This window comes from Glycine max, chromosome 15 (genome assembly GCF_000004515.6).
Source record: "Glycine max cultivar Williams 82 chromosome 15, Glycine_max_v4.0, whole genome shotgun sequence".
Taxonomy (NCBI): Eukaryota; Viridiplantae; Streptophyta; class Magnoliopsida; order Fabales; family Fabaceae; genus Glycine; species Glycine max.
The window spans coordinates 7621862-7763095 of record NC_038251.2 but is presented as its reverse complement, the minus strand read 5'-3'; the positions used below and the strand labels follow the sequence as shown (position 1 = coordinate 7763095).

The following is a 141234-nucleotide window of genomic DNA, read 5'->3' as shown; positions in this document are numbered from 1 at the left end:
AAAGTCTAATTTTAATCTACCCTTTTACAAAACAATTATTGCAGGCAAAACCTTTGCTAACTGCAAATAACATCAAAGAGCTTGTGGATCCAGTTTTGGCTGATGCTTATGATGAAGAGCAGATGAAGCTTGTAACCTTAACAGCTTCTCTCTGTGTAGACCAGTCCTCAATTCAGCGACCGGTTATGAGCCAGGCATGCCCCTTATGTATTCATTTCTCTACAAATGACCCTAACATGTATAGGAATAACAGCTGCAAAATTGATTAATCTTTGATCCTGTGTTTGATTTTGGCCAAGAAAATAAATAAATAAACAAAAGCTTTTAATGTTTATGTTTTTTTCCTGATTGGATGCAGGTGTTAGATATACTAAGAGGGGAAGAAGAGAGCTTAAGAATCATGAAAGAACGATCGAAGTCAAAACTTCAGAGGACATACTCTGAAGAACTCTTAGATGCAGAAGAGTACAACTCAACAAAGTTTTTGAGTGAGAGGGATCGACATATGGAGACTATTCTAGGCTGCAGTAGCTCTGTTACAGAAGATGAGGATAAAATCTAGCATATGGTCTATGATTCAGTTAATGGGTGTACATGGAACTACATAAGTTGAAATTATAAGGCAGTGATTTATTTGCAGAACATGAACTGATTCTGATTCCACTAGAGGATCCAGAGCTGGCCAGAACATGGGTTGAAGAGGTTAACAAAGACAGAAACTGAGGTGGAGGCAGAACCTCATGTGGATGTAGCATGTTTGCCAATAGTTTTATTTAGTCAAAATGGTGATGAAATGGGACATAATTTGTGATGCCAAATTAAAGCTTCAGGATGGGTTGCCTTTAGATGGGGATTACCGTTTTCCATTTTATCCACGCAGTGTCAATGATCATCATCAATTGCAAATACCATTTTCAGCAAGTTGTTTAATTTTCTATTGTAACCATAAGCAGATTTGTCCAAGAAAATTTCCTTAATTTGTTCATTTTGTGTTATGTGATTTTTATTTTATATCTCACCCGTAGTTTTATGTTTTTAGCTTTTAGTTTTCGAATACAAATTTGAAATTTAAAAAAAAATTGTCTTTTTTTTTTTATAGAAATCAAAATGGATCTGATTAAAATTAGCATGAATTGGTTTTGAATCACTTTAAAACACATTCAAGTTTTACTCTTTTTCTTTTTAAAAGTGGTTTTGGATTTTGATTTTTAATCTTGAAAACAATCTATTTAAGTTCCAAATTTCAAATATCTCTTGAAGGACTCACTTTATTATGATTATTATCACTATTATGATATTATTATTCCCAAATAATTGTTTGTGTCACTAATATTAATGACTTTTTTATTGTTATTATAGTCATCATTATTTTTGATGTCACTATAATTTTAGTTTTTACTTCTTTTGTCTTTTATTATCATTATTATTATTATATTATCACTATAGTTATTATCCGTTTATTATCACGATAATTACTGTTCTTATTATGTTGTGGTTTCTTATATTTATCCTTTGTTAATATGTATTGAGAAACATTTTTCTAACACTTAAAAGTGTGGAGCGTGACACTACAATTTTAGTATTAAAGTTAAAAAGTGTTGAAAAACTGAGCTATTAATAATTAGGAGTATTCATGATTTTTTTTTTTTAAGGAAATAGTATTCATGATCATGAATATAAAGAAGGGAAAGAAAGAAAATGAGAAAAAAGTATTATTTTGTATTTATGCTTGATGGTGATTTGATTTGAGAATGGCAATTTGGAAGAAAAAACAAGAAAGAAAAAAAGAATTGGAGTTATTTTAAAACAATCTCATTTTTCAAAGTCAATATATTTCGTTTAAGCATACGTCTCGTGTTTGGATGCATATTTTGCAGTAAAAAGAAAAACACCTCCTTAATGTAACTTTTGTTCAAATTTAAAAAAGCCATATCTACGATTTCCAAACAAGGTTGTGATTTACTCTTTTATTTAACATTTGTGTGAAATCGCGTTTAAACTATCATTCACTGTTATATTTGAATAAACCTTCAATTTCATTTTTGAAATATTACTCTTAAACAGTTTTTAAAGTAAAAAAAAAATATAAACAGTCTTTCAAATATTAAAAATATGTATTAATTTTTTTAAAAAATATCTTTAAATTTCTCCCATGGCAATAATAATTCTTAAAAAATGAAATTAATCATGACATAAAATCCTTAAAAATGTCAAACTGTCTCTAACAATTTGTTCATCCTTAAAATAAATCGTGTAAAGGCAAAGTACAAAGAAAGTTGGTTGGGAATTGAAAGGGAAAGGGTAACGAAAATGAGTAGTAGGGTTTGGTGTGTGGTGATGGCATCAGCGCTGGCGTTGATGTTGCAATGGCACGAAGCATTCAGCTCCTACGCTGGCTCCGCAAGTGCGATCATCGACCCTTCCAAGGTCAAACAAGTTTCGTGGAAACCGAGGTCTGTTTCTACTTTCTGCACTACGCATGTTTGCATACGAAACTCAATTTCGTACTTAGCGATTGATGATGATGATGATGATTTTGATGCGTTTGGTGCAGAGCTTTCGTTTACGAGGGTTTCCTGACGGAATTGGAATGCGATCACCTGATTTCCATCGCCAAATCGGAGCTGAAGAGATCCGCGGTGGCCGATAATTTGTCCGGCGAGAGCAAGCTGAGCGAAGTCAGAACGAGCTCCGGCATGTTCATTCCCAAGAACAAGGCTGGTTCCCCCTTCTCTTTATTTATTACCTTTTATATTGAATTTTTATGTGCTAGTGCTAGATCCAATGTCAATCTTATAACTCACTTGGTGTTTGTGGGGCTGTAACGTAACTACAAAGGAACAGTTCTTTAATGTCTTTAACTTGATTTTATTTTATTTTGTTTTATACTAAAAATGATAGAACGGAGAGACACTCCCAATACTACGGTGCAGGGCCCCAATAGCTTGTTGGGACTATTATTAGTAGAGACCCATCTAAAAGATTACCGCACATGTGTATATTGCAAACAGTTTTACCCGGCAGTAGATTACTCAACTTGTCTTTGAGCGTCAGGGGATCTCCCTAAGGAGTAAGGAGGTTAAAACAATTGTACTGAACATTCCAGTGTTGTCGGATAAGAAAAGAAAAAAAGTGCTAAACGCACAAGTCCAATAGAAAAGGAACGAGGGGAAGAAGTGACAAGAACATAAAATTGTGAATGAAAGAGTGTGACGAGACTTTCTCCATTCGAGATGTTAGAAGGTGCAAAATCAATAGGTGCCGGAGCTGCTATAATTGCTTCGATGGGAGTTGCTGTAGGTATTGGAAATGTATTCGGGATATCTTTTTCTATTATCCGTACCTAAGGTTCAGTGATGACTTATGATATTTACCCAAAGGTAGATTTGGAAAGCCAATTCCACCCGTGAGAGAGAGAACAATCTCTAGTGATTTGGAAAGTCAATTTCTCCCATGATATTATTTTTTGCTTTTACATGGTGAGTTAGGGAATGAGGACTAGAAGAATAGCATGGTGAGTAAGGGAGAATATTCTGATTGGGATTTGTGAGTTGTCCTGTCTGAGTTTTGACAGGTTTTGTAGACACTATGGGGGATTTTTTTAGGCTTTTTCTGTTGTTTGATCTACGGTGGGTTCAACTTTTAATTCATGTTATACAAAAAAGAAAACTGTGCTGGGTACTTTCTATGAAATGTTTTTTACTCTGTTCAGTTATTTTATAGGATCCAATTGTTGCTGGTGTAGAGGACAAGATTTCATCATGGACCCTTCTTCCAAAAGGTATGGCTTATATAAAATAATGATGGAAGTCTGCATGGTATTATTATAAAAGCTGTGGAACTTATATTATATCTCTGCCCTGCTGATAATTGATACTAAGCTTGTATGACTTTTACTTGCATGTGATTGGGTCAACTGCAATTATGATTGTCATTTGTTATTTTATTTCTAATTTTGTTGGTTTTTCTCTTTCCATAATGTCTGGATTATACACAATCATTTTATGTTTTGGCCTGAAACACTAAAATTACAAGTGAATGAGAAGGTAGTCTTATTATTCTTCTCTGTATCTTGGCACTTGTTGTTTTGTTATGGTAACTGTCGTCTTTGGCTTTAAAACAAAGTCTTTTAAACAAGGGCTATAAAAAACATAGGAGGAAACCAATCATGAATATGTTTACTTGTCAAATAGAATATAATCAGATTATTTCAGGACTGAACTGTGATGCTAGTGTTGGGCTCTGGGGCTATTATGATTTATAAAGTTTTTGAAGTTTTAGGACTCCATTCTCTCTCTTCCATCTGCGTGCCTACTGTGGCCTTCCAAAGTTTCCCTTCCTGTCTTATTCTGCATGTCAAGAAAGCCCTATTGTGACTGTGATGTGTAGAATTGTTTATTGCAATTCTCCATTCCTCCAAACTTCTAAAATTCCACAGTGAACTTTAAACTTGTCCCAATTAAATAATGGAAGCTATTACCATTTAATAATTTAAACAAGGAAACTGTTGTTGATTGCATTCAGTGTCATCTTAGGTGTTCAGTATGTTCTTACTTAAATACCAGTTTAGAAGGTTTTAAACCAGGACCCAGATTACTTTTTCCTAATAAAAGCTTTGTACTTTTATATTCTTAATAAAATAGCATACATTTAAAATAAACTTTTTTTTTACCGAATACTTAAATTCTTTAATTTGTTTAAATTTATCTTTTCCATAACTCTCAACATTGACTTTATAGATGTTAGGGTATATGGAAAGCATGAAGGGACTCTCACCCCTTTTTTTTTTTGTGGGTATGGTACCCAACAAGCATTCAATTGGCTTCTGGTTATATTTAATAGAGCCATAAACATTTGTTAGATAATCAATATTCAATAAATGCTTGACAGCTCCATAAGTACCATATCCATCAGGTACCATGGCAACTTCCAAGAGGGAAATGAATAATTTAAAGCACTCAAAGTTTACTGGAGAAAATCAGAAATAGAGGGGCCAAAGAATAGTTATTGTGAATCACAAGTATCTTGTGCAAATAATCTTCATAAAATCTTGTCCCAAAAAACTTATCTTCATAAATTCAATTATTTTGTCTAATCATTTAAATAATGAAATGCATTTTCAGCTTCTCTCCCCTCCCCTAACCCCTGAAAGGAAAAAAAAAAAAAAAAGGATGCAATAGTCAATTCATTACAGTATTTGATTTCAGAAAATGGAGAAGACATACAAGTATTAAGATATGAGCACGGGCAAAAATATGATCCTCATTATGATTACTTTGCTGATAAAGTTAATATAGCTCGGGGTGGACACCGAGTTGCCACAGTTCTCATGTATCTCACTGATGTAACCAAAGGTGGTGAAACAGTGTTCCCTAATGCAGAGGTTTGTCTAGTATTTGGCATACTTCCATAGAAATAAAAATATAATCCTGGTAAATCATTGTTGTTATAATTTGTCAAATTATTTTTCTTGGCATCTGCATAGTTATAAATGGCCTTGAGGTCTAGCTCAGATCCTTATTTAGTTCTACAATTTTCTTGTGTCAACTGAACTTATCACCAGGAACTATTCAATATTTAAGTTACCCAAAATGTCTTGTGAGATTATATTCACGTCGGAGTTTCTCTCATTTTTTCACTAGTTGCTCATAATTATTTTTAGTTTCTGACAATATTTTAAGATTAGAGACTGAGCAAAAACTTTTGGAGTTAAAAAGCTTATACTTGATTGGGACCTCTTTGGTGTATAATCAAATGGGTAATGATATATATTGACTTTACTTCTAGAAGATGCATGCTAAGAACACTCTAGTTTTTGAGAAACGAGAGGTTGAGGAGATGCAATAGCTGAAGAGTCTGAACATTCCTAGTTCTGCAAAGGAAATTGTTTCTACTTTTTACCTCTAGTGACTAACTTTGATAAGATAACTTATAATTCTGGTTTCAGGAATCTCCACGTCACAGAGGTTCTGAAACAAAGGAAGATCTCTCTGAGTGTGCCCAAAAAGGAATAGCAGGTGGGCAACTGGACAAATAGTTAGTTACTTCTATTGTTTTTCTTTTGCATTAATGTGTCACGCCACACTTTCTGCTTGTTAAATTTTGCTAAATTAAATGGTTAATTTTTTCTTCCTTCCTTGTATGGGCAATTCACAGTGAAACCGCGAAGAGGGGATGCACTTCTTTTCTTTAGTCTCTACCCAAATGCTATCCCAGACACAATGAGTCTACATGCAGGATGCCCTGTAATTGAAGGTGAGAAATGGTCAGCAACAAAATGGATTCATGTGGACTCATTTGATAAGATGGTGGCAGATGGGGGGGATTGCAATGATAAGCAAGAAAACTGTGATAGATGGGCTACCCTTGGAGAATGCACTAGTAATCCCAATTATATGGTTGGATCACCAGGCCTTCCTGGCTACTGCATGAAAAGTTGCAAGGCATGTTAGAAGTGTTACTGAATGCTTTCAAGATTCCACATGATACTTTTGACGTTGACTCAAATTTCAATTGGTTCTCAGATTTGTATTATGTATTTTTTTTGTGTGAATTGTATTGTATTCTGCCTCATTATAATGTTAGCTCTCAGATAGTGTTCCAGTACGCATGGTCACACTTCAAGAGGTACATTTCGTAGGATACTTTATATGTAAAACTACAAAAAAGGAAGTATACGTTGTTTTCTCCCATGTTATTGTTTACCCTCGTTCTCGTCTTGTGTCAATTGTTGATACATTCACTTGTTGCTTTTGTGGAATGAGAATATTTGCTGAAGTCATTCAAGAATTCAACAACATAGCTGGGGTTAGAAATTGAAAAAGAGGCAGAATATTTTCTTATTACCAAGTAGATGAATAAGAAGCTTAATTGCTGATTGCAAAACATACTTTACTGAATTTTATATTGGGGATTTTACTGACTGGATCGTGAGACATTATAAATTTATAGCAATTATTCGTGAACCTTATTTTAAGAGAAACATCTTGGCAACTATGGTGAAAAGAATAAGAAAGTATAATAATCATTGTAGGGCAGTGACAATTTTTTTCCCTGTATCTTAGAGGTATATGTGATTTCTATTTGGTGATAATTCTTTTACTGAGTCGGTCCGTTTTGGAAATAAAGTGATATCTTCAATCTTGTAAGTATTATCTGGCAAGTACATGATAAGTTAAATCCTAATTTAATTAATCATAATTTACTTTGAAAGAATAATTACAAAGAATGTATGAAATGTTTTCATGTTTTGAACACATTAATTTTTTTATTTATAAAATATTAAAAAGATTAATAACTAATATAGTAAGATATAATATACCAATATTCTTTTTTTATACATATATAACAATACTCTTTATAAAAAGTAGTAATTGATAAAATTTCCTTATGAATGAAATAAAATGTTGAAAAAAATATTGATGTGGTCCAATCTTCTTGATGGTGTCTCAAAATTTGTAAGTCGATTGCACCTCTTTGGTTGCGTACTCACTCTTGTGAATATTGATAAACCTAAAGCGAAAAAAAAAAAAATACTTGCTTCCGTGTCATTGGAAAATTGTAAAGGCACTTTGTTGTTTTGGTGATTAAATTACTTCTTTTAACTAATATTTTCTCACTAGGTTAATTTAGGTTTATTGATTATGTCTTTTGTGGTTAAAAAGGAATAAAGAAAAGTTATATTTAATGTCTTGTAACGGGTCCATAAACATTACAATTAACTAGGGAAACAACTATAGGAGGAAAATTCATGTGATGAATAAAGTTACGCACATTTAATAGAACAATCCATGGTAGCTATTTTTTTTTTTTTGGGGGGGGGGGGGGGGGTGATCCTTGATAACTTCTGCAGTGCGCATGGAGATTTTAACCAAGTTTGAAGGCTTTTTAGCTGTTAAAACATGCTATTATGGATACGATGACAAAACCGTTGTCCAAATTATAAGAGAAGAATACAAAAGAAAATGTTGAATTGGTGATAAAGACAATTGGTGGGAGCATAGCCTTCCAAATCTCAATGAGGCGTTTTGTCATGGAGTATATAATGGAAAACCAAAGGAAAGGATCACAAAGAATCCTGTCAAATCAGGGGAATTAGAAAGATGCCCATGTTTTGTGGTCCTAGTGTTCCCAAGAGATGCTGCTTAGCTCAATCTCCAAAAGATTCATGCTCCTCTAAGTGCATTGCACCTTGCAGGTGATGGCAACAGCCATAACTTACAATATTTTTTTAATCTCTCTCTTTTCTTTCTTTTTCTTTGTCAATGCAACGAATAGTATCAGAATGATTGCAAAAAAATAATTAAATTGTAATAACAGAGAGCAGTGCAAATTGTCATGGTTAGAAATATTGTGAGAAAGAAGATGAAATAAATGTTGTGTTGTGGCAACAGCTATTGTCTTGAAATTAAGTAAATTTGGATGGACCTCTAATACAATCTGATATTAGGTAGCAACATATTATATTGGAGGCCAAAACACGTTGGGGTCTCACAAAAATGCTCAGAAGAATACATAGTAGAAGAAAAATATAGAGAAAATAAAGTGGGAAATGTTGAAAAGTAGAGAAAGGTTATTGGTCATCAAATTTCACATTGTCATTCCTTATATAGTGTACATATAATCAGTCTGTTTACAAAGATTTAAGAACAACTTTTAATATTACAAAAACCACACGGATATGAATAATGGCTAACAAATCCATTTGATTAAAAAAAAAATGGTAACGTCAAATATGCCGACAGTAACAAAGCAATAAATATGTCAACACTAACAAAGAAATGATTAGCACTAATGCGCCGTATTCCAGTAAAAAAAAAAGCACTTATGCGCCATTCTTTTCACAGTTATTATATACGGATACTAAAATAAATTGATACATGTGGTTAATAATTTAAAATTAACTCTCATTCTTCTAATGAATGTGAATTCGCTTCTATGTGATCGCCTTTAAAATCTTGCTCAATAAATAACTTTTAAAATAAATATTCTAAATATTAATAATCTTAGGTTTTATATATTATCTCTCGTCTTTTTTATAGAAAGAAACACATATATTATTACCGAACATGTGAATTAATTCACATGTAATTATTTCAACTAAATTAATAAAATTAATTTTAAGCCTTAAATATACATTTTTCATTGAATTTAAGTTTTACACTTACTGTAATTATGTAAATTTACTTCAGCTGAACTGTGACTAATAAAGAATATCTTTAGTCTCTTAAAAAAAAAAGACTAAGATGTATAGTAAAAGTTTAGAACATTTAGAAATTTATTAAGTAATTTCATTAAGCATAAAAAAAATCAAAATCAAGACAGATTAATCCAGGTACCTATACTCTTATTTCTATTTAAAATAATTTCTTAATGTATTGGTTCCGTTCGGTTGCACAAAAATAAAGCGGAAAAAGAATGAAATAAATCGTAAACGAGATAAAATTCACATGTTTACACCTAAGTTTTCATTTGAATTCACATTGATTCTATTTTAAGGTGTGATATTATTATTGGTAGAACTAGAACAAGTGTTGAGAATGGAGGGATAGAGGAGGCGGGAATGAGTAATGTTCAACTAATAGCTATAAATAAGAGAGAGAAGTGGTAGTGGGGTCCGTAATAGTGCAAGAAAAATAATTTGCTTCTCTCTCTGTCTTTCTCACAAGGTATCCTCTTCATTTCTGCTACTCCTTGATTGAGCAATAATGTTATATATAAAAATATTACTATAAGGTAACATAACAACCACCACTGTCTTCTTATGTTGTTTTGTGTGACAGACAACAGAGGAACACTCCCAAACAAACCATGGACGTGGGTCAGATGCAGAGACAGTGGATCGACTACACCAAATCCCTCTTCCTCGAGGTAACCCCCCAACACACTCACAACTTGTCAATTATACTACATACCATGTTTGTGTGCTTTTGTTTTCTTTTCTTTTTAAGGTTTTGATTGGTAGATCTGTTGTTGGGTTGCTTTCTATTCCTGATTTGTTTTCTTATGATGGTGAGAGAAGGGCTTCCTGGATGGTCAGTTTCTGCAACTTCAGCAGCTTCAGGATGAGAACAACCCTGACTTTGTGGTCGAAGTTGTCTCTCTCTTCTTTGAAGATTCTGAAAGGCTTCTCAAAGATCTCACCTTTGCCCTGTCAGTACTATTACTATCATACCACTCTCGTTTTCCTTCCTTCCACAGTTCTTGCATTCATTATTCCATGGTTGTCATCAAGGTTTTAAATATCCATCGTTTGCATTGTGATTTCGTCGCGTTTGTTGATATCACACCACATCGCAGACAAATGCAGCCGATGCGGTCCCTGTTATGGTCGCGAACAATTAAAAAATGTTGATGTTAGGGTCCAAATTACGGTAGTGGATTGTTTTTTAAAACCTTGATTGTTGTAAATGGGCCATGCATTTAAAAAGGCAACTTCCAGAGGTTTAGAATTTTTTTCAATTATGCTTTATTTTATTGTTTTAATGGGTAGGATTCAGAAAATCCACGCTTGGTTATAAATGTGCTACTGACTGAGTGTGTGGATGCGTGAAAAATTGATTGCACTGAATCTGCTTCTCCTTGTTTTTCTCCTCTTCCCTTGTTGTCAGCTACTACCATGGTGTTTGTTAGACAGTTGTCTTATGTTAAGTGATGACTTTCGAAAAGTGCATGATCTTCCATGTTCATGGGTTTTTTCCTGTGCAGAGATCAGAATGGCGTTGACTTCAAAAAAGTTGATGCTCATGTGCACCAGTTAAAGGGTAGCAGTTCAAGGTATGAAATTTTATTAAAGCCAACAAAAAATGTAAAATCCCACAGAATCCGAATAAATTGGACTTTTTGTGCCATTAAGCTGTTTTGGGGTTTGTCCTTAAAATGCTTGTGTAACTATTGTTGGTTCCTAAACAAGTAGAATTTTATTCTTTAATGCGCATTATAAAGACTAATCAAACTTAATTAGGAGAAAGTAGTGTTAGAGTATGCTGTCTTTTCTTGGTTTGCTGAGACAAATTTTTTTTTTTTTTTTGTCTTGTCCGCAGCATAGGTGCACAAAGGGTGAAAAATGCCTGCATTGCTTTCCGCAACTTCTGTGAGGAGCAGAACACAGATGCGTGAGTTGTTAATCTTTAGACAAGTTGTTTAATGGTCTTGGCCTGAAGAATAAGTGAAAAAGTTTGAATGTCTAAGCAAATTGAGCAGAAAGTGCTAGTTTGGGTAATTTCATGGTCTGATCATGGAAAGTTTCTGATTACTACAGGTGCGTCAGATGTCTGCAACAAGTGAAACAAGAGTACTGCCTTGTCAAGAATAAGCTTGAAACAATGTTCAGGGTAATTAGATAAAAAAAAAACTTAAGTTGAATAACATTCTATTACATTTTGGATTTGAAATTTATATTTATTTTATGGATACTCGTTGCAGCTTGAGCAACAGATTGTGGCAGCTGGTGGGTCAATCCCTACGGAACTGAGTTTCAGTGGATGATGGGTGGGTTTGTAGAGATGCTTGTATTATGATCCTCTTCTTTGTTAAAGATTATCCTTTATCTTATTTAGTCCATGGTGAATGTATGGGTTTTTATGAAGATAGAAGTTTTCCATCCAATGTACCTTTTTCTTCACCAAAAAGCTCTTCATAATTTGTAATCTTTTGCATGCTTTACTGAAGGATGATAGTAGCACCATTAATTGAACTTTCCTCTTTTATCTCTCTTCCAAACAAGGAAGAAAATTAGTGGTGACAACACAATACAATCCTTTGAACACCAAATACTCTAAATGAACATCTGAATAATAAATGTACAACAATGATACATGTGAATACCATAGCATTATAAAACACTTATTTGACACTTACTATTTCTCTCCATCTTTCTCATTATGTTACATCATACTATAACCTATTACACTATCAATTCTTTCTTTTTCAAGGTATAAACTAGTATCATTGGATGTACATAAAAACTTTACACTTAACAAATATGTTTGGCCATGGGGAATGATATATGATTCTTCATTAGACTTCCCTGGAGTGATATGGGGTGGACTAGTGATGGTGATGCATCAAATGGCAGTGTACTATAAATTTTTGGCTTTATTTTGGCTGAAATAATATAGTGGGATAAGCTTCTTGGCATACCTTGGTTGAAAGAATAGGGGTGTTAAGTTAATGGAGTTGTAAATTCACTTTATTTTGGAATAAGAAACTAGTAAGGACGGCAAATAATTATTTTAAATTGATGTGGAAGATAAGAGAATCTTGAGAAGATATGTAGTGGCGTTGTCCCATAATGGAGTAAATCACAAAAGGAAATGAATGCTCAACATGGCCATTGCAGCAAACATGATCATCTTTGAAATTTGATGTTGATATTCTTAGGATGCCTATCCGCAAGATAAGACATGCCAACCCCACAGTGGTGTCAACTCACCAATGGCACGCTCACGCACAACGAAGAAAATTTATCGTTGTTTTCTCTTTTCTTTTTATTAGTAAGAATAAAAAATAAATATAAAAAAGTTTATAATAAATTGTATATTTTATTTAATTAATTAAGCAAGATTATTTTAATGTCGTCCTTTTTTCTTGATATGGTGAAACATGATAAATAAACTGCAACAAGCCCATAATTGCTATATTTTAACTAACATAATATGATTGGTAAATAATTTTCTTTAAACATGTGATCATAAATTGGATTATTAGTTTATGTGTATAAAAAAATATTTGTTGGGAGAGGTTAACTCCTAAAATGGATTTCAGTAAGTTTATGCTCCCTTTTCACGTTTGAGACATAAAATTTATCAGATTTATAATGTATTGTAGCACATTGTTTCATCCAAAGGTTAGTACAAGTTTCATGTTGAAATATACAAAATGGTAATTACAAGATGACAGGCAAAATCAGTATAGGTTAATCTGTTGTATTTTGCTCTTAAGTATTTATTGTATCCTAAGTTGCTTTTATTTGTTCTTTTCCTATTTTAACTTGAAAGTCTACATTAAAGCTTGAAGAATATCAACCACACAACAAAAAACTAGTGTACATAAAATAAGAAAAAGATGCGCTACTTTTAACAGGGAATATCATAAAGAATGTGGATGACTCCATTTCTTGATCTGATCTTCAAAGCTTCCTACTTTAGCCGATTGGTTCCAGTCACCAAGCCTGTTTGCATACATCTCATGATAAGCCTTGGCATTCACATGGCTAAAAATTCTGACTAATTTCCCATGTTCCTCATCCACCACCATTTATCCATCGATGGACACATGTCCTTGGGCCAAGACTTTAATGGTCTTTATCTCAAATTTTCCATTTAGAGATGAAGGGCCTTCAGCTAGGACAACGGCACCTAGAATTTCCCCTAAGAATGTGTCCTACAACATTATAAATACAAACCGTAAGTAACAAAAACAATGTAGAAACCAAATGATAGTAACCTACTATCATATGATGTATAAAAAGTAAACCCAATCTATAGAATAAATAGTGTATACATTGACGAGGTAAAGATTCTTGACATTCGTTCGGTTACAAGTTGACATGTATGATGAGTGTGTTAATATTTGTAATTTACAATAACTACATTAAAAGTCATAATTACTATAATTTGTGGTTGATAGTATAATTTTTTTTACCATGTATTACATAAAAATTAAATTCAACCAATAGAGTAAATATATATACAGTGTAAAAGTCATACTTATCATAATTTTTTTATTAGTTGATAGTGTAAAATATTTTATGATTTTTAAAAATATAAAATATTTTATATTCACAATGCATAAAAATTAAATTCAAAACCTATATGCTTTAGGTGATATTATTTAAAATGATTCAAGGTGCTCCAATTCCCTTTTGTTTCAGTCTCAAAAATTAAAGTTATAGCATTGAAGTCATACCATATGGTGATATCTGTGGTGGATTTGCTTCAGACGGTGTAGCCTTAATAGCACACGTAAGTCAGATCCAACCACCAATAGCATGCCAAGATGTTGCAGTTATTGATGTGCTGAGATTTATTTTTAATCAATAATTACTTTTACGTTTTTTTAAATTTTAATTCTTGAAATAGATATCAAATCAAGATATTTGGTGCAAAATCATAAGTATATTCTCTACTAGAAGTAATATTGTTCAAATTAAGTAAGATCACTTTAAGCTACAAAATCTTCACTTAGATTATTTAACGTAATTATATATTTAAAGCTCAAACTCAATACTATTATTTAGAATCAAGATATGAATAAATAAAATTAAAAGAAATATTAGTCTGTTTTAATAGATTTCATTTTATACTTAATATAAGTTGCTTAAAAGTTAAATCATATATTGATGTATCTGTTATTATATGGTGTTTAAAGTATTTTTTTTTCTTTTTTATTATATGTGAGAGACATGTGACTTATGTAGAAACTAATAAATAAATAATTAATAATTAATAATTAAATTATAATTTGGTTAAATAGAAAAAGTTTTTAGAGATAATGTTATTTAGTGGGAGTAGTGATTATAAAGGGATCAAACATGAAATTAGGTTTCCTTCCTAACAGAAAATATTATTCTCTATAATCTCTAACCATCATGAAGGTAGAGAGACAAAAAGAATAATTAAGAAAATAAAATCTTATTTTTCTTCTCTTTCAAGGAATCAAATACACCAAAAAGAAGTTTTACTATAGAAAGAAGTACGCACTATTTATCTATTATTTGCAAGAATCATATATTTCAAGATCCTATTGATTTCCTATAATTATTAATATAAGGAATTCTTAAGATTTACATTTATCACATAAAAGCTTTCATAATATATTATATCAAATTATTTATTTGTAAAATATGCATGTCAATACTTTATGTTCTATATTTTTCCCCAATCAAAGTGTAATGATATTATTTTAGAAAACGTGCAAAAAACATTTCTCTTAACTATTTAAAAAAATTTCCTTCATTGTTCATCTAGGAAATCTCACCCCTCTTGGAAACTTCATCATCAATGCAAACTTCAAAGCCCAAAGTTTTGAAGATATAATAGACCAGAGAGGAATTGGGCTCGTTTAATAGGGGACAACATTGTGCATTAACCAAGGCTTTATGTTCATCCATGATAGGATTACAAAACGTAAAGAACAAGGTATAAATCAATGTAACATTTTTTTTTGGGACCCTTTCTGTAAGTAGGAAAATAGAAGAAGTAAACAGAAAGAGACATGAATCCCATGTAACTAGCAAAATATAGTATGGATCCAGACACATATGTACAAAGAGCATGAACTATAGATAAAGCAAATTTCTCCTATGAATTCGACCTTCTCTTTTATTTGGAGAAGCAGGGGCTTCATCACTCCCAGGAAATTCCCACCTAACAACATCACCATCCCAAGCCGAAGTGATCATCATTGGATAATAGGGGTGCCAACTACAATCTCTTACAGGTGCCTCATGATGATCAAGTTTTGCAACTTGTGCACCACTCACCTACAAATAATGTTTAGACACTGATATCAGCTGACATAAATAAAAGGATTAAGCCAAGTCTTCTTCATACAAATGCAGTAACTGTTGATAAAAATATACAATTAATTCTTTTTACCAGGTCATATATGTAAACAGACGAATCACTAGACCCGGTGTAAATGTACTTTTGACCAGTGCTGCAATAAGAAATACACAAGAACAAGATGTCATATTCTCGTTCTTCAGAAAAATCATAAAAGAAGCATTATTGAAAGAGGAATGCTACCAAAATATGTTCCAGTCACTTAACTAACAGCTATTGAATTGGTTCACCACTATAATATATATAGCTATTTGATTTCAAAGTAAATACCAAATATCACAAGCAATTTCAACACCTAAATATGTTGGATAAGTTAGAATCTTATATCATGTAAAAGAACAATGATATACACCAGAGTAAGAATGTTCTAAAAGTAAAAGTTACCTATATGAAGGAGAGAAATAACAGCGCACTAAAGTACGCAACACTGAGTGACCTTTATATGTTGCTAACGATTGATCATGAGGATGCTTTAAATTTCTTGCATATTCAGGGTAGTCCATCCATCGATAGTCCCACTCATCATCTCCAAGGCCAAGACTGTTGGTTTAAGTAATAAACATCATTGTTAAATACACACCACAGACTAGAAGGGGAAAAAATAAAATGGAGTCACTTTTGTTTATAAGTTTATTTTTCTTGGACTTACGTATTGACCATAATAAAATACCATGCCCATGTCAATCAAAATTCATAAAAAGAAGTAGTGAGTCTATGCACAAAAACACACTCATGTGGAAGAGGAGTTAAGCTTTACAGTTATTAAAAACTAAGATGAATAACCATCCAATATATCTCTTGAAAGACAAAGTTCCACTTATGCAACATCAGTAAACTACAGTCAGTAGCATTGTAACAACAATTCTCAGTTCAGTTGTTCACAGTTGACAACCAGAATAACATTTATAAGGGTTTAGAAATAGAATCAATTAGACTCATTGTAACTTCCAAATTCGATGAATAATACTTCATGATTTTGCAGATTTTATTATTCAAATTACTGTAGTTTTTTTCCCAGGGGGAGAAGGGAACTATCACAGCCACATTTGGTTTGCCAACAAAGAGGCCTTATCATAACCAAGTTCTCATTTAAAGATCACATTGAATTTAAACAAGATAGGCCTGAGTATATTCTTTGTATTCTTTCTTCCTTCTACTTATTTCTCTTTGAAATGCCTACTCTAACATAAAAGCATTTCAAGTAGGTTTTAGAGGGAAACAATAGAATTCATTAGCATAACTATGAATGTAACAAAGTGAGAGATAAACAGATTTACTTTATGGCATTAGAAGACATCTTCCTTATATCCCATAATTTGGTAGTTTGATCTTTTCCATTAGAAATTAAATATCGACCATCCCCACGGCTATCAATGAATGTAATGCCTTCTAAATGTCCCATTAAGATACCAGCTGGTTGTCCTTTGGCGACAAAACAACGCCTATCCCACACCTGCACAAGGTCACAACAGCTATGAATTCCTTCAATGAGTAATTGCAAGCAGAAAAACCAAAGCAATGTATTGAGAAATAAAAGGATACAAAATTAAGAGTGTCAATGAGCAGCAACTTGAGAGCTAGTTTTAAATATTAAGCTCATTTAGTCATAAGCCAGGTCTAAGCTTAAAGAACATTGTCCTTGGGCTTGCACCCTGAGAGATATTCTGCAACTACATTCATAAATATGTATTTGTTATATATATGTCATATTTAATAAACTAATAAAGTACTGAGTATTTAATGCAGAACTCGTTCTTTAGTTTTCACATAAGAAAAAGATATCCATCGATTGCAAAGCTTGGTTCATTGAGTCACATGATTTCAGAAATACTCTTACTAATGCAAGCAAATCTAAACAACCCGGTCACTAGAGTATAAACATTGCTTGACTTTGATCAACAGTTGACACTAGTATTGTCCAACTTTGGACTCTTTATATTGTCAAACTTTCTCTTCTCTTCAGCAATGTAGCTAATTCATTAATCTAGAAGACACCAGATACCGTATTAAATGTTAGAAACCATGTTCACTTTTTTGACAATTAAATAATTTGAGTGATAATAAATATGCTAATAGCCACATTTTTTTTGGTGAAGTGCTAATAGCCACATTTCAACTAACTTCACAAGCAATATAGGCAAGCAATAGAAAGCCTAAGATTTTTTTCACAAAATCATCTAAACCAAAACTTCCAAGCATTTGATGAATATTCTTACAAGCACGAAGGCTTAAAAAAACTTCATACTGCACTTTGAGGAAAGATAATCTTGAAGAATTTGATTTCTTTAAAAGAAAAAAAAAATTCAAGGAACAAGCTTAATCTTGAAGAACATCTATATGTTGGTTTCATTTTAACACTTTGAGGAAAGTTAATTTATTTGATAAAAGAAGATTCTTCCCCATATTGAATTGTTCTGACAAGCCTTTTTTTTCCAAAAAAAAAATAAAAATCATTATATCAAATACTTACATGCCAGCCTTCAAGTTAGTTGAACTGGGTCCAGTCCAGAAGAAGAAATAGAGAAATGAAATTCCAGACTTCCAGGATCTCATGAGGTATATGATTTAAAATAATATTTCAGAGTAAATTTACTACACATTTATAAATAGTATTTCTTCATAACAAGCTACTCAGGCATATTAAGTAAAGGATGAAATGAATGGAAACTATATCCTTAGCATTACAAGAAACTCCTAAGCCAATTGCATTGCCATCAACTAAGATCAGATTGCATCAACTACCCTTTCAACAGAGCTCTAATGCCGTGATCAGTACTGTAAACTTAACTCGCCAATAATGGAATAAAGACATACATTAAACAAAAATATTGCTTCCAACATAGATATTTGTGGATATTAACAAATTCAATTTAACAAGATTATGAATATTACCTTGATAAAACTATCATCACTACCGGAAAATATTAGATGGCCAGATTCATCAGCAAAGCAGACAGTGTTAACATCAGACTGCAACATGAAAAAGGCACATCAGGGTCAGATATGATCCAACTTCCATGCTCGCAAATAATGGTCCTCCTTGATTCACTATATGCCACTTTAAATTGACGAACAAATTATTAACAATTATATACAAGTCATTCTTAAAATATGAAGGAACAGGAAGAGAAGATTCTCAGACTCAAAATTTGGCTGTCTTAAGGTCTATGCTTCCCCAAAACCCTTAATTGCTCCCATAATGAACCACAAGATTCGGTTTTGACAGATTCAGGTCAACGTATCTAAATTGAATTTCAGCTTTTATTCTGATTTTAAGCAGTCAGCCAACTTTCAACAAGTATCCCAATATATTTGAAACTTTTTTATTAATTATTCAAAAATACAAATTATAGCAAATAATATATAATACCTGGTGAGCAGGAATTCTAAGGCTCAGCTTATCTGCTCCAAGATCATATACACATATCGAGCAATCACTAGTTCCAGCCACAAGCTCTCGCCCATCCGTTGAAAATTTGACAGAGAAAATTCCAAATTCATCATCACCATTATCAGAAGAGAAATTTAATCCATAGTGAATTTCCTGCAATAATAGAAGGGTTCCTGAATGTAAATCAAACAGTTATTTAATGTGTGTATACACACACAGATGCATACATACACTATAAAAAATATTTAAGGTTAGAAGTTTAAAGCATTAGAACAAATATGCTACTTAATAATAAAAATAAATAAACAGGTTGGCTCATTGGCTGTGTCTTTAACAAAGCACTACAAATTTTCCCATTCTATATGTGAGTTTGGAGAGACCTCATCCTATGACCTAGAATTCAACAGTAGTAGGAGCATGCTTGTGACAATGTAAGAAGCATTTCATTATTTTACAGATTCAAATTGCTTAGAATAAGGAACCAAGTTTTGCATTGGCCACTAGTATATCTTACAAAAATAACTTGTACAATAATTGTAAATAATATAACTATCACACAACTAGGGAAAAAACTGTAAATGTAACATCTTCTCCTTTGCAATATTATAAAAAGCTATGAAACTATATTTCTCTGGCTATAATGAATGGGTGTGAGAAATTTTCAGTACATACTGTAACATTTGCTATTGATTCTGTTGTGCCAGATCCCACGGTAACAATATGGATAATTGGTGACATACTGGCATAAACCTGCAATAGTTAGTTTTCAAATTGAAAAATGTGAGTTGCAAGAAGTTAAAAGAAACAAAGTGACAAATAGCTCAGACTTATATAAGATTCACATTCTTAATTGGTTGTTTATAACAGCAAATTCTTAATCCTAGTAATGTCCATGAACGCCACCTCCATTGGCAATCAACTCAAACTTACAAGATAGAGTTGATCTGGCGAGAGAGATGTATCAGTAACTGTCCACCGTAACTTTCTAGCAGAAATGTCCTTTTTAACTTTCCAGCCCTGGTCAACATCATAGATCCTGATGTGGCTTCCCTGTTTTATAACAAAGCACAAACAACTAAAAGTGAAGATCTAGAGACCCTTTTGTACCTGTACCAAACTCTTCAATTTAATAAAATCGCCTTCAGCTTCATACATAATTTATGTACACAATAACTACGATGATAATGACAATAGTAATAACCTGGAATCCAGCAATTAAAAGAGAACCATCAGCAGAAAACTGTGAAACATAGGCACGACTTTTCATCCGATCCACAATCCAAGGACCTTTGGTAGGCAAATAGCGGCTTAACACATGACACCCATCTGCTGATGAAAATCTCCCTCTTCCAGAATAATTACCTTCTCTACCAACCAGCATTCTCACAGTAGATGCAGGTAACCTCATCTTACCAGGAACAACACGACCCAAAAGCTCATGAGGACTTGACCTAAGTTTTGTGAGCTGTGCAATTTCATGATCAAGATGATTATCCCTTTCTCCAACTATTCCACTTGAAGAAGATTCATTATTGGCACTACCATCACTACAAGTACTTTTATTTTTATTCAACCAACTCATAATTCTCTCTCTATATCCTGCAAAAAGCATCAAGTCCAATAAGAAATACTGAACCAGAAGACTTTTTAATCACAAATACACAAAAATCTTATAATTTTTAATTGTTTCAAACCCAAAATGACTAGCAATACTAACATTCAGTGCCAATAGAGAACCCCTTTCAGACTCAATTATGAAGAAGCAAGACAAATGAAATAAAGTAAAAACAGATGTGCTCAGAACCAAACGTTTTTCAAGTGTAGTCCTTTTTGGTTGATGCAACAAAAGGGTAGGTGTGAAAATTGAAGAGAACCACATAATTAAACAAAAAGAAAGGAACTTTAGTCCAATTATGAGAATTAAAAGGAAAATGAATATCCGCGTACCAAATGAAACTCAATTCAGCATCACTGCACTGCGAGTTATCAAACAGTTGAAGTAAAAACTGAAAAAAAAATAGTAAATGGATAAAGGGATTATTGAGGAATGGAGATTGAAGAAGGTGACCTCTGATTGGAACACGAAGGTGAGTCTTGATTGGCTTGCTTTGCTTGCTTTGCTTCGGTTTTTGGTGCTGTAGTGTGTGTGTGTTTGTGATGAAAATTGGAAAGAATAAAGAATGTTAAATATTGGAAAAATGGAAATGTCAAAGCCCCTTTCGTTTCCTTGGCTTTGCTTGGTTTCTTCTCAATTTGCATACGTACACACACATAGAAGGTGCAGCGTCAATCTTTAGTTGAGTTAAATATGGTATTGTTTAAGTAGTGTCTTAACGATAATTAAGTGGGGAAAAAATTGAATGTATAAATCACAAAAGAGTAAAAAAAATATGAGTTAAATATGGTATCATTAAAAAAAATTCTACTCATATTTTCTTAATTAATGCTCTTAATAAATAGTACTTGTTAGTATTTGCCTAAATACTATTAGAACCAAAAAGCTTAAAAAATCTGATTAAGACATTAATGAATATTTTTATTAAAATTAAAAATTATGTCAAAACTATATTAATAATACTTTGGTTTATAAGGAGTACTAGTAACTTTATTTTCAATATTTTTTCTAATACACTTTATAATTTAAAATTATTGAAATTTAAACATAATTAATATGACTTATTGAATAAGAAATTCAACTTACTAAATACGTTTTTAATTTTTATAAATATAGAAATTTTTTATAGTTTCTAAAAAAATTCTTTTCTTTGAATCCATACTTTTTCTTTTAAAAAAACAATAATGTGTCAGTGTATATAGTAATTTTTCTTCAGAAAAAGATCATATCTTTTTTGTTCGTCATTTATAAAAATAGAAAATATACATGAAATATTTTTATGATATAAAAGATTTAATCACTCATTAATTACAATTACAAAAAAATTTCAGAAACATGTGTTTTTAGTTTCTAATGATGGACTAGAATCACATTACTTTTAATAAATGTAGAGACTAAATATATATATATATATATATATATATATAATTATAGTGATTAAAAATAATATTTTGAAGGAACAAAAATATATTTGACCTTAAATATTTTCAAGATATTAAATATTTTTCAAAATTAATATTTTATAAGATACTAAAATGATTAGAATGAGATATTATATAAGATATGTTACTCAATTAGAAAATAGTAAAAATATCTAATAAACATTATTTATTGAAATATAAAATATTTAATATTTATCTTTATTCATATCAAACAATTAAAAAGTAATTAAATGATATATTTCAAAGTCAAAATAATATAAATATTTGATATTTTTATATCAGACTTTATTTCTAAGACGTGTAAGATATATGCACAAAAATCAACTTAAATTTTGATGTATCTGGTTGAGGTAATAATTATCATCCATTTAAAAAAACGACAATTAATAATGAACTGATGAGGTAAAGAATATGGATAGTTCTCAAATTTAATTTTTCATGTCAGTAATGCGACAAGGGAAAAAATACTCAAACTATCACATGCTACCTAAGTCTCTGTAGTCCTTTATGTAAAGAAAAAAAACAAAATATAACATTTTCTTTTTATCTTGATTATAAAAAGCATATAACTAAATTTGTCCAACTATTAACAAAACAAAAAATATTATTAATTAAAAAAGTTATCTCTTAAAAAATAATCATCACTTAAACTATTTAATGTTATAAGCAATTTTAAAATAAAATCAAAATTTATAGTATTATAGATTAAAATTAATTAATATAAATATTTTTATTAATTTTGATAAATTAAATATTTGTTTATTATATATAGAACGGAAGATAATAGTATATAGTTCTTTTTATAAAAATAAAAAATCCGTTAAATTTCATAGCCTTCCTCTTTATATTAGAACCTCAACACGTCTCTATCCACCTGTTCCAAATTCGAACTACATGGCATCACAAGAAGCATAGGTGAATTTTTCCAAGCAATTAATTAGTCACGCAATGAAGCTACAGTTGGATTACTTTTTGTAAAGTAAACAACAAATTATTAGAAAAAGAGAAATGATGCTTGTAAAATAAGTTATACAATAAAGAGAGAGAAAAGAAAAAAAGTAAAAGAAAAGACAAAATTTTGAAACATAATAAATAATATAATAGAGAGAAATAAAAATGTAAAATGATGATGTATAAATTATTATAAAATTATTGTATATATATTATAATTCTATTATTATTATTATTATAAAAAAAATGGATATGACACATTTTGTTATTTTATGTCTTGACGGTTCTAAATAAGTAAATGGATTAAAAGAATGATATAAAAATTAAAATATATTTTTTATCTTTATATATATTGAAATGTTCGGAATCAATTTTTATAAAAAAACTTGGTATGATTTTTTTTCATGTAAAATTAGAATGTGTTTAATTTTGATCTGGAGTTAGATTGGGTTATATTTGAACCTAATTTGTTAGATGACTATGCAAATAAGGGAGTCCATTAGTCGATTAACATCCGACAAGTGTGAATGCTCAAACCCTCTCTCTTGAATCCATGGGTGATTCAGCCTTACAAGCCAACAAGTACTGCGTGGATGACATCTATGTGCTCGACATCAGGCGATTTTTAACTCCGAGAAATTGTAACAACTAGTAGTCAACCATGAAACCAATGAAAAAGTGACACAATAGGAGAGTGAATCTCTTTTATCTTTATGAACTAATGCAAGCCTGAACCTCTTCCAAAGTTTTTCCTTTGGTTTCTGGGACTAATTTTGCTACAAACAGAATAGTTAAGAGGGAACTTCCAGCATACAAAAACTAAGTACCTGTCCAAAAAAATAAAACAATATAAATACATTTTACTGATTATAGTAAGATTGGAACAAGAATGCTGATTAACTGTGTTTCTATAATACTATTATGTGCTTACCAGGAGAACTCCAGCTCATGAGAAAGTTGAAAGTATATGAAACTATCCAAGCTCCAAGCCAATTCACCAAAACCACCAAGCTTCCAGCAATTCCCTTCACATGTATGGGAAAGATCTGAAATATGAAAAGTAGCATTTGATAGAATATTCATTTCTTTGATTTTCCTACCATCAAGGATAGGAAAAAAGAAAACCATTCATATATTTTTAACTTCGGGTCTTTACTTCAACTATGTTCTTTAAGGAGGTCTTATATAGGAGGGACAATAGTAGCTCCAGTTGGCAATCTTTTGCTCTTTTTTTTTTTCATTGGAAAACAAAAGCTTAAAATGTTACATCTCTTGATAAAGAACTTTTTTGAAACAAATATTGATGGCTGCCATTTCTTTAACTATATGCTACGGCCTACAAGAGCTTAACTCTAACATTATAACTTTTTGTGTCAAATGATACATACCTCTGACATTATCACCCAAGGAACTGGTCCCTCGCCAATTGAATATGCTGCTATGTAGATCTAATCACAAAAGGTTCAAAAGATGGGAGAATTTCAGGTTAAACTAGAATTCGAGAGAAGGGGGAGGAGGCATTTTTTTTAGCAAAAAAATAAGTCAGCTCAGGTCATCAAACATGTCAAACTGTTCGGAAATTTCTTGGAAGGTTTTCAATCAGTTAAGAGAGCTTGGAAAGCACCAGAATTTCAGCAGCTTCATCAGAAATATCAACATCTTTTCCCCGAAGTCTCCTTAAAGCTAGTTGAAATTATTTTTCACGGCCAACCTTAGCCTACAAACAATACATATATACATACATGTTAACTTTCATTGCAATATTCCTGTTATATTTATATATCTTCAAGAATAAAATAAAGGAGCATTTGGTCCTTAGATAATGATTCTAGCTTAATAATGCTTACCAGCCATCTGGGGGACTCAGGGATAAAGCACAAACCAACCAGCCAGCAATGCAAGACACTAGCCCTTCAAAGTTCAAACCAAGCCAACAGTTATACCTTTCTATCAATAATTTGTTACGCCTTAAGGTACAATTCAAAACTAATGTCATTGTGTACTTACCCGCTAGAGCAAGTTTTCTCCAATTTATGACACTTCCTAATAAGAATGATACTGACGCTTCAGTAACAATCAAAAGCTGTAAAACATTCAAAGTCAACCAAAATTCAACTCAATTATACTTCTTAACTTCTAAATTTTAGTGGAAGAACAAATTCAATAATTTTTTTTTATCGACAAATGTTAGTTGTTAGTATGTTAGTTTTTTTTTAGTGGGAGGATTTGAATCTATGACCTATCCCTCCCTCCCTTCACCATTTACCACCAAACCAACCTTATATCTCCACAAATACAATAATTTTTAATATTCCCTCACCTGATTTGTTGTTGCAAGTTCTTCTCGAAGATTTTTGGGTGCAATTTCTACTATATATACAGGAACCTGTCCCATTTTGCTGACTCTTGTTAGATATAGTGAAGAGGCAACATATAAATATATATAGAGAAAAAAGGTTATGCATTGACGGTGTAAAATAATTTTACACTAACATCCAATTACAGAACACCATGTATGGTAAGTTTGTTAATTTTTACAAAACTAACAATGATTTGTGGTTGAATGATAGTGTAAGATTGTTTCACTCTGTTAGTACATTACTAAAACTCATATATATAACTATTAAAGTTAAATGGCACGTGACTAAACTTTATGAATGAAAATAAATAAATGTGTCTTGATTATCAAAATTATTTACCACGTATGAGATAACTCCAATGCCGTACCCTGTGAAAAATCTTCCCAAGTCAAGGGAGTAAGAACCCTGCAGTAAAGTAAACAGAATAGCATGAGTGAACCTATATTTTGTATTCTGCAACAACTTTTTTTAGTATGAACACATATTGTGCAGAAGATGAATACCTTTGAGAAGAAGACAACTAACCATCCTGTAATGCAAAATCCCGCTGAAATCCTCATTGCCTGTTTCCCATGGAAAGTATACACGGTTCAAAATATATAGTTGTCTTGCGTGAACATATTATATAGACACAAGCAATTAATATCTGAAAATAATGCTAAAATAACTTCAACATTGACTACATTTATTAAGCATTTAAATTTCACATACCCCTTTGCGGCCAATGAAATCTGTAATCCGGCCGCTGCTTATAGCCCCAAGCATTGCACCAATGGTCACTAATGAACCAAACATGGAAAACTACCAATTGCAAAAATTAAAAAAAAAAAATCAGAAGAGAAATATTATATAAATGTGAATGAGAAGGGAAAACTAGAATACTATCCTCAGCAAGAGATAGATTAAGATCTGCTCTGATAGCTGCTTGAGTGGGTGCTGAATATCCCACCTGCCAAAATAATAACTTCAGCTAAACATATAAAACTTTTTTTCTTTTTATTTGGTGTGATTTTTGGTTTGTTTCCTAACCCAGAAAACAAACACATGTAGTGACCTGTATTTTCAGAATGCTTCTTTCTCAAGCCATGCACCAAGTTTTTCACTTTTTTCTTTTCTTATTTTCACTTTCCATAGTTTGGTCACTGAAAACATACAAGCTAGACAACATAGATTGTGTGGCAATTATAACGTTCATGTGCTTAAAGATACTTACACAATTTCCAAATGTGAAAGAACCACAAACAGCAACAAGTGTGCTAAGCAAAACCATTCCAATGGATCCATTTTCCACACTCTCATCTGATCCAACTTCTTTACAAGCAACCTCCTCTGGTTGAACGAAGGGCTCTTGCAAATATCCACTCTCCACATCCTTGTGCTGCTCAATTGCCATTTTCTTAAATAGCTAGAAAAATGGCCTCAAAAAGACAGTGACAACACAATAGCAACACAAGAATTAGAGAACATGCATGCAAAAGCATGCTGTGTTGGAGGGTATTTATATTGCATGTACCACAGCAACATTTTGGGCAAATATGTTTCCAATGTTGCCTTGATACTGTTCATTAGGGAATAGAAGGAATTAAGGGTATGGCATGGTAAAATGAACAAGCATGTCAAATTAGACATAATGTAAACTGCATGTGGGAATGAAGCTGTCTGAAGGGCAATTACAAATGGCCAATCTATGACAAATTATTAGAAACTTCATTACAGCACATGTATGATTCTGACCAATATTTATGTGAGCATATTCAAGATTTTTAATTTATAAAAAAATAATAATAGAACTCAATTATGTGATATATAGAGATTAATGAAAATCACAATAATCCCTATTATATCCAAAACGACCAATAATTTCTCCCAATGTAGACCCTTTCCTTAGAGTAATGGATTAGAAAGACCAAGTTGTTGGTTTCTTTGGTAAACAAATTGCAGGGGGCTGCGGTGGCCAGTGCATGATTGCCCTTTGCTTATTCATCTCAGCTTATGTGATTCCTACTCGGATGGAACAATACAAGCTATATATCAATATAATACGCCTGTCATATTAGGCTTCAGGCTTTAGAATCCATTCCATATTTTCATGGTTTCGGGTATACAATGATTGGGCACATACATGGAAATGTGTGAGGCTGGAAGTGTGTTCTCTTCAATCAAGTAGTAGTATTTCTTTTGGTCTCAAATATAAGCAAAAAATAAAATAAAATAACTTATGTTTGTCAAGAAAATTAGTTGGATTGCATCATTTAATTGCATCAAAGTAAACATTTTTTTTCAAGTTCCCTTCCTTAGAACCTGATTTAAGAAACAAAGAGAGAGAGAGAATCATTGGAAACAAAACATCAATTAAATAAAACAAGTCAGAGATCCTGAAGGTACTATCCTTCTATGCTTCCACTGTCTCACATTTCTTCTCTAATTCCCTTAAACAAAATATAATTTCCACTCTATTTACTACCTCTCCCTCTATTTTCGGATTATTAGCAGGATTAATAGGAATTAGTAACCTGGACATGATGATGAAAACTAGGAGGTAGGTTCTGCCTTTTCACAAACTGCGTTGAGAATGATGTCATGCCTAACATGGTACTAGTTGGAAAACTTTTCTCGTGGAAAAAATGGTCTAACACTTTCTGTGCTCTTTCTGACTCACAAGTTTAGCTTCTCATGTCAGAATCTCAGAGGAAGACGCCACACAGTTGAACCTAAAAGGATAAACTTTTTTTCTCTCCGATAAATAGTTTAAAATATATAATTTTTATATGCAAGTAGTCGTTGAATTCACGACTTCTATAGACATATATATATTCAAAAGGCGAAATCATGGTTAGAATCACGACTTCACTAAAACAAAACGAAAAAGAAAGAGAAATTCTTTGACTTCGATGCAATCAAGAGATGTTTATAAGCTTCTTTTGGATGATAAATATTTCGATTCTAATGGTATTAATTTTTTAAAACTTTTATGTTCCTCATCTGGAGCTAATTATAGTGTTTAAAATGAAGTGTTTTATTTAGAAAAAAAGTACGCATAAAACTTATTTTTTTACTGAGAAAAACTTGTTAAATATGACTTTCTTTTTGTATTAGTTGATTGTCTAGAAATACGCTAAATTTAAATTGAATATGTGTGTGTGTATATATAAAGAAAATTAATTTTTTTATGTATCTGTAATAATTATCATTCATTAAGAAAATAAAGCAAATTAATGATGAAGAGCTTGGATAGTTCTTAAATTTAAATGGTCATGTCAGTATTGCAACAAGAAGAAAAACACTCAAATAATCACATAATTGATAACCTTCTCTCTCTTTTTCCCTTTAATTCGTGAAATTTCATAGAACCTCAACACGTCTCTATCTACCTGTTCAAAGTTCGAACTACATGGATGGCATCAAGAAGCTTACGTGAATTTTTCCAATCAATTGATTAGTCACAAAGCTGAAGCTACACCTGGATTACTTTTTGTAAAGTAAACAACAAATCCATTACAAAACCGGAAGAGGCAGAGGCAGAGTGTTACAGAATGATTTTTTTCTTATCAAATAAGCTAATAATACATTGTTATTATTATTATACTACAACAAAAAAATGGATATGGCAGCATTATGTTATTTAATGCCTTGACGGTCCTAAATGGATCTAAAAGAATTTGAAAAATGATGGTAATGATTTGACAGGGTCCTGCGAGTGCGTTTTTTTCTCTTTTATCTCTGTGAACTAAGGCAAGCCTGGATCTCTTCCAAAGTTTTTCCTTTGGTTTCTGGGACTAATTTTGCTACAAATAGAATAGTTAAGAGGGAACATCCAGCATACAAAAACAATGTACCTGTCCAAAAATAAAACAATATAAGTACATTTCACTAATTGTAGTCATATGGGCACAAGAATGCTAATTAACTGTGTTTCTATAATAATATTGTGTGCTTACCAGGAGAACTCCAGCTCATGAGAAAGTTGAAAGTATATGAAACTACCCAAGCTCCTAGCCAAGCCACCAAAACCACCAAGCTTCCAGCAGTCCCCTTCAAATGTAAGGGAAATATCTGAAGTATGAAAAGTAATATTAGATACACCATACATTTCTTTGATTGGTCAGAAATGCTAGCAACACACTATTTTGGACACATTCTCTCTAATTAGTTAAAATTTATTAGAAATCACAAAATTGTAAGTCTCATATCTTATTAAGCAAACCTTTCCATAATTTTGTAGTTTTCAATAAATTTTACTTAAGTGTGTATAACAATATGTTACAAACACTCTTCTTCTTTGATTCCTACCATCAATGCTTCCTATTTCCTTTTTCCAGAAGCTCAAGGACAGGAAAAGAAAATAACCCTTCATTTTTTAATTGCTGGCCTTTACTTCAACTATTTTCTTTGAAGGGGCCTTGTATATGAGGAACAAGAGTAGCTCCATTTAGCAATCTCAGGCATTTTTATTGGAAAACAAAAGCTTAAAATGTTGCATCTCTTTTTTGAAACAAATATTGATAGCTTCAATTTCAATGTTGACTAGCTTTTCTTTATGCCTATAGCTATAATTTTTGGTGCCAAATGATACATACCTCAGACATTATCACCCATGGAACTGATCCGAGACCAATCGAAAATGCTGCTATGTAGATCTGATAACAATAAGATTCAAAAGATAGGAGAATTTCAGGTCAAACTAGAATTTGAGAAGGGGGTGGAGGGTTGTAACTTGTAAATGAATGTTGCACAAGAAAACTCACCAACACGCCAGCAACTGCTAATATAGGTACCCACTCAAGCAATAAGTTTTGGTCCTGATCCATCAAGTCATATGGGCGAATTTTAGAATAAAGACACACACATTCACACAATTTATGGAGAAAATATTCTACATTTTTTATACTAATTTAAGACTTGCCTTGAGAAAGAAAGCAATGCCAGCAATCAAGCAACCTAAGAATGTCCCAGCTGCAGAAACCTGCATGTATACAAGAATTTTTGTTGAGCATCAAAGTTCTTATTCCACATACTTTAAGTTGACCTTGATAGATAAGGGCTTGCAAATAGATTTACCATTACAAGAGGTCTTCTTCCAGACTTATCCATCAAAATGGCTCCCGATAAGGTAAATGGAATCTGTCATTCATTGTAACAGATGAAATTCAGACAGAATAATGTGGTCACATGATTAATTTATGAGAAATCAGTACAGAGATAAACTACTTGTATACAAGCATATGCTATGGTACCAGCTTTTCCTGAAGAAAGTCCTGCAAATTCAACATTTATAGAAGAATAAATATGACAGACAGAACAAAGAGGTCTTTTTTTATTTTCCAAAATCAGCATGCATGTATGATGTATCTCTTCTCACTTACCAGCTGCTACAAAAATCTCTGCTGTGTAGAATCCTATGCCATTAATTCCAACAGATTGTTGACATGCCATTAACCCGACCCCAATCTGAAATTGTGACAATAACATAATTTAGATCTTTTGATTAATTTTGTGCGTTGTCATTGAATTTCTGCTAGAGAAGTGTGTTGTTACTTACAACTACAGAGCGCACATATTTGCTTTGGAGCAAATCCAACAGCTTAGTCTTAGGAAGGCTTTCAAGAGTTTCAATATAATCCTATTTTATGGGGGGGGGGGGGGGGGGGGGAATAAGTCAGCTCAGGTCATCAAACATATCAAATTGTTTTCAAATTTCTTTGGAGGTTTTCAATTATTCAGTTAAGAGAGCTTGGAAAGTACCAGAATTTCAGCAGCTTCATCAGAAATATCAGCATGTTTACCCCGAAGTCTACTTAAAGCTAGTTGAAATTCTTTTTCGCGGCCAACCTTTGCCTAAAAAAAATACATATATACATGCATATTAAATTTCATTCGAATATTCCTTTTATACTTATATAGTCATATACCTTCAAGAAGAAATAAAAGGAGCATTTGGTCCTTAGATAATGATTCTAGCTCAATAATTAGTGCTTACCAGCCATCTGGGGGATTCGGGGATAAAGCACAAACCAACCAGCAAGCAAATGCAAGGCACTAGCCCTTCAAAATTCAAACCAAGCCAATTGTTATACCTTTCTACATATCCAAAATTTGTTACCGTTCAAAACTAATGTTATTATGTACTTACCCGCTAGTGCTAGTTCTCTCCAATTTATTACACTTCCTAGTAAGAATGAGACTGACCCTCCAGTAACAATCAAAAGCTGCAAAAAAATCAGTCAAAACCAAAATTCAACTCAATTATACTTAAACTTTTAATTAAAGAAAAAAATACGATAGTTCTTAATTAATATTCCCTCACCTGATTTGTTGTTGCTAGTCCTCCTCGAAGATTTTTGGGTGCTATTTCTGCTATATATACAGGAACCTGTTCCATTTTGCTGATTGCTGTTAGACATATATTATAGCAAAGAGGCAACATATAAATAAATTAAGATATATGTATATATAAGTTACACGGCATGTGCCTAAACTTCATGAATGAAAATAAATAAAAGACTTGATTATCAAAATTAGTTACCACGTAAGAGATAACTCCTATGCCGTACCCTGTGAAAAATCTTCCCATGTCAAGGGAGTAAGAACCCTGCAGTAGACAGAATAGCATAAGTGAACCTATTTTGTATTCTGTAACAACTTTTTTTGGTAAGAACACATATTGTGCAGAAGATGAACACCTTTGAGAAGAAGACGGCTAACCATCCAGTAATGCAGAATCCTGTTGAAATCCTCATAGCCTGTTTCCCATGAAAAGTAAGAGTTTAATTAATATATATGGCATGTATAAAAGCTTTTACTGTGTGATAAGAAATCATTAGTGGTATCTATTTTAAAATAATTATTGGAAAAGCTAACAAACTTATAATAGATAATTTGTAATGAGATAATAGTCTAAAGGGTAGAAGACCTTTGTACTGTCTGTATATGTATTATTTATTCAAAATGTAATAATTAACATGGAAAGACATAATACATGGTTCAGAATATTGAACAATTCTTGCGTGAACTTACTATATATACAGGTACAACCAATTAAAAGCTGAAGATAATGTTAAATAACTTGGATATAGATTTTATTTATTAGGCATGTAGACTTCACATACCCCTTTCCGGCCAATGAAATCTGTAATCCGCCCGCTTGTTATAGCTCCAAGCATTGCACCAATGGTCACTAATGAACCAAACATGGAAAACTACCAATCCAAAATTTAAAAAAAAAAAAAAATCAGAAGAGAGAGTATTATATATAAATGTGAATGAGGAGGGAAAACTAGAATAATACTTACCTCAGCAAGAGATAGATTAAGATCTGCTCTGATAGCCGCTTGAGTGGGTGCTGAATATCCCACCTACCAAAATTAATAGTAACTTCAGCTTAACATAGATAAGGTGAAAACCTTTTTTTCTGTATATTTGGCGTGATATTTGGTTTGGTTCCTAACCCAGAAAACAAACACATGTATTGAACTGTATTTTCAGAATGTTTCTTTCTTAAGCCATACACCGAATTTTTCACTTTCCATAGTTTTGTCATTGAAAACATATACAAGACAACGTAGACTCTGAGGCAGTTATAATGTTCATGTGCTTAATTAAGGGTACTTACACAAGTTCCAAATGTGAAAGAACCACAAACAGCAACAAGTGTGCTAAGAAAAACCATTCCAATGGATCCATTTTCCACACTCTTATCTGATCCAACTTCTTCACAAGCAGCAGCCTCCTCTGGTTGAATGAAGGGCTGTTGCAAATATCCACTCTCCACATCCTTGTGCTGCTCAATTGCCATTTTCTTAAATAGCTAGAAAAATGGCCTCAAAGAGAAAGTGACAACACAATAGCAACACTAGAATAATTAGAGAGCAATATGTTATGTTGTGAAAGGAGGACATGCAAAACCATGCTATGTTGGAGGATACTTATATTGCATTCATTTTGAGCCAATGTTAATTTCCAATGTTGCCCTGATACTTTTCAATAGGAAATAAGAGGGAATTAAGGGTATGGCATATGGTAATATGAACAAGCATGTGTGTCAAATTAGACATGTGTAAATAGCATGTGGGAATGAAGCTGTTACTGATGTGGCTACTACAAAAGAGGCCAATGTAGACCCTCTAGTCTCCTTAGAGTAATGGATTAGAAGGACCAAGTTGTTGTTTTTTTGGTAAACAAGTTGCAAGGGGATGGTGTGGCCAGTGCATGATTGTCCTTTGTTTATTCATCTCACCTTACGTGGCTCCTACTCGTATGGGAGCTATATATCAATATAATATGCTTGTCATATTAGGCTGCAGACTTTAGAAATTAGAATCCATTCCATATTTCCATGGTTTTGGGTCTAATTACAATGATTGGCCAACATGCATGGAATTGCGTGAGGCTGGATCTGTGTTTTCTTCCTTCAACAATCGTATCGTATATGCAAGATTAAAATATATTTTTTATCTCTAATAAATATTTATATTTTATATTTATTTTTTGATAAAAAAATTTTATTGAATTTCTAATAAAATAATATTTTTATTTTTTATTTTTGACATTTTTTTATTCAATAATAAATTAATCAATTTTGTATTTATTCTTTGATAATTTTTTTATTTATTATTAGTTTTTTTCAAAGAAACTAATAATAAATAAAAAATTATTAATTTATCAGGTTTAAAAAAGTGCAAAGGACAAAAATAAATTTTGTTTTATCAAGAAGCAAAAACAAAAAAATAATTTATTAAAAAACAAACTCAAAATTTAAATATTTATTAAGAATTATAGACATATTTTAACTTATATTTAATTATCCAGTAAATAATTTGTAGACAATCCAACACAACAAACATTCTCTTGATATTCATTTCTTTTTTATTAGACTTTTCTTTTCTACATTGCATCACCTAACATATTTACATTTGTTTTTCTTCTATATTATTTTGCTATCAGATTGTTTACTAGCAGGGGGGGTGTCCATACACCAGTTTCCTTGATTAATTATATTCTATATATTTAATATTTTCCCACTATTAATTTCTTTTTATTTCACTTCGTTTTCTTATTATTTATTTTTTTTGTATTATTTTAAATCATTATAATATATCTCTCTCTTTATTTCTTCTTTCTACACCTCAAAGGATGTACAACAATGATTTTTCTTAATCTGTCTTATGCACTCCATTTATATGTCACCTCATGAAATTTTGTTATATAAAGTTCGACGAAAAATGTCTAACCAGTTTAAGTGGCTGTTAGATGTTAAATAATTCTGTACGAAAAAAATTATACGGACCACGGAGTACAACAAAATTATCGGCATATGTCACTGTCCGTCTTATGATTGTTTGATCTTGATTGAATCGAGTCTCCGGCTAAAAAAGTACAATATAATCTTGATTGAATCATTTACACAAACTAACTAAAATATTCTAAAGAAAAACTATTTATTCTCAATTTATCTATATGATTAATTTAGCTTCAAATTTTAAGAATGCCCATTGAATACACAACTCATGCATGGTAATTTATTTACTTTATCAAAATTTATCAAAATTTAACTTCACTTCAGATAAGAAAATTTTAAAACTAAACCATGTTCTACCTTGGAGGTGTGTCAACTATGAATTTTGATCAAAATTGACTCTTTAAGTTGATCTAAACAAGTCATAGATCAAAACAATATTAATAACAGAATGGGAAAACAAAAACAAATTAATATAGCCGACCTACATCAAGTTTATGGCTTTTCTAACCCTTTCTGTTGTTTGCTAGAGAGCAAAGGTTATATATATATAAAACATATATGACAGCAAAGGAACCTTATCAATATCTGGCCTATTGTTTTCATGCTTTGTTCAGTCAAGCCTCCGGTGCCAGCTGCTTGATTACGGTATCCCAAGAAGATTTGATTTCTCAATGTTAGGGCAAACAATAGCATCATTTTGAGAATACTTCTTTTTAAGAAGAATTTAAATTTTCATTAAAAAAAATAATTAATGCTAATGAAAATTTATTTTGAAATTTGGTACACTATTAAGAAGAGTTTTTTTAACCGTAAGAATAAAAGACAGTATTAATAAATTTAAAATAATCAATCGAATTAAACTCCCTGGATTACAAGAGTGGTTTGTCTTGATTCAAATAGTTTAATTTAATATTTTTTTCTTCAATTTTAAAAGTTTTAATTTATTTATAATTATTTAAATGAAATATTTATTATTAATCATGAAAATAAATATTATTTTCTTTATTTTTTTATTTATAATTTATACTTAAATTAAAAATATTCGTGCAATGCAAGAAAACTCTTGTTAGTTTTAGATGATATTTCCTTGCTTATATTTAAAATAGTAGTAGTACACAGTTAAGGTTACTTTTATTTATCAAGCTCAGTTTATATTATTATGCATTTCTGGATATAAGATAGAGTCTCGTATCAACTCTACCAAATTAAATTAATAGTATATATAATTAAGCTGTAGGTGAGTCATGAACTTTTGGCATAAATGAATAACATAAATAGGAGTATGTAGAGGATCATTGAATTTGCACGTCTAGCTAGCAGGGTCCTTATCTACTTTGGAGCCTCTTAATTTCCTTTTTCTCTCCCTCCCTTCCAATATAAGAAGAAAGACTCCATGCGTGCTATCCAATCATTTCGCCGCTAATCCTAAATTCCTAATAGGTTAAGAATTTTTTAACGGTTAATTAATTAAGGTTAGTCTTCAACAAGGCCGATCATGAGATTTTATGAGGCCTGGACGAAATATTAAATTAAGTTATTTTATATTTAAGCATTTAAAAATAAACATATAATTTCATAAAAAAATATCTGATTTTACTAAATAAATGATATGATTTTAATAAATTTGAAAGAGATATATCATAATTTTTTATTTAATTTACTCTTATGTTATCATTTATTATTCAGTTTAAAGCAGGAAGCAAGTGTCTCTTAATTCTCATTTGCACAAAAGGTAAGAAACATTTGATTTAAAAGAAACCATATTTTATTCTTAAAACTTATTCACACTTCTCTCAAATTTTATCAATTTTGGGTAAGGTTGTATGTAATTTGTCTGATTTTTTAAATTTCAATTTATTTATATATTTATAAAATGTTAATTATATTTATAATTTAATTTTTTTATATTTAGTCTCACAAAGAAAATTTTATGATTCTATTATTATCTTCTAATATCATTTTATATTAAAGCTTACATATATTTTATTCTTTATTAGTATACTAATTTTAATTTTATTTCTTTTATAATTTTATTTTTTGTGTTTTATCTTGTTAAAAAATATTTTAAATCTATTATCATAGATCAGTCACATGTTATATTTTAATTTGAATAAAAAAAGACATAAAATAAAACAAAAACTTCAATTTATTTATAAAAATAATATATATAGAATAATAAAAAAATTATTACAAGACTTAATTTTGTTTAAAAAAAAATTGAACTTCTTTTAGTCATGCGTTCAGTGTTGTTGCACCTAAGGACGACGGTTAGGACGGACCCGGTTTTGAATAATTCTTTTAAAAAAAAGACTGTTATGATATATATATTCTATCAATGAAAAGCTGATGTAAACGGAAGAAAACAACTATTAAAAGTGTCCTTTAAATTAATCTTTACGTGATGTGTTTCAAAGCTTCACAAAATAGGTGGAAGTTTTGTCCAGGATATTTGCATAGTCTTCTTCCTAACATGCACGTTTTTCAGCCTAGCTAGGCCTAGGACTGGTCAACGGTAATGGATCTAGTTGTCCCTCAACAATTAATATTATTGTATTATTGAACGCGTAATATACAATGTCTGATTTGCTATTGCTTCCAATAACTAAGTCTTTGTATACGTAGGCATGCTGCCAAATCATTGAAACATTATAATAACTAATCAGTGAAAAATAAGAAAATTAAACTAGGATGTTACATGGAGACAGCTGAAAGTAACATCTCTCTCTCTATGGGAGTGGAACATGTTACCAATAACATATCAACTTGTAATTAATATATTAATTATTATAATTACGGGGATATAAGATTCTCTAGTGATTAAAAAAGATAAAGGAAAAAGAGATTATAAGTTTAAATCTTTTAACTAATATTTTTAATAAAATTAATAAATTAATATTTGTCAATAAAAAATTATTAAAATTAACATGAACTAGTAATACGATATAGAAAGTAATAAGTTGATAACTTATATGTTAGTATTATCAAGTTGTAATTAGTATTAATTATTATAATTAGTATTCCAAGTTGGTACTAATTAATTATATAGAAAGTGACATCTCCCTACTCTGATTTGTTACCAATAATTAATACGATATATGGAGACAGCTGAAAGTAACATATCGTCTTAATTATTATATTTAAATTTTTGTTAAACAAATATTGCATTAACAAAAAAATCTTAATACATAACATTTTTAATTAATAATGACATTTTCTGTAATAGAGTAGACTTTATCTCTCAAGAATAATAAGGAATATGCGCATTGAAATTAAGATGAACACTATGGAGACAAGATCGAGAAAGTGATAAGAAGGTCATGATCGAAGTGATTAAAAGTCTTGCTTTCATGAGAACAGCTTACTTGAAGCACATATAATTTTCTATTTTTGACCTATAAATAGCATAAAATGTCATTAATTATTTTTTAAAATAATATTTAACAACGAACTAATTAATGTCTTGTCAAACTAGATTAATATAGTTATTTAGCCACCTTCCACTGATGGAGTTTATTCTGCGAAAACTGCCTACAAGTGGCTCTCTTCTACTCTTTCCACCAATGATAAATGTCCCAGAAAATATCAATTTTTTTCCCACTAACATGTTTTGTGTTTTTAGGCATCTGTCTTTGGATGCCAATTGTTGCAGGTGCGGCTTATTTCCATTATAATCTCTACCATGGTTTGAAGATCGCAAGGCACAATTTGTGAATCTGATTCACAATTCACTTTGAGTGGGAGGTTTTTTTTTGGTTAAATATTAATTGTTAGTTTTTAGTTGGTGGAAAAAATTCAATCGGCGATCTTTCCTTCTTAACCACCCCATCAATCTTATATCTTCCAACCTTGAGTGGGAGGTGAAGTTTGTTCATGCGAGAGAATGTGTGGACTGGCTTGCTAAGTAGGGAACTCTTCTCATGAGGATTTGAAGATTTTTTAATCTTGACCTTCTCCTTTGTATCAAGTTTATCTTGCTATGTAATGGGTGTAACCACCCAGAGAATCTAGTCTCTTTCTTTTGTCTGTTTTTTCTTTCCCACTAATCAAAAGAATATTCACATAGGCACATGCACCCAATAATACACACGATAAGTGCTAAATTAGATCTTCAAAATATTGAGAACATCAATCTGGTTAGTGGAAGTTAGGAAATGAGAACTATGAATTATCAGTGGTGAGAAAAGCATAAATACGTGAAAATAAAATATATATAAAAAAAAATACTAATTGCCTTCCTTCTTCTTCTATCGTCGTTTTACCTTTTGAAAAACTTAAATCAAGAATCATTTATAATTTAATCTAATTTGATTTAAATCATAAATATTAGTAATAGTACCAATAGCAGCATATCATAAAAGAACTTAGTTCTGGTATTTGAGATGTATAATCGATTGATTATTTTATTTAATTCTTTGTATAGTTGTAACTTGTGAGATTTTTGCCATGTTATATAAATATCTTGACAGTATTCAATGGGAAAATCCATTTTTATAGTTAGAGTGAATAATTTAAAACAGATCATAATTCATAATGGTGAAAGCGGAGTTGAATGTTGATGTACAAAAGTACAAACATCACAATGTGGCCTTGCCTCACACAATCGTCCACTCCAACATTACAAGCGGTGCCTGGGGCTTAATTTTTCACTTCATGTATTGTGCCTCTTATTCCACTCCCCTCTCGTCTGATATTCTTACCTTCTTCTCTCTTATATGTACACTTCATTTCTTATTTTTTTTCATTTTATTTGGGCTATAATAGACAATGGACTAAATGCCTACACACATCTTTCTAATTTAACAACAGTTTTACTTTCATATTATAAAAAATATTCCATAGTACTATATATTATTATATCGAATTTAACCTGATTTATCAAACTCGGCCACTTAAGAGTTAAAAATGAATTGAATTTAAAACTAAAAAGTAAACTTATTTTTTAATTGATTAATTCAGAAAATGAGCCACACTTATTCTTGAAGTCTAGTCAGGATTATAATATAATGATAACAAGAATTACACGTTTCTAGAGAGAACTCTGGCATAAAAACCCAATTGTAATAATATAATGATAACAGGAATTACAAACTTTAACTATAATGATCAGACTCGTTGCAGTCACATCACAGCACCTGTAACTGCAAGTCCCTCTGGACATCCGATAAAATTGGTAATGCACAAATTAGCAACCTTGGATTAAGCTTCCAATGTAATAAACTATCTAATTATCCCCATAACACCATTTTATTTAGTGTTACAACAAATATGTACCAACTAGAAGACAAATGCAAAAAATACTAATAGTTAAACAAGCACCTTCTAACCGATACTGCTAACTCACTAACCCTACCAGGATGAAGGACGGCAACACATACCCCAAGACAAACAGCAACCGAAACAATCACAAAAATAGCTGGTCGAGAGGTCAAGAATCCCCTGCCCAAACATCGACGCCCATATCTTTCAGGCAACTCTTCCACGCTCATTATAATATCCCTCTTCAAAAGTGGTATTCTTTCCGTTTTGTCATTAGAAGTTGGACTTTTCAGTACTCCCCACTTCTCATCTGTTCTCGACAGGATACCCTGAAAAACAAATATCCATGTAGAAAAAGCATGTTAAATGCTATAGCAGTGTCACTAGATCTTACAAACTATCTGAAGTTATAAAACGAGAATACTACGTAGGGGATATCCAAACTGCAGGATAAATTAAAACACAAAAAGGAATTGCTGGGAGCTTGGATGTTAACATCAGAAGAACTAAACCAATGAAACTAAATTCTAATATTTATAAATAAAAACATACTCCAAGTTCAGCTAGAAGATAAGAAATTCAGGATAAATAGATAATAATAGGGTGTAATGCAATAAATTAAACATAATCACCAAGACAACTCTTCTTATTGTGACTATCTTAGTGTGCGTCCACCCCAACGTCTATATAAAGGATTACGGATGGGAAATATCGAAACTGTCCTTTCCAGCAGTATTGCTACTGTCTTTTTTGCAGCTTTTGTCGTTGCTAGAACTATGTGGTATGGTTCAGTTACAACCCCCATTGAATTATTTGGTCCACATAAGTATAGGTATAACCTTTCACTTAATACTATAAACCTAAAGTTCAAGCATATGAGGATGCATTAATCGAGGATACATGACAGAAGGAATTAATCCTTTCATTTACAAATTTCACCTTCAGCAGGCGTGGGTTTTTTCCACTTTTTTACCGGTTTCGGTAAAAAAAATAGAATCAAATCGCACCATCTCTATAATAAGTGAATGCCCTTTTTTCTCCCGAAGATATCGCAATTATTTGTAATAAGATATTGGCTACAATTGAAAAGGTTTTATCAATAAAATTTTCATTTATCTGAGATCTAGGTATAGGTAAAAATCCATTCTATAATTTAATGAATTATTGTGTGAGAAATAAATCCCACAAAATAACCATAACAAAAGAAATGGTAACTATTGATTGCTTCTATTATTTCAATGGGTAACCCTAACTCCTACTTCTTTCCCTTACTTTTTTTTATAGGTATACTCTTTCCCTTTTTATTCAATCTTACCCCTGCTTCCCAATTTGAATGTGTTAACAACTTCCTTCTGTCTAACAATCATTGCGACCTCTCTAATAATATCTTAAATACAAGTGTATTAGTGAAATCTGCACATAAACACTTCAATTGCTAAGTTCCAAGTTATCACATTTCACTCAATTTTAAACTGACAAGAGCTCTAACAAATTGATTGTCGTTGCCACCAGTTTAGAGAACAAGAGTTAGACAGCTTATATCAACACCGGATGCATCAACTTTATTTTCCATTAAGTGGCAAGAAAATGCCAATAAAGTAAAATAAAGTTATAAAGCATGTAACTCTAAAACTTCAAAATTTCAAAATGTGTTCATATTTCATCATCATCAGGGAGAAAACTAGGAAAGAAAATTAATAGTCCTAACCTGGCTGTTAATTGCAACTGATAGCATGTTATCTTGGGAGCAGCCCTGAGCAAGTTTAAAGCCTTCCATTTCAGAGTGCACAATTATACTTCTACTTTGCTGATGTTTCTGACATATGACATTACTAGCATTATGTATGTGATTCAGGAGTTGCGTTATGTCAACATCACTTGTCCTATTAATTACAACATTGTTGGATTCCACGCTCTCTGTCAAGATTATCAAATTTGGTAATATTTTTCCCAAAATAATTGTTGAATCATTGCATATCAGAAAATCCAACAAATGGCAATATCTTTGAATTTGTGAAGCTGTCATCACTCTGTCAAAATTTTCTGAAGTGGTGTCCTTAAGCAACCATGCTATATCTACAAGGAAGTCTGATGATGATGTGTGACTAAGTGCAAAAGTTTCACATGAGCTGCAGATAGAACCACCAGATGCAGACTGGAATTGTTTAGAAAGGAGAGAAACATCTAATTTTTGCTGCAGTGTCTTCATTTCAGTACAAATTTCTTTGTCCCCAATGAGTACAGGAATGAAGTTTGATAAACCAGATTCATTCTCCACCTGCAAAAAGCAAAAGGAATGCAATAAGACACAAGGGGTAAGAAATATGAATTAGCATAAAAGCAACAATTTTTAATTTTTTTTTTTTTAAAAAAAAGATCTTTCATACTGATGTGAAGCATTTATAAATGAAACTTAATCAAACTTGTAAATGGACTGACAATCAATGTTGTATTAAACCAAAAGATACAGACAATTTATCTTAATTTGAAGCTATTATCATCAAGAGACATGCCTAATTAATAAATAAAGCATTAGTACAATTCAGTACTGGATTCCAAAGCTCAAAGTCAATAACTCTCCTAACCACTGCAGCCATTAGTTACAGAGCCTACTTACATAAATTACATGTACTTCGGACAAGAACCGGTCTAACAAAAAGAACCAACAGGGTAACAGTGCTGAATCAAATACCAGGGAATGACTTTCTAAGAATGATATGCTACCACAGTTTTGCATGCTCGTTTTGGAGATCTTCTGATGTCTTCAAATTTAGTTATCAGAAATATAAACAAGCACAAAATAAATAAATAAAGAAAGAAAGAAAAATATTACCAATCAAAAATGGCACACAAATTATATGATCTGGTTAAGCTCAAAGTACTCAAATGTGGTCATTAAAAATTATATTTTCATTAATTTGTTTGATGAGTCTCTAGCACAAGCATATGTGTGCGTACAACACGTTTAACAGGCCTGGAAGTAATTACGATCAACATCAGGTGTTCCCAAAGTATAAGCAAAGAAACACAGCAGTAAGCAAATAAAACATCCAGGTCAAAGCATAGTTAAAGGAAACAGAACTATAGGTCAATTATTACCTCAATAAATGCAGGCCCAAAGAGACTTTCCTCTGTATGAGGAACATATATCTTGTATAACTGATTGTCAAAAGCACACGAAATATTGTCTTCAGTCCAGCTATGTGGAGATGGCACACAATACTCACATTTCAGATACTTTCCAGAAAATGATACAAGAAGCCTGTCATGATTACCACCTCAATACAGTCAGAAACACATTGACAAGGGAACCAGAATCAAAACTAGCTGTACAAAGATGACATTTGAAAATTATATCAACTGAAATAAAAGAAAGTATAAAGCATGATCAATTTGATATTACATTAGATATGCTAACAGCAATGAGATTGGAGAAAGACAAAAAAAACTAATAAAGTTAGTGCCACATATGATGTACATTTACCATGCTCTTGGGCTAAACCACATAAGGAACTTAGATTCCAAAATAAAATAAATTTAGGGATGTAAATGAGCTTAGCTATTCCTGAACTATTCAAACTCAACTTATTAAATGCTCAATCAAGCTCATTTGTTTAATTAAATAAACAAAGTGAAGCTTGGAAATAGGCTCAATTATTTAAATGAGTCAAGTTCAAGCATTACAAGCTCAACATTAATGGCCCACGGATAGCTCATTTATTTAAATTGATAGTGAAGATTTTACTAGCCTTTGTTATTTATATATTCATTATGAAAATATGTAGAACTTTGTTGCAAGCTTTTTTTTTTATCATTAGTTCGCACATGCCAGGTTTTACAGCCCAGTAAACCCATTTCAGCCCAAAAAACAATAACACAAGCCATATTTCTTCTTTAGTTGACCAAATTCCCTCACCTAAACTCTCGTGCCCCCTATTCTTTTGTGAAATTAATCCTTGGCTCCATCTCTTTCACTCACACTTCATCTCAAACCCACTCCATCTCGTTCTCTCTCTTTCATCTCTCTCATTCTCTGTTTGCTGCAACTGCAAAGCTTGTGGTTTCTCTTGTTCTGTTTGTTGTTTGCTGCTGCTGCAACTCCCATCTCTCTCGTTTTGCTTGCTGCAACTGCAGTACTCTAGTGGGTTTTTTCAAAGTGGCTTCTCTGTTTGCTGCAACTACAAAGCTTGTGGGTTCTCTGTTCGTTCCTCTCATCTCTGTGATTCTCTTTTATTTTCTTATAAGAGTGTTTTATAACTTCGTTATTCTTTGCTCTGCTTCTGTTATCCTACTTGTCAGATTGCTGCACTTGGACTGTTTTGTACTTATGATTGGTTTATGTATGACTTAGTTGTTTTACTTATGATTTTGAATTTAAGTTTTGTTCTGATTGTGTCGTGTCCGGTGTCCGTGTCAGTGTCGGTGCTTCATAGCTTCTAACAACATAAAACAGTCTCTCTTTAACCATGATGAGATAATCGCAAGAAATGGTTACATTATGAATTATGAATATTTTTTTTTATCAGCATGAATTATGAATATAAAGCCAAATCAATCATAAAACAGTATATAGGAGAAAAACAACATTACATGTCTTCTTTGCCAACAACCAATTACATGTGAACCCAAAGTTCCTTTCGAAGTTTAAAGATTCTTGTTTATGGGACACAAAATACTTAGATTTCAGGTTCAATAAGATCTAAGGATGCTCCAAACCCTCTACCATAATATTACACATCTCCCGCTCTCTTTTTGCTTATGGATGCTTACCCCAACTTCAACATTGCTAAAAACAGATATAATGCACATATGCAGACAAACATGCTTATGTTATGTCTATTATAAAAATAAATGCAACAAAGAACTGGTTTAAATTATTAGAGGTGACAATTACCTACCGAAACTTAGGCTGCAGTAAGTTACTTCCACAAGCAACAAACTCCATAGGTTTGCCAGCCTCAAAGTATGTGGGATGAACATAGTGAAGCCTCGGTGCCAGCATGTTAACTTCAACTTTTGTCACAGAAGTTCCATCTGTAACCATAGAAATGTGCTTGTTGAAATGATAGAGTTCAGGTATAGAGGGAAAAAAACATGAAGATACAAAGACTGAATATATGAAAATTGATATTGACTTGATACGATACGATGTGTTACAATATGATACAAAACATAAAGCAATAACCTCTATTTACATTAATACTAGATCATAATCCTAACTAAATAAGGAAACAAATCATGAAATATTAATAAATAGGGAAACTAATCCAATAGAAACTTGTTATTGTTTAATTTGTTTTGGAAAAATTAGAACATAATGCACATCTCCAAGATGGAGGATAAATACCCTACAAAACCATTAATATTGTCACAAGGATCAAGGTATAAAATACTAAAAGTGAGTAAGCCAAAAAGAAGATATATAACGCATACATAATGAACACAAAACAGCAAAAAACCTTTCATAACACGGAAGATCATGTCATTCAGATGAACTAATGCGGTGCCTCTTCCAGACAGCATCTTTCCAGGAGCAACAAAATCGTGCACATACTCCAAAGAGTCTTTCAATAACTGGTTGGTCCATAAAAGAGAAAGAAAAAATGAAATCAGGAGAAAAAAAGTTAACAAATCAAAGTCCGTAAAAACTTGAAAAATGAGGGAAAGCAAATTTTCTTCTATTTTAGTTGAAGTATCAAGTTCTAGAATCATCAAATTAAAAGAGGGAATATGTATCAGATGGTATATAGTAAATACTAATTAGTAGATTAGAGCACAAATAAGCATCTCAATCAGCAAAATTTAGCAAAAACTGCCCAGAATAATGAGCAGAACAAAGAACCATACAGTTTATTAGTCCAATATTGTGGCAGGTAACTGGTAATAAGACCACTTAACCATGACACAAGAACCACATAATGTAAAGAACATCAAGTTGAACCCTTACAGTTATCCACATAATGTTAGGCATTGCAATAAAAACTGTCAGGATCGTACACCCAGGGCGGATATATCCTTCCAATTCTACAGGCATATTTGCCAACCATTGGAATATCTGCACAAATGCAATTGGCTGCCTGTTAATCAGTTACATACATGTACATAGCAGAAGATCTTGCCACTATTCAAATACTAAACTGCAATAACAATGCTTTAAAATACTTGGTGTCGTAGCCTTCTAGGAAATTCTGCAGGATTCCAATCATAAAGCTTAAAAGAAATCCGACCTGTTTGGCACTACAAATGAACTTTCAATCAGCAAACACTAACCACGATTTCCTAATACATTTAATAACAAACAAAAAGGGCAACCCACCACAGACGAATAGGCATTCTTATTGTTGCAATACGAAGGTGAATTAGAAGTGTTCCCACTATTCACCCGCATTTCACCAGAAACAGCCAAAGACACAACACTGTCACTATTAATATTCTGTGCTTCGGGAGCCAAGCTGGGAATGGAGACCGGTTCATCTTCATGATCTGGAGCCAAGCTGGGAATGGAGACCGGTTCATCTTCATGATCTGGAGACACTCCTACGTCATTGACATCGGTACTCAAATTTGAACAATCTGCACGATTCGTACACAGCCAGTGAGCATTCTTGCAACACAAAAAACCAACTTTATCTAAACTACCACATCCATATGAAGAAAATAATGGAAAAGGGAGAAAAAATGAGACTATCAGCATGGCATAGTAATATCAAATACTGAAAATAAACCTTTTCCAGCTTCCACATGATAATTGTGTTCCTCATTTTGAGCAACAGGTTGAAGTAGTTCACTATGAGCAGCACCTCCAGAATCCGCCGGAGGCTTTCTTCTCCTTCTGGTATTATGCCGCTCCAACTTCCTTCTGCAGCTCCGTTTACCTTCGTCGAAATCCGACAAAACGTGAAACCTGCGAAGAAATTCGCATAGTTAACCGTCAATTCAACAACACAATCGCAAGGTAGCATTCAATTGAAGCACATCTAGAACAATAGAAGTAACTCAGCAGCGAAGTAATAATTGAATCAAATGACGGAAAAGAGAAGAAGAGAGTGAAACAAAAATCGCACTTTCCACACTGTTGGCAGTATCTCTTGGCCTCGTCGTTGAGCATAACGGTGGCGGCATTAGCGCAGCGCAAGCAAACCCTGTGTCGGCGGTGATACCCCTTGAGCTCTGAGATATCGGCTTCGCAGCCAGGGACCTGGCAGCGTGCGGACGCAGATGCACGCGCGGTGCGGGCGCGTTTCTTGACGGGCAAACCCTCGTCCTCGAGTTTCGCGTCGAGTTCGGGGCAGGCGCAGGGGACCCGACCCGCGAGGAAGTTGGAGCATGTCATCCTCGGGTCGCGCTTTCGGACCCTGTCGTTTTGAGAAATCTCGGGAGCGGCGGCGTCGTCGTCGTCGTTTAAGGGAAGAGGGAGAGAGTTACTGCTAGTAAAAATACCATCTTGGTCGTCGAGGTTGAAGTCGAGGAGGTAAGAGAAGTCCCAAATTGAGGAAGGGTCTTGGGCGTCGTCCATGGTGGGAGGAGGAGGGAGAGATTGGGGTTCCATGGAAAATTGGAAAGTGGAAACCCTAATTGAATCGGAATTGTGCTGTGGTTGGTGTCGTTTGTTAGGGGTGGTTGGATGTTTGGCGGAGAATGGAAGAAACAGCGTTGTTTCGTTCTCTCTCTCTGACTCTCGGGGTCTTCAACAACAGCGGAGCGATGATGGGTCATCGTGGCGACATTTGCAAGTTTACTCTCAACTACGCGCTCTCTTTCTTCTCTCACGCGCGCTTTATTTATTTCTCTATTATTTTTAAACTTTTTTTAATTTCTTGCTGTTATATAAAAGTATTATCAATTATTATAAACCACTACAACATTTTATTTTAACTTCTAATAATAATTATATCTTTTAAAACAAGTTGTATCCATATACAGGTACCTTCTAAGTTAAAGCTGGGAGTGTCTTTTTTGCGGTCTTTATATAGATTTTGATAATGATTTCTCCTATTAGTAAAGAATATCATTATTCTCAAATAAAGGTAAAAGGGATAGAAACAAATAAAAAAATAATTAAATGAGAAAAAATAATATTCAATAACCATGCAAGTGATATTGGATTATTTCCTTGAGGAAGGTAGTTTGAGTAATGTGGATATAAAAAATAATATAATTAAAAAAAATCATTAAAGATAATCAATTAGATTTAAGCTTAATCTTTAAGAAAACTAATGAAATTAAAATAGCAAAATTCATACTTAAAATGAGTAAAAGGAAAATATGTCTCTTAAAAAAAGGAAAATATGCATTTATTCTTTATAAATAGAAACAATAAATGGAAAAAGTGCACTCCCTTTTTAGAGGGTTGTTTTTAAATGATATTCAAACTCTTTGTAATATTTTTAAAATATATTGATAACAAGAATACCAAATCCTCTTTTAACATTAAAAAAAAAATGAAGTAAAGAGAAAAATGTAAGAAGTATAGGAAAAAAAACACACTAATGACCCATAAATTTTGTGAAATCACATTATTTTTTCGGTTTTTTTAACATTTACAATGTCCTTACTTTCTTCCTTGTAAAACAATGAAATTTTATATAATTTTATGGAACCTCAAAAATAATTAATATAATTTACTAAAAAATATATTTTACAATTAATATGCGGTAAAAATGTTGATATGTTTGGAACGCACAGAATATGTTTAAATAATTAAGCCATCAATATGGTCAATGCAGTATCACTCTCTCTATTAAATAAACTTTAAATTAATGTAATTATGTGAATAATCATTAAGGTATTAGAAATCATATTACATGGTGCTTTAAATATTGAAATAAACCGTATATCTATATAGATAGATGTAATTTGTTAATAATTAGAACTTTCTTTTTCTTAAAAAACAAAAAATAAAGTAAATAAAAATATTTGATAAAATCATAATTTCAATTCGATTATATAGATACATAGGAAAAAAAGAATATATAATAATCTGTTCCAAGTTCTAAATTATACTAAGTTTTAGAGAAAAAAAATATTTTAAAATATATGTTGTTTTACAAAGAGTAAAAAAATTGTACATTAATAAAAAAATTACACGATCATCTAATAACAACTCATCAATGTATAATAATTTTGTTAATTTTTAAAATAATTATCTTAAAGTATTTAAATGATAATTTGTAATTGAATGTCTCAATGCATAAACATGAAACTCGGAAAATCTTGCATTAAATATTTTTTTCAAGATTACTCTTAATCAATACTTAGTAATAGGAATATATAAAATAATAAATGAGTCGTTAACTAAATACATAACTAATACATTAAAAAATTAGTTATATTTTGTAATACTTGTTCATAACCTTAAACATTATATAATCTACAACAGATAAGCGGAGGGAGTATATAAAAAATATCGAAATAAATTATATCAACCCAAGGATTAAATTGATGGTTATTCAATATTATAGGGACTAGTTATATAATTTTATTAGTTAAAAAAATTCATTACTTAAAAACTAAATCAATGCTTTATACAACGCATGTCTGTTTCTATTCTCTCTAAATTGCAGAAAAAAGTTTTGTAAGTGCATCCTATTAGAGTAAAATTTATTACTTTGCAAATAACACTTGACTCAATAGATAAATAGATAAGAAAGGTAAAATTTATTAAAAGCTAAATGAGGGTATAACTATCATCATTTGGATATACTTTAGGAAAGTAACTAAATTTTAAAAAAATAAACTATTTAATTTAATTTTAAAAAATATATTAGTTTCAATCATATAAGTTTTTAGAATTTTTAGTGTAATTTTTTGTCCACACCACATTTATTTTTCAGTAAATATAATCATATTCCACCCAAATAAGATCATTATGGACAATAAGGATATTTTTTCAAATATTTAATACAATTATTTATGTCATCTCCAATAAAAGATGTTAGATGAGTTTCTAAGAATAAAAAAATTATTTTTATTATTGGAGCAAGTTCATTTGACATTATGCGTTTTATTTTCATCCTTCCAAATGGACCTAAGTGTCGATTTTTAAAATATTTATTATTTTAAATTTTTAGGAGATTATTAATTATTATTTGTTATTATATTTTTTATCTTTATCTATTTTTAATTGTTCTATATATTTATCATAAAATTTAAAATAAATAAATAAGAAAATAATTAATAAAGTAATATAAAAGGTATGCTAAATAATTAAATAAAGTTATAATAAAACTGTAAAAACAATCATTATATCTTTTAAATTTTATATCATAACTTCAGACCAATATATAGAAAACTTCAATAACAATCTCATTTCCTTCCCATTGAAACAAAATTATAAATGAAAGAGATAGAATGATAAGGTGGACGATCGTCATCAAAGGAATCTTTTGATTACATCCATTAAAACAATGAAGGACCATAGTTGTTGGTTGTTAAGTAACTCATCTTTCAAATTGCAAATCAAGTCAGACTCGGACAAATTGATGCCAGAGCATTGTCCCAATATTTTTCATGTGTAAAAAATAAACCAGTAAAATGGAAGGAAGAAGCTATTAGAATTCCCTAATCCATGACTGATCAAAATTATAAAGCTTATTAGCCTATTTGTTCGTGTTAATAAAAAAAAATGTTTAACTTTTTTATACTTAACATAATTTTTTAATAATTTAATTTCTTTCATAAAAAAAGTTATATTTTTTTAGAAGTTATATATAAAATTTTAAGGATGTTATATTATATATAAAATTTATAAAACATTAACTAAGCACAACTTTAATATTCAAGATATTCAAATATGAATGTTTCGCACTTGATTCCTTGAAAATAGAATTTCTTAAAGAATTTATAATTTCACTTCTGTACACATAGAATATAACACGTACCCTGATATATTTTCTGTCTAGAAACTAGAAAACACTATGTGTTGATTTATGTTCCATAGAAATTTTATTTGTTATTCTTTTTATTTTTATTTAAATTAATAATCTACCTTGCAAAATTTATATTCAAATATGTACTTTTAACATTCAATACCCAAGCATGCAACCTAAGGCAAATTTTATATTTAAATTGATATTTTTTATTTAAATTATTAATCTATCATGCAATTTTATCCAAACATCTCTAATTAGAGATAGTAACGAGTAAGATCACGTTGATTTTGAATTTAAAAAATTAGGTTTAATTGTATTTTGAGTCATGTTTATAATCATTTATCAAAATTGATCTCTCCTCTCAATTTTTTTTCTAGCAAATTTGGAACCCAACTAAGTTTAATTGTATAATTCTAATTCATTTGTCAACTTAACATCTAATATTTAGTAGAAATACTGAGGTGATACTTTATATTCACACATCATACGTAACAATTGATATAAATTTAAATTTTATTAAAATGAATATGAGCATTATTCTGCACCACAACACCAGCTACCAACTTAAGACTCAACATAATCATGATTCATGTGACTCATGGGCCAGTACAGTTATTACCCATACATCTCCTAACTGTTGCAATATATTTTAATTATGAGTGTTTAGAATCGAATGAAATCAAACATAAAATCGAAAAATCAAAAATCATTGAAAAATTGATGGTCATAAATTTGGTTTGGTTTTTTATTTTCCAAACCATGTGGTTGAGTTTGGTTTGTGGTTTGATAAGCAAAAATTCAATCAAATCAAATTGATACACAAATATCCCTAGATAAATGATTATCATTTAAATATTATTCAACTTGAAAACCAATTACTCTTTTACTTTAAAATTCAATTGTTGAAACTTTTGTTATTCATTTATACCATTGATTATTGAACTAGTATTTATTCAAGTTTTGTCTAATTAATAACAATTTTTTTTAGCATTTTTTGATACTTACTAGCATAGTTTTCAAAGTGTAAAAATTGAATCGAACCAAATCATAAAAGATTAATTTGAATTTCATAAATAATTTAAATTCAATCAAACAAAACTTGATTTTCTTGTTTGGATTGGACTAATTTTAAGCTAAGATCACATCAAATCACATTCTGAAACACCCCTAATTTCAATCCTAAATCCTAACATGCTAGTACCATGTTTCCTATATTCTTTTATCACTTGTCCTCTTCATGATCCCGCATCAAATCTTAATTTTGTTGTTCAAGAGTGTTTAAACATCCGTTGAAATCAATCTATCAACACACATAATTTTCGGGTTGAGTGCATCGAAAGTTATGAAACTTTCAAACAAAAAATACACAAAAATAATATGTAATGGGGGCAAATTGATCACATTGAGTTTCATTTACAAACTACTGTTCAATAAGGGTCCATTTTGAAACATATTGTGCAAGGGGTCTGTTTTGGTAAGTATTTCATCAGCACGATCAACGAATCCATCCACATGGCAGCTTGGAGTACATTTCGCCATTGGGGTTGGCGAAACAATCAGCATTTCGCCATCGGGGTTGGTAAAACAGGTTTGGAGTGCATTCATGTGACCATCCTCTGCATGTTTCGTTGGTGGTGTTAGCGAAACAAATTTGGAAAGATTAAAAAATCGTTTGTAATTATAAGATAATTGGTGCTAATAAATGTATTTATTTTATAGCATAATTGATGCTAAAATCGTTTAATCAAATCTCTTAATTGATGCTAATAAATACATTTACTTTTTTTAACATCAATTAATATTTTATTTTATAATTGAAAATGATTTTTAATCAAATCTCTCCTAATAAATACGATTTCAGCATCAAAAGGATGACGAAATCCACTCTCTGCACCTATTTCGCTAATGAGATGGCGAAATCTACTCTACCAAGCCTGTTTCGCCAACCCCAATGGCCAAATGCTGATTGTTTTGCCAACCCCAATGGCCAAATGCTGACTATTTTGCCAACCCCAATGGCGAAATGCACTCCAAGTTGCCACGTGGACGAATTCGCTGATCGTACTGGTGCAATGTTTACCAAAAAAAACCTCCCGCACAATATGTTTCAAAATGAACCCTTATTGAGAAATAGTTTATAAATAAAACTCAATGTGATCAATTTGCCTGTAACGGGAGCCACTATTGACCTCGATCACCCGATGAAAAGTCTTTTTTGCCCTCCTATCCGCGCTCCCCTTCCCTTCATGGCACCCCTCCTTCCCAACCTTCTCTTTCCCTTCTTTGCACACAAAACCCCACCCTTCGCATTCTTTTCTAACCCCTCACAACCCTCCTCCCTCCCTTCCCTTCCCAACCCTTCATCCTCTACCTGGACTAAACCCTTCTTCCTCTCCTTCCCAACTCACATCTCAAGTAGTGATTTTTCCCTCGCTATTTCTTATTCAATGGAATTGTTATTCCCTTGTATACTATTTATGATGGAATCATAATTTCGTTTTTTTTTCTTCTAAAAAAAATATGTAACCAAATTGAGATTTCCATTGTGTATTTTGACACAACGAAATCTCCATTCTATTGCATTTTTTTGGGGTTTATATATCTATAACATAATTATGATTCCATTAATTTTTTCACCTCAATAAAATCATGATTTCATCGTTCCATTGTGTTGTGAAAAAAATAACAACAAAATTACAATTACATAATATTAAAGGGGGTGTAAAAAAATATAACAGCAAAATCGTGATTTCGTTATTATATATGGAGTGATAAAAAAATATAGAATAAAATTATGATAATTTTTTTATATATTATATAATTGAATTATGATTATGTTATAATAAAGAGGATACGAAAATAATTTTGCAACAAAATCATGACTCTATTATATATTTTATTCAAATTCTCTGATAAGGATTTTTTTTTTGAATAAAAAAAGGGGTCTATCCCTTAGTAAGAGTCAAAAGTAATTGAAATGGGGTTAACAACAACCCCCCGTATGTGTCACCCACAAAATCCTGGCTTCGAAACTGGCCGTTTGGAAAATTATATGGGTAGCATTTGCGCTTTTGCATTTGGGAAGGGGATTTTATTTGCACCTTTCTTTTTCTCTTTCCACCTATCGTCTATTTTTTTTTTTCCGACAACATACTTCATGAAAATTAATTTTTGCAATATATTTAAAAAATATATGTTATGAAAATTAATTTCCGCAATGTAATTATCTATTAATATATTTTGAAAATCAGTTTTTGTAATGTAATCATTTTTATACATTACAAAAACTAGTTTTCATAATGTAAAAGCTAACATTATTAAAATTAATTTTTGTAATATATATATATATATATATATATAATATTACAGAAACTAATTCCTATGAAGGTGGCAGTGGTTATTTGATATTTCGAGATTTTATTCAAGTAGGTCATCAGCCGCCTATAATATTTTAACGATCATCAATTATGAACACCCCTGAGAATGATAACTTCTTTGAAAATTTCTATATTATATAATTCCTATGAAGGTGGCTTTCTCTTGGCAAATGAAAATGAACATGCTTTCATTTTTTTTTTTTTATAGAAATGAACATACTTCTTAGAAAGCTAAAGAAGGTAAGAGTGATTTCTTATTTTTTTTAGTTTGATATATTTGGCTTTAAAGTAATCAGGTGATATTAAAATTAATTAAATGAGATGATAGATGGAAAGAGAAAAAGAAAGGTGCAAATAAAATCCCCTTTAATTAATTTTAATATCACCTGATTAGCACTGTTTGAAGATTACAAAAATTAATTTTAATAATGTTAGCCATGCGCATGGCATGATTAGCAGTTCTGGATCAACACTGTTTGAAGAGCTTGGACTTTACTATATAGGTCCCGTTGATGGTCATAACATGAATGATCTTGTTGCCATTCTCAATGAAGTTAAAAATACTGAAACAACTGGTCCCTGCGTGATCCATGTTGTCACTGAAAAAGGCCACGGATACCCTTATGCAGAAAGAGCAGCAGCCAAGTACCATGGTAAAAGAGTTAATAAGAATGGACCAAATACCACCAAGCTATTAAATTAAAGATATAAAATCTTAATCTGTCACTTTGGACACCTACAGTCCATCACCTATAGTTATTTCTATAGAAAATACACTTTTTTAATAGAAAGCATAATTAATCTTTGACTTGCTATATTCATGACAGGTATGTAACTTGATTTGATTTTGCAGTGGTATCTAAGTTTGATCCAGCAACTGGAGAACAATTCAAGGCCAAGGCCACCACCAAGTCATATTCAACATACTTTGCAGAGGCTTTGATTGCAGAAGCAGAAGCTGACAAAGACATTATTGGAATTCATGCTGCGATGGGAGGTGGAACTGGCATGAATCACTTCCTTCGTCGTTTCCCAACAAGATGCTTTGATGTGGGGATAGCAGAACAGCATGCTGTTACCTTTGCGGCAGGCTTGGCTTGTGAAGGTTTTAAGCCTTTTTGTGCAATTAACTCATCCTTCATGCAGAGAGCTTATGACCAGGTTTGCATAGGCTGATAAGCATAAGATAACTTCTTTCAAAACATCTTCATCTTTGTATAGTTTTTTTTGGTCCCTATTATCAGTTAGTGATAACAAGATGAATTACTATGAGCAATGGTCTGGACATGATTAGTCTATATTGTTACCTTTGTAATCTATGCTAAGTATGTGTTGTGCGTCCATTCGAAGGTGGTGCATGATGTGGATTTGCAAAAGCTGCCTGTAAGATTTGGAATAGACAGAGCTGGATTAGTTGGACCAGATGGTTGCACACACTGTGGTGCATTTGATGTCACTTTTATGGCATGCCTCCCTAACATGGTGGTGATGGCTCCTTCTGATGAAGCAGAGCTTTTTCATATGGTTGCCACTGCAGCTGCCATTGATGATCGACCCAGTTGTTTCCGATACCCGAGAGGGAATGGTGTTGGTGTTGAACTACCACCAGGGAATAAAGGCATTCCTCTTGAGGTAAGTTAGAATTATATTGGTACCTTTATGAAGATGATTACTTGATTAGGAATAATTATGCAAATCAACTTATAACATGTTTGGTTTGACGTTGAATTTTCTAGAATCACATTAAAATATGAGTAATGTAATTTTAGATCAATTTTTACATGTTTGATTCCACTTTTATGGATTGATTCTGGGTCCAAAATTGATTTTAAGTTGAAGCAGTTTTAGGAATTGATAAAAACAATTATACTAAATTTTACTTCTAACTTGCTTTCATAATAAAAACATTCAAACATAAATCACATTTCTCCAAAATCAAAATTCTAACCAAAATTAATTTTATATATATTCATCCAAACACACACATTTGTGTTGTGATATTTCGACAGATTGGGAAAGGTAGGATACTAATTGAAGGGGAAAGAGTGGCTTTGTTGGGCTATGGATCAACTGTTCAGAGCTGTGTGGCTGCTGCTACCCTCTTGGGAGATCTTGGCTTGCATGCAACAGTGGTGAATGCACGTTTCTGCAAGCCATTGGATCATTCCCTAATTCGAAGCCTTGCAAAATCGCACGAGGTTTTGATCACCGTGGAAGAAGGATCAATAGGAGGATTTGGGTCTCATGTTGCTCAGTTCATGGCCCTTGATGGCCTTCTTGATGGAAAATTGAAGGTATTGATCCATAATACTTGTTTTTCTTTAGTATTGTAATACTAATATATACACATTTGAAGTTTCTATGATCATTTAACTAGTTACTGAAGTGAAAACTGATGTGGCTTTGATTTACAACTGCAGTGGAGGCCAATGGTTCTTCCTGATTGTTACATTGACCATGGATCACCTGCTGACCAATTGAATGAAGCTAGACTTACACCATCTCACATAGCAGCAACAGTTTTCAATTTACTTGGACAGGCAAGAGAGGAACTAGAGGTCATGACAAAAGAGAAATGCAAAGAAGGGGTTCAATTTTCATCCCCTGAAATGTACAAAGTAGCGTGATTCACCTGGTGGAAGATGCAGATTGACACATAATAGTGCCTACTAGTTAGCTAGAATCTCAATTTTTTCCATGGGTATGCAAAAGCCTTTTGTGTTCTGTTATCTGCGCTGAAATTCATTAACTAATTGTGTTGTACAAAAAGTTTAGGTGGAAGGAAGGTTAGCCAATCTAGCACATTCGTGGGGGTAGAATTTATGCTCTTAGCGCAACCTTCTTCTCATTTGACAGTGTTTCTGTTTTATGATGTTTTAGGGGTGACAACCCCTGGTAGTATTATTGCTTTGTAACTATCCCTGGGCTTAGGCCCCTTTCATTTTCCCAAAAAAAAAATTGTTGACTTTACAATCATTTTCTTAAAATTTACGCAACACTAATTTCTGAGTTGACAATATAAATTTTGTTTATAAAGAGAGCTACAAAAAATAAATTTATAAAAAAAAAGGTATAAAAAAGAACAAAGGAAGGTTGGACTGTTTTACAATACATGATAAGTGTTTTCATCTAGGATACAACAACTTTCTAGAGAACGTGAATAATTAAATGTATTAAAAGAAATAATATGATCTACATAAAAAATAAAATAAATTATTATTATTATTATTGTTGTTCTGAGTTTGCATCAAACAAGTTTAACGCGACAATTTTTAGATTGTTCTAACCATCCAATTCCCTTCAGGGGATTAATATGAAGACCAATACTATAGTTAAAACTTGTATCACACAGTGCTCTTTAAAAAGTAGATAATTTAAGTCACGGACTCACACCTTTCAAGTTAGGAGTTTCAAAATTTTCAAAGATTATTGGACATAATTTCTGCTGGAAACACCTCATGGTTATGCTTATTGTCAAGATAGTGATTTACTTGCGTATTAGTCCAATATATAAACGACACCTCTTACGCATCCAAGTAAGTCCAATAGTTCAATATATTTTGTTAATTTACACACCGACTTAGGTGTTGCAGTACCGTTATACATATAGTTACTCCCTTCTTGTCGTTCATTGAATAAGCATCTTTATCTTCTCCACTTGAAGCAGACTTAGTGGGTTCTTTGGGTATAAGTTAAAATATTTTCCACAGTAAAAAATGCTATATATTTCTTTGGTTTATAGTTTATGACGTAACGAGGATGTCATAAGGGGTACAAACTGACCGTAGGACTCGTGTTTATTGCCCCATGATTTGACCATTGATTATGCTAAACACCCACAATTATTGAATTTTCCATAATCATCAAAGTTTTCATCATGCTAATGTCAACCTGGCACGCTAATTTTTAGTGTAGTATAATGTGCAAAGACCTACCAAATATAATTCAAGAGAAAGAAGCACAAGCAATATAATAGTGACACCACATACATATCCATTATCCACACATTACTTTGCACTCATCAATCAGTTTCTGATGTTGATACTAGCGTCGGCAGATCCTAGGATGTATATTGTGCAGTGAACAACACTATGGATAAACATTAGCATGTTCCTAATGATGAACATATTTTCAGTTCAAATCCCAAAATCTAGGCTTCTAGTATTTGGCCGACCAGCAACCGACACAATTGGTGTTGAAATAACACATGAATGAATGTTCAAGACCTAGAATGGAGTGGATTAATGAATTGAAATCCACCGTCAACATGGAATTGGAATGTCAATCAAAAGTCAAAAGCAACCACCTTTTTTATTTTAACTAGAAAATGACAGATGTACTAATTGCATCAAATCCTACCAACAACATGGTTTGAACAAAACAGTGGCATGTTCACACACTCGCTTCACAACTATTAATTATATCATCATAAGTACTAAGTAGTAGGTCAAATTAAACACATTAGCGACTAGGTTTTGTTGCTCATTTTTCTGGGAAGAATCGAAGAAATGAATGGTATCATGGATGTGTCATCGTGGTTGCTTATTGAGGACAGTGCAGATTCTGAAGGAGACTCTGGCTGCTTTAGTCTATGCCCTTGCAACATTGGCCACAAGGAGGATGATGCTGAATCTTGTACCTGTGACCCAGCTGGTATGTGTGGCATATTTGAGGATGGTGAAGGTCATGAAGGTGAGAAGGGGTGTGGTGAATTCTGTGCTGATGAAGATGAGCATTGTGGTTCAGAATGGAACAGCTCTACCATGTGGCTCTCAGATGCAGCCTTAGAAATAGAATGCTCTTCACCTTTGGTTGTTGAAGATGAAGAGGAAACAAGGATTGTTAAAGTTAATGTGAATGATGTGGAAGATAAAATATTTTGGGAGATATGCATGGCAGTAGGGTATCCTTGATGAGGCCAGATTTTAGAATACCAATAAATTATCCTGTAAGTTCATTTCACAGACCTTGTTCATATATATATAGACCAAAGGATACATGTTTACTTCTCCTGTCCCAGTTTGCAGATATGTACCTTCTGTCTCATTTTTAGGTACTGAAGAGCTATCGCAGTTTTTCAATTGAGAATATGTCATATTAAATTGGAAATTTCACATGATTTCTTGTACTATAGTGTTTATATAAGAATTGCATTTGGTACCCGCCTCTTATAAAAAAAAATTGCATTTGATTCTCCAAGGGACATGGTAATATCCTCACTCCCTCTACCATCTTTTGTAAACTCCAGGGTACGTACACTACATACGGTTGTGGTTGAGTATTAATTATTACACAATTAGTATTTTGATTCCTATAAGAAGGGGAGAGAAAAAAACACAATCTGTATAATACTATTTGATACTGGCAGGTAATTACAAGTCTTCAACAAAATAGAACCAACATTTGGATTTTGAATAATTAGATGACTTAGGAGAGGTAAGTCTTCCAGTTTGGGTTGGTTTAAATTCATTTTTCTTTTGATAACTATCTAGGATAAGAGCTGTTTAAGTTTATAATAATGATAAAGCACCAGGTTTGTCCACATCTTTATGGCATACTATTCCCATTTTAGCATTTCTCACGCGAGTTGTAATGTGACAATTCAAAATCTAGATGTCAAATATTTTTTATGGATAAATGTTTATTTAAAAATTTCAAACTCATCACTTTTTTTTTTCTCTTTCACCTTTCTTCAACTATTAGATCGGTACGTGATAATGATGATCATTAATTTTGAAAAATGATATTCAAATTTGAAAACATTATAACTTTGGTTCAATTTATAAACTTTAGATTCTTATATTGGAGAACTTTCTTGAAACACTTGAATTGGAAGTTTGAGAATAAAATTTAGGATTAATTACATATTTTATCACCAAATTTTTATTATTTTACAATTTTATCATCTAATTTGTTTTCGTGAATATTATCACTTAAATTTTTAACTTTTGTGCATAAAGTATAAAGCACAGTGATAAGTATTTATAAGAAAGAAAAGAAAAAAAAGAATTAAGACAAGACTAATCAACATTTGCATATAATTTAAAACTAACTAATATATTTTAATCTTTTTAAGAAATTTCTCATCTAACCTTTTCATAAATACTTGTAAATTTAACAAAGTTCAGCATTTTTATCTTATAAAAAAAATATCAACAGTGAAAATTTACGATTAAAAAATTCTCATAAGTTCAAAGTTAATCCAAATTGGGCCATAGTCGTTAGCAAGGCATAGGTGGCCACGGTTGTGCAGCTCCAACATAGCTAGTGATGGCCGGATTGATGTGTATGAGAGCTTCCTACATTATATGTTTTGGATGAAGAGGTTTGAAATTTCGGAGTTGTCCACATGTGACTGTTGCAAGCAATGGTTAATTTGCTTGGAATCCTGCTAGGTGCACCCAGCACTAATCACGAAAAAATAGAAATACCCTTTACGGATCAAGTTGATTCGTAAGTTAATTTTTAAGACTTACGGATCAACTTGATCCGTAAATCTTTTACGAATCAAGCTGATTCGTAAGTTGATTTTTAAGACTTACGGATCAAGTTAATCCATAAGTCTTTTACAAATCAAGTTGATCCGTAAGTTAATTTTTAAGACTTACGGATCAACTTGATCCGTAAGGGAAGAAATTAGCAGGGACGGTTTGACCATTTTCAAAGAATGCTGGGTGCACCTGCAATAATGCTGGGTGCACCTAGCAACACTCATTTGCTTGGGTCAGGTGTCAATGTCCAACTGATTGAAAAAGAAGTAAATGGGCCACACAGTCCATGACCAAAGTCCAAAATTCATCGGGTGCAAACTTTTTGTAATATAATAATTATTTTTATTGTATGTCATGCATTGTTGCTTGAATGGAGCATCATGTGAGGGTTGACACTGGCAAATGTACCAGAGGAGCCGTGTCGGGATTAGAATAAACGAAGAATTACACATCATGAAAACAATCTTGTGATTGATATCCAAATTATATTTTAAGTTACGGTTTGGTTGTGTTTAAATCAAAAAGAATTAAGACGTTTTCAAAATCTTGTATCAATTTTTTAATTTTTATTATATTACTTTAATCAAACCATCCCTAAGAACGTTTAGGTAACATATTGACCGATGTCAAAAGTGCTTGGAATTTGGAAGACGGGCTTTTTATATTTTTTTTTTGTCAATTTTAACTGCTCAATTTTTCTTATGAGATTACCTTGTTAACATAAAATATTTATTGATTTTTTAATGACTATTTTTATTAAAAAAATTAACTATCTAATTTTAATGGAGTTTCCTTTTGTATTGATTTTTTTTTATTAAGAAACCCAAATTTAAAATATTGATTAAGAAATCTAAATTCAATTCTATTCCAACAACGATTAGTTTATTACACTACATCCTACTTGGATGGCAAAGGTAAGAAAGTAAGGGAAACGAAAAGGAGAGGAAGGAATATAGATTTATAGAAAAAAAATCCCCTCATTTAGTATGCAAGAAAGCAAGGGAGGAAAAACAATATATAGGCAAAGCAAATATATAGTGCCACCAATTACATTAATCTCACATGCTCCTATTTTTATGGTATGTTTTGTATCTGTGCTAACTTTTTAATATTTGATGTGTACTTTCTTTTTTTATATACATTAGTCATTTCCATTTCTGAAAAAAAATGTGAGTTTATACATTAATTTATCAAATTATTTATGATAGTTACGTTTTTAAAAATATTGTTATAAATCATTAAACAAATGAATAAGCTCTTGAAGCACATTCACCATACCCTACTCGGTTCTGTTATAGTCATTAGTCAATGAAATTATCTTTTTTTCTCCCAAGAAAATGAAATCTTGGTGGGCTTGGAAGACTGCGGAACACAAATAACAAATTGGAAGCAACTCGGAAGCAACACACAAAGAAGAACATCAATCAATGTCACAGTAATAGTTAATTATCTCGGATTATTGTTACTATTATAGGTGTTAAGAAGTATTAATATTGTGACTTAATTCTCTATGTGGTTAAGAAAGTGACAAATAGGATTAAATAATGTTATGCCAACAATTGCCGTTACAATTTAATTTCAATATATTATGAACATAATAAGTCCATTTTAGTTTTCTTTAAAAGAAGTCCATGTTAGTTTTAGGATTTTTTTTATCAAGATGGATTAAAAATTAAAAATAATTATTATAATAGATTGATCAAGGAAATATTTATTAAAATGAGTGATTTTCATTCCTTAAAAATATATAAAGCGTTATCCTGATTGACTTATAATTTTTATTCGCTGACAAGAGACATCATTATTGGTCATTAGTTAATACTAGATATATGTTAAATGACTATATCTCATGATACATTTTGACTCAATTTAGCTTGACTTAGCCAATCCAAACTACCTATTTTATATTATAAAACATAAAATTGTTTATTTTATTAAAAAAGGTTTTTTCTAATAAATAAATTTAAATAAACTCACACTATGTATTCATTCTTATGTTTTTTTTAATCTTTGTTTCAATTTTTATGTAAGATTATAAAATATAATAAAAAATGAGAAATATATTATAATTACAAAATTTATAATGAAGTATAATTATGCAGTGAAAGGTTAAACAATAATTGAAACACAATTTTAATTTTAATTTTCTTTTATTTTAAAAATATATTTATTTAATAAAATAATCTAACTTGACCACAAAATTCTAAGTGAGTTGATCGAATAGAATCTAAGTTGTTATAAATTTCTTGATTCAATTTCTATAAATAAAAAATAATAATGATGATATTTTATATAAAATAATATTATAATTAAATAAATCTTGTTTATTATGGTACAAATATATAATATAAATATAACGATATTTATATAGGTGGTATGTTATATCAAGCCTCAACAATGCCAGCGAGTACTCGCAAAATAGAACAAAGTATGGCTTTTGCTTATCATCTTCCTTCCAGGACCGGACATTGAACCGGATTTATCAGACCGGACAACGAACCGGACATACGAAACTACTCTGCTTTCTGGTCTCTCGCAGTGAAGCTTCGTTTATTTTTTTCTTTTATTAAAATATCCCTATAGATCTTTTTATAAAATTAATTACTAAAGTACTCTTGACTCTTTATCAATAAAGGCACAGAAGCTTAATGATAAAAAAAAAGACACGGAAGCGTCTAAAATCTTGATTAGTGAGTATCTCTTCAAAAAGATTTTCTGATATTTATTATTGAGGAGCTAGTAGCATGATTTTAATTGGATTGATTATTTGTAGCAATCTTCTAAGTTGAACTTTTGTCAATCTCTCTAGTCTCTAGCATGCTATTTGATGCCTTATTTGTTATGATTTAAAGGTCTTCATGAACATTATGTTATGAATAATAAGAATATTCCTATATTTTTTGGTTTTTCTTGTCTTAGTGAGACGCAAGAACATCTTTATTTTTTTTTAAACTTTTAACAATCTGGAAATTAATTCGTCTTCCATCATTATCATAAAATTATTAATGGGTGGCATAATTCATTTTGTAATTCTTAAATCATAATTAATAATATTTTATGGTGAAAATTTATCATTAACACAAAATTTTATAGTAAATATATAAAAATCTTGACGATATATGCAACTAATAAATTAATCTTATTTTAAGATTATTTTATAGTAAATATACTTTCCATTGTATATTTTTATATTGCTTTAAAAAATACACAATATAAACATTTTATATAAAGTTTAATATTTATATATTTTTAAGCAAATTTTATTTTTTTATAATCATACTCTTGTATCATTCACATCTCAATTCAATATCCAGACTCAACTAATATTTTTCTTATATGTATTTTTTAAAAATAATTTTGTTTAAGACATAATCACATTAAATAAGAACATATTAAGAATTGATGAAATAATGTATATTTCTTTTTGTATTTAAAAGTGGAGAACAATTTATTTAACTAGATAATCGTATTTGATTCATTTTATATGTAAAATTCTTTTAAGTTAAAGATAAACATATATTACAAGTAAGATTGATTTTTAACTTAGTGTTTAATGGATTGTGAGTGTCTCTAACCTAGTGGATTAGGAACACTCATGGTCTATGACTTATAAATAAAAAAAATAGGAACATGTAAAAACATTTTTAATGGAGATTCTTGAACTCAATAATTCTTTTTTATCATATCTATCAGTATACGTGCTTTGAAGATCTCTAGCATGAAGGTTGCATTCCTTCTTAACAACTTTTTCCATTTCAAAAATAAATATTTTTAATGTTTTTCTTTCTAAATGATTAATAAAATATACTTTCTTTATCTTTAATTATAATATTTTTAAAAAAAATTGATTGTCTTTTTTATAAGATTTTTTTTTAATTTTTAGATGTATTAATTATTTTTTTTCTTACATACATTTACTTAATTATTTTCTATTTAAACATCAATGAAAAATAATTAAGTAGATAGAGAAATAAGAAAATAATAATTTTGGAATAATAATATAATTAATTAACAAATGTAATGTAATTAACTAAATTAATTACTTTTTTAAGAAATATAAATTAATTAAAATATTCTTATAATTAGAAACGAATAAAATATTTAAATAGGGTCTACGAAATTCACAAAAGTGACTTAAAAATTCAAAGTAAAATCTACTACTAAAACAAAAAAGGAAAAATCTTACGTAACATGTGTGAGACTAAAAAAAAAAAAAATCCAAAACACAAAATTGGTTATATTAATAAAAATGCTCTTAGAGACGTTCCGCTTGACCTAATATCTCCAGCTAGACTCAAACAATAATAATATAATAGCATTAAAATTTCAGACATACAATGTAAAATAATTTACACGACCCACGGTCTTCTGCAGTTGCTTGATTCTTTTTGGTTCAATCTTTGTTGGATTCTATTCCCTTCACTTTCTCTTTCTCTCTTTCCTTTTTATTTTTTCCTCTTATGCTTTTCTTTTTGGTTTTTTCCCCCTCACTTTGCGCTTGTCGATCTTTGTAACTAGCTATAATGCAAGCACCTCAAGCTGCATCAGCCACTGATGAAGCTCCTGAGATTTCCCATCAGGTGAGCTTTTCATCTTAAACATGCGAAGAAGCTCTTTGCTTTTTCACTTTATTTTTTTCCGCTTTGGCTTTATCCATTTGATTTTACAACTCTTCTTTTTAACCCTTTTTTTTTCATTGTGATTCCTCATATCAGCACTGGATTACTATCTCTCTGTTAGTTTCTCAGTCATGTCTTTTGATGGGCATGCCATGCAGTGACTAGTATTTGATTTTCTAGACACAAGTTTTATTTTGTGTTTGATTTTGATCCAATTGATGTTAAGGGTTTTATAATTTTAGCTTATTCTGTGTCTACTCAAGACTGTTCCTGAAAAGCCCATGTTTTTAATTGTTTTCCTTAATTGTGTCTCAGTTTCAATATTAAGAATGTTGTTGGGTCAGGATATGTATTTTCTCTTCCCTTCTAACTGTGGGCTGAGGTTGAATTGAACATGAATCCATGTTTAAATGGCTACTTTTTCTGATGAGAGCATAAAAAACTACTTCAAGTTGGTTTTATTGTTTCAATTATTAGAGGGTAAAGGAGAATATGAGGGAAAAGACCATGCATTCATTGTTTTATAGCGCGGAGACAATTTAGCCACGAACTGGTGGTGAGAAAATTTTGATTTTAGTTTGTAGGTATTGCAAATGTAAGGGTTTCTGTAGGTCCTTGAAGTTTATGCTTCAGCTTTGTGCTCTAACTGGTAATGTAGTTTGTAAAAAGGGTTTTGGATATGTCCTTTTTCTTCTTAACTTTATGTGACATCTTGCTGTGTTTTGTTTTACCAGTTGCTGTAGAGAAATTTATAGATTTTTTGCTAGTTTCATTGACTTAGTGCTTGATTCAATTCTTGATCTTTTGTATGAAACGAGGACCTCTAGTTCTAATAATTATCAGCTTATTGAGGATCATTAGTTATTCATCATGGAATTAGATTTGAGTGCAATCTTTTGATGTGCTTGCATTTTAATTATTGCACTCGGGATATGCAATCTTTTGACAATGAATGCATTTTAATTATTGCTCTCGGAATATGCAATCTTTTTTATGTGCTTGCATTTATCATGCCCTTTTAACTATTTATTGCTATATTATCTGCTGTTCTTTGACACATTATGCCAAACTGCTGGGAGCCTAGGACTAAATAAGTTGTTGTTAAACTGTCCCTATTACATGCAGGCTGTCCCCCAGCGAAACAAAGAAGTTTCAGACAGTGGACCCGGTGGTAGGCGCCCTGATATTTCACTTCAAGTTCCCCCTAGACCTATAGGGTTTGGTAGCACTAGTAGTGGAAGGGTTCTGGACCATTGTCAAAGTTTCGGTAAAGGGATTTCATCATCAAGAGGCTTCTTGCGGGCCTTGAGCTTGAAAAGAAAAGGAAATGTAGCAGATGGCGAAAGAAGTTCCCTCCTTAATTCAGACCCCAAGACAGCTGCAGACGGACCTAATATGGCCTCCATATCTGAAATTGCATGGAAAAGATGTACTTCTCTTCCTGTTACACCTGCATCAAATCTGTCTCCTTCAGTTTCTACACCCATTTCTGCAAGGACATATAATGAACAGACTAAGCCTCATGTGAGTTATCTTCTACTTTATTGAGTTGCCTTATTTATGGATTTTCTATATGAAATGTTATGCTAACTGTACCTGGGGCCATAGAAAAAGTTGAATCATGTTTAAATGTTATATTACACTCAGGATATTGTGTAGAACTTGCAATCAAAGAAACTGAATATATGCCTTTAACCAAAAAGGGAAATATGAAACTAATCAGACTTGAGATTTTTAACAATGTATTTTAGAAAGCATATAGTTCAAACTTATGTTTAGTGCCTTCTAAAGCATATTTCATGCGCATAGTCGCATCAAACTAAGGTTGCCTTAGGTATCAGAATCTTTTAAAGTAAAGAAAATTAATGACTTTTATTTGTACGCAGAAAGATGTTGACCGTTCTAAGGTTTCAAGGTCCCTTTCTGTACCTGGGCGAAATGTTGTTATTGTAAGATCTGTCTCTTTTTCTACCCGTAGCGAACAGGAGCAACAAGATTCAAATGATGGTATGCTACGACATAAACTAGTATTCCAGTTTCATAGTCCTACTTTTTTCTGTTTTTAATTTCATAAGCTTGAAGAAAATCTAATCCTTTCTCCAAGGTTGAAATTTGTTATTATCCCACCTAGTATGGTGTTTCCCCTCATCACCATGCTCGTTTGTTTCATGGAATTCAATTTAAAAGTCTCTTAAGTAGATTATTTGATGTAAAGGTTTTCATCTAATTGGTTTTTATCATAAACAAGTCATCAGGTCAATGGTTAGACACCTAATCATAATCATTCAATTGGGTAGAAATTATCTTGATCAGTGGGTAAAGTTTGAAAATGTTGTATATTGACAATAGACAAAATGCTGGACTAGTTTTGTTATTTTTTGAACTTTTGATGTGTAATTAACACTTGAGTTACTTTACTTTACATGTTAGCATATATCACATTTTAATCTTATAGGAGCTTTCTATACTTGGCCAATCAGATCAAATAACTCCTGTGCAAGTAGAAGTTACTGCCGATGAAGAAATCCCCGAAGAGGAAGCGGTGTGCAGGATATGTTTTGATGTATGTGATGAAAGGAATACCTTTAAAATGGAATGCAGTTGCAAAGGTGACCTGAGATTGGTGCATGAAGAATGTTTAATTAAATGGTTTAGCACAAAAGGAGATAAGGAATGTGATGTATGCAGGCAAGAGGTTCAGAATTTGCCTGTAACTTTGCTTCGTGTGACTAGCTCTGTTAGACAAAACAGACAGCTGCAAGGTCAGCATAACCTACATCCAGAGTCAATAAGGTGATTTGAAAACCAATTTCTCTAATTAAGTCATCCATTATTTTCCATTCTTTACTGTGGACACTTTAGGTGTCTTTAACCGACCTAATGGCATTGTGTCATTCATGTAGCCTACCTCACATGGTGGGATAAGACTTTTGTTGTTGTTGTATCATGGACATTTAAGGTATATCTGATTATAGGTGTCTTTCTAGCATATTACTTGTACAAAATTTTCAATATCTGTGCTGTTAGGAACCCAGTTCATCTTTTATTTGTCTTAAGCAATATTCTTAATTCATTATTAATACAACAATACTGCTGCTAATAAAGTTTGACTTTGGGAAACTTATTTGGAGTAAATTGATGAGTTATTATATTTTCAAGTATTTGATACTCCTATATTTTAGTATTTTTCAACTAAATTTCTTTAACTTATTTTTTATTAATTTTGTTTCTTTTTTTTTTTTTTTGCAGCGCTTGGCAAGACTTTGTGGTGCTTGTCCTGATCAGCACAATATGCTACTTTTTCTTCCTTGAACAGCTACTGGTATGCCTATTTCCTTTGACAAAAGACTTCTGGATAATAACATCCATCTTCAAAGAACTACTCTGTGTGTATTATTCTTACTTTCTGACATTTCTTTATCTTTTAACCCATTAGGTTCCTTTACAGCATAGAATTCACAGATATAGAATATAGCCAAGAACACAGCTTATTAGATGTTTCCCATATATATTTTACATGATGTACTCACAGTAGAATTGTATTTTACTATGAACAGAAAAATAAGCAGTAACTACCCATGCATAACTATGACTGTATAACACCCCTTCCCCAGTAGAAAGTAGGCTAACAGAGGAGGTATTATTAGAATGTTTATTGTTCCAAGGTGTTATTATTTTCTTTCTTTTAAAGACATTTCTATGTTCAAGCATAATTAATTTTATATATTGTTTGTTCCACGTTGTAGCTTCCTGAATTAAAGACTCAAGCAATTATTATAGCAGCACCATTTGCCTTTACCTTGGGCCTCCTAGCTTCTATTTTTGCAGTCATCCTGGGTATAACCTCTGTAACAGAACTTTATATTTTTGTTAAAAAATGATTTTTTCTTTGAATTTTAATTGAATGTTTACATATGTTATTTGCAGCAATTAAAGAGTATATATGGACATATGCTGCTCTTGAGTTTGCACTTGTGGCTTTAACTGTGCATCTATTTTATACTATGGTGAGTATGAATGTAGAGATTTCTTGTTCATTATTTCAGGATTGATGCTAGATGAATCAAAGGCATAATAATGACTATTACTTCAAGATTTTCATATTAATAACCGCCATGATTAATCTGTTACTTCTGCCTCCTTAGTTGCAAGTTACAACTTTGAATGTATCTGGTGCATTCATGCATTATCCTTTGTGTTTTTCTGGAATAGAAGTGTTAAGATGTCCTCTAGATATAATGGTCATTGGTCAAAGCTCTTCTTATAAGCCTCCGCAGATCGCCCCACTCCTCCCCTTGAATTAGCTTTTTGTAGTTAAGTCCATTTTATTTCTACTGTGGTATCAGATCTTATCCACTGTCAAGTTGTGATGTTGGATCACCCAAAAATGCCGTATCCTGCAAACTTTATGTCTAAAGGAATTGCAGAGCGTGTTAAGATGTCTGTCCGCATGCAATATTATTGTTCTGATTATTTCATGCAGTCTTCCTCTTTTGTCATGCAGTCTTCCTTGGTAATTAAGAAAACCATGCATCCCAGCTCCTTAGTTGATTACTTGTCTGACTCAAGTGTACCTTTGATATGCTAAAGCTTTGTGACTTTGTTGCAGTTGCATTTGACAGCCATATATGCCATACTACTTTCATCAGTTTTGGGTTTTGGAATTGCTATGGGCATCAACTACGCATATATTCAGTTTGTCACTTGGAGACTTCAGGTTTCTCATGATGATAACCCAGTATGAATCTCCTCACAAGGGAAACAACTTCATGAATTTTTTTTCTCTGTATCTACTGACATGATGATGACCTGCCACAATGTTTTTATGAACCTTGTGTTTGTCAATCAATACCACTACCATGTCGTATATTTTTGCCAAATAAATATCATGAAGTGCATATGCAAGAGAGAAAGAGAAGCAGAATCTTTTTACATTTTTCTATGAAATTCTAAATTTATTTCACTGAAGAATTTTCTGTCAAAAAAGTGAAGAAGCAACAAAAACTAAGCGAATTATTCAGTGAAAATGAATTTAAAATTATCCCCTGCTTCTAAACAAGGCACTCTCGTCTGGGCTCCATTTTTCATTGGTTGAAGTTACCAATGCTAAATGAGAGAAAATACTAATCTTCTTACAGTTAACATTATAATTTTGACAGCTTTTCTCATTTTTTTAAAATAAAGTACGAAAAAAAGGCATACAAGAGCAAGTGTCATTATTTATTATTATAAAAAGAAGACTAAAAAAATCATCAGATGTGATGGCTGGTGTTTTTGTTTGTATTTCGAGTATTATGTTTGTAATGTTATAAGCCTATTAAAAAATTGGTATTTTGTACAAACTAGATACTACCCTCGAAAACTCCCTTATACAGCAAGCAAGAATGGCATGAATGATTTTATAAAATGTTTTTATTTTATATTTTGCTTTGTGTTTAAATCTTCAACTCAACTTGATAAATACACATTTCCATAGGAACACGTCAAATTAGTCAATTGGCAGTAAAAGTACAATTGAGCAAGCCTCAAGGCATCAAATTACTAACTGGGAGCAAAGTATAAATGCGAGTAGATCTTTTATGTATTTTCCTCCTTAACTTTTTTTTCACATTAGAAAAAGTAAAACAACGTATCTTTGATAAAATAAAATGTTAAAAAAATGACAACAAAAAGACAAATTCAAAAAATATAGATAAATTGGAATCCAAGTCTACTCCATCGACAAGAAAGTTTGTTTAAGTATGCGGTGAAGGGGCAGTGGAGAGAGGCATTAGAGGCCTACAACAAAAACCTAGGAGCATTGGAGGCTAAGATCACAAGAGTGGAAGACACGGTGCTACATGTTGCTGTGTATGGAGTGTGTCGGATAACATCGACAGAGAGGTGTCTCTCAACATCTTGTGCTTGCAAAACTCAAAGGGAAACACTCCCCTTCACCTTGCGGCACAGCTTGGGAACGTGGAATTGTGCGACAACATGGCCAAAAGGAACCCCAAACTTGTTTCATGTCACAACATTGAAGGTGAGACCCCTCTCTTCTAGGCAGCTGTTCACGGCAAGAGAGAGGCGTTCTTTTGTCTCCATGAAAACCAACCAAGACGTGATCATGAGGATGGCTCGTTGTTGGTTAGGAAAAGCAACGGGGATACCATTCTTCATTCTACCATCTCTAGTGAATACTTTGGTTAGAGTCATCAAATTATTCTAAAATAGTACTATTTAGTTTTAGTTTGATTCTTTAAGTTTAAAATTTCATTTTTTATTTGTGTATTACACTAATTAGTTTTTTCTATCAGTTTTCTACATGAACACATACAATGCCAATTTTGGCTGACGTGACAAATAGACATATAATATGTCATCTCATGTTTTATCACGTGTCATTTGGTTAAAAAGTTAATAATATAAATTTGAGAAATTATTTAGATAATCTAGATTACTATGTGTCTATATATGCATTGTGGTCTGGATTAATCTCTACCATTGTTTCAAAATTATGATGTTTTAGTATTTTAAAAAAATTATATTTACTGATACTTATAGTTTTCAATGTGATATTAAAACTTTTGTTCTAATTTTGTCTCTGATAAACTACACAATGATTATTGAGTATTGTGTTTATCAATTATTCAACTATCTCCATTAATCACTCAATAGTTACCAGTAATGCATTTATGAAATGTAAGAATATTTTAGTAAAATTATTTCAGCAAAACAACTTATTTATTGTAAAATATTCTTAATGGAGATGTATATAACAAATTTGATAGGTTTGGCGCTTCAAATAATTGAGATGTACCCAAACCTTGTAAATTCTGTAAATCTGGACGGGTTATCACCTCTGTAGATTCTTGCTGGGAAGCCTAATTGTTTCAAAAGCAGCATGCGAATGGAGTTACTTCAGCGTATTATTTACAATTGTAAGAATTTCCAACAAATTGTTTTTCTGCATTTTTTGTAATTATATTCGCTTATTAAAGTCACATGACAAAATTATGCCTACATTAGAAGAGAGACGAAAGTTTAAACATATAACTTAATAAATGGTTAAAAATTAAAATAATCCTAACTATTTAGGTATGATTGAATATGAGTATATGACGAAGATTAAGTATTATCATCACTCACTAAATAAATTCCACACTCATTAAATGAGAACTATATAGATTTGTGTCATACAATTATATATAAATGATCAAAATTAAATGTTAGTTTGTGGTTACGTGATTTTATCATTCAAATATAATCTAATCTACTAATGGTCTAAATATATAATACATCAATACTTATTATTTCTCACATTAATTAACAGCTTGAGTGCTCACTGCTTGATACGGTTTATATAGTACTGATAATCGCGTGTTTTTGTCAGGTTCGATTGTTGATGAGATTGAGAAAACAGATGATTTACGTTGTAATGAAGCAGACACAGCTCATCACTACCCAATGAACTATGAAACACGCGCGACCTTCTTATCATTGTTGAAGAGTATATATCATGGCAAAGTAATTTGCGTGGATACTTGTGCGTCAATCTTGTTTCATTTACTCCTTGATTTTCATTTTCTACCTATCTACTCCTAGTACCTAGCACCAGTATATATCATGGCAAAGTAATTTTCGTGGATACTTTCATATATCATACACTCTGTGAACATTTTTTTTTTATTATATCATGCTATTACTTATTATACCTATCTTCTTCAACCAATCTTTTTTCCAGAAAAGCTTAATATTGCATCTATATATCTTTTACGCTGTGTTACAGCAATAGGAAAAGATGACAACGCTGCGAGCAATGACGAAGAGAATAATGTCTCCCGAAAATCTGATAATTTTTCGTCTTGCAAATCATGATGCTAGTCCTACCCTCTAAAATAAATCAAAGAGTATAAATTAAACATGTATATATCAAACCATTTCAAATATTGTAGAATCCACACATGATATATTCACCTATATATTTTGTGGCATACATGATATATATATTAACAATAGCTGCTGCCAGCTGGTAAAAGTACTTACTCACGGTCAACTTTAATTAGTTAATGTACTAATGTCTATTTTATTTATGTATAGAGGAAGAACAAGCAAAGAAATTGGAAAAGAAACGCTACCGTTCCCTCCCAATTGGGGAGCAACGATCCGATCGATTCCTAACCCATATGATGAAGATATTGCTAATCATTTGCGGTGTTGGTAAGAACATCACCATCTATTTGTCTTCTCATTCTTAGTGAAAATCAGTAAGAAAATGTCTGTGTAAGTGCAACATATCTTTTTTTCTATGGAAGACTATGGTGCATCATGTTTATAAGTGGATTATCACTTTCTTTTATGTTTTTGCATTTTCTTAAAAAAGCAATAAGAATATAAAATAATTTTATATTATCATTCAATTACAAATCATTAAGTATATCAAGTTTATTAATTTTTATAATAATTATAAGTTGTATAACGATAAATTATAATTGAATAATAATGTAAAATTATTTTATTTTATTAGTATTTGACCATTAAGCTCATTAAAAGATATTATATTTTTCCTTACAAAATATCATTGTTAAATGTAAAATTACTTGAGAAAGAAACTCTTGACAAAGTAGAAAAAGGTAAACATGTTTACTTTTTTCTTTTAACGGAGTGGCTTTGATCACTCATGCAGGAGCATCTTGGATGGGAAAATCCAACGAAAAAAGGTGAAAGACATTCTGGCTAAGCAAGTGATGAATGAACTAATTCAGCGAACGTCTTCTTCTCTGTACAACCATGCTCTGTACAACCATGATCATACGGGAACAGGAAGCATAAATAGTAGTAATAATGATCAAAGTAAGGAGAAAGGAGGGTTTCAGAAAATAAGAAGAACGGATTCACCTATTTTGATTGCAACAAAGATGGGAGTGACCGAAATGGTTGAGAAGATTCTTGAGATAGACCCGGTGGCAATCCTTGACGTGGACGCTGATAACAAGAATGTTGTTCTTTCGGCCATAGAGAATAGGCAACCTCATGTTTACAGCCTGTTGAATAAGAGGAGCATGATTAAGGAGACTGCATTTCGTCAAGTGGACAACCAAGGAACAGTGCATTGCACCTTGCTGCCACCTATAGGAGTTATAAACCTTGGCGTGTCCCTGGTGCTGCAATGCAATTGCAGTGGGAATACAAGTGGTATAAGGTCAACATTCTTCCTCTTTCTCTGTTTTCCAACAATTTCTAAAAAACTTCACAACAAATTAGCATTTATCTTGTGGATAATGTTTTTCATAAGTAGGACATCCTCTATGGTATTCTATCTATTTAAGATAAAATATATTTTAAGTGTTTCATTTTGATCAAAATTAATTTTAATCTCTATATTTTAAAAATAATAATTTTGATTTTTTCATAATTTTAAATTGTAGGTTGTGATCACAATTGTAACTACAAACACTTTTGACCACAGTTACCCTTAGTTATATTTTTTTATAATTTATCATAATATAAAAAATTACGGTAAAACTGCAACTATAATTTAAAATCATGATTCTTATCTATACTAATATAAAAAGGTCTCATATTGTTATTCTATGCATAAGTGTGAAATCTGGTTTGAACGATCAGTTGGATCAATGACCTAATTGAATTGGTTTTACTATTGGATCAATCATGCAATTGATCCGGTCAAATTATAGTTAAGTATTGGATTTTAGTTGGACCGGTCCGATCCAACCAATTTTACAAAAAAAAATGGACCCTCTCTATGACATCGATCATTTTGATGTCTCATTATTATTCATTGTTATTTTGAATTTTGGAGTATGGATGAATTTTTCTTACTCAAATAATGTTAGTTATATATTTATATATAATAAATACATATATAATTTTAAATTTTAAATTTATATTGGATTAAACCGGGCCAATTACTAATCCATGGTTATAATATTGACCCACTACCTCGATTGGATCAATAATTAGACAAGCATAATTATACTTTTATATGTTGTTGACCTACCATTTTTTTTCTTATTTTTATCTTTTTATTTACTCTCTTTCATTTGTGCTTCATTATGGGCCCACCACCTAGTATTTCTAAAATGTGATGAACTTTGTCTCTAATCAAGTCAAAATAAAATAGAAACAAAGATAAAATCTACCATATTTTAAATATATGAGAACCAAAATCATTGTTTTAAAATGTAGGGACTAAAACACATTTTTTGGCATATGACTATACAAAGCATATTAATCACAGGATCATTTAAATTTGGGTGATTAAGTGACTTTTTAAAAAACTCATGACTATGTTGTTTTAATATTAATCATCCATGATAAAATTTAATGGTTAATATTGATTCCTCTCTCACATTTTCACGGAGACATATTTACTGACAGAGTCGTCTTTTTATAATAGTTATGTAAGTACATTGTGCCTTTGTTCATGATGTTTGTGCTTTTTAGCTTGTTAAGAACTCCATGCCACCAAATTTCTATGAACGTTACAACAAGAACGGGCAAACAGCAAAGCAGGTATTCAATAGTACACACGAAAAGCTCGCAAAAGAAGGTGGTAAATGGCTGACCAAAACCTCAGAATCATGCTCGTTGGTAGCAGCACTTGTTGCAACCGTTGCATTCACAACCTCAACAGCTATACCAGGTGGTCCGGATCAAAACACAGGCTATCCATTGTTTCAAGGAAGACCTGCTTTCAACATCTTCGCTGTAGCATCACTAGCTTGTTGCACTTAGTTCCTCAGTCACAGCCCTCGTTTTATTTCTCTCGATACTCACATCTCGGTTCCAAGAAAAGGATTTTGCTATGGACTTGCCGAGAAAGCTTCTTCTGGAATTGACCACACTCTTCACATCTATAGCATCTGTCTTGGTGTCATTCTGTGCAGGGCATTTCTTCATCGTTGAAGACGAGCTGAAGTTGGCAGTTTATCCCATATATGCTGCTACGTGCTTGCCTGTGTCATTTTTTTGCATTTGTTCAACTTCCTCTTTACTTTGATCTCTCCTTGGCTATGATAAGGAAGGTTCCTCAGCGCAGCTATAAAGTGCTTTCTCACGAATCGCATCATCATTAGCTCGAGTTACTTTTTTTTATAATATCATGTTAATTAAACTTACACTTTTGCACTACTCATCTTGTTTAAGAACTTTTTTGTTGAACTCATCTCCTTGTTAATAAGCAATTATCATAAGCACCTTTGTTTATGAATTGTAAAATTTGTACATTTCATTTGACACCATTTACCTGTCTATTTATTTATAATATATTAACAATCACTTTTATGCCAGTCCCCAAGTTTTTATCGTACGGCGAAGTTATGGTACAGCTGTTCAAGGGTAGTCTGAGAGGTCTTTGTTTTTTGGGTATTAATTACTTGGGTGATAGGTGGAACTTTAGAGAACATTCTTGTAAAACCGAGTTGCCAATGATGAGTTTTGGGCTGATGTGGTCACAGGCCAGTAAATGGGGTGGCCTGATGGATGTGGACAATCCGAAAGAAATTTGAGTTCCATTATTCATACCAACATTTTTTCACAATATTTTTTTTTATATTTTTCAATCGCATTACCACCACGTTTCTTTCCTTTCGAAATTTCTCTCATGTTTTGTAGCATACTACCAGCAACATACTACTACGAAAACTTGACAACACTAAGTAGAAATGCAAGCTCTTTTGTTCAAAATAAAGGATAAATAGTCACTTTTATTTTTTAATGTGTAATTTATGGACAAATGTGTATATGAAAGATGAAAATACAAAATTTAATTCTTGAAACTATAAAAAGTGCAACAAATATATCTGGCCGTTAATTTTTGTCCGTCACCGTTAATAAAATAGCTTACGTGACACGAATGAATAAATTTGTCACTTAAATGATTGTCAACGTGGATTGTCAACACAGGAGCATATTTGTCAAATACTTTTTTGACTTTTTGTCTTCCCACACTACTGACAAATGCGTCCATGAAAGATGAAAATGCAAAATTTAATTTCCAAAAGTATAAAAAGTGCGACAAATATATTAAAAAAAAATATATCATTATTAACGTCAGAATATATTTGTCATACTTTTTATATGTTCGAAAACTAAATTTTGCATGCATTTATCTTTTAATGAAGTATTTGTCAACGGAATGGGACGAAAAGTCAAAAAATATTATAACAAATATACTCCACAATGTACGTTAACAATCATTTTATTAACAAATTTGTCCCTCTGCGTAGGCTATTTTATTAACGGGAGGCACAATAGTTAATAGCCAAATATATTTGTCACTTTTTACATTTTTAGGGACTAAATTTTGTATTTTCATCTTTCAAGAACATAATTGTCTATAAATTACACATGCGGGACAAAAATAACTATTTAACCAAAAATAAATAAATGCATTAGGACACTAAAAGATAAAGAACATACACGAGATACCACCAATGCAGCATACTACGTTATTTCATCAGACAAACACAGCCCAGGTCCACGGCTACCACAGATTTATACCCTCATGTCTTACGAGCATCACTCACAAATCACAATTATCACAACTCAACATTATCGCAGAAGGATTCAAACTGAAAGAAAAGAGAGCATAAAAACCTTTCAAAGATTTTTACATAATAAATATATTACGGAGAGTGGGACTTGGGAAATGTGTTTTGGAAAGTATCTACATGATCTAAACTACAAATTATCAACAGGAAAAGTAAAAATGGAACCACTCTAATTAGATTTAGTCACAGGAATAAATGTTCTGTCATCTCTTTTCAACCATAAGGTGGAACGAGTTTTCTTCACATTGTCTGCAAAAAGTCGATGCCTGCAACTGAAATGTGCACATCAGGAATGAACTACCATAGATACTAGACATCATGAAACCCATAATTAGAAGATGCAATTTTGTAGCACCACATTAGACATAAAAAATTGGGGAGAGCAGAAATTTCGGCTAAGGAATTGACTATACGTGATAATGGTATACCCTCCCACCCACTACCACCCTAAGGAACAAGATCTGTTTATAATGAAAGCATTCTTCAAATTCATTAGTAAAACGAGCAAAAGAACAAAAAATATGACCTTTGATACTCCAGCTTCTGAGTAACTATGCCATTCAGCAACAGTTCTGAACTGTACACCATTGCCCCTGCAGGTGCAAAACATAGTATACTTAATTTTGAGCAGATAGCAAATTTTCAAAAGTCGAATGGAACAGTTTCTAACCCTTTTCAAGAAAAGGCACACAAGAGGCATAATCTTCTTCACAAGATAAGATCAGGAGATTATCTGCAATTGTATTGCCCTTGAAAACAGATCTTCCTACTTTCTCCACCACCTAGAAAAATCAGTTACATGCAAAAAGAATATTTGAGACAGATCAAGTTTAATGTTGGAAAGTTGTGCCAAAAGAAAGACTTACTCAATTGCATGTAGACATGTAGTGATGTAAATAAGTGTCTGTTTTTAAATCATTACTGAACCGCAATATTGATAAATAATAAAATAGAACAGTTAAACTGATTATATATATATATATATATGTTTTTTTCATAGAAAATCATGAAAAGGAGAAACTATCCTAATTCTAAAGATATGCTTTTCTTTAACCATATAGGAGTGCAACGATGAATATACATGGAGAAAGATGCATAGTGCATACCTGGCCCTGAACTGCTCTCGCTAAATTTGAAACAATCTCTTTACTAGGTTTAGTATTTGTGGTAACCAATACTCTTCGACCCTACAGAAAATTATGATCATTTATCAGGAGCAACATGCAGAAAAATGCAAGTTTGTATTTAAAATAGGTCTAATTAAACTTTTATCCCTCCTAATCTTAAAAAAATTAAATTCTGGTTCACTTAGTTATGCTGTAGAATTCTATCCCCCTTAAGCAATGTTTCGCTGATATGGTTCCATTATGAGCAATTTAGTTCCCTGTTAACCTGCACTTTAGCACTGAATTTTATGACACAAACTCCTTGTTTACTGACTAGTGACTATACTTATGGAGATGAAGCAGCCCAATTTTACATCAACAATAAACTAACCAGGGGACTTAATTGCATCGGACTGAAAACTATGGGGACAACACTGTTACAATTACAACCAAATGGAACAAGATAAAATTGGTAAAGTAAGAGATTAAAAGTAAAAGATGTTTAGAAACAACAGTAGTTAAGCCTTATCTCACTGCGTATGGTTGGCAAGACATATACACGAAGGATGTATTAGGTGAGAACAGTTTATAGATTCTTTTTTTTTTGGCGAACAGAACAGTTTATAGATGAGAAACATGTCGAATGGATCTTTTCATAGATGATCAGAATTAGAAATTGCTAAAAATAATTGCAAGATCACATTAGAAAAACAAAATGACTTTTTTACAATTCCAACTGGTGAAACACATCCATTATCCCAAGATTATGATTTACTACTCCTTTCACTATGTATGTTCCACATATATTACCTTTAAAAGAGGATGCTGGATTGCACGTGCTAGTGAGACTGGCATGCTGAAACCTAACTCCTTTTCCTTTTTCGCATCCCTCAATATGTAATTTCTCTCATCAATAAAACAGCTAGCTTGACCACAGCTTTCAATCCATAAGTGTGTGACCACTGGTTTACCAAAAGCAATAGCTTCTACCATATTCCTTGTACGCACAAATTGATTAGCTATGAAATGGGTTGCATCTGCAATGGAGGAAGCCACAGAAACTCCAAGCCGTGCTAAAATCTGCAATAAGCACAAGAAACAAGATATGGCTGAAAACCATGTCAGTACTTACTGATAGAAGTTTTCATAAAAAATCAAATGATACCTTCTTCTGATGCTTAAGAATATCTTCATCCAAGTGGTGGCTGTAAAGAATTCGAACATCAGTCATGTCCCTCCTCTTTCTTGAATCTTTAGACGGAGTAAGTAATTCAGGTCTGATGTCACTCAAGCTTTGAAGTTCTCTATGGAGCTCCTTACATGATCTTGAAAGATTTCTATTGCATGATTGTTTGTAATATTCATCACCCATACAAATGGGTGATGCATCATTCACAGGCATCTTACACTTTGCCTGAGTTGCAGATGCCAAGTCAGATGACTTGTACCTCTCTCTTGGTGATTCATCTGAACTGGAGACTTCAGAATTATTGATATTGTCCCCTGGGTTAGCTTTATCTAAATTTATCTCTGATATTTTACCTTGTTTTCGATCAACAGAAGTTATTACTGAACCATCATACGAAGATGAGCGAGCTTGGCAATTCACATGGAATTTGACTACAGAATCTGTTCTCATTTTTCTCTTCCCAGCAGTAGATTTCCCAATATCTTCAGGGTGTGCAGATGGTTTAGATGAACCAACTAATGTCTCAGATTGTTTATCATCATTAGACAACTGCCTAATCCTAAGAGATCTCCTTCTTTTAGGACAATCTAATGTATCTATTTTAACATCATCACTGACATTAACAGCACTTGCCTTTGGAACCGAATTCTCAAATTGACATGATTTGGAATTATCATCTACTTCAAAGTGATCAGAAGATCCTGTAGTAGATTTAGAATTCAATGCTTTGGATGCCTGTAGGCCAATTCCACTGCTTTTCTCAAGGGAACGAATCCCTATATCCCCACCTCTCAAACTTTTGGATGGTATGTCTCGATTTATCAATTGGTTTACTGCTAAGGACCGTCGAGTTCTGCAGGCAATTGGTGTAAAATGCCAAACACCATCCTGAAAATGCCTTTTGTCGACTGAACTCCCTCCACCTTCTCCATTATTACCATCAGGATTATCCAACTCATCAAGCTGATGTCTTTTCAAAGCTCCATCTGACTTTCTTTGTGCAATTATTGGAGACAAGGATACTCTACCATTTTCATTAGCACTGGAGGTTTGGTTGCCTTCTGCATTTAACTTGCTTCTCTTCGATCTTGTCATCATATTGTCCTCTGTGCATTGCTTGACTTCTTTAGTACTTTTCTTTGATAAACCTGAAGTTTGCAACTTTGATTTAACATCAACTTTCCTTTTCCTGTCATATTGTACCGAACGTTCCTTTGACGAACCCGACCCCACTTTTCCAGTAGAAGAGTTATTAAGTTTATAAGTTAAACCACTTCTAGTAACATGAGTGGCATTATTAGCAACATGATCAACAATATCCCCGACATTGCATAAAGCTTCCATAGCCTCAGCAGCCATTTGAGTATCTAAACCTACATCCAGCATCTCCTGTGCACATGCATTAGCATTGGGCTCCATCTCTCCTCTAGAGCAATCAGTGTTAAATTGTTCATCCAATTCGTTAGCAAGATTCCGTTTTAACATTGTTGCTTCTGGTATAATATTGTCCCTTACTTTCAGAATATGCATCCCTAGTTTTGAATCAGAATGAACTGCAGTCTTTCTTTTATTAGGAATACTAAATTGTTTCTTGTCTTCCTTATCATCATTTAGTCTGTGTACTTTGCTCTTCTGGAATCCTGGCAACGACCTTGGCCTACGCATTTCACCCTTAAAAAAATCTTCTTTTCTCCTTAGGAATATATCTCCTCCACCTTCATCCTCACGGCTATCATCCCAGTCATAAATCCCAGTTCTTCTAGCTTTGCCTTTATCATTTACTGTCTTGGCCAAACTGTGTTGCCTTTTCGTACTGGGGATGGATTTTGACTTTCCCTCCATTTTAAGACAGTTAGTTTCTTGATCAAACTCCATGATATTATCTTTGAGAAACCTATCTACAAAACAAAGAGCATTGTCCTGTGACAAAACTCCAGGTTCTTGAGAGTTCACATAGCTTAACCCCGACAATTCACCATGGTAAATAGGCAACTTGTCCAAGTCGTCTCCTTCATTAAAATCATTGCTGCTAAGAGAAGGTTGGTTTGTTTCAACAGGTAAAACATCATTGAAAAGTTTTCTCACTGTTGAGTTAGCAACCTTGCACATACTTTTGCTCTTAAACCCCCCAACTTCCACACTGTATTTCCCATGCTCGTTTTCTTGATCAACTCCCCCATCCTTCTCAGAACATCTAAGAAAGGATTCTCCCTTATCCTTTACAACCAGTGGTTCCTGACAAAACTGACTCGTACCCTTGACAGAATTGGTCACATCCAGGGTTTCTTTCAAATCCATGTCGCAGGCTAGAGCAGCTTGCCGCAAAGATTCTGCATGGAGAAAATTAAACCGTGGTGGCATAGAACCTGAGAAAAATATAAACTTCAATAGCAGAATCAAAAGAAATGAAATGCATTCACATGACATGTTTCCAACAAGAAAAGCAACAATAATTCACAAAATAATCAACCTGACAATGTATTTAGTCCTACAGGGAAAGTTAAGACAGTCAAGTAAGATACAAAATGCTGGAGAAAAACAGAGAAGCAAGGATACCACTTCTCACAAAAAAAATGACAAAGATAAAAGAACATGGAAAACTCGTCAAAACAGCCAACCAAATTAGTATTCCACCAACAAAAGTAAGCTAACAAAACAAAATATTAGGATGAAAGCCATAGGTAATCCAAACTTCAATATGCATGCCCCTTTCACTACTGCAAGAGATAGGTATAAAATAATAAGTTTTCCACAAAAATTATTGTAATTTTCTATTTCCATTAAAATCCCCAACACACACATGCATGCGTGCACAATAGACATCATAAACAGTTAAGAATTAATAAGCCACTAACAAAATGGGCATTGTTAAATAAAACAGCATCATCAGCACATTTGTTTGTCTTTCAAAGCACCAACCATTTCAAAATCACCACTTTTCACTTCACTATTTCCTTTTCATCAATTCAACTAATGGCATCTCTAAATTCACAGACAAGAAACAGAAGGCACGACAGCTGAAACAGTGTCAAGTACCTACCAACCTAATAGCAGCTCCCAATCAATGCACCCAAAAAAAAATGGTGGGAAAAAAACAGTTTTGAAATGACTTCCTCACTCACCATAGCTGTTTTGTTGTGAGGATTCAACCTTCTTGCTATCCGCGGCTTCACCATTGACATTGTCGACAGATACCTCATCATCATCCACAGTCTCCAAAACTTGCGTTCTATCCGAATCCGACTCTTCCTCCAGCAACTGCGTGTCACCGTCATCCAATGCCTGAATTTCCTCGGCAAGGTTCACCGCTTCGGTCTCCAAAAGGACATCATCGAAAGCGTCACCATCATCCAATGCCTGAGTTTCACCGGCAAGGTCCACCGCTTCGGTCTCCAAAACGTCGTCGTCTTCGTCGAAAGGCACTGTGTCCTCGAAGTATCCACAAACATCGTCCTCCTCGCCTGACATTTCGCCAAAACCAAACAAAAAAAAATGTTAAATTTTATGCAAATTAGGGGTTTCTGTGACATAAGAAATAGAGAAGGAAATCGAATTGAAGATGTGAAGCACTGCACTGACCATCGGTGTCGAATGGTTGAGTGTCGACGAAGTCAAAATCTTGGTGGATTTTGCGATCATCATTGCCCGTAGAATCAATCGGACTCATGGCTGAAAAAACCCAACAGGAAAGTAGGGCATCAAGAGAGAGGGAGAGAGAGAGTGAGGATTAAAGACTGGGTATAATTTTTATGGAGGGAAAATCTCGCGGTTTTTTTGGGTTGGTGGATTAGTTAATGGACTGGTTGAGATTGAAACAACAGTGTACGAGGTCGTTACTCCGCGCCTTTAGGGGGTAAGGTAAATTGATCAAACGGGGTTAATTTTATAAATTATTTTTTAAAAAGGGTCTTTTTTGAAACTAATTCTAGAGGGGATTTTTGTTTAAAAAAAGGCATTCCGCCAAGAAGGCTGACGAAACACTATTGGGACACGACACATGGCGAATTTGCCAATGTCACTAGCGAGACAGGATTCTGCCAGGTTGGCTGGCGATATAGCTGGTACACGTGGCAATAGACAAAGTGTATTTTGCCATTAGGAATGACGAAATACTTTCGACACAAAAAATTAATTGAACTTGAAATGGTTGTAACTTTTGATAGGAATGTCCGTTTGAGGCCCATAATATGTTAAAATGTTCAAAATTGAAAGAGGAATCCGCCACGTGTCACGTCCCAACTGTGTTTCGCCAACCTCCTTGACGAAATGCCTTTTAAAAAAAGATCCCCTTTGAAATTTGTTTCAAAAGATACCCCTTTTGAGAAATAGTTGGTAAAATTAACCCCATTTAGTCAATTTGCCCCTCGGTAAATTTCTTTTTTTAACCCTCCAATTCATGGTAAAAATAATAATCTCATTAATTTGGAATTTGACTCAAAAATTAAATAAAATATGATAAAAAATTATTTGTTAAAAATCAAACTCAAATACCATTTGAATGATATAACCTCAATTTTATCACATTAATCACTTATAATCAATCACTTAAGTTAACATCAACGGTAATAAAAGATATTTTTTATTTTTTACATTTTAGCATTCTAAATTAGGGTTTTTTAAAGAAAAAATATCCCCTAATGTATAAGTAGTGTTTATAAACTGATCAAACCTAATTAAAAATTTTAAAAAAGTGATCCTACCAATTAAAAACCAAATAAACTAAAAATCAAAGTAATTGAAAGTCACAAAATTTGAATTTTCTATTGAATTGAATCAAATACTTTATTTGATTTTTAAATATTTAATTCAATCTAAATTGAACTTAAATGTAGAAATGACCCTACTCATTGTTATCCCTAATAAAATATTACATACTTAAATTTGATAAAGAAAGAAAATGTATATTTTTAAGTGGGAGGAGAATGGAGTATAATACTTTATCTAGAGAGTAAGGTAATCTATTCAATTGTAATTATTTTATTTTCATTGTTGATTATTGTTATTCAGATTTATAAGAGAGAAAAACAAGCCTTGAAATAAAGTTAAATTATTAGTATTTAAACAATTATTTCTAATCTTAAATTTGATAATAGGATGTACCATATTTCATCTGTTAAAAATATGTAATTTTTAGATGAAAATAAATAACATAATTCTTAAGTATTAAAGAAGAAGAAAAAATTAAAGCGAATGATAGCTTTCTATTTTTAATATAATATCACTACTTCATAATGTTATAAAATGGGCATTTGGTCTAGTGGTATGATTCTCGCTTAGGGTGCGAGAGGTCCCGAGTTCAATTCTCGGAATGCCCCAATTTCTTTATTTTACAATCTTTTCAGTCCGCCAAATTAAATGCCCAAGCTCGTTATTTTATGCCTTATTAAGGTGGCCGATTCCTTACTTTTATTTATTACAATGAATGAATATGTTTAATGATATAAAATTATTTTCTAATATCATAAAGATTCAAAGAGTTGGCATCAGTGCCTTTTTTTCTCCCCATTTTTTTTTGGTAGATATGTCTAAAATCTCAAAACCATTATTTGTAAAATAAATTACACATGTATTTTAAGAAATTGTCTGACTACCACAAGTAAAACAGGATTGTCATAAAAGATTATTGGTGTAATTAAGTATGTACTTCAAGATCATTGGCATAATTTTCTTAGCTGCACCAAACATCTTTTATGGGTTGTTTGACTTATTTTTACTGGGTTTTGAAAGTATGTTTGTCAAGTACTTTTAGTTATAGTCTTTAGCTTTTTTCTAGTAGATGAAGAACTTGCTTTGAAAAACTTGTCTATTTTTAATTACTTATAGGATTTTTTGAGAAATTATTTTAATAGTATTTTAATTTCGAGCTTCTTATATATTTTTTTAATCCTTAAAAAGAAATATACTTTTTGTGGATAAAAAAATTATATATAATATAATTCAGTACATAAGTTAGTCAACAGTTTAATAGAAGTCATCGGAAGAGATTGTATATAAACATGATCTGTGAAAATAACTAAAGAAAAAAAATGGGGCATTCCGAGAATCGAACTCGGGACCTCTCGCACCCAAAGCGAGAATCATACCACTAGACCAAATGCCCAATTTTAATGGTAACAAATATGTTTCATTTCATAACGATACTAATATTCTATATAAATAAACTTATATTTTTTGTTTTAGAAATCTAATAAACTTTTAACATAAAGTCTTTCAAAAACTTAAATTATGTTTTTATAAAAACAATGGATAACGATATATTATATTTTGAATTTGTGTGTTTGTTTGTTTATATATATATATATATATATATATATATATAATTTTTATGTAAAATATTTATAAAAAAATTAAAATTTGCAACTGTCATAAAAAAATCAACATTGTGCATTCTTTATTGAAATATTATTTATAAGTAAAAAAAAAACTTTTAAAAAATGTTAGAACAACAACTATCAGCTTCCCAAGCAACAATGCTTCACAACAACCCTTTAAAAAGTGCTCTAGAAAAGAACGAAATGAACTTCTTTTTTTTTTTTGCAATATATCAAAATAAATGATTTATTATCAAATTATAAAATTAAATCGTTCAATTTTCACATTTGCATGGTTTATTGCTATAATAAAGTTTGTATATATTTCTTTCCAATAAGAAATTTATCAATTATCCCAATGATTTCATTCCCAGTTATGGTAGACTGATGTTTTTAATACTAGTACATTACAAAAATGTTTAGAGCTTCACGTGTGTAATTGACTAAGTGGTGAAATGAATGTTTTTGCTTCTTTTTCCCCTCATGAATTTCATAGGTCATAAGGTGTTTTTTTTATATATATAAAAAAAAGCAAATGGGTCATAAGGTGATTTGTTTATCAACTTGTGCAATTTTCTCATTTTTTTTAGGAACGATTTTGTTGGTTGGAGTTATGAGAAGACTAGAAACCATGTATATTTGCATATAAAGGACACGAACTAATTAGTTTTATAAGACGAACTATACTTTGAGACTTTTTAGTATCTTCAATATATAAGAATAAGACGATTAGGGTTTTACCAACCAGCCATGAAATTAACTTTTAAAACTAAATTTTACAAGACGATTGGAGTTTGAAATTTTAATGTGACGGAAATAGTTATTTACCAACCAGCCGTAAAATGTATTATATTTGCGCAAGTCTTGTCTGAATAACATTGCATAGCTCTTGGCTCCCCTTCCATAACAAAACAGATCATGCATGATGAGATACCTTGCATACTTAAGGCTATTGCACCCCACATGTGGTTGTTGGTTAAACTCAATTACTTTAGTAAATACTGATTTTGTAACATAACACTTAACGCAACTCAAATTCTAATGGAAGAGAAACAAAACAAGGAACGCAAATGAGAGCCAGCAATACCTCCATACCTTGAGGCAGCTGGAACAATATCTTAGGGATTCTCAGGTGATGTCATATCAACTGTGATCATGCAGGAGCTACTACTGCATAGACACAGAAAAGTGTATTGTTTTTTTATCTAATTTAAGCAACGACTACTGAAAAAAAAAACCGAGTTAAAAAATGCCATTAGGATAGCAAATTTTGCTTCCTGGCAAAAGAGTGATACATCAGACCTATTCATGTTCAGTTCAGGAACCCAAGGCTTCTTTTTATTTGTTGTTAAAATAATGAAGGGGTACTGCTCCCGGATCAAGTTCCCAGAAGCCTCTCAGAGTGCCATCTTGTTCTTCTGTCAGTTTGAAGGCAGGGATTTGGTGGGAGAACCTGAGCAAATCTTTCCAGTATATTTTCGTGGCCCTAGCTGATCCTGCATTTGACTTGCGCTTGAAAACTGAATTATAACCACTTACCAACTCCAAAGGTAAAACATCCATCCATAAATCATGTTCTCCAACAACTTCAACTATGTCATATTCCAGGTTTAACAAGTCGGAACGTTTTATTTTAGTCGTCCAATTCCTATACAATGCCCAGATTTCGCCTTCCCTTGGAAAAATTTCATATTCCTTCTTCTTACCATCGGTAATAACCTGCACCTGATGCGAAACAGAATAGGTGTTTGCATATGTGCAGGAACGCGCACCTGCTTTGATTTTAAATCTTCCAATGGAAATAAGCATATCCTTATCTTCCCATTTAACACATTTCTCCGGTAGCCAGCAGTTAGTAAGATAAGTAACTTGCAACTCAAGATCTGGACTACTCTTAACCCTCTTAATCTGACCATAGTATTTTGGCAGTCCATCCTCATCACCATAAAATGCCCAAATCTGACCAACCTGAAACTTTTCAAGGGACCTCTCAGCATCAAAATTGCAGAACTCAGGATCAGGAATTTCAAAAGCATCTGCGGCTGAAGCTGAAGGGTCACTACCATTACCTATATGATCAACAGGATCCTTGTTCTCCTCTGCTGAATTGCTTCTTTCCCACTTAACCTTTTCAGTAGAAGCTTCTCCCTCTGAGTTCATTGTGAATTTCGACATATCTGAATACCTTGTGCCCACCCCACTAGATGGACAATGACCCTCCTTTACTTCCAAATGTTCAGCAACAGCAATCTCTTCAAGATTCATTGGCAAAGATACCGGATCAAGTTCATAAGATCCTACAGGAACACCAACTCTTTCCTGACCAGTCATTTTAAAAGATGGAACCCTGTGAGAGAATCTGAATAACTCGGTAGATGGAATTTGAAATGTGCAATTACCTCCCTCCATTCGAGAGAAGAGAGACACAAAACCTTTCAATTTAGCTAAGTACAAAACAACTACTCCCACACCTTCAACATAATCTGACAAGATTTCAACAAATTCATATTCATACTGCCGATGAGATTCTGCATCCATATGCCATTTGATATCCCAATTTTTAAAAAGAGCCCAAGTTTCTCCCTTTCTAGGATATACTTTATAAGTACAGCGGCCAATCTTTTCACAAACAATCAGATGAGAGAAACTTAGACGATCTTCTGTGGTTTCAGTGATGCCAAGTTTATGTTTCCCACAAGCAATTGGCAATTGCTCTTCTACCCAGTGGACTTGATCTTGCTCATCAGGATCTGGTTCAAACCATGTTATCCGTAACTTGAATCCGGGAGAGAAAACTTTTCTGATTATGGCATAGAATCTAGGCATACCATCTATAGTATCATAAATAGCCCAAATCTGCCCAACGGCAAAAGACCCCTCTTTCTTGTCCTTGTCAAAGTCACTGAACTCTGCATCAGGATAAACAAAATTATCTAGTTGATTTGTTGATTTCGAGGGTGAATGCTCTGAAGCTTTGTCTATCTTTGAGCTGCCCACTGCCTCTTTTCCTCTCACCTCCTTAATTTCCTCATCTATATTTTGTAAGCTCTCTCCAGAATAAAAGTTCTGTTTCCGCTTTGCCCCTTGTTTATCACCTTTCAGATCAGCAGCCAAACCATTCTGATTATTCATTTTAGATACCTCCCCTGTATTTTCAGCAGCACCAGATGGAGATCCACCCCCTTCATCATCATCACTCACATTCTCGTTGTAGGAAACCTGATGCTTTTGCCGCGTAGATCTACGGGGATTCTCATCTCTATGAGTCGAAAAACCATCCTTGTCATAAAGTGTATCCTCTTCAGATTCAGAATCAGTGCTACCAACAGATTCGGCACTTTCACTGGATTCTGCTACTCGCTTTCTCCTTCTCTTTCCATTTGGCTTTACAGAGACATCAGCAGCAGGACCTTTTTTATTATGTGATTCTGTATTGGACCGGCTAGTATGCAAATTACCTTGAGATCCAGCAGCAACGTCAAAAGCACCCTGATTCTGACTATGGTTCTGCGCACCAAAAGCTTGCTGACTTGAATTAGTTGCTGGTGTTGTGCCTTGCATATTCACATCATATGCAATGAAGGGCCTACTGCAATGTTGACAGCGAAGAGATCTGTTTAAAACCTCCCTATAATACTCATATCTAACAGAACAAAATGAGCACATGGTCCAAAAAGTAAGGCGGCCACCATTAGGCCCCTGCTGAGATGCCTGCCTAGACTTTTGTTGCGGCTGAGGATTTAAGTTTGTAAAATTGGGCCTGGCACTGGTTTGCATCATGGGATTAAAACTCATCTGAACATTCTGCTGATGATGAGATGGCATAGTAGTTCTGTTTGTTGGAACCCTGCGTAAATTCATGTCAAGCCTAGATCGTTTTTCTCTATCCAAAAGAACTCTTTGGGCTTCCCCAATCAACTTAAACGCAGCTTCTGCACCAGAAAACTTGTTTTTGTCAGGATGAAGCTGGAGGGCAAACTTCCTGTATTGCTTCTTAATTGTTGTATCATTAGCCGTTAGCTCAATTTGAAGAATTTTATACCAGTCCATCTCATTGCCAATCAATTTCTGCTCTGCAGAGCAATGCACATCACAAACAATAAGCATTTGAGTGATATTCTCCAACTCAGGATATAGCTGCTGAGCCTTAAGAGCAAATTTCCGAGCCCCAATGAAATCTTTGTTTTGCATTTTCTTTTCAGCAAGTTCCTTGGCCCTTAAGGCCTCTTCTTTATTGCACTCCATCAACAATCCAGATTTCAAAACCTGAAAGCGAGTGCTATGACCAAGCAAACAGACAACCAAGCTACATTTAATTTATAACTGCTATGAGAATAGACTGGCCAAAATTGAAATGCAAATAGTGAATAAATCTTCCAAGACTCCACCAGTCCCCCAAAAGATTACAGTCTTCACATTCAGATTGACCCTGCAGGTATTGTATAACTTGCAACTATTAGATCCCACATTGACAAAAAAAAAATCTTTTAAAAAGGAAAGAGTTGACATCATCACCAGGTTTCTAAACATAAAATTAAAGCATCAGCAAATGGATTAGATCTTTCAATTCGTTAGGAAAACAGCAGTGCAAACATAATAGAAATCCAAGACACAGTTTCTAGATCACCATAAGTTGTATGTGTGTGAACTTAAGGCACAAAACAACCAGAATATCTGAGGAAAAAAACAAGAATCATTAACATAAGGTGCTTTCTTCATATTATCCCCCCCCCCCCCCCCCCCCCCTCTCTTTAGCTTATTTTCTGTTTATTTTGGGACCAAGCAAGAATTATCAAGATAAGGGGTTTTCTTTGTACTATCCTCCCCCTCTTTTCATCTAGTTTTATTTATTGTTTATTTTGGGGCCAAGCAACCCCAGGCACCATAGGCATAAAGTACATAAAACCAATAGAAGTGTTAAGAAAAAACAGAGGATGCTTCCATTTATCCAGAGGTTGGTTCAGCTAATCAAAATACTTAGCTTGAAGTTTGATTCTCAATTTCTCACTGCCAACAATCCCCCTTCATACACAAACTGCAAATTCAGCCAGCAGACTCTAGAGAACACAAATACGACGTGGGACAAGGGAATGGACATGACAGATACAGACACAAAGATACAATAAATTTACTAAGATATGACAAACTTACTAAGACACAACAAATTTACTAAGAATCTAAGATACAACAAATTTTAATAATTACATAATATAAACCTTCATTAAGCACATAAAGTTGGTATGACCTTTAAAATTAATTTAAAAACAAATCATATATCTACAGAAAGAATCAATATTTTAAAAGTTAGCATAAATCAAAAATCATTACAGGAAAATAAAAATGTTTTCAGTTTTTTCAATTATCGTGATATTTCCATATATACAGCTCTAAAAGTTTAAAAAATAAAAATGAAAAATTGTATAATATGCAATTAGGAGTATTTGAAGTGCCAGGCAAAAATATGTATCCAACATGGTTACAAGTCACAGCTACAATTTTCAAGTGTCTGTACTTTGTTGCTTAGGGTTGCAGCATACCTGATTTGTATGGGAGTTGGTGTAGCACTCCTTCACCCTAACCTTTCACCGAGAAGGAAGAAAAAAATCTCCCCAACAACTATAACTTCAAAAACCAGCCCTACAAATTCTGACCATTTACAACCTGCACCATCACAAATCACTAAATAAATTAAAACCCTGATGTTAAACAGGACTACTATGCCATTGGAACTTGTTTTCTCGCAAATCATCACAATCCCAAACAGAGGCAACATTCAAACACCAGGTAAAAAGTAAAAGACAAAACCCTAATCTGTTCTGATATCAGCAAGCGAATACACACAATTGAGGATTTGTTTTCAACAACAGATAAAAAAAGAAAAGTGAAAGGGCTTGAATAAACCGTCCCACCGGAAGAAAAAAAATTACGGAGGCACTCATTTCTCTTCAAGTCAAGGGGCATAAGTGAATGCACTCGGCAATTCTGAACATGCAATAAGGGACGAGAATGATTAAATCCTCCCTATAACTGAGTAATTGCGAAATTCAAAAAAATAGAGAAAAAAGGGGTTTAGAAACACAGAAGGAGTGTGTGTACGGACCTGCTAGAGTAATTGAGAGTTTGAGAGGCGAGAAGCATATGCCGCACAAAAACAAGGGAGCAAAGTGCAAACCTGCTCCTAGTGGAACCCCAAATTAATATTATCACTGATTTATTATTAGGCTCCTATCCTGCCCCTTCATTTTCTGGGTTGCAATGTTGTTTCCATTGTAATTTACTCAGTGCTAGGGGTTCATTATAAATTGTTGTTTGACCAGAGAGATTGCTGATCCAACGGTTCACATTTTTTATTAGGGGCATTTTCGTCATTTACAAAGATAATTTTTTACCATTTTGTTTAATCCAATTGATCACAACATTTTCTTGTTTGGTTTTCGTGGGAAAAATAACTGTGTAGAAGTCTAGTTTGCAGGTGTGTTTGGTTGTGTGAAATTGTTTTAATTTTAATGTGAATTTTACGCTTTTATTTATTATATATCAAATAATTTTAATTCAAACAATCATCTCTATTTTATTCTATTCTATTTTATCAGTGTTACATTCAGTGTTTGTAAAATTGATTTAAATTTAAATTGGTTTTGAATTGAAGTGATTTTTGTTTGGATGTTATTTTTCTAAAAGTAAATTGATAGTAAAGTTCTATATAACAAAAATTATATAATACATAAGTCACTTAGCTTTGAATGTGTATGGATAAGTATTGACAAAAATTATTTTTGATTGAATTATTTTGATTAAAATTGATTTTGAAGTTATGTGATTTATATTTAGATATTTTTTATTATATAAGTTAATAGTTAAATTCAGTATAAGTTTTTTTATCCGATGCAAAAGCTCCCTAGATATGTTTTAATTTATAATCAATTTTAAACTCAATTAATTTCTCAAAGTATAATCAAACAAGTGAAAATTTACCTAAAATCACCTAATTGGTATTTCAACATGATTTAGGGGTAATTTAATGTGAATCCAAACATGAACTTAAGCTACTTATGAATTAATGGAAATATATGAGATGGAGTGAAATGAAATATATTAACTAAAGAAGTTTAATTCAGTTAATTCGATTACATGTATAAATTATTGTAATCTTCTTATACATAATCTTGGATCCATATGAAAGAAATAAAAATTTCATTTCATTATTTGGATATATTGTTATAGTGTGAAATAAAATTCTTATTCTAATATTTATGTGATGAACAACAAATAATAAATTATCATGTATTCATATATTACCTCGGTGTTATCCATTTTGAGATAAGGTGGAGAGTTATTCTTGTTTATCATCAAGAGTTCCATAGTATTGTTGTTTAGTGACTTTTGTCTACATTTTATGCATTTTAATCTAATTCTAATATAAGGTCAAAACTTGTTTAGAATATGTGGCATGATACAAAAAAATGTTTAAGCAGTTTTAACAGAAGTTGTGTTTGAAGTTTGCCGGTCGTGACTTTTGGTTTAACTATCTTTTGGTTTGAAGTAAGCAGGACGGTGCGGTGGTTGGGTCGCTGCTGTTGCGTGCGCACAGAGGTGGATTAGGGTGGTGATGGTGCGCACGCACAATGACGGGTCTTGGATGCGCATTGCACCTTCTTCCTCGCGGATTTGCATCATCGGTGTTGCATCGCAGAACCATCCTTGCGGATTCGCACCACCGTCCTCGACGCACTTGAGGCTGCTTGTGTCGTTGGATTCAAGGTTGGGTTGGGTTAACATGCTTTGGGAACAGAGATCCATTTGAACAAAACTCAAATCTGAAAAACTAAGTGGGAGGAGATGAAGATTTGTGTAATTTTTATTTTTTAAAATAAAATAAAAATAATGAAAGGTTTTAACTGTTACTATTTTACATTAATTATTTCATAGTTTGAAAGTTGATCGAATATTAACATTTTTGACAGAAAATAAAAAAATATTAAAATAAAACTTTCAAAATTATAATTAAATGCTTAAAAATTAATATAATAAAACTATGAAAAGTGATATTAAGGCCCAAAAAAATATATGAAGTGATATTAAGCCCAAAAAACATCATATTTCCTATGGACAAAAACTCGTTTAAACATTAAATTTTATAAACAATTCCCCGACTCGAACACACCCTTCACAACTTTACTAGACACTACAGTTTACGTTACTTAAGTCAAAAGTATATTCTCTTTCCAATTCCAAAATTGCGCTCGTTGTATCCTTAGTCCCTGTTTGGATGCTTAAATAGCATAATCCCCCGAATTTTGATTTTGAAATGCCCCGCCCGTTGGCACAGTCTCTCTTTCTCTCCCTCTCTCAGTCGTATCCTAATTCATTTCTATCTCTCTCATGTTAATGTTCATCCTCAACATTTGAAATCTGCGAAGCAAAATCCCAGAAAGATGAACCAGTACCACATCTACGAAGCCATCGGTCGCGGCAGATACTCCGTAACGCAACCTCTTCCCTTCTTCTTCCATTTTCCCCTTTCCTTTTTTATCCCTAATTGGAATCGTAACACGCGATCGCTCTTTCTCTCTTTTTATGCATACGCAGACCGTTTACAAGGGCAGGAAGAAGAAGACTATTGAGTATTTCGCCATCAAAAGCGTCGATAAATCGCAGAAAACTAAGGTCCTTGAAGAAGTAAGTCATTCAATTCCGGAAAATTTATGCAGGTTTTGTAGTGTACTAGTGTAGTTAATTTAATATGCTATATCTTTGTTTTTCCTTTAATTAATTATTAATTATTGTTATTTGCATCGGTGATGTGTTTTTCGCATTTTTCTAGCAGATCCTGAGCTGTATCGTGCGTGTTGAATTAACCACTTTCTTCTTTTGCAGGTCAGGATTCTTCACACATTGGATCATGCAAATGTGCTGAAGTTTTACGACTGGTAAGGAGTATGAGTATTATTTTACTGAAACGATTAGGGAGAATCAGAAAATTAGGAAATCATATAAAAAATGTTTGCTCTGAAAGGAAAAAAAGTATTTTCCAATGAAATTTTGAAGACTGTAAAAGAAGGAAATCCTACTAATAAGTTTTATACTCTGAAATATGAATACTGAAATGATTATTAATTAATTATTAATTATTTTGCATAAATAATGTACTGTGTAAGACTTCCTAGGGAATTGTCTCAAACAAATGTTTCTTACTTATTTGGGTTAGCGGTTTTGCTAAAGTTTGGTTCAATAATGCTTTTTAGGTATGAAACTTCTGCTCACCTATGGTTGGTTTTAGAGTACTGTGTTGGAGGGGATCTGCTTTCCATATTACGACAGGTACATAGTGTTGCTTTGCTTGTTGGTTTTGAGCCCGTGTTTATTGTAGCTTCATTCATTTGAAGTGGGAAATCACACTTACTGTTTCACATAGCTTTGTAAAAATCTCAAGTGATTGACTTTAGGTTGTCTCTATGTTTTGGATTTCCCCCCATCTTATTCTCAACTCTTCATTTCTAAATTTGCCGTTGTAAATTGTAATCTGTAGGTGCTGGGAATTTTTCTGTTCTATGCAATATTAATTTGGTATTGATTATGTGGATGAATTGCAGGATAGTCAACTTCCTGAAGATTCGGTTCATGGTTTTGCTTATAATCTAGTCAAAGCTTTGCAGTAGGTTCACGAGTCTTAATTTTGTCTTTGTTTTTCCAACTGTTTGGTAGTATTATTCTGATATATATTCACTAAAACTGATATGATATAATGTACAGGTTTTTACATTCAAATGAAATAATATATTGTGACCTGAAACCTTCAAACATCCTACTAGATGAAAACGGATGTGCAAAGGTACCTGATTGGTTGGTTGAGTCATTTTAGATTTTTTTAATCTAATTTGAAATGAAGTGTGTACTTTTTACATGATTGGTGCAGCTATGTGATTTTGGATTGGCGAGGAAGTTGAAAGATATATCAAAAGCTCCTTCTTCCTCGGTATGCTCGACCAACTCTTACGATTTCTGACATCTTTATGGATAAACAGATGACTCATTACTCAAATGTATTTGTCCCTTTTCTCCATGAATTAAATTCTGTTAATATCTACTAATTTTGAATACCTTTTAGTTACCGCGAGCAAAACGTGGAACACCCTCTTACATGGCTCCGGAGCTTTTTGAGGATGGTGGAGTCCATTCTTATGCTTCTGATTTCTGGGCACTAGGCTGTGTACTATATGAATGCTATGCTGGGAGGCCACCCTTTGTGGGAAGAGAATTCACCCAGCTTGTAAAATCCATCATTTCAGATCCGACTCCACCTCTCCCTGGTAATCCAAGTCGGCCTTTTGTCAATTTAATTAATTCCCTGTTGGTAAAAGATCCAGCTGAAAGAATACAGTGGCCTGAGCTTTGTGGACATGCCTTTTGGAGAACCAAATTTACTCTGTTGCCTCTGCCTGCTCAACCTGCCTTTGATGATATGATAGAGCTACATGCTAAACCATGCTTATCAGAACGTAATGGAGATAAATCTTCGCATAACAGGACCCCTACCAAATATCGTGAAAAAGATGTCAAAGGGGCGTTGAGAAAGGATGAGAACTCTGTTTTAGGATCTAGAGGCATTGAGACACCAGCAAGGGCAACACCAATTGGCCACAGAACTCAGACAAAGGGTTCTGGCAGAATACATGAGGTAAAGCAAAAAGATAATTCTAACATTAGCAAGGGTGTGAATCTTTTGAGACTGTCAAGAATAGCAAAAACAAATTTACAGAGAGAAAATGAGAAGGAAAACTATCGACGCCCCTTGCCTAATAACTCTGAGAATGATTCTGAAGTTAAAATTGAGAACACTGACATGGAACTTGATTTTAACGAGAATACTGAAGATGATGCGCATGAAGAAACTGATGGCACCGAACAAACAACTCCTGTGCCTGATGAGAAAACAGACAATCATTTTCTGAACCAGGGAAAAGCAGAGGAGATTGAAAATAATACACACCAGTTGGACACCCCATCTGTTGTTCACCCTCCAGTCTCGGATGACCCAAGGTCATTTGATCATGAATCAACTCCTGACCTTCCTGACATATCTGCTATTTCTCCCAGTGTGAGCCCTCAGGTGAAGAAGCATAGAACTAAAGAAGACGCAGGATCAGGCCTTGACTTCGATTCTTCAAGGTTGTCTAACAACCTTTCCCAGGTTCTTTGGCATCCATCTGATCTCTCAGTCAGACCTGTAATGCCTAGCAGAAAAATTGATAAAGCCTCAGAAGTCATTCCTTCACTCCCTTTTGAGGCATTGCAAGCATCTGATTTTGTCAAGATGCCCAAAGAGAAATTGGAGGCAATCCACAACCGAATATTATCCATTTTGAATGGAAATACCAGCATTGGAGAGAAACAGAATGTGATTAGGTACCTTGAGATGTTGAGCAGTAATGCTGATGCAGCTAATATCTTGACCAATGGGCCAATAATGCTCATGCTTGTAAAATTGCAGCGTCAATCCAAGGCATCAGCTTTGCGTGTTCAACTTGCTTCACTGATTGGTCTGTTGATTAGGCACTCCACCTTTGTTGATGACAGTTTGGCTAGTTCTGGAATTTTAGGTGCACTGACTGATGGCCTTAGAGACAGGCAGGAAAAAGTAAGGAGGTTCTCCATGGCTGCTTTGGGTGAGTTACTATTTTATATATCCACTCAAAATGCGGACTGCAGGGATAACAATCAACTTGAATCTCCATCAAAGGACAATAGGACTACACATGGCTGGCAGGTTAGCTTCCAAGCTTGTTGCATATTATGTTTGTTGTCTACCTGCCTAGGTCATTTGAAGCTTGGCATCTCTAATACTGGTATATGATAATTTACAATTTTCTAGATATGTTGCTTGCAGTATGGCAATATATTTTAAGTCAAATTCGTGTCTTCCTGTTAGCCGTTTTAACTTTAGCTGCCTGCTTTCTAAGTGCACATTTTCATGTTTAAATTATTTCTGCCTGGCTGCAGGTTCCAAATTCATTAATATCACTTGTGTCATCAATGTTGCGGAAGGGAGAGGATGATATAACTCAATTGTATGCATTGAGAACAATTGAGAATATTTGCAGTCAAGGAGGTTCCTGGGTGGGGCGTTTGTCCAGTCAATATGTTATTAGTAATCTCTGCTATATCTATAGGGCCTCAGGGAAACAAGAGAGTATGAGGCTCACTGCAGGATCATGCTTGGTGCGCTTAGTTCGTTTTAATCCTCCTAGCATTCAGTTGGTTATTGAGAAGCTCTCATTCAAGGACCTAGCTTCTGCTCTTGTCAAGGGCAGTCCACGAGAGCAGCAAATCAGCTTAAATCTTCTTAACATGGCAATGCTTGGAAGTCACATGTTCACAAATATTGGAAGATGCCTTGTATCACTTGCTGAGGATAAAAATCTGATCCCAAGTCTTTTGGGTCTTGTCGAGCAAGGTAGTGAAGTTTTAAGAGGAAAGGCACTAGTCCTTGTGGCCCTCCTCTGTAAGCATGGCAGGAGGTGGCTTCCACACTTCTTTTGTAGCCAAAAGTTACTCTCTGTGGTGGATAGGTTGGGAAAAGAGAAGGATGCTTATGTGAGGCAGTGTTTGGATGCATTTGTGCATATTGTGGCATCCAGTATTCCAGGTTTATTGGATATAATAACAGGGGATGTCCAGCAAATGATGGGAGGAAGGCGCCAAGGACACATCTCTGCCCTTACCAGCAGATCTGCCCCAAAAACCAGCATTCATTTGTTTCCTGTTGTCCTTCATCTTCTTGGAACTTCTACTTTTAAGCACAAAGTAGTCACACCGCAAGTCTTACGGCAGTTAGCGAATTTAATTAAACTCGTGGAGACACCGTTTCAGGTATGTGCGACTCAGCCGTTGTATCTTCTTTCCTTTTAAGAGAAAAAAAATGCCAGCACCTTCTCTACACTTTTTCAAACAAGTCCTTTTTATTACCGAGTGGATTTTACGTAACTAAACGAGTCCTACGCCCTATTTCGTGTGTCTTATTTGTAAATTCTACCTAAATTTCATTTAATTTACAATGTGTTAATAAAATATTTCTCTAGCATTTGTTTTTCTTTTTAATTGAATGCTTTCATGAGTTTTGAAATAGTGGAGCTGCTATATTTATTTAGATATCAATTGTGCTATTATGTAGTGGCTAGATACTAAAGAATTTTTTAAGAGATGAGATTGCTTTTTGATTTACGGAAAATTAATGTCTAAGGATGACCTTAGAATAAATAATTGATCATAAGGCAGTGTAAAAAAAATTTAAGGTCAATTGCTTCTTTTTTTTTATAAATAAAGTTTTTAATTAAGAATATGTTCTAAAAATTTTATAGAAAAATATTTCAATATTTTTCTTAAAAAAGTTGAAAACAATAGTTTTATAAATCTTAAAAAGTGATTATTTATTTTCTCTAAATCATCAGCAAATTTGGGCATGATTTTAATTTTTTAGTTTAATGATTATATTTAGATACAAGAAAATAAGAGGAAATTTGGGCATGATTATAATTTTTTAGTTGAATGATTATTTCTTTTCACTGAACGGGTAGTAGTTGCAAATGAAGTTTCGCGTCAGATTTATGAAGTTAAAGAAGAAATTTGCAAACAATACTTATTATTGAATTCTAAAGTTCGCATTGAGTAATTAACAACACAAATGTTCTTTTTGCACTTACGTTAAGTTAGGATGGAAGTTGCGAAGTATATTTATTCTCACCAAGTAGATATTACTTTTCAAAGTTTTGCTCCACAATTTGTCTTGTGTTGCTCTTATTATCAATTCAATTTTTTTTACATCCTTAAGATTAAATATTTCTTCTTAATGGTCTTGTTTTGATTTAGTGTATGCTTGATTTGGCTTAAATTTTAGGATTTCATTTTAGTTTTCAATAGCTCTCATTAAGTTTTAACTTAATTCAAATGAACAACGACATTTGATTCAGTGCCTGCCTAATTTTCACATTTTGTTTGGCCACTTAATCTCTCTCGAATTGATGGCAATGATTTCACTGATTTTACCGTTGATTGGAACATACTGTTAGTTGGATGGCAAATGGCATTTTTAGTAGAACAAGGTGGACTTTTAGGTAATAATTGGTATTTGATATCATTGTCTTCATTGATTGTCTTTCAGGGAAGAGATGACTTCCAAATAACCCTTCTTCGAATTTTCGAGTCTCTCACAGAGGAATCTCCTGTGATTCTTGGTAATCCTGACATTTTCATACGTGAAATCCTCCCTAGTTCGACAGTTCTCTACAAGGGGAACAAGGACGGTGATGCCAGATTTTTGTGCCTTAAAATTCTTTTTGATGTGATGATCATTCTTTTGAGTGAACCAATTGAAGAAGAGCATAGATTGAAGGATCTGAAATTCGTATCAAATACCCATTTTCTTCCTCTCTACCCAACCTTGATTGAAGATGAAGATCCTATTCCTATCTATGCACAGAAGCTTCTTGTCATGCTAATGGAGTTCAGTTTTATTACAATTCCTGACATTCTACATCTGAAGACAATTTCACAATGCTTTGAGTTCTTGCTGGGTGATCTCTCAAATGCAAATGTGAATAATGTTAAGCTGTGTCTTGCTCTGGCTTCTGCTCCTGAGATGGAGTCCAAATTACTCTCTCAGTTAAAGGTGGTTAGGAGGATTGGCAACTTTCTTGAGTTTGTATATGCAAAGGGTATGGAAGATTTGCTGGATCCAACTCTTGGGCTGTGTAAGGCTTTTCTAGCACGTTCAGTCAGCTGCACAAAAGGCTTCAGCTACACAACAGAACCAATTCTCTTAGGTGACTGTCCTCCTGAGTTGAGTGGTGGTGCTGTTGATCCCCAGCAATGCATAAAAGATATAGCAGACTTTGGAAGCAATGTCGGTGTCTTACTAGAGTTGAGTGCCTCTGCAGAAACCAGTATTGCTGATATAGCTTCTGAATGTGTTGTCTTACTGCTCAAGGCAGCTCCTAGAGAAGCCACGACTGGTATACTAACCAATCTCCCCAAGGTGACTGTGATCCTAGAGAGCTGGAATAGAGGCATTCCTCACTTGATGGTCCAGCGAATGCTTCACGCTTTAGGTTATGCTTGCAAGCAATACTTACTGCATGCAATGATATTATCAATATCCAAACCTGAGATTTCAAGAACTGAAGTCATAGTTTCTGAACTCAAAAGTTCAGGTGGATCAGCTTTAGCCAAAACAGCTGGGCTGGCAGCCTTGGAATTGCAGCGGTTGCCTCGCTGCATTTGAATAATTGTAGGTATCATGTTCCTCTCATTAGAGCTGTAACTTTTCTAGTTCAACGTTTACCCTTATATTTCGGCTCTTATTAAATTCCTGATAAAGGTTGAGCAATTTGGTGAATTCCACTCAGGCTTCACTGTATTTCTATGTAAAGCATGTGTACTCTATATCTTCGTGGTGAACATTAAAATATAAGTCAACGAATTTTTTCCTCCTAAATTTTTCTATAAATTGATTCTTGTCCATGTAATATAGGCTCCTTTCATTAAGTTAAACACTAACGTATTTTACAAGTATAAAGTTACCCAGGAAAAACCCTTAAATGGAGTGAAACTGCATGCATATGAATATGATTGAGATTCCTATTTGATAGGTACCATGGTACACAATTACACATACTTCCAAGACAGAAAGATTGTCAGCTATGTAAGAAGGATTATTTCAATAATTGCTGCTCAAGCAACAAAAATGTCCAGCCTAGCCACCTTTATGCTCATAGGAATGTTCGTCACGAGACAACCTCGCGTTAAAAAATCAACATTTACCATGCAAAATAGTAACATGAAGACAGATGATCATGCATCTCCTTTTGTAAGAGTTAGAATACGCAACAAATTTTGAATCATTCTGGTTTCTGTCTTTTTGTTTGCCGGGTATTTTAAAATCACCCTTTGAAGACGAAGCAGTATGATTGTGAACTTTGTAAAGCAAGACTACAGTAAGTTTTCCCGTTTGCTAATAATTAACAAATTAGCTTTAGGGATCAGCAAAAAATAAAGAGCTGCAGGGCACCAAATATCACGGGCCGAAAAGGATTCTCTCTCATCAACTGCATCACATGGAAACCTTTCCCAATCTTTGTCTCTTCCTCAAGGTAAAAAAACTGAGTTCCCTTATCATCATCCAATGGAATCTTGCCACGTGGTGCCCCATTTGACCCCACCTAGTCTTAGGTTGGAGGTGAGAGAGAGATGATGGGAACCTGCAGATCTTCAGGCCCCGACGATTTAAAGCCTTTGCATCCTTTTTTCCACTAAATGCCCACATTCTCCATCTCCCTCAGAAAAATTCCTTACACAACTATATCCATTTTCAGGCAGTGTAACTTGGATTTTCTATTTTCTTCACCATCAGAATGGCATCATACAATGCTCATCTAAAACTCATGATCATCATCATGGCTTTCATGCCCTCACCTCTTCTTTCATCATATTCACAAGAACCTATTCCCAAAGTTCCCACACTCTCATCTTCACCAGCAACATTAACGGATCCTCCTCCATCTCCCTCTTCACTATCTCCTTTCCAAGAGCTGTCCCCAGACATTGCTCCACTGCTGCCTTCTCCTGGTGGTGTTTTGCCAACTCCTGCTGCTGGCTCAGACATTCCCACCATTCCTTCCAATCCAAGCCCTCCAAACCCAGATGACATTATTGCTCCAGGGCCTCTTTCTGCTTTCTCACCATTTGGATCACCACTTTCTTCCAATGCCCCTACAACAAGTCTAGTTGGTATCATAGCCACTGCTTTTTTTGCTGGTTTAGCAGTATGCTGGTCTTTGCACTGTATGAGAGAGTATGAGTGGTTTTGATTTGGGATGTGGCAGATTCCAGATTCTCTTTTATTGTATGCTAATTTTTCATTCTTACCTTGTAGTATATGATAATATAATAATAAAAAAATCCATCTTTCTTTCTTGGTTGGCTTGAGAATAATTTTCCCAACAGTATCAATTCTCCTTTTCTGATTCTACTGTTGATTTACCGTTCTAATTATTGAGGTTAGTCCTTTTTTTGTTTGGTTGGTTTGTTTTTACATTATGTTAAATGATCCTTTTTTACCTTTTCCAATCAGAGGCCCATGATTGAACTTTAAGAGCCTTTTTGCATTTCAAGCTTTCACTTCGCGTATATAGCTGGAACCCTCGTTCAGATGAAAATGTGAGATTTATCTGCTTCCATTTAATGTCAGGTTTGCATGTAATCAATTTAGGTGGTGGCACATGCACATGGTTTGATCGAGTGCCATTATTTTCCAAGTTGCAACTGAGGTGCACGTGACAAACACCTAATTCATCAGCAGGAATCAGGCGTTTTCCTATTGTTTTTCCTCCAATTATCGGTCACATGCTACTAAATCAAGTGACAAATTTCAATAGTATAGTGTTTAGGTAATCCTGTTTTGTCCGGTTAAGTCTTATTCTTGAAAATCATAATAGCGTATAATAATGTCATGTGCTGTGCTCTACTCAATGCCTTGATGTTCTCTGCAATCGGCATAGTAATGTTTTTTTTGGGGGTAAACAAATAAGGAAATACTCAAATACTATATAAGATAGGACGCCAATTATACTATAAGATAAGTCTAGTCTCTGTTAGTGAATGTTGTTACATAAGACTTAAGTGTCCCAAATTTATTGGCACTAAATAGTGTGTAAAATCTTTACGTTAGACTTAAAACAAATTTTTTGACATGTCAAGTATCTAATGCAACAATTTTTTTTATTAGAAATCAAAAATAAAAATCAATCATTTATCATAAACCTAAAATATATTTAATCTTTGATTCTTTGATCATTTTAATAATTAGTGTTATATATGTCACTTTACAAGTTAATGGACTTTCAACCCGCGCAACGCACCGGTTGTTTAAATTTTATATATATATATATATATATATATATATATATATATATATATATATATATATATATATTTATTTATTTATCTATATAAATAAAAACATTTTTTTTAAATATTTAGTAGTATGTTAAACATAATTATATTATTAATGAGAAATTTGATTAATTATATTTTTAATTGAGTTAATTTTATCTTGAAAATTAATTATATTATAGTTTATTGTAATTTTTTGTTCATTCAAGTAATAATGGAGATGTAATATCTTTTAAAAAATAAATGTACATAAATAAAAATTATTTTAAATATTTTTAGTACTGAAACAAATATATAAATATTAAAATTAAAAAATAATATTAAATATTATATTTTTAATGAACACATGTTCTCTTTAAACTTATTAAGTCTTTTAAATTTTATTATAATTTATTTTTTCTCCAAGTAATAATATTAATGCAATATCAATATGAAAGAAGTTAAAGAATAATTATATAATCTATAATATTTATTTAAATTTTCGTGTACATTTATGATAAAAATTTAAATATTTTTTAAATTTGTCGAAATAGTATAAATTCTATTAAATAAATATGGTCATTAATTATTTTTAAAATTATAATTTTTCTTATTTTAAATATATTAATTTTGTATAATATTTTTAAAGTTTTGAAGTTTGAATTAATAAACATCACTATGACGTAATATAAATTGAATAATCTCAATTTAATAATAATAATTATTATTTATTTTTTCTTATTTTTAGTTTTATGTTCATTGCTTACTAATTTTCAAAAGTTATTTATAAAAATAATTATATGTTTCAAACTTTAAAGTTTATTGTTTACATATTTATTAACTTATTAAAGATGTCACTAATTATTTTTATTTATTATTAGTCTTTAATATGTTATTAATTATTACATTCTATAATTTTTTTGTAATAATAATTATATTGTTACATACTTTAATTATTTTAAATTAATAATATTTAATTGATATTTATTATTATTTATGGTCTATGTATAAGGATATTACATTATAGCCTGACATTTATGTTTACTGTTGTATTATTTATTATTATTATTATTATTATTTTGTAATATTTATTATCAATTTAATTATTTATGGTAAGTTTTAGCATATATTTTAAAACTAAAATTATTATTATTAAATTGATTGCGTTAATGATAATTATTAAATTATTTACAATGATAACATGTATTTTAATGAAAATAAATTAACCAATTGATAGTTAAAAATTATCATTCATATCATTTGACAATTGATTTGAGTAGGAAAAAAATTATAATAGAATTATTCAAAATATGATTGATAAAAAAATAAAAGTTATCACGATAATAGAATCTTTTCATGTCTTGTTGAACAAATATAATCTAAAAGTAAGATTTCTAATATAATAATTATAGAAAAAACATGAAACATATATAAAAAATGAACAATAATAATAATAATAATAATTAAAACTTATAATAACATAACACTAAGACGAAGAAGAAGAAAAAAAATATTGATTCAGCTAAGAACTTTCTAACGAAAGACAAAAAAATCATTCGTGTAAGAACTTTCAAATAAAAGTATGATATTGATTCAATTGTTTATTCAATTTCACAAAAAAATATTTAAAGAAACAATTAGACCTAAAATCAAAATATAAATATAAAAAACACTAAAAATATAAATTTAAACAAATTTATGTTTTAATCAATGATAGTATAGATCCACATTATACCTTACTAATCTAAAAGAGTTAAACTTTTATTTTTGACCATGATCGATATCACATTTAAAGTATCCTTTCATACATAAAAATGAAGAATAAAAGAAATAATATTATATCAAAACATATAATAACATAACAATAAAATGGTGGGAAAAAAATAATGGGAGTGATACTTGTAAAGAAAAAAAAATAATGATAAAAGATAAGATGTAAGATGATATATCTGATTAAATATGATTTCTAATTTCTATTTTACATTCCTTTCTCACAAAATGTATTGGATAAATGATTCATATAGGAACTTTCTAATAAAAATATTATATTGATTCAAATATTTATTCAATCTCACAAAAATCATTCAAAATCAAAATATAAATAACACTGAAAATAAAAATTTAAATAGATGAAATTTTATCAAATATAAATATAGATTCACCTTATACCTTACTAATTTAAAGAAGCTGAATTCTCAAATTTGACAATGATCAATAACACATTGAAGTATCATTTTTCATATATAAAAATAAAAATAAAGAATGAAAGAAATGATATTGATGAAAAGAAGAAGACAATAAAAAGCACGCTCGGAAGAAATTAGATGGATATTTATAACTCTTTGAAATAGAGTTTACAAGGAAAATGAAACCATTAATTTGATAATGAAACGGTAATATAATTTTAATTATAATCAATGACTATAAATATTATTAATTTTATAAATAATTTCATTATTAAAAGCTTTAAATAATAGTAAATTTATATAAAGAACCAAGTGAAAAAAACAAGAAACAAATAATATATTATACAATTTTAATATATAATAATAATATTGTCTACTATTTTATTATATATTATAATAACAATATATTATTTTAAAGTATATAATATTATAAATATTTTTAGTTATCTTGTGAAATATATACTTTAATGTACCTCATTTAAAAAAAGTTTAAACACAGTCAAATATTATTTAATTTATTATTAATGTGAAAAATATTATTTAAAATAGTATCAAAATTATATAATTAGGGTTAATACATTTAAATAAATATGAATAAACTTAATTGAAAATTATATTTCACAAATAAGTTAAATTATAGTTCATATTTTTTTATTTACATAAAATTCAATCTTAAAACTATTCATGTATATATAACGATTTTCTATTAATCTTGTTTAATATGATTCAATGGTATTTTAATATATGTAACCCTTAAATCTTATTGGTATTAATTGTGTAACTTCAATATGATATTAAAATAATATAAAATGTAAATAATTTTTTTATCATTGAACAAAAAGTTATTTTAGAAAACATAATTTAAAATTGAAAAGTATTGTTAACTTTATCATACAATAAGTTTTGTAACACAAATTTTTATATAAAATTAAAGCCAATAATATTTATTATTTAATTAATACATTTATAGTTTTTAAAAAAATTAGTTTACAAAATAAAATTTACAACAAAAATGTTATATAATTACTTATATTTATAATAACTATTAGTCTTCTATCATTAATTTATATTTATCTAATTAGTTATAATTTAAATAAATAACATTGAATATAACTATTTTAAATATATATATATATATATATATATATCTAACTTTTATTTTTTTAATTTCCATTTTATATTATATTATTTTATAACTTTAAAGTCATGAATTTATTTTATTATTTTTCCAGAAATATATTTTAAAGTAACTAATTATAAAAACAAATAAATTTGTGTATACATAGTAATATTAAACGAGTGTAAATTTTTACATTTATTTTATTTAATAATTTTTGCTTCATATAATATGTAAAATTAAATATTACAAATAATTTAAATTTTTTAATGTGGAAAACTATTGATTTTATTAAAATATATAAACGGCTATTAATTAGTGCTACATATACAGTGACAACGTGATATTGAGAAGAAACACAATTTTTTATATAGTATAAATAGATAAATAGATAGATTGACATTCATGTAATTTAATGGGTTTTCAATATTTATGAGATGTATGATTATTAAAATCTTCTCTTCATATAAAAAAGAACAGCTCTTTCAAAATTTCATTTTTTTAATTCCTAAATTAAGTTTCAATATTTTTTTTAAAAAAATATCAATAGTTAAGAATGACACTTTTGTGAAATAAAAGTTGACAATAGTTGACAAAATAATTGACACTTGTGTGAAAATATTTAAATATGTATTTTTATTTATCTTTAAAATATTTTAGATTAAAATTTAAAAATAAAAAATGAAAAAGATTGGTTCAAACTGATTCTCTACACATGTTTATCACCAATTTTGGATAGATTCTTTACTAGTTTTCACGAGTTGAAGTGCCCCAATTCTTTTTAGTGTTTGGCTTTGTCATCATATTGATCTTTAGTGAAACCAATTGATTCAATTCGATTTTCAAAATATTATTCAAAATTATTTATTTATTATAATTTTCTTATACAAAATAAATATTTATCCTATATTGTTCGTTTGTTGGCAAATATACCAATTCACACAAGTAGTATATAGAATGGTAAGATCGAGTATCGTATCCAAAAGGAATTTGTTTCACTTAGACTATGTATATTCAGTGAGTAAACACTTATAAGGCTTGAGATGAAGCAAATGTTGGGTTCTGCACTATAAAATCTATTTAAACATAAACAAAATATTTAAAGTTATAAAAAGAAATGACGACTATCAAGTTAAAAGCGTTGGGGAGTGTCCTACCGAATTTCTCTTGCTGTATAAAATGTGTTTTTCTCTATCTAACGTTATCCTAGTGTTCTTACACTGAAAAATTACTCAAACCATGATTCATCGCATGAATAAGCTTAATTCTCTTTAGCCTTTATTCTTGATCCCTCAACAAACTTGTTCTAAAAGAGTTGAACTAAGCCTACAGTGTAAAATAGACTAGATCAGTGGACTTCATTCCTAGACATACAGATTTCTAGCTTATTCTATCAAGTTCTAAGGTTTTAAAGCATTTTTCAATACTAAAAAGCTTAACTACACATACAAATGGGTGATCAAGCTACAAACATGTAAAATAAGCATAGATAGAAGCAATGAACACAGAAAAATAACATTAAATAGATAGTAAAGAGTATTACATCAAAAGGTTCAGTAGTAACTCCCCAACAAAGAGACTTAGCCTTCAATGACAAGCAAAGCTTCACAAAGAAAGAAGAAAACTATTTTTTGTGAAAGAAAAATGGTGGAGAATGTCTTCTCTAGCCTCTCAACCTTAACTCTTTCTATTTTTCACGAAGCTAAGCTCCCTTTGCACGGCTCTCTTTTCAAGTTTCGTGCCAACTTCAGTGTTTTAAAGGCTCTTGGACTCCTAAGCGAGAGTAAGTGAAAATCCGCTAAGTGAGCATGTGTACGTTAAGCGCGAGAAGATAGTTTTCTGTATTTTTGTTTTATAAATAAAAATATGTCATGGAATATAGTCATTCACCAGGGATGGGCTGATAGATAGAACATACTAAGGTAGCACTTCACACTACAAGACAAACAAAAATTAGAAGGTGTCACTTAAGGTGATCTCTCCTTTATTTATAGGTGACAAAAATCACTTATTTTGATATATACTTTCTTAACTAACTTATTGTGATGATTCATTTTCATTTTTAGTAAAAAAATTGGATATTCATTTTGATCAATATTTGAATAAAGAATTCTTTATATATATATATATATATATATATATATATATATATATATATATATATATATATATATATATATACGTGTAAAATTATTGGCATGAGAGCATGAGACTATTAATATACTACGATACTGTCTCTTTCATTGGAATCACTCAACTGCAAAAAGTGTTATGATTACTGATTATGTTAAAAGAAGAATGCAACATGCATGTTAAATAAGGTTTATCTCCTAAAGGTGATGCAGGTTGTCAGAGTATGAGAGTTAAGATAAGGAGAAGTAACAGAAGAGAATGAGTGATTTGGATCATAAGAGTGAGATCAGTTACCTCAAAGAATAAGTCAGTTACAAATGAACAACAGACAACAAAATGGATAGAGAAGAAACACGAGATAAAGTTGTTTTAACCGTAGCTCTCTCCAAGAATATCTCTTAACGGAACTAATTTGAAAATATAGGATTACGATCCTATAAATTAACATATCTTAACTGAAACTATTTTGATAATATAGTATTAGGATCTATAACATCAGTGCCCCTTGATCATTAACTCTTCTCCGCCTATAGTATGGCAGGTGCTCTCATCTCCTCCAAAGGAGGCAAAGCTTATCCTGGCCGGCTTACACAAAGAGTCTTTTTCACATGTTTCGTTGCTGCATTTGGAGGACTAATTTTTGGTTACGATCTTGGCATATCCGGTACGTACCCATATATTTTGAGATTCATCCTTTTCTCATTACTCACGTACATGTGAAAGTTTTTTTTATTAAAGATCATTAACTGTTTTGTTACTGAAATTGATTCACCTTGGTGGAGATTAGTGCTTTCTATTAATTGATAGTGGATGATTATGTAGGTGGAGTCACCTCTATGGATCCATTCTTGAAGAAATTCTTTCCGGAAGTGTATGAAAAGGAGCACGACATGAAACCATCTGACAACCAGTACTGCAAATTTGACAGCCAAACTTTGACCTTGTTTACTTCATCTCTGTATTTGGCGGCTTTGGTGGCATCACTTGTTGCATCTGTGGTGACTAGAGCCTTCGGAAGGCGGCTTACGATGCTGTTTGGGGGTTTGCTTTTTCTCTTTGGGGCTGGACTTAATTTCTTCGCTTCACACGTTTGGATGCTTATTGTTGGTCGTCTACTACTTGGCTTTGGAATTGGATGTGCCAATCAGGTAATCAAACACATACCTCATTAATTCTTGTTTAGTGTAAGATTCTTTGCTAACTGGTTTAGTGTAAGATTCTGGTTTGAGTGAATCACTCCTAAACTATTTGCAATTGAGTTTTTAATTGTCTTCCATTTAACTTATTAGTTACGTATCTGGTGAAAAAGGCACCTAAATTTGTTTTGTTTTGTTGTTGTTTTGTTTCTGTAGTCTGTGCCAATCTACATGTCCGAGGTTGCTCCCTACAATTACAGAGGAGCTCTTAACATGATGTTTCAGTTAGCCATCACTATTGGAATCTTTGTTGCTAATCTCTTAAACTACCTTTTTGCCCAATACAAGGGTGTGAATGCGTGGCGCTACAGCTTGGGTTGTGCTGCAGTCCCTGCATTGATGATAATCTTTGGTGCATTCTTTCTTCCGGAGTCACCAAGTTCCTTGATTGAACGAGGTTTAGATGACCAAGCCAAGACAGAGTTGCAGAAGATCCGAGGAAACAACGTCGACGTAGACGAGGAGTTTACAGATCTTGTGGCAGCGAGTGAATCCTCGAAAGCTGTTAAACACCCTTGGGCCTCTTTGCTCAAGAGGCACTACAGGCCCCAACTTACATTTGCCATAGCCATCCCTTTCTTCCAACAACTCACTGGCATGAATGTCATCACCTTCTACGCTCCTGTTTTGTTTAAGACCATTGGCTTTGGTGCCACTGCTTCGCTCATGTCTGCCCTCATCACTGGGGCTTGTAATGCAGTTGCCACTCTTGTTTCAATATTCACGGTTGACAAGTTTGGGAGACGCACCCTCTTCCTAGAAGGAGGGACACAAATGTTTCTTTGTCAGGTATATTCCTTAAATTTGTTAATTAATTAGATTTGAGTGCTCTTTTACTGTTATGGTATAAATTTATTGTTTTTGTGCAGGTTTTGATTACTAGTTTAATTGGAATTAAATTTGGAGTTGATGGAACACCTGGAGAGTTGCCAAAGTGGTATGCCACTATAATTGTGGTTGGCATATGTGTGTATGTGGCAGGATTTGCATGGTCTTGGGGTCCTTTAGGGTGGTTGGTGCCAAGTGAGATTTTCCCACTTGAGGTGCGATCGGCTTGCCAAAGTATCAACGTTGCTGTTAACATGATCTTCACCTTTGCCATTGCTCAAATCTTCACGACGATGTTGTGCCATATGAAGTTTGGACTGTTCATCTTCTTTGCTTGTTTTGTGGTCTTGATGAGCATATTTATCTATAAGTTTCTACCAGAGACCAAGGGTGTCCCCATTGAAGAAATGCATGTTGTGTGGCAGAATCATCCCTATTGGAGAAAGTTTGTTAAACCAAGTGACTCCAAACCTGGTGATGAAGTATAGAACTATGCTCCTTTCCTTGTGTCGTGTTCTTTCAATCTATGATGGATCATAGATCATTAATATGTGGAGATTAATCGGACCTATGTTAACTTTAAATAATCTAATGATTTCTTTAATATTAGGCATTGTTTTTTCTTCTAAAAATGTTAGCATGTTCTTGATATTGTGTTAGATTTCAGTTGTTGTTTGCTTAGGGAGTTACTATTCATACCTTTGAATGGTAAAATTCATAGAATTAATATTTGAGTGGTAAATTAAAATTTGTAAAATAATAAAATTCTAGTGGTAAAATTTACAATTAAGTCTATATTAATAATACAAAAATACTTATTTTAGTTCACATAATAATTAAAAAATATACAAATTTGATGCAGTCCATGTCATCTTTATTATAGTATTTCTTTAGATAGGTGATTAATTTTTATTAATTTTAAAATTTGATTATGTAACCTTTATTTTAATATACCTTTATTTAACATTTTTGAGATAGGTATGTAATTTTTTTTAATTTTAAATTAATGTGATCTAACTAAGGAATGATTATTACCTTTTAAAATTAATATTTTGTATATTTTTAGAAGATAATTATGATTCCATGTTTTATTTATTTATTATTATTATTATTATTATATGTATAAACAAGAGATAAAGTAACTACTTATAACATTCGTTCCCATTCACACCATTAAACTTAATATCTTTAAGAATTATTAAAAATATTATTTTAATCTATTTAATAAAAATTATACTATTTCAATAAATTTAAAATAAATCTTAATTTTGATAACAAATGTATTTAAAAATTACTACATATTAAAATTATATCATTAATAAATAGTCAAATTTAATAATTATAGAGTATTATAGTCATATTTATTATTTTTAGATTATTTTTGAATTTATAATTTTCATATAGGAAAAATACCTAGGAAATGAAAATTAAGGTGACACTTGGTTTGAGTGAAAATACATTTGCTTAAAATTTAAAAAAATATTCTCTTTGAAACTATTTTCAAAGATAGACCCAAATCTAAAAACAATAAATTAACTTTTTCATTCTTTTCTTAAGAAGTGAAGATGCAGAATAATCTTGCAATTGCTAAATGTTTGATCATACTTTTATTCGTCCTTACTTCATACTAATTGCATGAGTGAGAAGTTATATAAGTGTCAAATTACTTACATAATTATTATGATTTTTTCTCCAAAATCATTATTATGACTGTGTTATAAAACTAGACTCACACCTTTGTTGATTCTAGAGTTAGGTTAATTAATTAGTTTATATTTCTCTTATTTAAATGTTAATAAATATAAAATATATAGTTTATCTGGAAATATAAGTTACTTTAATAAACTATGATATTTAATGTATTTTATTTTACAGTGATAATCTCATGAAAAAATTAATAATCAATATGTTTAATTTAAAAAATACACATAATACTTAATATTCATTTACAATGAGTTATGTATAATAATTATAAACTGATAAAAAATTATTTTTTAAAATATATCTTCTTATATTTAAATAAACTCATGCAATATACAAGGAAGGATATTAGTTATATTATTAATGCAAATATGAATATATACTTACAAATAAATATAATAAGCTTAAATAATAAATCATCCAAAGGCTATTATATTTTTTTTTAAAAAAAAACGGATGAGATGCATATCTTGAAGTAGAGAACACATGAAATGTAAGACTAAAACTTGCTACCACATCAATTACAAAAACACATGAAACCACAAGAAGATTGGAAGAAGTATTCACCCAAGGTTGAATTGAATGAAGTAATGTTTCCCTCTCATGTGGAGCTGTCAATCTCAGCCATAAAAATTAGAATGGAGTTAGGTAAGAACATCAAATCAACCCAATGCATGTGAAGCATCCCATGCCATGCACGACAGCTTGGAAACCCAATCAAAGCTACGGTGTGCCGCAATCGCCAAAAGAACACGAGCTTTGTATTCTTAAGAAATTAATTGCTAATGCTAAACTTTTCTTTTCTTTTTTCTAAATCCATTTGTAAACTTCAAGTATTTAATCACATTATATGTTTGTGCTATAATAATGGAGATTCATTTAGTCATAATATTGTTTTATATAAAATATCATTTGTTTGTTTATCCGTAGAAATCTGACTAAAAGATTTATAATAACTCACATTTTCTTAACTTATGAGTTAAACTTTGTGATAAATATATTATTTTATTAAGGAAATATATTTTAATATAATGAAAAATTAAAATTGCAGTTGTATCAGTATTTCAATAATTATTTAACCATTTACTATATAATTTATTTCAGCGTAAACTTTGTAAATATAATATGCTCCTCACTTTTTACTTATATTTTATAATCTAAACTAAAAGTTGAAATAAATATTAACAAAGTATATGGAATGAACATAGAATATTAGGAAAAATACCTAGGAAATGAAAATTAAGGTGACACTTGGTTTGAGTGAAAATACATTTGCTTAAAATTTAAAAAAATATTCTCTTTGAAACTATTTTCAAAGATAGACCCAAATCTAAAAACAATAAATTAACTTTTTCATTCTTTTCTTAAGAAGTGAAGATGCAGAATAATCTTGCAATTGCTAAATGTTTGATCATACTTTTATTCGTCCTTACTTCATACTAATTGCATGAGTGAGAAGTTATATAAGTGTCAAATTACTTACATAATTATTATGATTTTTTCTCCAAAATCATTATTATGACTGTGTTATAAAACTAGACTCACACCTTTGTTGATTCTAGAGTTAGGTTAATTAATTAGTTTATATTTTCTCTTATTTAAATGTTAATAAATATAAAATATATAGTTTATCTGGAAATATAAGTTACTTTAATAAACTATGATATTTAATGTATTTTATTTTACAGTGATAATCTCATGAAAAATTAATAATCAATATGTTTAATTTAAAAAATACACATAATACTTAATATTTCATTTACAATGAGTTATGTATAATAATTATAAACTGATAAAAAATTATTTTTTAAAATATATCTTCTTATATTTAAATAAACTCATGCAATATACAAGGAAGGATATTAGTTATATTATTAATGCAAATATGAATATATACTTACAAATAAATATAATAAGCTTTAAATAATAAATCATCCAAAGGCTATTATATTTTTTTCTAAAAAAAAACGGATGAGATGCATATCTTGAAGTAGAGAACACATGAAATGTAAGACTAAAACTTGCTACCACATCAATTACAAAAACACATGAAACCCACAAGAAGATTGGAAGAAGTATTCACCCAAGGTTGAATTGAATGAAGTAATGTTTCCCTCTCATGTGGAGCTGTCAATCTCAGCCATAAAATTAGAATGGAGTTAGGTAAGAACATCAAATCAACCCAATGCATGTGAAGCATCCAGTGCCATGCACGACAGCTTGGAAACCCAATCAAAGCTACGGTGGTGCCGCAATCGCCAAAAGAACACGAGCTTTGTATTTCTTAAGAAATTAATTGCTAATGCTAAACTTTTCTTTTTCTTTTTTCTAAATCCATTTGTAAACTTCAAGTATTTAATCACATTATATGTTTGTGCTATAATAATGGAGATTCATTTAGTCATAATATTGTTTTTATATAAAATATCATTTGTTTGTTTATCCGTAGAAATCTGACTAAAAGATTTATAATAACTCACATTTTTCTTAACTTATGAGTTAAACTTTTGTGATAAAATATATTATTTTATTAAGGAAATATATTTTTAATATAATGAAAAATTAAAATTGCAGTTGTATCAGTATTTCAATAATTATTTAACCATTTACTATATAATTTTATTTCAGCGTAAACTTTGTAAATATAATATGCTCCTCACTTTTTACTTATATTTTATAATCTAAACTAAAAGTTGAAATAAATATTAACAAAGTATATGGAATGAACATAGAATATGGGTGAATTTATTTTAACATATTTTTTAAAAAGTGTTTTTTTAATAAAATAAATAGTTTTCTGTATTTTTGTTTTATAAGTGAAAATATGTCATGCAATATAATCATTAATTAGTGATAGATAGAACATACCTCATACTACAAGACAAACAAAAATTAAAAAGTGTCTCTTAGGATGACCCCTCCTATATTTATAGGTGCACAAATAACTTATTTTGATATAGACTTTCTTGACCAACCGACTGTGACGATTAATATTTGTTTTTAACCCAGATATTATTTGATTCTGGAAAGAGAAGGAGAAGTAACAGAAGGGAGTGATTTGGATCAGAAGAGTGAGATTAGTTACTTCAAAGAATAAGTCAAAAAGATGAAGAACAAAAATGAATGGAGGATAAGTACCAGATTAAGTTGTTTTAAAACCGTATTTCTCAGCAATGTATGCATATCTTAACGGAATTATTTTGAATATACAGAAGTAAGATCCTATGAATGAACATATATTAAGTGAATTATCTTGAAGATCTAGAATTAGGATACCATGACTTACATCACCAGTCTCTGAATTTGGAAGTTACGATCTTGGCATATCCGGTACCTATTTATAAATTTTGAGATTCATGTACTCATATTGCTCACCTATATGTGACAAGTTTGTTTTTTTTCCTATTAAAGATCATTAATTGTTTTGTTTTGTTATTAATAAGAATGGCCAACTATTATCATGTATATTATCTGCCACCTCTCTGACTTTATATGTAGTAGTATATTCGCCAAACAACTGCATTGGTGACTTTATTTATTTCACCATTCCTATGTACGTATTCTCTTAGGTAGTTTCAGTTACTGCACAATTAAAAATATTAAATTTATAATAAAAAAACTTGATCACATTGTCCCGCAAGCTGTGATAAAGAAGCAATATAGCATTTACAGTGAAAATTGAAATTACTGTATAGTATGTTGCTGCCAAAATACGGATCTTATTAATGAAGAATCGATAATTAATTCTTTAAACATTCTTTGAGTCTTAGTTCTGATATACTCTTAAGAAGGACATTAACTTCTTATTGCTGTTAACAATCCTGTCTAAGTAACATCAGTTTCTGCTGGAATTAGTATTTTTAAACATATTGAAGAAGGGAGACAAGATACAAGCAAGAAATTTCACCAAAAAGGTTCCTTCGAATATTTTATTTTTCATTTATACGTTTTTGAGACAGCACAAACACACACTCAACAGAGTGCAGGGGGGCGGGGGCAGAGAGAGAAGAGGGAGAGTTTGAGAGAAAAATCATGTTATATTCTAACTGCCTTAGGCTGCTACCACATTGGCACAGCAACAGGGATCTGGGAATCATCAATAAAAATTCATTCTTTCTTTCTGAATCAGTTCTATCAGATGCTGGCAGAAAATTTTGAAGAGCTGCATTCATTAAATAGTCTCAGCTTTAATTTAGCTCTTGTGTAATGATGCTGGCATTGTTGTGAGCTTGATTAATTGTAATAGCTTGGTATAATTTATAAAGTTTAATATACCATTAGCAGGTTCTGAATTTGATTATAGTATCAATTTTGTCGCTTTAACTTTGCAAAGTTCCTAGACTTTCATAATTTCAAATTCAATTTGTTCAATTTTTAAACCTATTTTAGTATGAATTTATGAACTTTGTGATACGGAGTGATTAATGTCTCGTCTAAACGGCGAACTGAGAACACTTACATTTTTACTAAATCGAATATATCTATCCAAAGGCACCTAGCAATCGTTCACACTTTTCTTTTGTCATGCAAGTCTATTGTTAATTGGGTCTCCATGAAATGGAATAATGAGAAGCATATTTTGAAATAGGGAGCAAAATGGTAGGAGTTTGACGGTCAATTTGAAATGTCTAAAAAATGCAAATACTCATGACTTTGAGGACCAATTTCTTTCAACGGGAATGAAATGGCACGAGTTTTATAAAATTAAAACTAGGTGTAATACCAAAGATAAAAATTAAAACCCCCTTCCATTGAAATAGCAAAAAACTCCAAAATGCACACGCTTGTTAAGCCTTGGTTTCAAGAAGCTTATCGATCATATCAGCAGCTTCTTGAACGGTGGTGATAGTCTGGGCGCTTTCTTCTTCCACAGTAATACCAAATTCCTCCTCAAGTCCCATCACAATCTCAACCTGCACAAATTGAAAAGCAAGTCTTAAATAATCAAGTAAAAGATTATCAAACATAAACCACGGATATTGTGTTTTGATCTGTTCAGCACAATAACAAAATTTAGCACACGCCATTTGAGGTTATAGCTCATTTGGTAGGGTGGAGTGAGGTGAGGGAATAGAGGTCAGATGTTTGGTTCCTATCTTCACCAAAAAAAATTAAGAAACGGGAAACATGTCATTCATAAACTATAGACCAAAGGAATAAGGCAACCAAGAATGAAGAAAACTAAATTGCTTAAACAAACTGAGGGCCGAACAAGGACACAATAATAGTAAGGTAAGAACTATTTTGACAACTTCAGGTATTTTATCAGGAACACAATTGTAGTCTGTAAATTTCCAGTTATATATCAGGTAAAGAATTTTAGTCCTCCACGTCATTACAGAGAGACAGAGAGAACACAAATAACAATAAAAGCACTAATGAGAAAATAAGACCTCAACAAAACATGCATATTGTTAAAATAACTAACAGATGATAGATACAATCAAGTGTAGCAAATACTAATAATTTATATATTTATTAATTTATAAACTTCGATTTACCTAGCATGACTTTACACCACAAAAACAATTCATAGATAAATAGATGAATACAAAAATACCGTGTCAAGAGAATCAGCTCCAAGTGCAGCAAATTTAGACTCTCCAGTAACAGATGATTCCTCTGGTAGTGCTAATTGCTTCTTAACTATGTGGCACACCTTCTTCACTGTCTCTGGTTTTGCCTGCATGAAATAAAACTTTGCTGGTTATATAGTTCATGCCACATAAAAACTGGCCAGAGCATTGATAAAGTAAAAAAATTACAAGCAAAAGGCTACATGGATAATACAATACAAGTGATATTCTGCGATTATTAACGACACAATAACAGCGTCTGTCACAAAGATAGTTTAGTACAATATCAAATTACAATAGCAGAAGCTAAGGATGAAAGATGCATTCTCTACAAGATCAAAAGTTGTTTAGAATATCAGATCAAAGATAGAGACAACAGAGTAAATTAAGCTAATTGATCCCATTGCAGAGGCAATGGTAACATATGGGTTTTTGGCTGCAAATCTTACCACACATCTAAATCGAAACCGACATCCTCTGGGCTGCAATGTAACGGATGGGAAACTTCTTCCCTCCTTAATTGAGAGGGAAACTGAACTTGGGTGGGAGATCCTGGTACCGGGTACCTGTTTTTGTATCCAACAAGAACTGAATGAGTCCAGGCAATATACAATATAATTAGAAGAAACCACAAAATATTACACAAGACCAGTTTAGTTTTCAGCCATGAAGCAAAAAACAATGAAGTAAAAAAGGTAAGAAGAATGGCCAAAAAGATTTTTAAAACGAATAATTAAAAAAAAAAACATAAAAACTCAGCTTCAATTCAACATATGAGGAGTGCTAGCAACACACTCTTTTTAATTGGTTAAAATTTATCAAAAACCACCAAATCATAGAGAGAATCATTAAATGTGATGTGAAATCCACAAAAAAATTGCCATTTTTAATAAATTGTAACCTATCAAAGAGAGTCTGTGCAAAATAGTGTGTTCGTGAGTGTGTTTCTAGCATTTTTCTTCAACATATACACCAAATTTTAGAATAGAGTTGGTTCTGTAAAATCTAGGGCAATTAAGTAAAATAAATTATAGCCAAACCCCAAGACCAAGAGCATTTAGCTGCTAAAAATCTTAAAAACTTAACATAAAAATAGATAAAAGGTAGGGTGTTGAAGGGAAATTAGAGTCAGACCACCCCTTTAATTGAAAGTCCAATCGACTAGTAAAATCGTCTATGAATTCTCAAGGAGAATAGCTTAATATTATATATCTCTAAAAACAATGAAGGCATGGAAATGCAATCGATATAACGTGAGTGAAGATGAAGAGATGGAAATAGCAGGGGAAAATATCTCCCTTGCTTAACCAACTCAACAACACAATATTAATCAATTAATCAAATGGGTTTCCTTTTAAAAGGATTAAGAAAACAGGTTTACAAAAGAAGCAGATGGAACAGAAGCAAGTGAAATGAAGAGAGCGAGAAAGGAGATTTTATAAACCATAACTAGATTGGGAAGAGAGGCGAGGGACATGAAAGTTTGCGTCAGGGAAGCCATTTGAGAGACAGGGAAGAGGGACGGAGTGTACAAAGTGTGTTGTGAGTTTGTATTTGAAATGACGAGAGGAAGGGACAATGTGTATTTATAGGGAAAGCATAAGGCAGTGTTGGGGTTCTGATTCTGTGGGTTCTTCAACTACGTTTCGTTAATTTCGAGGATAGCAAGTGGGAGGAGAGTAGCCGTTTGTTCGCTTTGCCTCTCCGAGATCATGTCCCTCGAATCTGGATCTTCTTATTCTTTGTTCGGTGCACCTGACAACCATTAGTTATTTAATATGTAAAGGGCTTATTAATTTACAATAAATAATACGAGGATCTTACTGAATTATAACTAAAAATTATCTTAAAATATTATTAATGATATAGTTTGTTAACACATTTATATTATAAAATTATTATGATAACTTCAACAAAATTTATTTGACATATGAGTTCTGATTTAAATTAAAAATAAAATCAAAATAAAATTAAGAAAATAAAAGGATTAAAATTATGAATATTTTAAAATATTGAATGAAATGTCTCAATTAAAAAAATAAAATAATTAAAATCACAAATTTAAAAAAATAGAGTAACCTAAAAAATAAGTTAAGTTTCCAAAAAATATTGGGTTTGGAAAACTCACAAGAAAACTGCTACAGACATTTAAATTTTTCATTTACTAATAAATTTTTAAATAAATCATATATTAAGTTATTAATAAATATAACTAATACTTTTATTCTTAATATCTCTTATATTTTTTTGTTATTATTTCCCTACAAATTCATGTCAGTTAAGCTAAAATTTGAATTTTTTTTTATCTAATCATAACTAAATCTCTATATATTCATTGAAACTATTACGAAGATCAGTTATCATACTTTACACTCCAACATGCTATGTTTGATGTTTGTTGAGAGATAAAATAGAATAGATAGTAAAGTTGTTTGATTGAAATGAAAAAGAATTTAAAAAAGATGAAGGATTTGAATTAATGAAATAGATAAATAATAAAGAAAAGAAAAAAAAAACAAAGATCCATCAAATGTCCCTTTTACCTCTATTATTCACAAACGTTTCCTTTTATTCCACGGTAATTTTTTCTTCTTGAATGCTGTTGGTTAATTATAAAAATTCCATAATCAATTATACAATTTTATCTGATCGTCTATTTGACTGTCATAAGCATAATTAATTATGTTGTAAATGTAAGATCAATTATACACAATTTAAACGATTTAGTGGATACATAAAGAATTATGATAAAAAAAATAATTAATTATATAGTTAACATGAGAGTCATAAGATTTTTCAGGACAATTTTAAAAAGATAAAACTTTTTTCTCACTAGTCAAGACTTTCCTCTCTTCCATCTTATTTTGATGTGAAATTTTACCCATAAAACCCATAAAAAGAAATACATCACACATCTACCTCAAACAAACACACATCAGACAATTTTTATCCCTAAAACATCTCATTTCAATTGCATCTCACATTTACCCCATAAACTAAACACAGCCGTAACTTTTATACAAATACACCATACGAGATTTTTCATTCCAAGGCTTTGTAAATGGTGAAAACGCACGTGATAAGAATGATCTCATTTGTATTGTGATAGTAATAGTAATATTTGTTATAAGATTTGCTGACCATTCTTAGAACAATTGAGACTTTGTTGAATTTTATATTTGAACATTTTTTTCCACCAAATGACTCATCCATGTTCTTACAATGGGTTCCATGCTCTAAAATCTCTCTCTCTCTCTCTCTCTCAGTGTGTATGGAGAGGGGCAAAGGCCACGAATATATTTAATATTTTTACTTTGAATGTGAGTTTAGTAGGTTTCCAAAACATCTCTATATTGCTGCTGGACGTACGGCAATACGGCTGGCACTGAGAGGAAAATTTCTAATATTCTTGATCACTTCATTATCATTCCACCCATTCGAATACATTCTTATTTTCTTAAAACATTTATTTATTCGAGATACGTTAATTTCATAATTTCCAGAATAAAAATTAAATACAGTACGTTTCTTAAACATTTTTAGTGTTGTTATTCGATTAAAATTGGGGTGTCACCTATAGGTTTTTAAAATAAAAATTTAATTTTGATTGAATAATCTTTATTAAAATCTTTATTTTTTTTTATCATTTTTTTATTAAAATCTTAAAAAAATATATACTTTGTTTTTAAAAAAAAGTTCTCAAACATGAATTAGGTTTGCATTTTTTGGTTTCCATGTACCTATTTATTGCCAATTCATATACAAGTTTGGTTTTAGAAGATAGAGTAGATTGTTCCAATTATTGGAAGGAAAATTAATAATTAATATTTATCGATGTAACAAATTATGAACGTGTTAAAGCATTAATGGTTAATTTTTTTCATTAACAAATAAGATTATTTACTTTATTATTACTGGGGGGAGAGAGACACCTTTATCTATTTCAACTAAAAAAAAGTTAAGAAAACGTAACTTTCAACTAAAAAAATTAAGAAAAAGTAACTAAAAGCATGAGAGTAATAGATAATTATTATGAGAGAAGTAATAAAAATTTAAAAAATTGATAAAAAGTAAAATAATACAGGAAAATGTGTACATCAAATAAAAGTATTTCTTTTATTATTAATATAGGTTCACTTTAAAATAATCAAATTCTAGTTTTTCATCTATGTTTTTATCTTGAAATAATCACAAATCAATTCATATAAACATAAAAAATACATTGAACTAGATGGATTTTAGATTTTTTATTTTAAAAATCATTTCAATAAAAACAAACTAAACTTTACAACACATAATTTTCTTTATGAAATGATTGTATTATACATACAATTTATCATTTTTAAAAAATTAATTCATTTCTTTATTTTGTCATTTTGTTGCAATCCTCGTTGTGATACTCACTAACTTATTTAATTAAGTTATAATTTGGAAAGTAAGTTTATCTTACCAATTTGTAATTTTCTTTTTATACGTTACTCAAATTAATGTCACGAATTTGTGATTTTTCGTTTATTATTTTTGTTTTATCCTAATATTTATCACCCCTCTTACTTTAATTATAAAATTATTTACGATGTTTATTTTAATATTTTAATTAAACATTTGATCTTTAAACAAAAAAAATATAAAAATTAAAATTAATTGAAAGTAAAATTATTTAAAACATATTTTTAGTTATAAAACATAAAAAATATAAAAATATCCTTTTATATTATTTATATCTATTATTTATTTAAAAACTAATTTGACTAGCCGTAAAAAAACTAATTGATTTTACTTGAATATTTATAATTCAATAAATTAACCTAATAACTTTCATTTTTTAACTGTTAACTTTAATTTTTACTTTTTAAACATCCAGTTACGTTTTAAAGTTCATTCAACTTATTCGTTAAATACTACTCTCTCTATTCCTTTTTGAAAAAAAAAACATTTTTATTTATCTATTATTTACAAAATTTAATATCACGTTAATTATTTTTTATCAATTATACTCTTACTTGTCACCTATTAATTGTTTTACACTTGCATGATTGTGAAGTGAAAAAGAAAATGAGAAAATAACTAATTCTACAACTATTTTATTAAATTGTTTTTACCTGAAAGCTTTCAAAGACAGATAAAAAAAAATAGAAAAAAATATTGTGAAACAAGTCATCTATGATAATAGCTAAAATTGGCGATGGCATCAAAAGCTCTTGTACAACAGTTTGACAAATATTTTAGAATCACCCATCGTGATTTAATGTTCCAACGGCACAATCAACGCGCAACACTCACCAACCACCACCAGCTATACCAATGCCAGAGTAGTTTACTGTGTTTTTTTTTTTTAATTATGAAAATCAAAGACTGCATGAGGAAATTTACAAAAATAAATGCATCCCACTCAATCCATTAATCTAAACAATGACACGGAGTATTTGTCTTTATTTTCGGAAGACTGCACATTTTTAACTACAGTTGAATAAGTGTAATTTAATCATTTTAATGCATGTCAATTTTTTTTTTTATTCATCATGTCAATTCTTTTAAGTTTTAACAACAACCCCTGCAGCAGTATAATTTTTTAATTAAATTTCAGTGACTTTGGAATGAATGATAATTGAAGATCACACATATATTATTTACATTTTAAACTAACAACTCGTGAACTATGGTCCTGATAGAAAAATAGTAAATGCGTACGTGCATTATATAAAAAGTTTTTATATTGTCATTTGACCGAAATTATGTGCGATAATTTTATTAATCTTTTTAATATATTTTAAAAAAAATCATATAACGAAAAATTTTAATTAGTTAATAATATAAAAAAATTTACATTAATAGTACATAAATATTAACATCAACTATGTTAATGAAATTCAATGAAAGAAAAACATTAAATACTTTTTAAAGATTAAAATGATCAAATTGAATATTTTAAGATAGACACCAAATTAAATAATAATTGATAAAATAATTTATACTTATCTGTAATGTTTATTTACATTAAAATTGTTTTAGATTAAATTAAAATAAAAAATAATTTTTTAAAACTGAATGATTGAACTAAATGGTTCAATTCAGCTTTTAAAAACGATAACTCATTGAAAAAAAAAATCATGAAAACAAACTTAATTACGGCAATCGATAGCTAGTGCCATTGTTCATGATCCTATGGGAGGATTGACATCATTCTTCCCCATTTTTTCTTTTTTTGTTACGTAGGGTTTCGGTCCTACCATTTTCCAATCACGAAAAGAAAAGTGGTGACGAGAAAAAGATAAAGAAAGAGATAAAAAGTTGATACTTTTAAACGTTAGGCTCGTCACTTTTTTTTTCAGTACACAATTTAAAATTATCATCAATAAACACTTAATTCAAAAGGAATGGAAAGCAAAAGTGCTAGAAAATTTAGAAAAAAATGCTGATAAACATTTCTTGTAATACCTTACTACATTATCAATTGTTTTTTTAACTGATACTTTTAGTGTAATTGTGTTAGTTTTCACGGGAGAAAAAGAAAGATGGTAAAATGTCCTTTACATTTTTGGAGCAATTTTATTGTTTTATTTATTAGTAGGATGAACAAATCCTTTCCTTGTTTTTTGGTGTTATCTTTTACCTTTCGGTGGGTTTGACTTAAATTTATTAGTGACAGGATTATTCATTTATTTATACTCATTGTTTGTAAGTAAGCGAGAGATTAATATAGCAAGGAAAAAAATTAAGTGTTAAAATGAATATTCTTTTTATGTTTAAGTTAGATCTACCTCATATTAAGTTTAGGTTAAATCAAACTTATTCATTAAATAACTTGTGTCGGTACTTATGTAAAAGTTTATTTAATTTAAAAGATTAGACTTTAGATAGTTTAAAAAGTTTTTTAAAGTCTAATTAATAGGTTAATTTTTTGAAGTAAATAACAACAACAAAAATAATGTAATATATAAGTCTATAATAATAATAATAATACTAACATTATATTAACCTTTTAGTTTTGATCCATTAACTTATTTAGAGATTTTTTTTTATAAATTCTTTCTGCAAAATAGGTTTTAAAGCAAATTTTCTGATAAGGTATATTGGGATTTAAAAAATGCAAGTCTAAATTTGAAACAGAATCTCTATCAAGTAAATAATTGAGACTCAACTCTTAAATTTGATACATAAAATAGCTTAAGTTATATATTTTAGTCTAACTTTATATATATATATATATATATATATATATATATCCCCATTTTCATCCGTAGAGGTGTTTACTTTGAGAGTAATAATGTTTGTCTCATGCTGCTTATGCAAAGTGAAAAATATGAAAATAATTAACGGAAATAGAAAGAGAATAATAAAAAAAGAAAAAAAGAAACGATCGAAATGTGATAAACAAGAAATGAAACATAAAAACGAAGAGTTTTAAGAAGAATACAAGACAGTAAAAACTTAACGAAATCTAAACCCTTAATTAAAATATTTAAATAATTCGGTCTGTTAAAGACACTTGAGTTGAAAATGAGGATAATATAAACAAACCATGTGTCAAACATTACCTTACAAAAATACTTATTAAATAGGAAAATATCGTTAAAAAAATCAACCTTGCGACTATAAGCACATAACGAGTAAACAATATTGCATGTTTTACACAAGTGCCCATTAATTGTTATGGTGTAGATTTACTTATATGGTGGAGTATTTGTATTAGAGCTGGCCACCTTAATTTTCATTTAAGGCAAGTTTAGTAAAACAAAATATTCTTGGTTCGGACAGAACGGCATTGCAAAGTCCTTCCAATGTGGAAAGAAACTAAATGGTTAGTTTATTCGTATAAGATCGAGGATTCTTGTGTAGGTGTGGGGAGTTGGAGAATTGAAAGATGTTTCCATGGTGACCATCTAATTATGAAATTAGTGGATATTTCCAAACATACATTGGATGACCATCATAATTACTCTTTTACTAATGACAAATGTTTCTGTTTGGATAAAACACCAAACCTCTAAAAAAGTTTTGTTTGCCTGGGAATCACAAATATAATATGGCTAGCTTGGTCAAGTGTATCGTATCAGATGGCGGTTAAATTAATAAAGATCCCTTATTCTTATTATAAATCCATGAGAGTGGACTTCACTTTCACCTTTCAATAGATCCTTCCCCATGATATCACTACACTTGCACAAGTGTGGATAGTTTTTATAAGCGTAAATTAAATATATATATTCTCCTTAGTTTACAAAAGCAAAAAGTTAAAGGGCATAACTTGTAGAAATGAGAAAATTGAAAATTTGAAAAAAGGAAGAAAAAAAAGAAGAAGGAAATAGTGAGAAGTTGGGCGCGGAGACAGGACAAGAAAGGATGGTAAGTTTACAAGCAGTGGGTCGCAGTCTCACACCCTCACACCCTCCTTCCTCACGTAACCAACGCCACCAGCACCAATCCAATGCCCTCTTTTCTCTCTCTCATAGTCTCATTTTCCCATTCGTTCACTCATAGTTCCTAACACACACTGTCTCTGATCCTGCATTATTGTTGACAACATGGCCACGGAGCTTCTCCAAATTGATCCCCCTCAGCTCACTTTTACCTGTAAGTTAGTTTTCATTTCACTCTCCACTTTCTTTCTACTCATTTTCATTCCTCATTCCTATCCCAGTTGAATTGAAGAAACAGAGTTCCTGCTTGGTTCATCTCATCAACAACAACTCTTCTCACCATGTCGCCTTCAAGGTTCCTTCCTTCGCCTCTCCCACCTCATTCACTCTCCTAACTTTGCTGAATATAAGGTGGGTTGAATGGTTAAGGGAGAAAGGTCCTAGACTCGATCCTCTGCCAACAAAAAACTAACAAACAACTATAAATTATAAAAAAAAAAAACTCTGCTAACTTCTTTCTCATCAAAATCCACATCTCATGATTCCATAATTCAGGTCAAAACCACGTCGCCCAAGAAATACTGCGTCAGACCAACTGTCGGCATCGTCAAGCCACACGGAACATGTGATTTCACCGGTAAACGTTGTTGTTTGATTTTGAATTCACATCACCTATTACTGTTAAAGTGTTAGTAACTAACGTTGTTGTTCTTGTGTTTGTCTTGTCCCTTTGGCTGGAGGTAGTTACTATGCAGGCTCAGCGCACAGCCCCACCTGATCTGCACTGCAAAGACAAGTTCCTCGTTCAAAGCGCGGTTGTCCCAAAAGGAACAACCGAGGATGAAATCTCCTCTGACCTGGTCTGTCATGTTAATTTATAATAATTTGTTTATGTTAGGCTTATCTTGTTAATTTGTGATGTGGCTAAGTTGAATTAATTCCTTCCGTTTTCACTTTCACTCAGTTTGTCAAAGATAGTGGAAGGCTTGTTGATGAGAAGAAGCTAAGGGTGGTCCTCATTAACTCACCTTCTTCCCCTGTAAATGGAGATCTCAAGCAGGATCCACCCAGTCAAATGCTTCCCTCCCTTACAGTGAGCTTCCACCACTTTTATATCCTTTTGGATCGAGAAATTATTACATGATTTAGGATCACCACATATCATCCGAACTAATTTTCACATGACACGTAATTGAGTTTTTTTCTATTTATAAGGAGTTAATAAAACTTGATTATATGTCGTCATCTGAATATGTTGTCTTGAACCATATAATAATTTCTCGTGAATTAGGAGCATTGCTCTATGACGCTGTTTCTCCTTTTCTTAGGCTGAAAAAGGTATGGAAGCAGCTCAGGATATGGAGGAGGATGGAGCTGATAAGGGAACTTTTCCAAGTACAAGGAGTGTTGAGAAGGTGGGGGACATGAAGCAAGTAAATGATGCTGTGAATTTGAGTTTTGCTACTAAGGATTCCGAGGAATTGAAGTCAAGGTTGAGTATAATGGATGCAAAGCTAAGAGAGGTTAGTCATCAATGCTTCTTAACTTAGGTTAGCAGTTATCTCAAGGTAACTTTGATTTTAAGTTTCGTTAACCGTTGGTTGGTTAGTTAGTTATAGTTTAACATGAATATAATATTAATACTCTCTCAAGGTTTGCTCCCAGTGCCAAAATATTTGAACTTAAATTGTACTACGAGCTTTAAGGGGAATTGATGGTGAAATTGAATTGGGGAAAATTATGTTCAAGCTATCTATTATGTAATAACTTAGGATTTTGTTTAATTTATTTTTCTTCAAAAGGCTGGTATAAGACCTTGTTTTTTTAATTCAAACTTCATAGTGAACCGAAAGGTGGCGTTGAATTGTTGATGCCAACTCTAACACCTCTATTATGGAAAAGTTTATCCTATTCCTAAGAATTTATACGGATAAGTTTATCTAAACAAGACTAGTATATCCTTAAAGTTAAAATGGCTTTTCCCTCCATAGTATTCGTGATTGCATATTGTCAAGTGCTTAAGGTTGTAAAATGTTTACTCTGTAGCATTTTGCTTCACAAAGATGTTGCTATCTTACTCGAAGGTCCAATCCATTAAATCAGTTCTTGGAATACAATTTGACCTTTTTAGTATTTTTAAACCTTCAAAGATGAAAGCAATCAACCATTAATTATTATCTTTGCAGGCTGAAGGAACCATCATGAAGTTGAATGAAGAGAGGCGCAGGAACATCCGAGAAAAAGATTTGCTGAAGCAAGAGTTGGTAGGTACTTTTTCATTGGCATGTCCATCGTAATAAAATATAAAAACTCCATGAATTCCATTTTTTCATGTTCAGTAGCCACTTTTCATCCCCAGAACTCTTTCCAACACAAATTCTCGCTTGTAAACGCAATAGAACTACAGGAACTAGCAAATTATCACTCCCTTTCAATGGACAATAGAATTTAATTTTCCTCTCTTAAACAATTTAATTATGGTATATTATATTTAAAAATAGTTATTTAGTTGATGCTATTGTGATATTGATTGGCAGTGCAAATTAGAAGAGGTTTCTGTGGAATGCTTCATCTCTCTTAGTTGCCTGAAAGAAATTCAACTATGTTTGAAGTTATTGTTAACTTTTAGTTGCTGAATGATCATATTCAATATTTGACACCCGTTTTTCACTTTCTATATTAGGAGATGTTGAAGAAGAAAATTAAGATGAAAAGAGCTCAGGAGGGATTCCCGTTACTGTTTGTCTGTGTGGTTTCGATTGTCAGTATGGCAGTCGGATATTATATTCATCCATAAGGGGGAATTGAGTATAGTCACAGATGTTCCAAAATCATGGTGTTCTCCTTAATGATTCGATAGAGGACAATTCGTTGTTAATTCTTATGGTTACACTCGACGAATGTTAATATGTGATACGTTGGAACCTTCCTTTCTGAATTGCTTGTAAAATCAACTACATCTATTAAGAAGAGAATCATAATATGCAGCCAACTGATATTTGGAGCCAAAATGATAGACCTCTTAATTGACTTGAAACATGTACCCTTAAAACCATTTAAAACCAATTCGAAACCTAAATGACCAAATAGAAATTAAATTAAGAACCTACTAACTATTTAAAGATAAGGTTAACAATGAGAGAATAATCAATTGAAATAAGAAATTGGAGAATTACATTGCATGATTGAAATCATAACTCTAGGTTTTTCTATCTGTTAATCTCTTGACTTTGGGAACTATTTGCTCTTTGAATTCTACTTCTTGCGGGTAATTGAACATCCTTCTTTCAAACTGTTGAATATAATCAAATAATGTTTAGTTTATTGCAAAATTGGATTATTTTGAAATTGTCGTTAGTCTTTTGATTACGACGTTCGAACTTAAGTTCACCATTACTACCATATAAGGTAAGTTTGTCCTTAGTAAAAATATATTTTACACATCAGCAAATAAGTATGAAGGATTCAATCTAAAACACAATTTAACTTATTTAAATAATTCTTTGCTTTCAGTCACAGAAGGCCTGTAATCAAAGTTACATTTGCTCCAATATAAATGTTTCCTTGTGTTTTCTTTTTGTAAAACAAACTAAAAATAGTTTTTACCATGTATTCATGCACAAGGTAAACACATTTTTGTCAAAGTTACTTTTGGTACAACGTTAAAACTTAAATGTAAAGAATTTTCACCGTGAGTTAATTACAAACGATTTTAGATATGATTTTTAGATATTACTATAAAATTCAATCATTTTTAATTATATGATAATTTCTAATGAAATAATATTTTAAAAATAATTACACTATAATATTTTAATTAATTTTAAATTCAATTTTTGAATACATTTAATAATGGTACAAACAACTAACGTACATTAACATCTTTTAATTTTGTAAGTAGTGTTTATTTAAGATAAATTTGTTTATTGAAATAAATATTTATTTTAATAAAATAGGTAATTTTTATTTTTTTAAATATGTTTGTTTAAATTATTTCTGTTAAAAAATAATTTTTTATTTATTTTAAGAAATAAAGTTATTTTTTTTAGTTTAAACAAATTCACCTGAAACGAGGGAGGGTGAAGGCAAAGGCATGGCGTGGACAAATGAGTATAATAAAATAAAAAGCAAGTGACAGGTACAGTACAGTTACAGTATATGGTGCAGAATAGAAGGCATTAAGCAAAACAAAACGCATTCGCACAGCCGAACAAACAGAATTACTCGCTTCTTCAAACCTCTTTATTCTATTTTTGCCTTCTCCCTCTTCTGCTTCTCCCTCCACTCCACTGGAGAGAAGAGAAGAGAAGAGAGAGAAACACAGATTCTTTCCTTCCCTTCCACAAAAAAAAGGTAAATCCTCCTCTCCTTTTCCTTCTACTCCGTCTTCTAGGGTTTCTCTTCTGCCATTGCCGACCTTGCCCGTACCTTCTGCTTACTCTTCTTCACTGGCATTGCTCTCTGATCCTCTCTACTCCCCAATTTCATTCCGATTCCCTAATTTCCTCCCCTCTTTTTTAGGTTTTTCATCGCTCTCTTGCCGATTCCGCCATTTCTCATTTCGGATTCGAGGTAAGCCTCTCGATCTTATCCGCTTGCTATCAACCCGATTCATTTGCTCTGTCGCGTCAATTTTTTCTGTGTTGCTCGTAGATTGTTGCAGGTGCATTGCTTTTGCCTCTCGATGGTATGTTCCCCGGGAAGTGGGAGAATGGAAGTCATGGCCAGGCTTCTCGCTGCTGAGACTTTCTCTCACACTGTAGCAGGTAGGTACATGGAGACCCTACCTTTTAGAATTTCTTACTCATACTGCCTGACATTGTTTGCTGGATTTAGGTTATTATATATTATATATCATTATTATAATATAAAAATAATATATACAGTACTTCACAATAAGTAGTTGTTTTTGATTTAGAATAAACCAGTGCAATGTAAAGATAAACGAGAATTTAAAAGAAGAAGAAGAAAGAAAATAATAATTGATAGTAGTTTGCAGAAATTACTTAGTTAAAGGATAAGTAAGTGGAGAAAAAAATCAGTTGAAGGGTAAAAATGTCTTAAAAATGTGTACAAAATAACATGATATCCCCTTTATATAATTGTCATAGATGATATGTGCGTTGACAATGTAAAATTTTTTTATATTATTAACTAATTATCTAATCACAAACTGTTATGCATGGTCAATTTCAGTTATTTCTTTTACTTTGATAATAATAACTATCTTACCATGATTTCTGATTGATTGATTATGCTGACAATGAAGGTTGGAAGATCATTTTTTCATGCATGCCTATTAAATTCTTTAATTTATGAGTTTTGTTTTCATTTCCAATTTCTGATTGAACATCATTTTTTCATGCATGGCTTGGAAGATGACTTTGCCCGTGAGAAGTTGGCTGCTGAGTATATTTGTAGAGAACTACGTGAGGCAGATGAAACAAATTTGCTTCAGGAAGAAGGTTGTCTGATTTTCTTTTTTTTACTTGGTGAATCGGCCTTTTTTTAATACAATGTGTGGATATTCCTTACTTACTAGATACTCCGTAGTAGTTTATGATTTTCATAATTTATTTAGTTTAATGTGTTTTTACTCATTTTCAATTTATAGAAGAATGAAGGTGCTGATTGTCACATGCTGAAAATGAATAAGGCTCTGTTTGGAAAAACTTCTCAATAAGCACTTATAGAAGAAGAAAATAAGAAGGTAAAGTGAAGTAAGCTTCTCTCATAAGTCAAAATTAGCTTATGCACAAGTTAAAATAAGCTTTTGGAGAAGCTAAATGAAAGACCTCTGATCTTCTACAAATTAGCTTATGTATAAGCTAATTTTAACTTGTGGGGACAACTTATGTTGTTTTACCTTCTCTTTTTGTATCTTATAAGTGCTTATTGAGAAGTATATCCTTAAGGTGCCTAAATGTAAATCTTTTCTTTTTTTTTGGGGGGGGGGGAGTGCTTAGTCAATGTGGTACTCTGTATAATGGTTGAACGAGCATGTTTAGTTTTCAGGATTTTTGTTTTTTGGGTCTACATTTCTATTATTACATTATTTGAATTTCATGATTATAATTCTTATTTGTGTTCCTTTTCCAGTTTTTTTGTCTGGATACAATCTTCATTTTCTTTTGGGGATTTTTAAAATGCTGCTTCACATATCTTATATCACAGATATGCATGTCTATGGTGAGAGCCCCATGACTGATGCCTTGCAGCTGGTAAGGTTTGCCTCTTGTTTCTACTTTTTCTTGTGTGCTAGTGGACTAGTATTTGTGTGTATGTTCTCAAGTGCCTTGCTTGAACCTTTCATGTGGTTTCTTTATTGGTATTGAGGGCTCACATGAATTAAATGTCCTCTATAATGTTACTGGATATTTTGTGGAATAATATTTATTGCCTGTTGTTATTGCTTCCTATAGTTTAGTAATTGTTGCTCCCTTCTTTACTGAATAATTATTGCTTTCTTACTGGCATATTTATCAGAATGGCACACACCACACAGTAGCTCACATGACACAGTTTGGAAACAGTTTATGTATTTTATATCAATATTCTAAATTGTGGAATTCATTTGGATGCTATAACTTATAAATATCTTCATCTGCAGGCAGTGGCTTCTTAAAATGTTTAATCTAAAGCAATTCATTTTAACTGATTGTTTGGTATCCTTTTCGAGGTATGCTGCAACACTTGCAAGAAGCCAATCAAGGACAGTCAATTTGCTGCTCATGCAGGTTTGGTGGCTTTTCTATTTGTAGTAAAACTTTCTGGTATTTTTTGTATGATATTTGAGGTTTGACAACCAGTTGTTCTCGTGTGGCATTGAATGCTCATTATATTATCCTGTTAATTTTCAAATTATTCTGTTAGTTGCACATTGATCTGCATTTGCTGGCTAGTTTACTACCAGCTTTTGTTTTTTGGCTCCTTTTGTTTCTAAAGGTACTAATATTGAACCTTCCATCCCCCCTCTTCTTTTCAGAACTTTGTAGGTCATTACAGCTCACAGAACAGACTATGTTGGAGCTTGATGGCAGCACTGGGAATCGAAAACCTCCTAGGAAGGAAAAGAAAAAGTTAGGAGCTTCTTCTGCAAGTATCCTTAAAATACGAATTCAGTAATCAGTTTGGAGCTTCTTGTGCAAGTTAGGGCTTTAGCCTAGCCCATTTAATTTTTTCCATCCTTCATAGTCACACACTCAGTTCACACTTCACAGTCAATTTGATAACTTGATCGATTTTATTTTCTGGATATGAATGTCTGTTATGCCATAGCCTAAGCCATTGGTTTGTTAATCAATTTGATAACTTGATCGATTTTAGCTCCAGTTTCTTTAGGATACTCAAGTTGTGTAGATGCAGCATCTATGATGGATGGTACTGGAATTAATGCTGGAAATAGAGATCACCCAGCTTCTGTAATGCATCCTCCAACAAAACGTCATAAATTGTATGCTTTCTTGGTTCATCCAATGTGAACACATATGTTTTATGGTTATTTTGATATCGTTGTTGATTTTGTGCCTAGAAAATATATTGATGTTTGGAGTGTTCTTGTGATTTTGTGTGCCTTTGCTAGCAGAAAATATAATCATAAATTCATGATCAATAGAAATGAATTTGAATTCCTCATTTATATAACATGATACCTCCATTTCTTTCCTCCCTCTTAGAAATTATTATATTATTAAATGGAAAACTATATGCTAATTTCATAGATAATAATTTTTAAATCAATTATCAAGTGAATGGTTGCCATATGACTAGCATACCTCCTCTTAACTGAAACAGGATAAACTACAATTAGTATGGCTTGTCCTGATTGTCATATTAAATCTTGATTAATAATTACTAACTAGAAAACCCCATCTATGAGGTTAATGTACATATTTGTTTAAAGATTATGTTTGAAATTCAATATTTATTCTCATTTCTTCTTGTAGCTTTTCATCATCCCTCTTAAATTTATACCCAATTATGTTTATTGTAGGATAGCAAACATACTTCTACCTGTATTAGAAAGCCATGGAACAGAATCTGGAGAGACAAAAACTGTGAGTTTCACAGATGGAATTACTTGTAAGTGTGCAATTATACACGTGCTGAAATAATTTTATCTTGCAGGACTTACCATGATGAGTTCCTTGCACTAAATTTTGGCTAATGAACTATCATTTGAATAATAAATGTTTTTCTTGATGTAAAAATACAAAATATCGACTTTGTTCCATCATATTTCGTTGCTATAAATGCACTAGGACATGGACATGTATTTAAAACATTCTAGTGCGCAAGCATAGGCATATTGAATGCCAAAACTTCAATCAAAATTCAATAGGTAACATGAATGCTAAAATTTCATTTTCACAAAAGTTACAATTAGATAAATATTGGGTTAGTTAAATCAAGTTCTGCTATTCATAAATTTAAAATTGAATACAAGCTATTCTTCATCTCCATGTATGCTCAAAGTTAGAATTCTCCAATAAATGTATCCATCGAATAAGAAAATGGTGTTCAAATGTAAAAGTTCTTTTGCAAAGTGTTTTTTTTAATCCTTTTCTTTTTTAAGGTTTTTATCCTTTTTTGTATAAAAAGATATTAGTGGAATTAGTCCTTTCTTTAATTTCATTTTTTATTTGCAAAATTGCGATTGTGTTCTCGTTAACTTTTATATGTAGGTTGCATAGTGAACACTTGTTTTTTATAATTTTTTAGTCTGACGTTAATAACAACTCTGCTACTGCTTTTACTGCATTATGCTGTTAGCTCTTTGGTGGTTGGTTACCTGGCCATGAAATCAATAACCTACTTATCTTTCCGTATTCCATTTAGGCAATTTGCTGGAAAGAACTATTTCACAACGTGGAGATCCTAACCATAAAAACCATGCACAGGTCCTTGTGCAACATCGACGCATAATGAAGAATGGTATTTAAAAAATAAGTTTCAGTTTTAAAAGTTGTTTAATTTTAGTAACTGGTGAAATGGAAGCCCTTCCCTCAAACATTTATTTCCTTTAATTTTTCAGTTGAGTATTTCTAAACTTGGTGTTGGTTCAACACTTTTTTTTAATTAGATTTTCCTGCACCCCTTGCTACGAAGATATATTATTCACAAAGGACCAATCGACTGCGTGCCAGAATTCGTCATCTTTACTTCCAGGACTTAAATGGTCAATGTTGTACTGATGTTGTGTGTCCAAAGACATCACATGCAGAGATGGCTGTGTTGCAAGATTCATCTCCAAGGGACCCTTCATTTGATCAAATGAACAATGTGCATGAGGTATGACATTCTTTACTTTTATTTAAGATTGATTATTTAAATTATGGGTTGGGTCTTGTGACCTGAGTTATGCGCTTTGAATGTAATTCAATACTAGATGTACATATCAGGCTGACATAATTTAGTATGTTGTAAGTTCAATACTCAGGTAATTTTTTTTAAATCATTTGATTATTGGAAAAAGAAATTAATGAGGAATTAGGCTTTACGCTATACTGGCAGGCTCTGACATTCTGTTTTGAGGCTAAAGATGGAAATACCTTCCATCACCCACCCCAAATCCAATTTCTCACCAAGAAAAGCTTGGTTCCATGCTAATGAAACTAACATTGAATATTTCTGTTTTTGTTTTTGAAAAATAGGGCCGATTGCCTGCTCAAAAATCTGATCATATTCTTGCAAAAAGCTCAGAAATTGGCTTGCTTAAGGCAGGAGGCCTGCCAAGTAGTGGCTTGTCAAATCAATTTCTTGATAATGTTTCTAGGTCTGCAGCCACTTATGGTGGTTTGACTAGAAGCAACTTTCTTCCAACGTCTTATTCTTTTGGGAGCAACACAGGTAAGCTAATCTATTATGGAGTTGTCTTTTTTTATTTTTAGTGTTATACTAAACTGCATGTGCCATTTATTGTGTATGCTAAATTAAGAAGATTCAGTAGTCATCAAGAGTGCCTCTAACTATATGACTGCTAGTGGATTCAGTGTTTTAGTGCTGTGATGTGAGTGGTAGTCTTGAAGTAGAAACTTTGACATGAAGCAGACAAATTTAGCAGTGATACTTTCATTGCATTTAGATAAGCCGTAGCATGTTTTACTAGTAGTTTTTCAATCTCATTTTTCTGTTTTTGTTTTGTTATTTTTTAATTTACATGATGACGATTATGGGAATTAGTTGTCAATAAGAATTTTTTGTTCTGTTTTTTTTAGGAAGTCCACTGGGAACAATGCAGCAACCAAATGGGAGTGTTCCTGTTATTTAGTAGCCTTGGTGTAATTTTTTTGGGTAGGTGAAGGTACAGGTAATCAATACACGACGTTAGGATTTAGCTATAAAGTAAATTTTACTCAAATTGTGTATCCTGTCATCTGCTTTGTACATGAAAACTTCTATTATATAATGAATGGAAATGAAGAAATTGTTAGTTCTATATCCTCAAGTATTACTTTTTCTTGTGTTATCTATGCTGAACTTATACCTGTAAGTCAGGCCCATTGCATAACAGTTGCATCATTCTTGAAATTACAAGGTTTCTAAATATAAGAATATATTAGTAATTGTTCATTAAGATTTTACGATGTTATCAGCTGTCAAAAGAGAGTTTTGGGCTTGTCTATCAATATGATCAGGTGATAATCAGAATCTGTATCTCCGATTATTTTCAGAAAGCAATCTTGAAAACAGTTTGTTTCTCGAGATAATCTGCTGTTATTTATTCAGGATCACAGTCACAGTACAAATTTTGTATTCGTATTCTGAGGATTCTGAAAATCATATCCTAAAGTAAATAGCCAATCAGGATTCCTCTTTTTCGGTTTGCTCGTAGTCCATTTCTTGTTTGGCTTGGGCCAGGTGACATAAAGATAATGATTGCCGTATGTAAGAGTAGATTATCCATCCATTACGACTTCGTATTTCGGTATTTCCTGTTTAAATTGGAGCCTCTCTTCATTTTGTAAGACTCCCAAATTTAAGTCAGGTGTCAAATCGTTGTTTTTCCTTTTGAATTTATTTTGGACCAGCAAAGAACTCCCCCGCTCGCATTATGGTACGTAGAAGAAATTGGGAACTTGTGAGGTATATTTGAAAATTCAGTTATGTATATTTGAATTTAGAATTTTTTAAGTAAAAAAGGTAAAATTGTCCAAAATGGAGGCCACGCATTTGTTGGGCTAAGCACACTTTAGGAACAGTACCTTGTGATTTGTTTTATCGTCTTTCAGCAAGTGTAGTAAATGTAATAGCACGTTTTTGTGTGCAATTTCATGTTTAACATGAAGCATATTTACAATGCTATGAATATTCACCACGTTCACTTCACCTATCGATAAGTTCGATGCGAGTGGAGAATCCGGTGCCCCAATTCGATAAAAATTCGAGTATTTCATTCAAACTTTTGTTATTATGCTTTTTGTGTGGCAATTGGTAAATTGTCAGGCTCAATAGCAAATATAATTGCATTTGATGATCCTGTCTAATGTCCATGCGTGATGGCCGTAGACATGGACTTATTTTTGTCTCTTATGATGGGAATTCAAGACACTTATCCATATCTTTTGTCTTTTAAATATCTAAAAGCAGATTCTCCCTTTATGCCACCTGGGAAGAAAATCAACAAATATACGAATTTAAATTTGATTAGAATAGATGACATCATACCACGTGCTCGTACAGGTTGATTGCAACTAGGCGAATGCTTTGTTGGGAAAAAAGAAATCAAAGATACTTGATTTTAATTTGACTTTCGCGAAAAAACTAATAGTTTTTATTTCTATAATTATTTTTAATGTTCTTATTATATATTTGTTATTTATGAGATAGGTGTAAATAAATTTAAATCTTTAGTAAAAATAATTGGTGTTAGGAATTAAAAATATGCTTTTACATGCAAGAGTATTTTAGTCTGATCTATACTTTTACCGTGTTATAATTGTATCAAGCCGTAGTATATAATAATGATCTGTAAAGGTCATATAAGAAATTATTGTACGAATGAAGATTAAAGATTTTTTTTTATAAAATTAAAGTTGCGTATCCAGGAGGTGGTGCGCCACCCGTTTCTCTTCCAGTGGTTTTATGTAGTTCTCCGTTTCATCAACTATTTCCTTTCTTTGATAGTATGAAAATAACTAAATAAGGGAGAAAGAGTAGAAACAGTTGTCGGTTGTTTGATTGAATAAAAAAAGGAGTGTAAATAGGTAGAATTATAATTTTTTTATTTTTTATTTAATTTTCATATTCTTTTTTCTTTAACTAAATATTTTAAATGTTTACTTATTTCTTACTTATTTATATTTGTCTTTTTTCATTCATCTACTTTATTTCTTTTCTCTTAATTAAACGGTCCATCATGAGCAGAGAGGGCTCTATTTTATACAAGAGTGATAGAAATAAATATTATTGAATATTAAATTTAATTATGAATGGTTAAGATTAAACTATGATGCTAGTTTTTCAAATTTATGTTATGAAATTTAATAATGTATATTTAGTTGTATAATTTGGATTATTGTTCTCACTTTTATATAAAAACGTTTTCTTACTAGTAAAATGTATAAATATGTAATTTTAATTTTTTTTTTCTGGTAAAGGAAAAAAAAGTTCATCTTGTGCCACAATAAAACGGATATGTATATTAACATATCTGTGTTAGCATCACCGCATTACTCTCTGCTTCCAAGGCATTACCTTACCTTGGTTTTTTTTTTCTCTCTCTCTCTCGGATAATAATATTTATCGGTTGAAAAGTTCAATTCATATCATTTTTAATTGCAGAGTCGGAAGAGCTGAGTAATGTCTTTTGCCAAATGAAGTTGCTAGTGCTTCTATGACTCAACTCAAAATCATACTTTCTCTTTTTTATTTGCCGAATTGGTTCTTAATTTTTGTCTCCTACTACGGCCATGTGGTCCTTCCTTTTTGTCACTTTCTTAGATTTTGATTGGGCTTGCTTTGGCTTATCTGTAATTCTATCAACATACTACGCTCTTATGCACAATTCAATAAAATGTTGGATAAACTGGTCACTGACACAAATCTGAATACGAACATTAAATAAATGTTGGATACATAATTCTTCAAACATCTAATAAGATATTTACCTCTACCTTCGTTTTGTTATAATCTATATTTAGCTTCTACGAAGATACATTAATAACATTGCGTCATCGCTTCGCTAAGCAACAAATGTGAAAAATACGACAAGAATTCACAAGAATAGGAAATTGCCTAACATGTCACTTGAACATTAATACTCGGCCATGATGTGAAATGCATACGCTATTAAGGTAGATGGATCCATTGTTAATAGTTTTAATAAACTCTTTTGCCCTCACAGTTTTAAGAATTGTCTTTATTCTATTTGCGTGTTATCTAATAATCAAAGTTGTAGATGTAGAAATTTAAAACAAAATGTTTTTCTTTTTTGTTTTTTTTTTACAAATTACATGTCAATTTTTTATCTAGGGAAAATTACATGTAGTCATAGGTTACTGGTATGACTCATGCAATTGAACAATGGATTAAAATAAATGAAAAGATATTTAAGTCTCTAAGATTGTACGTCTGTGTCTTTTAAAATGACGACTAGTTTGTCGTGAAATTGTGAGACGAGCGGTTGTAGTCGGCGACATGATTTTAATTATGTGCTTCCAAATTCGAAACTTAATTTTTTTTTTATTACAAAGAAATGCCAAAATACGTACTCAGTTTTTTTTAAGTATATATATATATATATATATATCCATTTTCTTACAATCGTAAGAGGAAATTGAGAGATTGTTACCAATAATACTAGATATTTTAGGAATGCGACTTTTGACGGCTTAGTTATATATATATTATTGTGCAACTTGATATATTTCTCTTCTT

General features: G+C 31.6%; 16 protein-coding genes, 2 non-coding genes and 2 pseudogenes across 29 annotated transcripts in view; 12 read left to right on the top strand and 8 right to left on the bottom strand.

Annotated features, from left to right (window-relative positions):
• The window catches only part of LOC100776081 (receptor-like cytosolic serine/threonine-protein kinase RBK2), a 3732-nt gene extending 2747 nt beyond the window's left edge, over positions 1-985 (top strand). For both annotated transcript variants that reach the window (XM_041009969.1, XM_041009968.1), the window contains 2 exons: positions 45-194; positions 359-985. In XM_041009969.1, coding sequence (XP_040865903.1) covers positions 45-194; positions 359-562 — 354 coding nt within the window. In that variant the 3' untranslated portion in view covers positions 563-985. The remainder of the gene's footprint in view (positions 1-44; positions 195-358) is intronic.
• Positions 986-2197: 1212 nt separating this feature from the next.
• On the top strand, positions 2198-6692 carry LOC100820606 (probable prolyl 4-hydroxylase 4). Its single transcript, XM_003546063.5, has 6 exons — positions 2198-2453; positions 2555-2717; positions 3724-3781; positions 5208-5383; positions 5948-6017; positions 6157-6692. The coding sequence occupies exons 1-6, from the start codon at positions 2311-2313 to the stop codon at positions 6450-6452; spliced, it is 906 nt and encodes a 301-aa protein (XP_003546111.1). The 5' UTR covers positions 2198-2310; the 3' UTR covers positions 6453-6692.
• Positions 6693-9616: 2924 nt separating this feature from the next.
• On the top strand, positions 9617-11821 carry LOC100500044 (uncharacterized). The gene is made up of 7 exons (NM_001249130.2): positions 9617-9668; positions 9783-9870; positions 10022-10152; positions 10708-10776; positions 11043-11114; positions 11261-11333; positions 11425-11821. The coding sequence occupies exons 2-7, from the start codon at positions 9811-9813 to the stop codon at positions 11485-11487; spliced, it is 468 nt and encodes a 155-aa protein (NP_001236059.1). The 5' UTR covers positions 9617-9668; positions 9783-9810; the 3' UTR covers positions 11488-11821.
• A 3232-nt stretch (positions 11822-15053) lies between these two features.
• LOC100819543 (LEC14B homolog) lies at positions 15054-21252 on the bottom strand. 3 transcript variants are annotated; one of them, XM_003546061.5, is made up of 10 exons: positions 21026-21252; positions 20159-20556; positions 19888-20007; positions 19630-19707; positions 18937-19110; positions 18459-18536; positions 16844-17019; positions 15951-16106; positions 15600-15660; positions 15054-15484 (listed from the first exon to the last, which is right to left on the bottom strand). In XM_003546061.5, exons 2-10 carry the CDS (start codon positions 20537-20539, stop codon positions 15281-15283), a joined length of 1428 nt encoding a protein of 475 aa, XP_003546109.1. In that variant the 5' UTR covers positions 20540-20556; positions 21026-21252; the 3' UTR covers positions 15054-15280. The 3 variants fall into 3 exon arrangements, with proteins under 3 accessions (XP_003546109.1, XP_040865904.1, XP_040865905.1); XM_041009970.1 differs by having other exon boundaries at positions 20905-21231; XM_041009971.1 differs by lacking the exon at positions 21026-21252 and adding an exon at positions 20675-20816.
• A 2400-nt stretch (positions 21253-23652) lies between these two features.
• Positions 23653-28225, bottom strand: LOC100775534 (sugar transporter ERD6-like 16; annotated as a pseudogene).
• Positions 28226-28735: 510 nt separating this feature from the next.
• Positions 28736-33416, bottom strand: LOC100820441 (sugar transporter ERD6-like 16). The gene is made up of 18 exons (XM_003547174.5): positions 32935-33416; positions 32615-32677; positions 32432-32521; positions 32006-32065; positions 31849-31914; positions 31630-31695; positions 31456-31531; positions 31303-31367; positions 31068-31160; positions 30865-30945; positions 30689-30773; positions 30534-30580; positions 30384-30446; positions 30229-30288; positions 30071-30124; positions 29903-29962; positions 29264-29378; positions 28736-29161 (listed from the first exon to the last, which is right to left on the bottom strand). The coding sequence occupies exons 1-18, from the start codon at positions 33115-33117 to the stop codon at positions 29040-29042; spliced, it is 1449 nt and encodes a 482-aa protein (XP_003547222.2). The 5' UTR covers positions 33118-33416; the 3' UTR covers positions 28736-29039.
• A 6183-nt stretch (positions 33417-39599) lies between these two features.
• Positions 39600-47608, bottom strand: LOC100819905 (squamosa promoter-binding-like protein 7). 2 transcript variants are annotated; one of them, XM_006597487.3, is made up of 11 exons: positions 46881-47576; positions 46542-46720; positions 46342-46389; positions 46133-46299; positions 45979-46053; positions 45764-45871; positions 45276-45390; positions 44715-44850; positions 42916-43078; positions 41525-42094; positions 39600-40145 (listed from the first exon to the last, which is right to left on the bottom strand). In XM_006597487.3, exons 1-11 carry the CDS (start codon positions 47363-47365, stop codon positions 39858-39860), a joined length of 2334 nt encoding a protein of 777 aa, XP_006597550.1. In that variant the 5' UTR covers positions 47366-47576; the 3' UTR covers positions 39600-39857. The 2 variants fall into 2 exon arrangements, with proteins under 2 accessions (XP_006597550.1, XP_003547221.1); XM_003547173.4 differs by having other exon boundaries at positions 46133-46389; positions 46881-47608.
• A 6898-nt stretch (positions 47609-54506) lies between these two features.
• LOC100819373 (probable 1-deoxy-D-xylulose-5-phosphate synthase, chloroplastic) lies at positions 54507-57051 on the top strand. The gene is made up of 5 exons (XM_026125680.2): positions 54507-54717; positions 54918-55225; positions 55415-55696; positions 56074-56358; positions 56485-57051. The coding sequence occupies exons 1-5, from the start codon at positions 54513-54515 to the stop codon at positions 56689-56691; spliced, it is 1287 nt and encodes a 428-aa protein (XP_025981465.1). The 5' UTR covers positions 54507-54512; the 3' UTR covers positions 56692-57051.
• A 7823-nt stretch (positions 57052-64874) lies between these two features.
• On the top strand, positions 64875-70058 carry LOC100527094 (uncharacterized). Of its 2 annotated transcripts, XM_006597486.4 has the most exons (9): positions 64875-64957; positions 65074-65135; positions 66300-66698; positions 67061-67181; positions 67655-67967; positions 68424-68496; positions 68921-69011; positions 69102-69181; positions 69784-70058. In XM_006597486.4, exons 2-9 carry the CDS (start codon positions 65079-65081, stop codon positions 69916-69918), a joined length of 1269 nt encoding a protein of 422 aa, XP_006597549.1. In that variant the 5' UTR covers positions 64875-64957; positions 65074-65078; the 3' UTR covers positions 69919-70058. The 2 variants fall into 2 exon arrangements, with proteins under 2 accessions (XP_006597549.1, XP_003546106.1); XM_003546058.5 differs by having other exon boundaries at positions 64893-65135.
• Positions 70059-71150: 1092 nt separating this feature from the next.
• LOC100818296 (uncharacterized) lies at positions 71151-76366 on the top strand (annotated as a pseudogene).
• A 1418-nt stretch (positions 76367-77784) lies between these two features.
• Positions 77785-83851, bottom strand: LOC100817763 (uncharacterized). 4 transcript variants are annotated; one of them, XM_006597485.3, is made up of 8 exons: positions 83603-83851; positions 83146-83484; positions 80000-82353; positions 79645-79914; positions 78835-78915; positions 78399-78510; positions 78255-78321; positions 77785-78000 (listed from the first exon to the last, which is right to left on the bottom strand). In XM_006597485.3, the coding sequence occupies exons 1-8, from the start codon at positions 83688-83690 to the stop codon at positions 77898-77900; spliced, it is 3414 nt and encodes a 1137-aa protein (XP_006597548.1). In that variant the 5' UTR covers positions 83691-83851; the 3' UTR covers positions 77785-77897. The 4 variants fall into 4 exon arrangements, with proteins under 4 accessions (XP_006597548.1, XP_006597547.1, XP_003547218.1 ...); XM_006597484.3 differs by having other exon boundaries at positions 80000-82389; positions 83603-83850; XM_003547170.4 differs by having other exon boundaries at positions 77785-77994; positions 80000-82389; positions 83603-83850.
• Positions 83852-85266: 1415 nt separating this feature from the next.
• On the top strand, positions 85267-85338 carry TRNAP-AGG (transfer RNA proline (anticodon AGG)). Its single transcript has one exon. It is a non-coding gene; the product is annotated as a tRNA-Pro (tRNA).
• Positions 85339-86051: 713 nt separating this feature from the next.
• On the bottom strand, positions 86052-86123 carry TRNAP-UGG (transfer RNA proline (anticodon UGG)). Its single transcript has one exon. It is a non-coding gene; the product is annotated as a tRNA-Pro (tRNA).
• A 1282-nt stretch (positions 86124-87405) lies between these two features.
• Positions 87406-92605, bottom strand: LOC100817232 (uncharacterized). 2 transcript variants are annotated; one of them, XM_006597483.4, is made up of 4 exons: positions 92435-92589; positions 92244-92316; positions 91872-91995; positions 87406-90763 (listed from the first exon to the last, which is right to left on the bottom strand). In XM_006597483.4, exon 4 carries the CDS (start codon positions 90577-90579, stop codon positions 87673-87675), a length of 2907 nt encoding a protein of 968 aa, XP_006597546.1. In that variant the 5' UTR covers positions 90580-90763; positions 91872-91995; positions 92244-92316; positions 92435-92589; the 3' UTR covers positions 87406-87672. The 2 variants fall into 2 exon arrangements, with proteins under 2 accessions (XP_006597546.1, XP_003547217.1); XM_003547169.5 differs by lacking the exon at positions 92244-92316 and having other exon boundaries at positions 92435-92605.
• Positions 92606-94507: 1902 nt separating this feature from the next.
• On the top strand, positions 94508-101690 carry LOC100817590 (serine/threonine-protein kinase RUNKEL). The gene is made up of 10 exons (XM_006597482.4): positions 94508-94817; positions 94924-95013; positions 95212-95264; positions 95580-95655; positions 95928-95989; positions 96088-96166; positions 96251-96310; positions 96443-98101; positions 98335-99204; positions 100493-101690. The coding sequence occupies exons 1-10, from the start codon at positions 94770-94772 to the stop codon at positions 101609-101611; spliced, it is 4116 nt and encodes a 1371-aa protein (XP_006597545.2). The 5' UTR covers positions 94508-94769; the 3' UTR covers positions 101612-101690.
• A 298-nt stretch (positions 101691-101988) lies between these two features.
• Positions 101989-103301, top strand: LOC102666576 (classical arabinogalactan protein 26). Its single transcript, XM_006597481.4, has one exon. It carries the CDS (start codon positions 102741-102743, stop codon positions 103194-103196), a length of 456 nt encoding a protein of 151 aa, XP_006597544.1. The 5' UTR covers positions 101989-102740; the 3' UTR covers positions 103197-103301.
• Positions 103302-110229: 6928 nt separating this feature from the next.
• LOC102662083 (sugar transport protein 1) lies at positions 110230-112207 on the top strand. The gene is made up of 4 exons (XM_041009967.1): positions 110230-110359; positions 110518-110843; positions 111048-111680; positions 111761-112207. Exons 1-4 carry the CDS (start codon positions 110230-110232, stop codon positions 112205-112207), a joined length of 1536 nt encoding a protein of 511 aa, XP_040865901.1.
• Positions 112208-118068: 5861 nt separating this feature from the next.
• On the bottom strand, positions 118069-120739 carry LOC100499916 (acyl carrier protein 1, chloroplastic). 2 transcript variants are annotated; one of them, XM_006597480.3, is made up of 4 exons: positions 120447-120739; positions 119446-119562; positions 118981-119103; positions 118069-118333 (listed from the first exon to the last, which is right to left on the bottom strand). In XM_006597480.3, the coding sequence occupies exons 1-4, from the start codon at positions 120495-120497 to the stop codon at positions 118208-118210; spliced, it is 417 nt and encodes a 138-aa protein (XP_006597543.1). In that variant the 5' UTR covers positions 120498-120739; the 3' UTR covers positions 118069-118207. The 2 variants fall into 2 exon arrangements, with proteins under 2 accessions (XP_006597543.1, XP_003546104.1); XM_003546056.5 differs by having other exon boundaries at positions 120441-120697.
• A 6548-nt stretch (positions 120740-127287) lies between these two features.
• Positions 127288-130367, top strand: LOC100816526 (vesicle-associated protein 1-3-like). 2 transcript variants are annotated; one of them, XM_041009474.1, is made up of 8 exons: positions 127288-127570; positions 127638-127711; positions 127912-127993; positions 128101-128216; positions 128321-128449; positions 128685-128879; positions 129543-129620; positions 130043-130367. In XM_041009474.1, the coding sequence occupies exons 1-8, from the start codon at positions 127522-127524 to the stop codon at positions 130151-130153; spliced, it is 834 nt and encodes a 277-aa protein (XP_040865408.1). In that variant the 5' UTR covers positions 127288-127521; the 3' UTR covers positions 130154-130367.
• Positions 130368-131498: 1131 nt separating this feature from the next.
• LOC100816000 (uncharacterized) lies at positions 131499-137794 on the top strand. The gene is made up of 13 exons (XM_003546054.5): positions 131499-131709; positions 131878-131928; positions 132010-132122; positions 132735-132821; positions 133531-133577; positions 134036-134093; positions 134342-134455; positions 134683-134809; positions 135350-135438; positions 136195-136290; positions 136439-136647; positions 137010-137205; positions 137574-137794. Exons 3-13 carry the CDS (start codon positions 132041-132043, stop codon positions 137624-137626), a joined length of 1158 nt encoding a protein of 385 aa, XP_003546102.2. The 5' UTR covers positions 131499-131709; positions 131878-131928; positions 132010-132040; the 3' UTR covers positions 137627-137794.
• The last annotated feature ends 3440 nt before the right edge of the window (positions 137795-141234 follow it).

Excerpts from the sequence above, each read along its gene's own strand:
- LOC100820606 (XM_003546063.5), top strand. The coding sequence starts at position 2,311 with ATGAGTAGTAGGGTTTGGTGTGTGGTGATGGCATCAGCGCTGGCGTTG. Across the intron at positions 2,454-2,554 it reads CAAGTTTCGTGGAAACCGAG|AGCTTTCGTTTACGAGGGTT; the intron begins GTCTGTTTCTAC and ends CGTTTGGTGCAG. Across the intron at positions 2,718-3,723 it reads TGTTCATTCCCAAGAACAAG|GATCCAATTGTTGCTGGTGT; the intron begins GCTGGTTCCCCC and ends GTTATTTTATAG.
- LOC100500044 (NM_001249130.2), top strand. The coding sequence starts at position 9,811 with ATGGACGTGGGTCAGATGCAGAGACAGTGGATCGACTACACCAAATCC. Across the intron at positions 10,777-11,042 it reads TTAAAGGGTAGCAGTTCAAG|CATAGGTGCACAAAGGGTGA; the intron begins GTATGAAATTTT and ends TCTTGTCCGCAG. Across the intron at positions 11,115-11,260 it reads GAGGAGCAGAACACAGATGC|GTGCGTCAGATGTCTGCAAC; the intron begins GTGAGTTGTTAA and ends TGATTACTACAG.
- LOC100819543 (XM_003546061.5), bottom strand. The coding sequence starts at position 20,539 with ATGAGTTGGTTGAATAAAAATAAAAGTACTTGTAGTGATGGTAGTGCC. Across the intron at positions 15,661-15,950 it reads TATTTCTCTCCTTCATATAG|CACTGGTCAAAAGTACATTT; the intron begins GTAACTTTTACT and ends TTCTTATTGCAG. Across the intron at positions 15,485-15,599 it reads CTGTTTACATATATGACCTG|GTGAGTGGTGCACAAGTTGC; the intron begins GTAAAAAGAATT and ends CATTATTTGTAG.
- LOC100820441 (XM_003547174.5), bottom strand. The coding sequence starts at position 33,117 with ATGGCAATTGAGCAGCACAAGGATGTGGAGAGTGGATATTTGCAACAG. Across the intron at positions 30,289-30,383 it reads GAAGAAGACCTCTTGTAATG|GTTTCTGCAGCTGGGACATT; the intron begins GTAAATCTATTT and ends GTATACATGCAG. Across the intron at positions 30,125-30,228 it reads GCATTGCTTTCTTTCTCAAG|GACCAAAACTTATTGCTTGA; the intron begins GCAAGTCTTAAA and ends TTGATGGATCAG.
- LOC100819905 (XM_003547173.4), bottom strand. The coding sequence starts at position 47,365 with ATGGAACCCCAATCTCTCCCTCCTCCTCCCACCATGGACGACGCCCAA. Across the intron at positions 46,721-46,880 it reads TACTGCCAACAGTGTGGAAA|GTTTCACGTTTTGTCGGATT; the intron begins GTGCGATTTTTG and ends ATTTCTTCGCAG. Across the intron at positions 46,390-46,541 it reads TCATGTGGAAGCTGGAAAAG|ATTGTTCAAATTTGAGTACC; the intron begins GTTTATTTTCAG and ends CGAATCGTGCAG.
- LOC100819373 (XM_026125680.2), top strand. The coding sequence starts at position 54,513 with ATGATTAGCAGTTCTGGATCAACACTGTTTGAAGAGCTTGGACTTTAC. Across the intron at positions 54,718-54,917 it reads AGCAGCAGCCAAGTACCATG|TGGTATCTAAGTTTGATCCA; the intron begins GTAAAAGAGTTA and ends TTGATTTTGCAG. Across the intron at positions 55,226-55,414 it reads TGCAGAGAGCTTATGACCAG|GTGGTGCATGATGTGGATTT; the intron begins GTTTGCATAGGC and ends GTCCATTCGAAG.
- LOC100527094 (XM_006597486.4), top strand. The coding sequence starts at position 65,079 with ATGCAAGCACCTCAAGCTGCATCAGCCACTGATGAAGCTCCTGAGATT. Across the intron at positions 65,136-66,299 it reads CTCCTGAGATTTCCCATCAG|GCTGTCCCCCAGCGAAACAA; the intron begins GTGAGCTTTTCA and ends TATTACATGCAG. Across the intron at positions 68,497-68,920 it reads TCTTCCTTGAACAGCTACTG|CTTCCTGAATTAAAGACTCA; the intron begins GTATGCCTATTT and ends TCCACGTTGTAG.
- LOC100817763 (XM_006597484.3), bottom strand. The coding sequence starts at position 83,690 with ATGAGTCCGATTGATTCTACGGGCAATGATGATCGCAAAATCCACCAA. Across the intron at positions 82,390-83,145 it reads CTCACAACAAAACAGCTATG|GTTCTATGCCACCACGGTTT; the intron begins GTGAGTGAGGAA and ends TATTTTTCTCAG. Across the intron at positions 78,322-78,398 it reads TGTGCCTTTTCTTGAAAAGG|GGGCAATGGTGTACAGTTCA; the intron begins GTTAGAAACTGT and ends TTGCACCTGCAG.
- LOC100817232 (XM_003547169.5), bottom strand. The coding sequence starts at position 90,579 with ATGGAGTGCAATAAAGAAGAGGCCTTAAGGGCCAAGGAACTTGCTGAA.
- LOC100817590 (XM_006597482.4), top strand. The coding sequence starts at position 94,770 with ATGAACCAGTACCACATCTACGAAGCCATCGGTCGCGGCAGATACTCC. Across the intron at positions 95,656-95,927 it reads TGCTTTCCATATTACGACAG|GATAGTCAACTTCCTGAAGA; the intron begins GTACATAGTGTT and ends GATGAATTGCAG. Across the intron at positions 96,311-96,442 it reads CAAAAGCTCCTTCTTCCTCG|TTACCGCGAGCAAAACGTGG; the intron begins GTATGCTCGACC and ends AATACCTTTTAG.
- LOC102666576 (XM_006597481.4), top strand. The coding sequence starts at position 102,741 with ATGGCATCATACAATGCTCATCTAAAACTCATGATCATCATCATGGCT.
- LOC102662083 (XM_041009967.1), top strand. The coding sequence starts at position 110,230 with ATGGCAGGTGCTCTCATCTCCTCCAAAGGAGGCAAAGCTTATCCTGGC. Across the intron at positions 110,844-111,047 it reads GAATTGGATGTGCCAATCAG|TCTGTGCCAATCTACATGTC; the intron begins GTAATCAAACAC and ends TTGTTTCTGTAG. Across the intron at positions 111,681-111,760 it reads CACAAATGTTTCTTTGTCAG|GTTTTGATTACTAGTTTAAT; the intron begins GTATATTCCTTA and ends GTTTTTGTGCAG.
- LOC100499916 (XM_003546056.5), bottom strand. The coding sequence starts at position 120,497 with ATGGCTTCCCTGACGCAAACTTTCATGTCCCTCGCCTCTCTTCCCAAT. Across the intron at positions 119,563-120,440 it reads CTCTTCCCAATCTAGTTATG|GTACCCGGTACCAGGATCTC; the intron begins GTTTATAAAATC and ends ATACAAAAACAG. Across the intron at positions 118,334-118,980 it reads GAGCTGATTCTCTTGACACG|GTTGAGATTGTGATGGGACT; the intron begins GTATTTTTGTAT and ends CAATTTGTGCAG.
- LOC100816526 (XM_041009474.1), top strand. The coding sequence starts at position 127,522 with ATGGCCACGGAGCTTCTCCAAATTGATCCCCCTCAGCTCACTTTTACC. Across the intron at positions 127,571-127,637 it reads CCCTCAGCTCACTTTTACCT|TTGAATTGAAGAAACAGAGT; the intron begins GTAAGTTAGTTT and ends TTCCTATCCCAG. Across the intron at positions 127,994-128,100 it reads CGGAACATGTGATTTCACCG|TTACTATGCAGGCTCAGCGC; the intron begins GTAAACGTTGTT and ends GGCTGGAGGTAG.
- LOC100816000 (XM_003546054.5), top strand. The coding sequence starts at position 132,041 with ATGGTATGTTCCCCGGGAAGTGGGAGAATGGAAGTCATGGCCAGGCTT. Across the intron at positions 134,456-134,682 it reads GTTAGGAGCTTCTTCTGCAA|CTCCAGTTTCTTTAGGATAC; the intron begins GTATCCTTAAAA and ends GATCGATTTTAG. Across the intron at positions 135,439-136,194 it reads TTTCACAGATGGAATTACTT|GCAATTTGCTGGAAAGAACT; the intron begins GTAAGTGTGCAA and ends TATTCCATTTAG.